The following is a 108,784-nucleotide window of genomic DNA, read 5'->3' as shown; positions in this document are numbered from 1 at the left end:
TTTACTCTTAATCGGGCTCGAAAGAACCCATTATTCAAACTCAATCACTTGGGCACTTATTTTGTCTCCATCACTCTAGTAATACGCAGAGTTCCAAGGGATAACCCAGGCAGCCCATCAACGCCTTTTATCACCACCGGCAATAATCCTTGCATTATTATTATATATCTAAACACATAGAATAATAAGAAAGTTCCCACTTTGGGAATTTTCCAGTGGACCATGGTTTAGCGTGGTCTTGATTCATAGGTGATGATGAATGGTCTTAATTCATTCTCCAGGGTTTCTTACATGATGTCCAAACATTGTAATACCCTTGAGCTTGTTGTTTGTTTGTCACACAGTAGTACTCTTTTGATATTGTGGCCCTTTACAATTCAACCTTCCAGGTATGAATATGCAAGTATTCATGGAAACTCATGCACGGAATGACCTTTGAATTAGTTCACCTCAAAAAGCCAGGCTGATCAGTAGCCCATTCAGAAGATTTGTTGGATAAAAATGTATTTTTGGCCAAAACTTTAGATTTTAGATGTTTTCACAACTTCAGCTGAGTTTCCAGACAAGAAAATATGTCCAAGATGCCTTAAGTGTCTTGGTGGTTCTGGAAATTGATTATAGCATTCTAAACTCTAAAGTGGAGTAGGTGCATGGAGGCATCTCTATACTGCTTTGCTATTGTCTTTACAAGAAATCCGGGAGTGCATTCCAGTAGACTCCGTTTTATGCACAATATTTGTCAAATTTGGTGTTCTTCAACCATGTGAATAATTCTGGAAGATCGCATCCTAATGTTTAAAATTGCATGAAGGAAAAGGAAAGAGAAAGAGCACTGTTTACTGTTAGAAACACACTTCACCTGGAAGTTTATTGTTTCAGTTAATGGACATGCTATACTAATCGCTAAACGTTGGTCTTGGTATGTCTGTGTTTTTCATTATAAGCATAGGGAGCAGCACTGAATAAAGTCAATTATCTACTGTTGATAATGGCGGTTTCTTGGGGTCTAAATCTTCATCAGTGGTAAGAAAAACTTTTGAACTGAAGCTAATTCCGCTGAATATTTGTCAACTCTACTTGATTTTACATGCACTCAGAACCCAACCTTATTGACTTGAGTAGTTTGAGCTTATAAATGCTGCATTTTGTTTCTAATTTTGGAAGGCAATTTTGAGTCATTTCAACAATACAATTTGGATATGTGACGATGTTAGTAGAGAGAAGCTTTAGAATGCTATTGCCGTTGTGGTTGTAATTGAAAACAACTTCCTTCCCACCCCACCTCCAATTACACTTCATTTCTCCCACCACTTTTGTACTTGGATACTTAAGTATCTGAAAAAAGGTGATTGAAAATTTGGTAAATCTGTTGCAAATAGAAGCCATTCACATACAAACTTATAATAATATTATATTGGGGAGGGCTCGTGGTTGCCATGGGGGTTGAAAGGCCATGTGGCGTCCACTAATCTCATTTGACCTGTTCACCTTGCTCCCGGTGGTCCAGTGCTAAGGAAACCATGTACTAGAGCCTAGAGACTACTATTTTGGCATTTACCACAGCCTTTTTGTCTGCAAAAGGGGCAACTGGTGACACTTCAACCGGGGAAAAGCAAAGACGGGGAATAGAAAGTGGACCAAAATACAAGTGACACGAGGTAAACGATAGTACTTGGTCTTACATTAAAAACTGCAATGGTAAATCTTGCAATGATTAAAAAAAATATAAGATTTTTATTTACCTTTTCAAGTGTATCTATTCATACGCCCCAATATTACTTTCAAATTTGTTCCGAAATTATCGTGCTTTCAAATTTATTTCAAAATTATCCTTAAAAGTAAAGGAAAAAGTGTATTGTCATTTTAATATAGGTCGACAAGTATATGTATCATTTATTTTTGGGATAATTGTGTTTTGGATTCAAAGACCCAAAAATTAAGTTTTGATCCATATAAGTTGTATAATTAATTGACATGATATAATATATGAAAATACTAATATACTCTTCAAAACTCTATTCTACCATAATATTTGACAAACTTTTCAATCTTAAATTTTTTTTTAATAATTATTTTAAAAATTTATTATTTTTAGAAAACTATTTTTTTTAAAAAATATATCATTTAAAAAAAAAAATTGACATATCTTTAGTTATTTTTTATATACACAATTTTAAATATATATATTTTCCAAAATGTTTGATTTTTAAATAATAATAATAATAATTTAATTTTTTTAAAAGGGTGTATTTTTTTCCAAATTACTAAATTATATTGAATTTTATTGAGGTTTGCAAAATGAATAAAATTTAAATTAATACTTTTTTTTTTTTTTCATAGTCAACAAAGGTCATTTATGAAAATATAAAAAATTCATATCATTATTCTCGATTTTCATACTTTCTCTGGGTCTTGGGTTTAAATGGTAAATTTATATGAATCAATGCTTAATTTTTGGACCCAATTGGGTCTAAAACACAATTGTACTTTTATTTTTCTTATTCCTCTCATATCAACTTTCTCTCACATCTCACTTACCACTCGTCAATTCCCTTTTTTTTTTTCTTTATTTTCCTTTCTTACCATCATATCTATTATCACCTATTATATTTTTTATTATCATTTTTCTCTTTTTTCCTTTGACAAATTTTTAAATATGCTCATGTATTCTCTCGTAAAACTTTTTAAATTTTCATTTTTTTTTCATTCTCTAATCTTTCCATATTTATTGATTTTAATTATTTTTTAGACATATTAAACTTAAAATGATAATATATAATAAATAAATAATATAACAAATTAAATAAAAACAAAAATATATAATGGATAAAAATGAAAATATTATTCTACAAATAATATACTTGATGATTTTAAATATTAATTATAATAATACATTTGATAAATTAATATTTAAATTTAAAAAGTTTATTTTATTATTTAGAAGTTTATGATATGAGATTTATTTATATTAATGCTAAATAAAAAATTTATTTATTTTGAAAATCTTATTATATGTAAAAGTAAAAATATTTTTGTAATACTAATTAAAAAAAATGTCAAAGGAAAAAAAGAAAAATAACAGTAAAAAAATATAATAGGTGACAATGGATATGGTGGTAAGATAGGAAATAAGAAAGAAAAAAATGGAAGAAAAAAAAAGGGAAGTTGTAAGTAAGATGTGTGAAAGAGTTGATGTGAGAGGAATAAGAAAAATAAATAAACATGTAATTGTCATTAGGTATTAAAGTGGTAGGATACTTTATCATTTACTTTTGAGGGTAACTTTGGAACAAATTTGGTGCATAGAGGTGTCCATTGGATCGGGCCTCCCATTTTGGCCCGTGGCCCAGCACGCCAAAAGGTCGGGCAGGGTCGGCATAGCCCAACACTGTAGTAGGTTGGGTCGACACGACCCAAAGGAGCGGGTCATGTTGGGGTTAAAGAAACAGCTCGTCACCTACCGTGTTGGTCCATTTGGCCATTTTAAATTTCACTTTTTACTTTTTATTATATGTCAAATATCTATAATACCCCTCTCAATAATTATATACCAACTAATATTAGAGGTAAAAAAGTAAATCAACTATAGTGATGCAATTCTCACTTTTTTTTCTCCTTATTTTTTCATGTAATTTGTTGAAATATTGAATAAAAGAATTATTTTTTTATATTTCATTTCCTTTTATATTCCATTATTTTAAATTTATTTTTATTTTGATAAAAAATAAACAAATTCAAATATAATTTTTTTTACTATTTTTAAAAACAAAAAACTAACATTTCTATAAATTTTATAATTACAAACTCGATAAATATAAATGTAAAAAATAAAAAGTATAATTATTAGAGGTGTATAAAAAAAATATAATTATTAGAGTTGTTTAAAGTAACAAAAAGAAATTTTATTTAATAATAAAAAAATTAAGAAAAAATGACTTAAAAAATTAAATTAAATTTTTTAACAAAGTGCACGCCCATGGGCCACGGCCCGCTGGCATGGCATGGCCCGGCCTGACACCACACGATTAGCCCGCAGACTTATGGGTTGTGCCAGACCACCTATTTGCCTTACATGGGTCAGCCGGACCTAACACGATTTTTAAGTGGGTTGTGTTGGCTCGGCAACCCGACACGTTGGCTTGTACTGGCCTGATGCGACCCATTTGACACCTCTAAGTGCATGAATAGGTAATATTTTTTTCTCACTTTATATTAAAATAGAAAAGATAAAAGCAAAGTTCTAAAAATCTTATAATTTTTTAGGTGATGTATGGTTGCATGATTTCCCCAATTGGGAATTGGATATTCCCAATGCTATGCTTTTGTAATGCCTCAAACCCAATTTAGGGGTAAAGCCATAATTTAGAAAAAAAAATTAATTAATTAAATTAATTTAATAAGGGTAGAAAAGTCTTTTTTGCTTTTAAACTTCTTTATTCAAAAAAACTTTTTTACACAGAGATTAGAAAGATCAGAGAATGTATGACTAAAAAATTGAAGGTTTAGAGTTGAAGATCAGTTTTTCAAGTAAGATTTTTTACCCTTAAATTATTATTTTAAATTCTTTAATTAATTTTGAATCGTTAAAAATTCTTTGAAAGATTTCAATCTAAATTAGGGTTAGCTTATTTAATTTTTAAATCACAATATTGAAAATTTATGAATATAGATTGTTTTATTGATGAAAATAGGGGAATTTTAAATATTCAAATGAATAAAAATAATAATAATAATAAGAGTGCATTTGGTAGTTATTTTAGAAAATGTTTCTAATACTTTTAATATTTGAAAAATAAAAATTTTCAAGTATTAGAAATAGTAAAAACACTTTTAAAATTACTGTCAAACATACTCTAAATCATAAATAATGGGAGTTTTTTTTTTTTTTTTGAAAAAGAATACATATGGATTATAGGGTGTGAAAAAGGAAATAAATAAATAATGTGATTTTTCTGGACGTATGAAGAAAAAAAAGGTAGATGTGTACAGCAGTGTAGTGTAGGGTTAAAAAAAAAATGGATGCGTTTGGACGGATTGGGAAGGAAGTTAAATGTGAGGAAACAAAAAAAAGAAAAATGTTTTTATTATTATTATGATAATAAATGGTAGAGTTGGTGTAGAGCAGTTGGGGAAAAAATAAAAATAAAAATTCAAGTCCATGACTATTATTTAAAAGTGGAAAAGAAAAAGGTATTAGTTAGTATAACAACAACAATAATAATAGTTTTTGGTACAAGTTTTAATTTGATTTAAATACATAAAGAAATAAATAGTTAGGATAAAATTAGGAAGAAATATGAATTTTATAAAAATTTGGAAACTCACTAAATTAATTTATTATTGTTTAAGAAGTTGAAAATAATATTATTGATAATAATGTTAACATAGGAAATTAATTAGAATTACTAAAACTAAATAAAATATTTTTAGAATAGTCAAATTTATATCTTTAGATAAATAACCAATAATAAATCTTGTATATATTATTATGTTAGGTGATAAGTAAATTCTTCAAACTCAATTCTTCAAGATTTTAAGCGATTCTTCAAAGTAAGGGAAATTAATGCAAATTTTGTAAAAAGAAATAATTTTATTTTTATATATTTTGAAATGTGTAAAAATATTATTTTTATTTCTATGCATGGATCACATAAATGTTTTGCATGAAAAATATGTTTTTAACATTTTTTTAATAAAAAAATGAAAATTGTGGAAATATGATCTTTGTTTTTTAAGTTTGAATTAATGAAATAAAGTGTTTGATTCTAGTTTTTATGGTCCTAGTTCACGGGTTATAATAGTTTACCTTATGACTCTAGTTAATGGGTTATAATTATTGATATTTGGTTTTATTCACCTTAAATTAAGCATATTTGAAAGTAGTCACTCATTTGTAAAGTCTCACTTAACTAAACATCATTTGTTATATAATAATAAGAGTGAAAATATTTGAAATGTGTTCAATTTAGATTTGATATGAAATGGTTTTAATAGATATGAAAATGTTTGGTTGAGTAATTTAAAATGTATTAGTATATTTGAACTCAAACGTTTTTATGAAAATTGTCGTATCTTATATCTCCTATTTGCAAGTATAATTGAAATTATTTGATTAGTGAAACTGTATAAGTGTTTCTTATTGGGCTTTGAGTTCATCATTTTTTGTTGATAAATTTTTTCAGGTACTCTCAATTCGGACGAGAAGTGGAGGTTAGAGGGGAATTTGACTTTATTAGGATGTTTGTTTAAACTCTTTGTTGGGACTTTGTTTAATGTCATAATTCGATTTCTATTAGCTATCGCTCAAGTTTGAAATTGCTTGAACAATAATACTTTATTTGATATGTTAGTTTTAAAGGTGATATTTAGAGATGTGAGAATTTTGTTCCATTACTCTGAAAAGGAAATTGGTAATTGATAATTTCTAATTACAAGATGAATGTTTGTGTCGTTTCCACTTGTAACGTTTAGGCTTGAGATGTGAAATAACCGTCATGCCCTTTAAGTGGGTTTTGAGGCGTGGTAACTTTTATCTATTTTATTATGAAAGAGTCCAACCATGTTTAAGTTGTATTGAATGGTTTATGTAGATAATGAGCCAAAGTGATGGTAGATTTTTATTCATTTCTACACTTGGTGTATATTATTTTGTAAAAAGTTACCTAATGTTATGTTTACAAATATTAACTAATAATCTTTGAATATGAGTTATAGAGTATGCCACTATCCGATTAATTGTCTTATACAACATGAATTTGACCTATTCGTGAAAAAAAATTACTTTATTTTTTATAATTCTCACTTTCCTTTTACTATGATCACACTACTTATGATATTATTATAGGCTACAAAGTTGCTCTTGTGTTTATTAGTAACATGAATAAAAGTTGATCATTGTATATTCGCCACTCGTTATAGTATCAATACATGGGACACCCATTATGGTGTTAATGCATGGAACGTCGATTACGTCCTCATGATTGATGAGATGTGAACTATGTAGTGGAAATTCTTCGACCACTGTAATTATGGGAGAAATCATCTCACATAAAATGCATCATAATAAGGGCGAATCTTTTTTCATGGTTACCTAGCAGAAATGCTAGCTCTAGGTAATAAACATCCCGTCCAATTTACTTATTATTGGATTGACTTGTATCCCTAGTGCATTGAGTGCTCCTATATCCTCCTTTTCCCCCTATTCTCCTCTCCAAATTTCCTATGGGATTAAATCATGAGCAAGAAAATCCGTATAAGAGGGTCAATTCAAGTAGATGTATCATTTAGTTATGTAGTGACCCTTTTTAAATTCTCCGAGGTGTCCCAAAAGTATTACTTAGTGTTTATTAGATATAGGACTCTTTATTTCATTGTTTCTTATTATTCTTTTGTTGATCATCTTTTATTTATTTATTTATTTTTTTGCTTAGGCTTCTTTTGAAGGTACTATGGATGACTATAAGTCCTCTGTTTATCATTTTCATATTCATCCTTACGTAAAAGTTCAAGCATTCCTTCAAAATGATGAGTTCATGCTTTACACCCAAAAGAAAGTTTCATTTTGGTGGAGCACTTGAAGATGGGGCTTCATTAATTTGTTTCACTACATCATTTTAATCATAATACTATCAAACATCTTGATAGTGGTGGTAGTCATGAATTTGACTCCTAATTATTTTATTTTTATTTATTTATTTATTTTATTTTTTTGTATCGAGTTGAAAATCATAGTATTAAGACTTGCTATATTTACCTTAGTAATAAGTCTTGATGCTTGGTTTCTAGAATTAATCCTCAATTCTAAGAAGAAGTAGTAAGAGTAGGATTTTGGAATAGAATGAGAGAGGTTGAATGTATCAATTGGTGTTTTTCTTGTTAACTTTCCATCCTTCCAAAACATCTCTTGCTTTTCACGATCAAGTCTCCTTTCCATATCTTTTACATGTTTGTGGAATCTTTTGGATTGCAAAGAGTCATAATTGTTAGTTTGCATTTGCACCATGGCAATTAAATATTTTCAGTGCTTCCCACAAACATGACAACTCCATTCACCCTCTAATTGCCTTGCAATATTTCTCTTGGAAAATTCATTCAATCAATCGTTCTACGCATACATGGTTAGAATGAGGAGGTACTAGAGTAATCAATGTCTTTCTAATAGTCAAGTTAGTCATAAATGATCATAAAGTTCAATAAAGAGAGAGTGGATAAATTTCACCTACCATCAAAGACGTTTGCTTTAGTTTTTATAGTGCTTACTCTCAATATGATCATGTCATTTGTGTTGGTGTTATAGGTACCCAGACCACTTTTATGTTTAATGGTAGTATGAGTAGATTATATATTAGTCGCCCATTACAATGTCAATGCATGGGATGCCCATTTAATGTTTGATTAGAGGAGTGACTCAAGCATGATAAGTCGGTTGATAGCCAATCCAAGCTAAAACTAAGGATAAATCAAATCTACCTACAACCTAATATAATTTAATTTGTAACCTTAGTTACCCCAACTTAAGCTTAACCCAAAAATCTATTTCTATGAGCTTTGGTTGAAATCAAGTTAGACTTCGTTGAAGAAAAATGTTTGAGTTGGACTCAAATTCGTCGAATTGAGGGGGTTATATGGGTTAGTTAGGTCAAAACTTGAGTTAGCTTATTAGATGAGGTTGGGTTGCACGGGAAAAAAAACGCAAAAAGGTGCATAATAAATTAGCAAGTGAAAAAAAAAAAAAAAAAACTTACCCATGGAAGTTTACATTTTAGTATATACAAGAATAAAACATATATAGTAATCTTATGGATATTAGATAGGACAATTTAATTTTAAGATATATATATATATATATACTATTGTTATTATTAAATATTTTATTTGGGTTCAGGTTATCTAATGTTTAAGTCCAAGCCTAACTCAAATTTTATCAAGTTGGGTTGGATTGAACTCCGAAATTGCACCCCTAATATTAATGCATGAGATGTTTATTATGGTATTAAGGAACCGCGCATCTCTTACATCCTCATAAATCTTTTACATCTTTTGAATGTGATTCCTTCTTTTAAATTCAAAGTCATATCTTCCTACAGTATATTATTTAGTTTTCGTAGAATTGTATTTTCAAAATATGGGTTGAACCTTTTTTAAAAAATTATTTTCATAAAAAAGAAACATAAATTAGCTGACTCTAAGGCATCAAAGATATTAGTTTGATAATAAATTTGAAAGGGTTTTTACGAGTGACCTTTTTAAGGGCTTAGAGGGCATTTAGACCCAAACTCTATCTAATGACCGGGCATGTAGGAACTTCTTTCACCGCCGCCAGATTATTGAATTGGCTGTGGGAGACCACAATTTTGCCAATTGGTTACTAAAAATATTGCACCCAAACACGACCGCCCTTTCATCTTTTTTCTTTTCCCTTCTCTTCTAGAAAGGGTTGGGGTTTGTATAATTCATTTTCAATCTTTTCTTTTCCCTTCTCTTCTAGAAAGGGTTGGGTGTTTGCGTTATCTATCATCCTTGTTTTCCTTGCCCACCAAACCACACCGTTGGACCCGGAAAAACCGTACAGATCATCCATACAAACGACTTGTCAAAGGAAGCTTCTTGGAAGATTTACCCTGCAATTCCATGTCTGCTGGTGAGGATGGAGTTATCTGCCAAGACTGCCATACTATCTAAAATTTTGAATAAAAAATACGAAGCACTCAAATTAAAGCCAATATAAAATTATTATAAATTTCATGCATCTGACTATTGCACCTTCATTTTTTTCTATGATTGATAGAACACTGCAGTCTAAAACTTCAATTTCCTTATTTGTTGGAGTATAATTTTATCAAGTACAGACTGCAAAATGAGAACACAGCTTAGAAGAACCATTAAAAGAGAGCGCTCTTTTCAACTTGGAGTATACCATATGTAAAACAAAGCATTCATCTTGTGTCCTACATCAACTTGCAATCGGCCTTTCCATATTCTGAAACGTTCTAGCTGGTTCATTACTAGTCTTCTCCTTCTTCTTCTTCTTCTTCTTCTTCTTCTTCTTCTTTTTAAGGAAAAAAAAAAGGAAAAGTAAAAAAAGAAAAAAAAAATCCATTTCGTAAGGCCCATTGTTATTAAACAAGTTCCCATCCAAACATCCATTTGCTAGCTTCCCAAGTTATGTGAAGACTTGACTAGTATTTTAGAGTAGTTTCACTGCTCACGTGCTGCGAGCCTTACGTGAGCTTGACACATTGATTATCCCTCTTTCTACTAAAAATCCAAGAAGGTGGGTACTCTTTCATTGTATCAGAGTATTAATTCCAGCCACCCCAATGTCATCTTCGAGTGTCTTTCTTATAAAGTTGCCGACCAACTACACATTGGACCCCAGTTTGGTGGGGCACAGCTACTCAATCGTATCATAATCTTCTTTAGCTAATAAAATGGTAAACACAGGGAGATCCATATAGAGATGAGAATCAAAGGTGGAACTCATGAATTGAGATAAATTATGCATACTAGTCGGTCTATATGATGATGATAATAATGAGTAAAAAGAGTTGAAACTTATTATAAGAGGAGGACCACTCTATTGGGTTTGTGAAATAAAATTATATCAGTCCCCATTAGATGACTAGACTCATCGCCCATGCGGTCGTGAATATACGGTTACATTCAGTGCATTTGATCCTTGAGTTGACCCTTCTTAATTTTTGGGGTTTTTCCCTCTAGTTTTTTCTTTTCTAACTGAGGATCGGTTTAGGCCTTCAGGCTGAAGAGTATTCAAATTTGTGCCCCACACGAAAAGGCTACTGTGAGATTTTTTATTTTCCATTTCCCAATCTCCGGAACATGTTCTAAGCAACTAAAATGGGCTCGGTCAGTTCCTCTATTCCAAACGTTGGGCTGAAAGCTATGGATGCCTTTTTTTTTTTCTTTTTCCTTGGCTCGTGGGGGAGGCTTTCACACCTAGAAGCTCCGAGTAGTGCAATGGTTTTTACTTTTCAGCCTAAGATTTAGATAAGAGCTGCCAGCCAAATACAGCCTAAATCTTTTATGAAGGTGTGGCACCGACGATGGTGGAAAATGGAAATTGAGTGTTCAGCAGATCCTAAATAAATGGTATCGAGTCAGGATTATCTCCAGATGTAGCCTCCTATCAAAAGAATGTGGTGACAAATGGCCTCTCATGGGCTTGCCAGTTGCCACCACTTCTCTAAAAAGGGTCGGCTCTCTGGTTGAAAATGCTCTTGCATTTTGTGTAGATTGACTCACTCTTTGTTTTTGGTTAAATCTATTAAGCATGCCAACATGGCCTCTTGTGACCCTGTCTGTCCTCTCTAAATAAGTTAATTAGGCATGTGAAAAAAAACAAAATAGAAATGGAGGAGCCAATCCCTAGATTGTTAAGATTGCCTCTCGTCTTCTTCCTTCGTCTTTAAATAATATAGATCATACAAACACTTGTTATTTTGTCAGGATCATCAACCAATTTCATTGTTGAAAAAGGACCCCAGTGAAAGGTAACCTATTAATGATCGAGAAGAGTCAGAAGACAAATGAGCCCTTCAATGCCGTGTCCAAATAGAGGTGATGAAGTGGGGAAAAGAAGGGTGGAATAGAGGAAGTGAGGGGAGAGAACCTGGCTTAAGCAAGGCCACCTGTCATCCTCATCGCTTCCGCAGGAGAGCCGCGTGCCCAAAGCTTTCTTCTTATCCACACCACCAAACATCCTCTCGTATCTCATCAGCATCGTCCATCCATCCATTTCTCTTTACTAATTAACTAATACAATTATAATAATGGTTAGGCTTAACGCCCACATGTCTAGTAGTGTCCCCACCCGCTACTCCTCAACCAACTCTTCTGTTTCTACCCCTTCTGCCACAAAGTCGTTGCCAATGGCAAATGCTCTGCCGTTGACGCAGTTGTATGTATGGAAAATTGATTCCAAGTTGGCACCACCCACCACTGTGATCTTAGTTTGCAGATTGAAAGGGAGGACACATGAGAGCTTTAATTTTTTTTAATAAAAAATCAATCAATTGAATAATCACTATCACAGCTGAACAACTACGAGTTCAGATAGCATGTACAGGAGAAACAAATTCTAATCGAGGGGAGCTAAAAGGAAAAAAAAAAAAAAATACACGAATTTCAATGGTCATTTCTAGAGAAGAAAGAAAGAAACTAATCCTAAATTTGGAAATCTAATGGTGATCTTGAGAGACTTCGGTTTTTGGCGGCAGCATCTGGAGACGGGGCTTCTTTGTCGGCAGAGGACTCTCGACCTCGTCATCGACTGGGAATCGACGTGCGGACCATAATTCGGGAAAGGCCGGCAGGTTGAGGTCGAAGTCACGGTGGCTGTGGGTTGACCCCACACCTTCGGACGAGGTAACGCCACTGCTGACGCTGGCGCCGCCTTCGTAGTGGCATCGCTTGTGTCCACCCAAAGCCTGTCCAGTGGGGAAAGTCTTGTGACAGATGGAACACTCATGAGTCCTACCACCGCTGGCAGCGGCCGCGGTGCTTGTGGTGGTGATGGAGGCCGACAGGTCATCGGATCCGGACTGCTTACGGTGGCTGGCCTTGTGTCCCCCTAGTGCCTGGTAGGATGCGAAGGCCTTGTTACAAACTGAACATTTGTATGTGAGTTTAGGAGCTTCCACCTGCAGGGCAGGAGGGGGAGAGAGATGGCGGCGGTGTGAGACGGTGGAGGAGGCGGCGCCTCCTCGAGCCAACATGATGAGGCAGAGAGCCAGATACTCTTCCTCTGTAGGTTGGTTGTCGAAGCGAGGACGCTTGGAACGCTTGCGCTTGGCCCATGACTCCAGAGAGTGGAGGCTGGGTTGCTCGTAGTGAAAGGAAGGCGTGGGTGTGGTTGGTGAGTTGAGAGCTTCCAGAGCCATGAAAGAGGGAGATGAAGTAGGCAGAGAGAAACACTGAAACACTGAGAGAAAAGGTATGCGGGTTGAGGAACTCTGAAGGACTGGTGAGATTTGAGATGAATGAATTTGAGTGAGGGAGTGGTATGGTCTTATAAGGAGTGGGAAGGAAGGAAGTTGCGTGACAAGTGTGAGGAAAGGAAGAGGTAGAGGATGAACTTGCACTTAAATTAATTAGGAACCAAGTGGAGCACGTTTGCGTTGAGTTTTCTTCTGTAGTGGAGAGTCAAATTCACAAGGGCGTGAGAGGATAACATGTGTGGGCCTGCTTCTAGTACAAAGGGAAAGGCAAGGGAAGGAAGAGAGTGAGACTCTGGCTCACAACTGACGACTGCTTCTAAGTCAACACATTCAAATTACATAAACCCCACAAACAAAACGCGTTCAAATGTTCCCACAACCACCCCTTGGCGGCAGCCGGCAGCCAGCAGCCAGCAGCCAGCAGCCGGTAACCAATGTGAGGTAAACCTTAATTGTAACCACCCACCCTCACTTCCCACCCCCCACTAGGCCACTAATATCATTCCATCAGACATAAAATGCATGTACTTGCGCATATCCAAGCTTTAAGTAACCACAACACCTAATCACATGGATTTTTCCAATTTGGGTGGGGTTTCCCATGCCCACCAAATTTATATTAGCATCAAAATAACTCAGCTTTGTCTTTCGCAACCATGGGATGTGTCACACCCTCGATTTTAGCCAAAATTTTTCACCTTGGATGTGCGGTGCTAAGGACCTTCCTTAGCCAACCTTCCTTCACAGCACACTTCGAAAGCCAAAGCAACACCAAGCAAGCAAATAAGGAACCAGACAACATGCAAAGAAACCAAAACCAGGGACAACAGAGATACGGGAACCTTCCCAACTTGTATTAATTCTCAACTACAAGAATACAAAATTGTTCTCCCTGAGTCAGAGAGCAAGCTTACACCCCTAAGCTTTCAGAGAACCCAACTCACAATTCTCTCCTTCCCTCTCTCTGCCCGTCTCAAGGATGCAGGTGCCCTTTTAAAAGAGACACTGCTGCAGTTACAATTCGAATTTCAAAAATTCAAGCTTGGAGCCATTTTGGGTGGTTATGCAACTGGCTGGAACCGCCCTGAACCGCCTTGCACAACCACCCACCCTCCAGGTCGTGGCCTGCTCGTGGACCACCTCCATGCATCAAGCCTTCAGCACCTCAGCCAACTGCTGCTTGTTGACCTGGTCCCCTGCTGCTCCAGCTAGCTGCCACTGACTAGCTGACCATCTACCTTGTCTTGAGCCCATCTCCTCAGCTGCTGGTGAGTCCTCCTAACAAGCTGCTGCCTTCCCCCAAAGGTGCCGCTTGTGACCGAGTGTTTCACCAACGTGCCTTGATCAAGGCTCTTTGGACTAGGCAGCATGCGCGAACTAGCTTGACCAGGTCTGGTGCTTCAGTGTGCCTTCCTCACACTGATGGCTGAGCCCACTGTCCGGCTAGCTCCATAGCAACGAGCCATGGCATTGTGCCCATGGCTAATCCCTTCTTGGTGCACAGGGCATTGCGCCCCTGTGCTGTGAGTAGGCATGTCATCATGATGCGAGTCAGCTGCTGCCCCACTAGACCATGGCGTTGCGCCCATGGTTTGCTCAGCTGGCTCACCGCACAAGGATTAGGCGCCCTCGTGCCTGCGCAGGGAGGAGGTAGGCTGCACCTGGCCCCGTGCCGTTGCGGCCACGGGGTGCACCCCCACATGTCGTTGAGCCCATGTGGATGTGCGCTCGAGTGCCTTCCGTGTGTCCTAGGCACGCCCAAGGCCGTGCCATGGTGCCCCCTTGGTGCGCTCAAGATCCCCCTTGGCGCCCCTTGAGTCACCTACCCCCCCTTAAAGAGCAATACGAGCCGTTTTCAAAGTTTCTCCAGGAGACATCAAAATGTCTGAGGAGACATAATGAAATTATTTAATAAATAAAATAATTTCCAATATTAACCCTCGACCCCCATCTGCACCCACTTCGTAGCCCACAAGTGTCTGGTGCGCGCCTGGCTCGCTCTTGGTGCGCGCGCGGTGCGCGTCTGGCTCGCCCTTGGTGCGCGCGCGTCTGGCTCGCCCTTGGTGCGCGCGCGTCTGGCTCGCCCTTGGTGCGCGCGCGTCTGGCTCGCCCGCGGTGCGCGCGCAGTGCTTGTCAGACTTGACTTCTGCCTTCTCACTTATCATCTAGGGTTTGAACCACCAACCCTCTAGACCCTCCTTGCTTCACTGTCTAGGTCCTCATGGGTGCAAGGCCTACCCATGATCCTTTTCCTCCCTATTCGGGTCAAGTGGCTAAGGGGCTGACAGGATGCTTCTATATAATATCTATCCCGTCCCACATGCCAGCTTGGCATAGGGAAACTGATGTGGGTTTCTGGGTTCAATCCGTAGCCTGTTTTACACCCTTTGTTTTGTAATGCGAAAGCAGCCAATTAATGACAGTGGCCCTTCACATGGGATATTCCGCAATGTTTCTGCTGTGACACATTAATCATTAATCCAGTGGCATGATAACTTGAGATGCAAGAAATCTTTTTGACTCAACTAGTTTTTTATATCAGGAAAAAGTAATTTTCTCAATATTAATCAAACGCGAAAGAAGTGGTGGCTTATGATAGAAAAAACATAGCGTTCACACTGTTTTGTTATGTACCTCAGTTACGTTTTGGGGCACGTAACATTCCCCCATAGGCACAATTTAATTATAAAAGGATGAACCTTCCCTATAAGTTAGTTTCCACTGTTATGAAACTTTCACTTAATTATCATTTGGGCTCGTGAAGTCAGTGCTTACCTAATCAAAGATGGCTTGGGAGTTGGGATTCCGCAGACTTGAATGGGCCATGACCAAATTTCAGAAATGAAAAACGTGGGCTATATAACCTTCAACAACATAAAAAACACGGCGTACTTTGAATTCAACCTCAAAATGCTTCGAGAAGAGATTTCACAATTGGAAGTGACGTCGAGAATCGTTCATCGTTTTCTTTGTTTTGTCCATCAGAACATATTCTCCCTTATTTGAGAATTCCTTTTTGTTTTTTAGGAAACGTTTTCATTTCATTACGATGTGATTGCAGTAATTCTCCAGAGGAATCTGATGCGGCGGGCGTCGAGGGCATCGGGAAGACGAGATGGGTCTGCCCAGTAGGTAACTGAGTAGATATTTGGGAGATTGAATTGGGGTTTAGATGGAGATGGAGATGGAGATGGAGTTGCAGTGCAGGCCAACCAATATGGTCCCTTGGTAATTGGGATGAATGAAAGAGTTGTCACCGGTTAAAAGGGAAAACGAAAATGTAGACCACGCGTGAACCGACACGGTGTGACCATTATGTTGTCATAATAATAGTCAATGGAGTCGTATGAACTAAAAGCCACCGCTTCCACCCAACTTGAGAAAATGGAATCAACATTGGTGGCCATCCTAGCTAACCGATTTTCATGTGAGGCTTGATTTCTTTATGCGAATATGGTATGTTCTGTTACGCCTATCAAGTGGTTAGCCCTTTGTTTTGAGGTGTTGGGGACTGAATTGGCTACTAATAAGAAACTTAAGCTTCATTCGCCTCAACAGAGCTCCTGCTTAGGAGGGACACTGATGTGGCTACTAACCAGAAACTTGACCTAGGACCTAATTTACTCTATGCCTTCTCATGGTTCGTCCTTAGGCTTACCTGTGTTCAAATTTCATTTTCGCAGTCACACTTGTAATGAAATATCAGTATCTTCCTTTCTACCTAATGTCATAGGTGTTGGGCCTGTACAACTTGGGCTGGCTGGCCTTTCCTTTCTGGACTTGAGCAACTTCTTCTCTCTGCTAGGAAATTGTTAAGACTTGGGCCATCATATTTAGGTTGTTGGACAACTCACCCATATAATGTAAGATTTATTAAAATTCTGGAAAAAAAAAAAAAGAGACGGATGATAGACTCACGTTATAGATGAAAAAAATGACGACGGAAAAAAGGTGACGAGGCTTACGATACGTAGGGGTAGAAGGAGGTGGTGGTAAAAGAAGCAGGCATGAGTTCCAGAGTTTTTGGGGGAGGGGGAATAGGGATTTGGGGCATATGGCTTCTTGGATTTGATTCGCCCGACAGACTGAAGTGCGCCCCCCACAAGTCATCCAGGAAAGATACTCAACAAGATATTTCAGTTTTACTATTTTACCCTTTCTCTCTCCTATTCCAAGATCCCGTCCCCAGCTGTCCACATGCACCTGTTCGGCTGTTCCCACCAGTGGAGCGATTGACCAGAGAATTTTAAAGAGGGGCATTTCCGTCAGAAAACAACATGAAAAGACGTCTCCCCATTAAACGCCGGTAATTCGGTCATTTAAAGAGTAAACAGAGTTTCATCTGGGCATCTACAGCAGAGTCAGCCCGCATCTCGTCTGGTTGAGTTGCTACTGACTCAGTGGTCTGTAAGATCTCACACCAACCAATGGCTTCTGAGGATGCCCAGGATCATCGTATTGCTCGAATTTCTTCTGCGATTCGGGTCATCCCCGACTTTCCCAAACCAGGTTAAAACTCAAAAAGTTGTGATTTATGATAACTCGGATCAATTCATACTTCCGATCTGGGTTTTCCATTTTATCATCTGAGTATTCCGTAGTTTTGTCTCTCACTGAGTTTATAGTATTTAATAGAGGCTATCTGATGGTATGTTGCTTTTGGTTTGGGGGCAGGTATTATGTTTCAGGACATAACAACATTGCTTCTCGACCCCCAGGCTTTCAAGGACACTATCGATTTGTTTGTTGAGAGATACAAAGGGAAAAGCATCTCTGTTGTTGCAGGTATTACGCTTGTTTCTTAGTTTAGGTTTGCTTTGGTTATTTTGTTCTTTACTTCCACCGTGCTTTACTTATTATCTGTTTTAGGTTTTCCTAATTGTCTGTTAACAATGTACCTACAATCAACATAAATTTTTTAATGGCATAAAAAAAATCTTATCCTAATAACTGTTTTTGAATTCTTTTAGTCATGTGATTTTTCCATTAGTTTATGATTATGATAATAAAGAAAGTAATTTTTATGTTTTTCTAAGTGGGTGTAGTCAAGTCCAGTGATTCATATGGGACAAGAAAATGTATTCGGAAGCACCATGAAAATATGAGCCAGATTTGATCTAACTCCTGTATAAGAGAAGGATTAGGAATTACAGTACTCCAATATATGCAATGTGCTTTCCTCAGTCTCACCGCGCCCCTACCCACCAAAAGAGAAGGAAAGGCCTATTTCTCTCCCCTTGCATACTTGATCACTATCATCTAGCAAAGTTTTGAATATCCCTAGGCATCACCAAGTGAACCAAAATTTAGACAGAAAATAATACTAAGGAATAATGGAAACTGTGATGAATTAACATTCGATCCATTGCTTGCAAGTTTGACCATCATACACCATATTTAATTGGAAAAACCCATCTTTGTGGATCAGGTAGTTAAATATACTTTTCTCTGTAGCTTTTCTCTATACATAAAATGGCATTATTGAATAATTTTGGGTCTTTCCAATTGCATTTTATTGGAACTTGGAAGGATATCATTATTACTTGGTCTTGCAATTTGTTAATGACACTGGAAGATGCATACATGGAAGGAAGCTAGAAAATCATCCCGATTTTTCATCTCAACCTCCCCTGATCTCACAAACTCTCAATATATAGGCACCAGTTGCCAATTCTCCATTAATTCAATTTCTTGGTCCTTCTACCTTCTATAAAGAAGTGCGAAAATATACATATAAGTTGCCAGGCTGGAAATGTTAATGGTTTGGACTCTTTCATGGTTTCCCATATCAAGTATCATAGGAAAAATGTTGTTGTCATTTGTTCAAAAAATCCAATTCTGTTTGAAACAAAGGAAGGATTCTCAAAATGGTCTTCTAAAAGCTACAAGTCTACAATTTCAAGTATCCAAGGCCTCCCCTGCTCCTCCTTTCTCAAGGGAAGGAATTAACTATACATGGATGGAATTACTGTTACCTCATGTCTTTAAATGTTTGTTGGAGATCATTTTGTCAGATTTTTCAAATCAAAACTTGGGTAAGTGGCTAGGTTTTGGTTTGCCAAAAACTTACCAAGTTAAATTATTTTAGACATACTGCAGTTTTATCATTGTTTTTCATGCAGTTAAGTATTGGATTAGCAATTCCCTGATTTTGCTTTTGTTTTCGGTGGAACTAACTATAATTTTTTTAATTTGATATCCATGACTTTCTGCAGGTATTGAAGCAAGAGGTTTTATATTTGGCCCACCAATTGCATTGGCCATTGGAGCAAAATTTGTCCCCATGAGAAAACCTAATAAATTGCCTGGTATGTCTTTACCATCCAGCTTTTGCCTTCCTCAATTAGTTCTTGGATGGCATCAACTTTTTTATTAGTCAGGAGAACAATGCAGTCTGTGATAATGATTTTTTTTTATCTAGTGCAATGAAATAACTTGCATCAGTGTTGAAAGAGTTTATGCGTTGCTAGTTTCTACATGGTCTTATCGAGTGATTGGTAATAATGTGTCAACAAGTGTGATAATATGATTTCTTTCAGTTTTGTAAACCTTTCAATAAAAGCATCTTGTTATGGATTGTTAGGGAGCTTCAATATTTGGGATGTTAAGTCAATTACTGCAATTCAAACAAAAAAGAGAGGAGTTGGAGTAGTGAGTGGAAGATGGTTTGTAAGTGACCTTGTAGGTAGTGATTTTTAGGTTGCTGTTGTTTGGCTTAGAGGCTAGGTGTTCGTCTCTCCTCAGAAATTGGAGGATTATAAAAGAGGAGTGTGGCAGAGTTCTCTCACCTGGTCTAAAGGTAAGGGTTTTGGGGTTGTGGGCTTATTTTGTAATTCCTATGGGGTAGAAGGTGGTCTTCAGGAAGTGCAAGGAAGAGTGGAGTGAGAGTAGTGGGGTGATTTAGTTGGGTTTTACCCAAGAGTTTGATAAGTTTGGGGTTTCTATATTTTTGTAGGCCTTTAGGGTGAAGCTTTTGTATCGGGTGTTGGTTTGTTGTTTCTCTTTCTGTTTGCTTGTATTCGGCTGCTACTTGTATACTCCATGTGTACTTTGTGTGCCTTTTCCAAGTGATTTTAATATATTTGCTTGTTTACCTATCCAAAAAAGAAACAAAGTATTCTGTTTTTCTATTATTTATTTATTTTGTTGTCTATTAGTTATGTGCTTTAGCTTTAATTAGTTTTTTGAACCACCAATATAACCAATTCTGTAATGCAAGTATATGTTGTACTTGTCACCTTCAGTGGGCTCTCAGATAAGGCAATCAAAGAGCTTCATCTCTTCGTTATTGCTGTTATATTCAAATGTAGGATCAGTGCTTCACTAAATTTAGCCATAGGTACTTGGTATGATTCTGCTATTGCATCTTATGTGTCTGGGTTGTTATTATGAATATTGATGCTCAATATGCAAAAGTCAACTAATTTATTACTTGTATTTCATTGGAACTTGCTACTATCATGTGAGAACTTCTGTACTAGTTCAAAGGATGCTAAAAGGTTCCCTAATAGCCTTTTGGTGTTGCTGCATTTAATCCAAGGAAATGTCATCTTTTTTAGACGCTATGATTACAGTGTGTAAAAATTACTGTGATGCATACTGTGTCAAGGCTCAAACTGTACATCTCTACCTCGATCAACTGCCACAACCATACCATAATCTCATACTGCTTCCTAACTGTATATGACCTATGGGGACCACTCCTAGGATACGATCTTTTATATCAAGATTCAAGACTGTTTTGTTGCTTGAGTCAGTTGGTAACAAGTCTATGTGCGGCATACTCTCTCCACATACATCTTAATAAATTTTATTTTATCATCCAAGATAATACATGACTAAGTTCTACATGCTTTATACTTTACTTGAGAAATAGTTTGTTAAGACAATAGAAAGAAGAGTTCATTGCTTCTAAAGATTGTCAGAAGTTGTATTATTGAAAATTTTCAAAATGGTCTGTTTATCGGATTTATTGTCAGTTTCTATAAATGAACATGCTACCCTTGCACCTACTTTTATCATATACCCTTGTTGTATCCATGAGTGCAATTCTAGTTTGTTCTTGATATCTTGTTTTATGGTAAAACTTTTGCTTATATTTGGGATCAGTTAGATTTTTATTTTGAACCTTTATCACCTTAGTTATTTATTTAGTTAGTTTTTTTAAAATGTATTTTCCAAGAACGCCAATAACTTTTATTTTATATATTTCCTAAGAGTCTTCTTAACTGTGCTTATCAGAACATTCCATGTTGCATAGAGTTTTAATGATTTGATGTTCTTATCAGGGGCGGTTATTTCTCAAGAGTATGCATTGGAGTATGGAACAGACAAAATTGAGATGCATGTTGGGGCTGTACAAGCTGGAGAACGAGCCTTAGTCATAGATGATCTCATTGCAACTGGGGGAACCTTGTGTGCTGCAATCAACCTCCTTGGTAGAGTGTTTTTCTTTTCTTTATCTTAATTTGGTGGCATATCAATGTTTACTTTCTCTTATTATCTATTTATAAATGTTTGCATAGCTGTTTTTTTTTCTTTTTTTTCTTTTCATTTTCTCTTTTTCGCTTCTTTTGGTGGATGTGAGAAAGAGGTTAGGTCCACATACCACTAATTTCCTTCATGTTGTTGATGGGAGGCTTGCTGGATGTTTGGAAAGGCTTGCATGGGATAGTGAAAGAGATTATGTTCTACTTATAAATTACCTTGCTGCTTCTGTTAGCTGTATCTATTTGGAGGTTTATGTTACCTGGTCTTTGGTTTGGGTTTGTGTTTAGATGTCAAGTTTGTATTGTCATGGAGTGTTAGGATATAGAGTTATAGATGAATTGTGAAAGTATCCAACTCTTTTTCCTTTATACCTCAGGATATAATGATGTGTCTGTTGTCTATTTAACATCATGGCCAACGTTGATAGTGCATTGGTTTCGAAATAAACCATGAAATCAAGGAATATTAAGAAAATCTCCTGGAACTTTTAGTAAATTTGAACTAATTTACTCCTTTCCTTTGTTGGACGGTCCTGTCAGCAAGTTGGATACATGTTTTAGAGCAACTTCACGTTAGTTCACATCCAACATGGGCATTTAACTTATTTAATTGTCGATAAATCTTGGAAATCTCTCTGATTCAACAAAATATTTTCTATAATATTAGTCTGCCACATAACACTTCAAATGAGTTACCTAAAGGCGACTTGATTTGGCACGTGTCTTGTTTCATATGACCTGAGAAACATCAGCTTCCGCTCATTCCCATCAATATTGAAATTTTCCAGATTTTATATCTTAATGTAACTTTTCTCTGCAGAACGGGTTGAGGTGGATGTGGTTGAGTGTGCTTGTGTCATTGAATTACCAGAGCTAAAGGTATGGTCTTATTTATGGAAAGCATCTTCAACTTAGAATTCTTTCTTTTTTGGTTGGCAAAAAGAGAGAAAAAAAAAAATTATAGTTAGCCTATCATAAACAGTTAAGCTTAGAAGCTCTATAACATGATGCTCAGCTTATTGAAACACCTTTTTGCCAGAATACTGTCAAAATAGTGTTTTGAGGTTACTTGCTAGATCCCAAGGAAAATTAATATAAGCTCCTTCTTTCTTTCTCACGATTTTGGAGTGGTACCATACACAATCAGCTTGTACAAACAACCCAGGCAAACTGGGGTAGCAACAATTTTGCCTTTATTTCTCCATTTGTTCCCAAAGCAAAAAAACTGCCTGCATCTTATAGTTTCAAAAATGACAAGCAGTTGTATGGTGGTTTGTACAAGCTGTTCTTTAGATTAGCCTTTCTTCTCTCTCAATGTCAACGTTGACTAATGCATTATTGTCCCAATTATAGATGTATCAATGGACAAATCCAAAGTCAATGTTTTTCCCTCCTTTTTTTTGTTTTTTTTTTCCCTAAGTCAAATACTATCTTAATGTTGAATGACAATATCTAAATGTTTCAAATGCCCATAGTCTTAAATGTCAATGTTGACATATTATCAATGTCCCAAAATACAGATGCATCAGTGGATCAATTCAATGTCAACACTTATTTTATTTTATTTTTTTGGTAAGTCAAATCCTGTTTCAATATATACATAAATTGTTCAAACTTTCAATCAAACCCAAGTATTAAATAAAATGAATTACTGGACAAACAAGATAGAAAATATTGGAAATAAGAAATAAAAATAAATAAATAAACAAATATGAAAAGACAAAGGTTAAGGAGACTTCATATGTCAGTGCTTGTTGTCCTAATATAGTATAGTAATGGGATGCAACACTGAGGTCTATCACATCTTCTCAATATGAAATTCAAATTTATCAATATCTTTATATTAATAGGACTACAAAATCATGTCCAATTTTCAGCAAAGTAATGTTGTTTAATAGTTCAGGAATTGATAATTCGTTTGCAAACATAACATTTATTGTAGAAAATTAAGAACTTTACCCTGCCTATCAAAAAACTAACTTCAACACCTTTGATCTCTGATAGCCAGCTAAAGAAAGAAAGAAAGAAAAATGATCAAAATGATGAATAAGGAACCCAAGAAAGCAATGAAACAATTCATGAGTTGCATCTAAAATGGAAAGAAAAACTGAAATTAATAGGATTCAGGGGGGAAAATGGGCAAATACTGATGCAGAAATTAGTTATATTCTACTTACAACATTAACATTGTGTTGGAATAGCAACTGGTCTGTCGAGTGTCTTCAATGCAGCCTATGTGCTCAATGGGAACCTGACCCTTTTAAAAAATTGCCAACCTGAACTTGGTCCATCTAGCCTATTTATTTCCACTATTTTCATTTTTTTCCTGAATATTTAATTTTAAAATATAAAATCTTTTAATAGGTTTTTTTTGGGTATTTTTGGTTTATTTTTCTTGAGAAATAACTTCTGTTTATTTGAAAAAATACTAGGCTTGCATAAAAACTTCTAAATTTTACAGGATTTTAACATTATGTTTTGGATATCTTCATTTCTGGAGCTAAGACCTTACTGGCTATGCCAACTATCTTCATAAACTTGGTTTCTTTTGTTGCCTCTTGCTCACTCTGTTGAATCCTGTCATTTAAATGTGTTGAATATAATGTATTTATAGTATATAACCTTTCCTTGTTAATATAGGATACATGTATGGTAGTTAGGACTCCTAGCCTTGTATATATATATATTTCTCAATTGTAAGTAGATAATTACATTAATGAGAATTAAGGTTTTTCTTCTTTCTCTCTCTCTCAACATGGTATCAGAGCCAAGGAAGAAAACCTAATTCTTTCTTGTTTCCCGTGTCATCAACTCCGGGAAACCTTCCGGTGACCGTGTTTCATTCCGGTCACCTTCCCCATCTTCCAATACTTTCCGGTCATTCGGATCGTCGACAGAAACTACTCACCGCCGGCGAACTTTTCCGGCGAGCTTTTCCGGCGACTTTTCCGGCGACGTATTTTTTCGACACCGACTATACCAGAAGGAGCGCCTGGAGGAGATCTACAACTTTTGTGAAGGCACCGGCACCAAAATCCCATCCACGCGCCGTCCACGCGCAAATTTCCGGCCGGCGACTGAATCTCACGCGCCGGCGCGTGAGGGCGCGTGAGGCCTTTTCCGGCGACGCGCCTCCTCCTCCAGCTTCGCCTGACGCCGACCAGCCTCCCTACCTCCCTGGTTCTCCCATCCGAGCCCTGCACATACCTCTTTTGGGGATTTTTGTCTCCGTCGGCCCTCCAAACAGCCTTTCCGGCGAAGCTCCGACTACTTTTTCTCCACTCCAATCCCTGCACGTGCCTTGGGAAGTGTTCTTCTACCTTTCTGGTGGTACCACGCCGCGATCTGAGGCCGTCTCCCTTTTTCGGTGGTGCCACGCCGCAATCTGAAGCCGTATTAGGGCTCTCTTCGATCCAAACATACTTCATTCTTCAGATAAGTAGATATGACTACTAAAAATTCCATTTTTTCCGCTGTTATATCTGGATCTCCTATGATTACTTCGGAGAAATTGGTTGGCAGTGACAATTATCTTTCCTGGTCTGCGTCTGTTGAACTTTGGTTTATGGGTCAAGGATATGAGGATCACTTGATTACACAGGAGGCAGATATCCCTGAGGTTGACCGCGTACAGTGGAGGAAGATAGATGCACAGTTATGTAGTGTATTATGGCAATCGGTTGATCCCAAGATTCTTCTTCATCTTCGGGCCTACAAAACTTGTTTTAAATTTTGGACTCAGGCCAAAGGATTATATACGAATGATATCCAGCGTCTTTATAAGGTGGCTTCTGCAATTGTCCATCTCAGCCAACAGGACTTGGATCTATCTACTTATATTGGCCAGATTGCCTCTCTTAAGGAGGAGTTCTTGACTGTGATGCCTCTTACTCCTGATGTTGGGGCTCAACAAACACAGCTTGACAAGTTCTTCATGGTTCTTACTCTTATTGGCCTCCGTCCGGATCTTGAGCCTGTCCGCGATCAGATTCTTGGTAGTTCATCAGTTCCGTCCTTGGATGATGTGTTTGCTCGCCTCCTCCGTATCTCCTCCACTCAGACTTTGCCATTTGATAGCACTTCAGATTCTTCTGTGTTAGTTTCTCAAACTAACTCTCGAGGAGGCCGTAGTGGTACCCGAGGTAGAGGTCAACGTCCTCATTGCACCTATTGCAATAAACTTGGCCACACTCGCGATCGTTGCTATCAGTTACATGGACGACCTCCTCGCACTGCCCATGTGGCCCAGTCCTCTGATTCTCCGCTGCCTCAAGCTCCGAGCTCTTCCGCATCTCAGGCTTCTGTTGCCTCTGTTGCCCAGCCTGGTAATGCCTCTGCCTGCCTTACCCACACATCTTCTCTTGGACCCTGGATTCTAGATTCTGGAGCTTCTGATCACTTATCTGGTAATAAGGATCTTTTCTCCTCTATTACTACTACCTCTGCTTTACCTAATGTTACCTTAGCTAATGGTTCTCAAACTGTGGCTAAAGGTATTGGTTTGGCCCTTCCTCTGCCTTCTCTACCTCTCACTTCTGTCCTTTATACTCCTGAATGTCCTTTTAATCTTATTTCCATCAGCAAAATCACTCGTACTCTTAATTGCTCTATTACCTTTTCTGATAAATTTGTGACCTTGCAGGACCGGAGTACGGGGAAGACGATTGGCATAGGACGTGAGTCTCAAGGCCTCTATCACCTCACCTCGGATTCATCTCCTGCAGTTTGCATTTCCACTGATGCTCCTCTCCTCATTCACAATCGTCTGGGCCACCCTAGTCTCTCCAAGTTCCAGAAGATGGTCCCTCGTTTTTCCACTTTATCGTCGCTTCCGTGTGAGTCATGTCAGCTTGGGAAACATACTCGTGTCTCGTTCCCAAAGCGTTTGAATAATCGGGCAAAGTCTCCTTTTGAGCTTGTCCACACTGATGTTTGGGGTCCTTGTCGGACTGCGTCTACTTTAGGATTTCAGTATTTTGTCACTTTCATTGATGATTATTCTCGATGTACTTGGTTATTTTTAATGAAAAATCGAGCTGAGTTATTCTCTATTTTCCAGAAATTTTATGCTGAAATCCAAACCCAGTTCAATGTTTCTATTCGTGTGTTACGCAGTGACAATGCTAGGGAATATTTTTCAGCCCCATTTACTTCGTTTATGTCTCATCATGGGATTCTTCATCAGTCTTCTTGTGCTCATACTCCTCAACAAAATGGGGTAGCTGAACGCAAGAATCGACATCTTGTTGAGACAGCTCGTACTCTCCTCCTCCATAGCAATGTTCCTTTTCGTTTTTGGGGGACGCTGTTCTTACCGCTTGTTATTTGATTAATCGTATGCCCTCCTCTGTCTTACATGATCAGATTCCTCACTCCCTTCTCTTCCCTGACCAACCACTTTATTTCCTTCCTCCTCGTGTCTTTGGTTGTACTTGCTTTGTTCATATTCTCACTCCTGGACAGGACAAGCTTTCCGCCAAAGCCATGAAGTGTCTCTTCTTGGGATACTCTAGACTTCAGAAGGGTTATCGTTGTTATTCCCTTGAGACTCATCGATACTTTATCTCCGCTGATGTCACCTTCTTTGAGGACTCACCATTCTTTTCCACCACTTCTGAGTCTCTTCCTGTTTCTGAAGTCTTGCCTATTCCCATTGTCTCCCCACCTGATGCTATGCCTCCTCGGCCACTTCAGGTTTATCATCGTCGCCCTCGTGTCGTTGCTCCTCTCCCTTTTGCTGAGGCACCTGCTGACTCACTTCCTATCCCTTCGGCTTCACCTACCCCGGCTCTGCCTTCTCCTAATGACTTACCCATTGCTGTTCGGAAAGGTACTCGCTCTACTCGTAATCCTCATTCTATTTACAATTTTTTGAGTTATCATCGATTATCTTCACCCTATTCTGCTTTTGTTTCTGCTATATCCTCTGTTTCTCTTCCAAAGAGCACCCATGAAGCTCTTTCCCATCCAGGCTGGCGACAGGCAATGGTGGATGAAATGACTGCTCTGCACTCTAATGGCACTTGGGATCTTGTTGTTTTACCCTCGGGTAAATCTACCGTTGGTTGTCGTTGGGTTTACGCAGTTAAGGTTGGTCCTGATGGTCAGGTTGATCGCCTTAAGGCCCGCTTAGTTGCTAAAGGCTATACTCAGGTTTATGGTTCTGATTATGGTGACACATTCTCTCCGGTTGCCAAGATTGCTTCTGTTCGTCTGCTTCTCTCCATGGCTGCCATGTGTTCTTGGCCTCTTTATCAATTGGATATTAAAAATGCCTTCCTTCATGGTGATCTTGCCGAGGAAGTTTATATGGAGCAACCTCCTGGTTTTGTTGCTCAGGGGGAGTCTGGTTTAGTATGCAGGTTACGCCGTTCTCTATATGGCTTGAAACAATCTCCTCGAGCATGGTTTAGCCGTTTTAGTTCTGTTGTTCAAGAGTTTGGCATGCTTCGCAGTACAGCAGACCATTCAGTTTTCTATCATCATAACTCTTTGGGGCAGTGTATTTATCTGGTTGTTTATGTGGACGACATCGTCATTACAGGCAGTGATCAGGATGGTATTCAGAAACTAAAGCAACACCTTTTTACCCACTTTCAGACCAAAGACTTGGGGAAACTCAAGTATTTCTTGGGAATTGAGATAGCTCAATCCAGTTCTGCTGTGGTCCTTTCCCAAAGGAAGTATGCTTTAGACATCCTGGAAGAAACTGGTATGTTAGACTGTAAACCGGTAGACACACCTATGGATCCGAATGTCAAACTTGTACCAGGACAGGGGGAGCCTTTAGGAGACCCCGGGAGATATCGACGGCTCGTAGGTAAATTGAACTATCTCACCATTACTCGTCCAGACATTTCTTTTCCTGTGAGTGTTGTTAGTCAATTCCTACAGTCACCATGTGATAGCCATTGGGATGCTGTAATCCGCATTCTTCGATATATCAAAAGTACACCAGGCCAAGGTGTGTTGTACGAGAACAGAGGTCATACTCAGGTTGTTGGTTACACAGATGCAGATTGGGCTGGCTCACCCACAGATAGACGTTCCACTTCAGGGTACTGTGTTTTTATTGGAGGTAATCTAATATCTTGGAAGAGTAAGAAACAAGATGTAGTGGCCAGATCTAGCGCTGAAGCCGAGTATCGAGCTATGGCTTTGGCAACATGTGAACTCATATGGTTGAGACATCTTCTTCTAGAGTTGAGATTTGGAAAGGATGAACAGATGAAACTCATATGTGATAACCAGGCCGCATTACATATTGCATCCAATCCAGTCTTTCATGAAAGGACCAAACATATTGAAGTTGACTGTCATTTCATTAGAGAGAAGATCGCATCAGGATGTGTTGCTACAAGTTTTGTTAATTCAAATGATCAACTAGCTGACATCTTCACTAAATCTCTCAGAGGTCCTAGGATTAAATATATTTGTAACAAGCTTGGTGCATATGACGTATATGCTCCAGCTTGAGGGGGAGTGTTGAATATAATGTATTTATAGTATATAACCTTTCCTTGTTAATATAGGATACATGTATGGTAGTTAGGACTCCTAGCCTTGTATATATATATATTTCTCAATTGTAAGTAGATAATTACATTAATGAGAATTAAGGTTTTTCTTCTTTCTCTCTCTCTCAACAAAATGCATCACCATTTTTTTCCTATAATTCTTTCTTTTGATGCATTGCTATTTTGCACTTTGTCTTATTGCAGGGTAGGGACCGATTAGGAGACAAACCACTGTTTGTCCTTGTAAGTGCAGCTTGATCTCACAGTTCCTGTGGTATAACTTCAAGCAGGTGGTTGGAGTTTATGATTGCTAGAGCTTTTCTCTGAAGCTGGAGAACCTTAATGACCCAGCTCGATTGAAGGGAAGAGAAAATTGTTTGGTAATGAAGGGTTTTCTTTAGGTTAGGTAGTTGGAGACCTGAAAACAATTGGTTGATTAAAGTAATAAGACTTTTCAGGTTAGGAGGATTTATATAATTCTTCGTTTTTTAAGGGACTGGCCAGATTCAACGCCTGACTGTTGGTTAAATATACATAAAAACCTTACCCGGTTTTCTCTCGTGAACACCATTAATTGTGTTTACTTTTATTGATGCAAAAAATTGTGTGTTGATGCTTTTACATGTGCTTAAAGTTGAGTCCACAGTTTCTGTTGATTATCCATCATTGTTTCATGTCTAAAACCTGTGCTGATGATTAAGAGAGAAAATTCCACCTAGTGGTGGTGGTTGGTAGTGGGGGAAGACTAGGTAAAGAAAAAAAACCCCAGTTTGTCTTTCATGGTCACAATCCACCATTTCATGGTCACAATCCACCATTTCATCTACCTATGGCCATAACATTTAATACACCCAGTATTACACGCTAACCTGAAATGTTTTACTTATATATAGTGCCTGCTTTGTTTCAACTAGCCATTTGCCCCTACTCTAATTACCTTCATTGCAACTTTTGTGATCAGTACTTTGGAAACTAGTACCATGTCTTTCTTTTTTCTTTTTGCATGTGTGAATACAACAGTGAATGCATCATTTCAGTCTTTTGTTTCTTTGTCTGAATACAACTGTGAATGCACTATTTCCATCTATGTGTTGTTTAGGGTTTACCATTATCAGGTTTCTAGGAATGAATTGAAGTCAAATATACTATCAAACAGTAGAAGTGGCCTCCTTGTAAAGACTCATCCAGCTTTGCTGGAGGGGGGCTGGGGGTGGTCCAGCCTTCGAAACAGTGTTGCCCTCGTCAACACGCTTTTTATAATTTGCCCGTTTCTGATACTTCATTCCAACCAATTTAGGGGGTTGAAAACATTTAACAATTCATGAGCTATGTCAATGCATGCTTATCATTCATTTTCAATTCCGGGGATTACATTGCTTTCTTCTTCACATTTCTTCTTCCAGTAGGATCAGTACCCGCTAAAACTATACTCTCCAAACCAACAATAATGAAGTGACCAGAAAGAGAACAATTTGTGGCATAATTGGAGTGGGATAACAGCTTCGTTAATACATAAAGTGCTTGGACTTTCAGTGTTTGGAGAATTTGTGCAAGTCACCATCAATGTAATTATTTATTGGTATGATTCATACAAGTCAGCCAGGTAGCTAGAATTCATAATTATTAAATCAAAATTTCGGTTCACAAGCATCCATGAGTGACTTGGAAGTCGGGAGTGGTCCTATTAATAGCTCCTTTGATCATAAATTCAAGACATTAAAATACTTCATTGTTTCCATGAAATATATTCTTTTCAACGCTGATAACACGTATTTTTTATTTTTTAATTATGACCATTCTATTAAGTTATCATTATTTTTGCGTATGTATATGTATATGCTATAAGAAATTCAAGATGGTACTGTATTCTAGGTCTTGTAATTATGTTTAATATAGAGATAATACTAACTATTTAACAAAAGATTCTTTTTGTGACATGGGTCTGCCAGCCTTTAAAAAAAATGAGCAAATTAAGCTATTTTTGAGGGCAGCAAAGACTGTAACCTTCAAACGGTAAGAGAAGCCATTTTGACACCAAGTGTCATTGAGTCTCAATGACGTAACCATACAATATGAATATGATATTTGTCTCCTACCACATTCACCCACCTCCATAATCAACCATGGGACATGACCTAAAACTATGGAAGAAAATTCTCCCTATTCGAAGGGATATAATGAAATGTACACAACAGTACATGTGTATGATGGTGAGTTGTAAGTCGGCAAGCACTCGTTAGGTAAAGGTTAAGGGACGGACCAAGTTCCATTTTTGCCTATTCTATAGACAGTCAGACTCACCTCCACGATCTGGCCGTCCTTCGGCATCATTTCTTTTATTGGTTTATTCCTCTTAACACAGTCGACAATCCTGAATCCCCTCTGTTTCTCCATGTAAATGCAGCCTGATCTCATATCTAACCACTCCATCAACTTCCTAGACCCCTTGCATTTCATACATTCAGGTATTAAACACTCACCTGAAATAAATATAGTATCAAACAGTAGAAGAAGTGGCCTCCTTGTAAAGGCAAAAGCATCCAGCTTTGCTGGAGCCCGGAGGGCTTCAATACGGTGTTGTCCCTGTCAACACGCTTTTGTGCATTTCCCAAAATTGGAAAGCATTTAACAATTCGTGAGCCATATGTCAATGCATGCTTACCATCCATTAACAGTTCTGAGACATGTCCCTGGCATGATTGGATATCAGTTTTATACAAATACAGTGCTTGGACTTTCTGGAGTCCGGAGAATTGTAGAAGTCACCATCAAAACCTTTATCTATGGGTATGATTGCTATACAAGTCGCAGCCCAAAATATAAACTAAACATTTTGGTTCTCCCCATCCACCAGAGACTTGGAAGCTGGAAATGGTCCCACTAGCAGACCCTTTAATTATTTCCGACATTAGCATACTTTATTGCTTCCATGAAATATATTCTTTCTAACGTTGAAAACATAAATTTTTTATAAGTTCGTTAATTTTATTAAGTTATCAGTATCCTGGCAATAATTATACGTATATGGTATAAGAAATTGAAGGTGGTGTTGTATTCCAGGTCTTGTACTTATGGTCTAATGAAGAGATAATGCTTAACTATTTAGCTAAAGATTCTTTTTTGAAGCCTGAGTCTGCCCTTTCTTCAAAATATTAGCAAGATTGGGTCATTTTCAATTCCTTAATAAGCTCTTGAGGGCAGAGAGGACTGCAACCTTCAAACAATAGGAGAAGCCATTTTGACACAAAGACCAACTTCGTTCCTTTAAATTGAATGGTGTTTCTAAGAGTGTCATTAATTAAGTCTTAATGACAAGACCATCTAAAATGAATATGATTCTTTCAATACAAATATCTTTCTTATGCATGATGAAGCTTGAAAGAAATTTTTTTTCTCAAGAATGATGCTACTTATATTAGACATGATTTTGAATGTGAATTAAGGTGCTGAATAATTTTTTATATTAATATATTATTACAATATTATAATTTTTTATCAGCTAGAAAAACAATTGGGAATATTGATATAAACATTTTAGTTATGTTCGGTTGTTAGAAAAATTGAAGGAAAATGTAAGGGAAAGAAAATACAAAGGAAAAGTAGAAGAAAACAAAAAGTGAAGAAAAATAAAAAAAAATAGATTAAAGTTGATAATTTTTTTTATTTATTTTTTTACTTCAAACTCATTTTCTTTATTTTAACTCATCAATATAAATGTTAAATAATTTAAAAATACACAAGTTTTTAATTAGTTTTAATAATTATTATTTTTTTTATATTTTTCATAGGACAACCAAACATGAAAAATAATTTTCCTTTGCATTTTTTTCTTTCCTTAGTATTTTTCGGAAACCAAACATAACCTTTAGGTCATAGGAATAGAGATGTGAAAAAAAAAAAAAAAGAGTAGAACCGTAGAAGACACATGAACAAGGATTCACATAAAATAGTTACTTCTTTCTTTTTCTATCATTTGTATTATTTTCTATATTACTAAGGTATTAACCCTGAAGGACATTCACGAATTTAAAACATATCTATATAGTTAAAAGAAGTTTATACTTATGTAGCATTAGAAACTTTCTCCCTCATCCGATGTGAGATATCACAAATACCCCTTATGTAGACATAATGTCCTTGTTGTGTCTCATGAGATTACGAAATCAAACAAACAAATATCCCTACGAAGCCAAACAAACCCATGTATTAGGGTTAGAGATCGACTTCGATACCATTTATAATGACTTGCACTTAATCGTATAAATATTGTTTACTTTAGGTTTAAAAAGACTCTCACGACTTTAAAATGTATCTACATAGTTAAAAATAACTCATATTTATATAGCGCTAGAAACTCTCCTCTATCCAATGTAAAATATCATAATATAAATACAAAAAATAAGGAAATATGAGATATTTTAAAATTTAATAATTATATTTAACTTTTTGTCTTTATAATTTTTTATGATACAATGAAATATTTTTTGTGATTCGTGTAAATACAGGTGTTTGAACCTCATTAAAAACCTATCTTTTCGTATCAATTATTTTATTTTTATATTCTTGCACTATCACATGAACATTAGAACTTCCCTTCCATAAACTGAAATGTAATAAAATGTAAATTCCATTTTTAAAATATTATCTATTTTATATTAATTTTTAAAGTGTGATCATCATGTTAAAATATATATACTCTCAACCCCGAGGAATTCTTATCTTTTTTTAAGAATGATAAAAGATATAGGGTACACGTCACACCATGTGAAGAACATCTACTAAGAAAGACTACCATTCTTCATTGTAATGATTGATTTAAATATAAGATGGTCGGGTGACCATGTAATTAATAATTAAAATTATAACTGAGATGCAAAAGTTAATTTAAGTAAACAGAAAATAATAATAATAATAATACTAATGATAGCTGTAACATTTCCAATCTAAAATATATGCTTAAGATGGGAGAAGGTTCTTAGGAAGAGAACTAATGGTTTATATAAAAATTAAAATACGTGGCCCAATAGGAATAGATTACGTGGCACATGCTCGAGAGTCTCGATATGATATATATTAAATTATTTAGTGTAACTACTTTAATATTTGTAAATGAAACTCGTCCAATGCTAACTCAACACTTGGACAGAAATCCTAACTCTAATCATGTGTATAAGTCACCATAATTAACCAAAATTTATTTGTTATGAAAATTAGATTTATTTTTAGATTTTATTCCTTAAGAAGTATTTTTATTTCAATTTTTATGATTTAAAAATATTGCTCCTAAATGTCATGCCTATTATAGTTGTATTTCGAAAAAGAATATATAAAGATCTTATCTATAAAATTTTCTTTAAAAGCAAAAAGATATTGTGATTACCAGAAACATTGAAAATGAAAATTGAAGGAATCTATGATAATGTTTATTTTTTTATTGAATAAAAAAAAATCTAAAATTGACTTTTTCTATTCAAATCAAAGTAACATGTTAATATTATTCAATGTAATTAAACTGAATCTATTAATAACAAGCTCATTTTAATTATGTTGATTAATATTAATATGTTATTTTTAACTGAATAAAAAAGATCAAATATTTTTATTTTTTCTATTCAACTAAAAAACAAACATCACCTAATATTATTTATATATATATATTCAAAGATGTGTTCAAATAATCTTAGTTATAGATAATTATTATAAAGCTTTGTAGCAAAGTTAGAGTTTTGTTGTTAAAAATTGATGTGAATCCATCTTAAGGTTATGTTTGGTTCCAAAATTCCTGCTTTAATACAATAGTGGGGTAAGGTCAAGGGTCTTTTAATGATTGACTTAGTTGAATTTATCAATCTGATTTCTCAAAGGAACCTTTTCCCTAAAATAGAACAAATTGTAAAAGGCTTGTACATAGTGAAATTGATTTCATCATTCTCGAATTTGTCCATGATAACCAACACGAAGGATATCTAATGAACTCAAAAGGAGAAAAGATTGTGCATTCCCATGTAAGAATTTGCCTAACAAATCTCCTTCTAAATGACTTTGACAAATGCTTTAAGGACAAATTTCTAACGCTAGTACATACTAGATTCTACGATGAGGTATTTGTTTCTATTAGGTTATGTTTGGTTCCCGGAAAGTACAAAGGAAAGAAAAAAATGTTAAGGAAAATGATTTTCTTATGTTTGGTTGTCCCATAAAATATCCCAAAGAAAATTAAATATAATTAAAATTAGTTAGAAATTTATGCATTTTAAAATTATTTAATCTTTATATTGAGTTAAAATAAATAAAATGAGTTTGAAGTAGTAAATAAAAATAATTTATCATCTTTTAACTTTATTTTTTTATTTTCCTTCACTTTTTCTTTCCTTTTACTTTTCATTGTTATTTTCTTTCCTTTGCATTTTCCCTCAAATTTTTTGAGAACCAAACATGACTATAACGTTTGAGAGAAAATGAGACAAAACAAAAAAAAAAAAAATAGCTAGAAAAAGTTGAAGGAAAGAAAAAAGAAAAAAAATATAAAAAATAAATTTAAAGTCAATAAATTAATTTTATATATTATTTTTAATTCATTTTACCTATTTAACTCTTCTACATAAAGATTAAATAATTTTAAAATATAAAAAAAATTTAATAATTTTAATTATATTTTACTTTCTTTCGTATGTTTTATGCTAAAAGCAAAAATGAGAAAATAATTTTTTTTAACATTTTTTTTCTTTTGTAATATTTTCCCACAACCAAACATAACTTAATGTATGCTCGAATTGAGAAACATTTTAGTTATACCATGTGTTATACTATCATCAAGAATATTTCCCAAAAGTGGGACGTACTCCAAGGCTCACATACAAGTGTCTTTTATAACCAAGATAAAGAAAGTGAGCTATTTTATCAACATATTAAAAGTTAATTTATTTCTTTCACAATTTTCCCAAGAGCCTTTTTCTTGTAGACAAGATGAAGGCCACTAAGACCATAATTTAGGACAGGATATTCACCATCAAGGAGGATATGGCTCACAATTTAGTGGAGGATACGGTACTAAATGGATGGCAAATGAAAGATTTGCTAACCCAACTTTGAATCAGTTGCTATACCCTTTAAGATTTTGGTGAGTCGAGTCGAATCACAATTCATTGACAGTGTGGTTGAAGTCATAAGTTGAGAGCAGATGTATATGATCGTAGGCTGCAAGTCTCACAGCCGTACATGTGTATGATCGTGAGACGTGAGTCGGGAAGAACTGGTCTGTTAGGTTTAAGGGACATGATGTCGATTTTTGCGTTTACCATGTCAGCTCCATTGTCAGACTTCACCTCCACGATCTGGCCGTCCTTTGGCACTTCAATATATATATGTATATATATTTTTGGTTTTATTCCTCCCAACAGAATTCCATCTGCTTATTATATTCAAGAAGACTCCCCACGTTCCCCCGATTTCAACAATCATATTCCTATCCCTCTCTCATCGCTTTCATTCTCATTCCATCTTTGACCATATATTATCACTTAACTATTAATTAGTCAGGATTCAGGGTTACTAATCTCTCAATCATTGCTCTTAGACCCTCCTTGTATTTCGGATTGCAGTTTGAGCTGAGTGTTGAGGTGTATTAAGGCCATTTAAGTGCTTTTGTTATTTTAGTGCTCCGTTACTTGAACTTGGCCCCCCTCTGAGTTGTACTTAGCCTGGTGCTAGGCCCTACAGTGGACTTTAGTAGAGGGAATTAGGACATACCCTGGGATGATGATTAGGAATTAAGAATTGTAGACACAAATGAAGTCAATCCTTAGCAACATTCTGCAGCTGTTGGGTATAAATATGTCCCCAGTACTTTTGGCTCTCATCCAAACCAAAACCAATCTTCAAGCTTCAGCCTTAGTGACACCTGACAAACATCACTCCCCTTCTTCTCCTAATTGTGTACAAGGAAGATGGAGTCAGTGGAAGCTTTTCCTGATGGAGAATGGGAGTCTTTACGCAGACTGTTCTCCACTGAAGAAGCTGATTTTGCCGCACAGTTCCTTGGTCACTCTCATTTTCCAAATGGGCATGACCATGGTTTGAGCTTTGGAATCCAATCCAGTTTTTGGCCTACTCATGAAGCAAATACAGATGTGGCCAGGCTTGATGAGAGTTTGTTTTATCTGTCACATACTACTAACTCCGATTTAAATTATTTTTCACAAGAATGTAGTTATAGCAGCGGTTGTGGTACTGGTGTCGTTTTGCCCAGTTCCAGCTATGACAACTATTACTTCAACGATTCTAACCATAATCTCATAACCAATACTATTACCTCTACGGCCATGGATATTTGTATGGCCGATGAGAAAGATACTAGCTCATTTGTCCCGGTGTTTCCCGATTCTGCATCCGAAGAAACTGTTTTAGTGGGAGAAAATATCAGCAATGGGAAATTGGGAAATTTAGATGATGGTCAGATAGCAGGCATTGCCGTCCCTGAAAATGAATTGCAGCTCAAAAGGAAGTCAGATGTGCCAGAACGGCTCAGGGGAGGAGAAGAGAAAATCAACTCCGACTTGTCTGAGACACCAAAGAAGAAACCTCGGGTTTCAAGAGATGTAAGTACATTTTGAAGTATCAACATTTTTTCTCCGTCGTAGAAGTGGATTCATTTTTTAATGGTTTCTGACTGTAATTTTCCAATGCAGGTATGCGGAAGTAAGAAGAATGTAAAATCAAGAAGGGGTCTGAAACCCACTCCAAATGGTAACAATGAAGAAGACACCAATGCTGTAAGTGAAGGACAGAGCTCCAGCAGTATCAGCTCAGAGGATGATTCTAATGCTTCTCAGGAGCTAAATGGGGGGGCAACTTCGGAGTCTAAAGGCTCTGCAGCTCTCAACTCGAATGGAAAGACGAGAGCCAGTAGGGGGTCAGCCACAGATCCCCAAAGCCTCTATGCAAGGGTAAGAAACTTTGCAGTACTCCCAAAGAAAACTTTGCATTTTTCCCCCGTAGTTTTTCTTAATCCTCTCCCTTTTCAATCTTTCAGAAAAGAAGGGAGAGAATAAATGAGCGATTGAGAATCTTACAGAACCTTGTCCCAAATGGAACAAAGGTAAGCAATGAACTCCACCAACTACCTGATCCTCATTCATTGGTTCTTCTTCAAGATCAAAGTTGAAGAAAATGAAACCTGGAAACTGATTTCTCCACGGATCTTATCTTGTGACAGGTTGACATAAGCACAATGCTTGAAGAGGCAGTCCATTATGTGAAGTTTTTGCAGCTCCAAATCAAGGTAAGACCATGAACGGATTTATCATCCTCTTCAAGCTCGATTGAACCAAACTTGATCACTGATTCTCCTTCATTTATGTTAATTTGCAGCTATTGAGCTCAGATGATATGTGGATGTTCGCTCCCATTGCTTACAACGGAATGGACATTGGTCTCCAGAACCTCCACCAGAAGATCCCTTCACTCCGGTGACCTCAGAGGAAAACCGTCAGGAATTTTCCTTTGTTAAAATAAATGAAAGAAAAATAAGAAACCAGTATACTTTTGTAATGAATTAATAATCTCAATGAAAGCCCATTTTCTATCGTGAGAGAAGTAGTAGTAGTAGTTTCGTGCTTATAATCAATCAGATGCAATCTGACATCTTATTTTGTATTGGAGATACAATTTATGGAAGTGTTCATCTTCTACTGTAAAGTCTAAACTACTAATCCATGGAACTGAATGCATTTAGTTATCTAATTCAGAATGGGCAATCATGGCACCTGCCGGAATCACAGAGTGGGTTTTGAATGGGTACCACAAATGCAAACAAATCAACATCAGAGTGATGAAATCCAGATCTTTGTGAGTTTTGCTTGACTTTTTGAGAAGTGAAGAACATGAAAGGAATGAGAATTAGAAATTTCATTCAAGTTTTTATAAGAGTGTTTGAGAATTAATTTAATTATTATATTATTTTTATGTAAAGAAATCATTTTTTTAATATTAATATTATTTTTTTGAAATAATACGTCAGATAAGAATAATTAATGAGAAAATATTTGCAATATTTTATAATAGTTTCATAAATAATTATTAATATTTTCATAAATAAAATAAAAAATATATTGTTTATTAATGTACCTTTTATGTGCTAGAGCCTCAATCATATCATTTAAGCTTTGAATATCCTCTACTTTTTATAATATTAATATTGAGCCATAATTTTACTAATATATATGAAATTTCTTTATTTAAAATTTATGTTGTCATCTCAATTAATGATAATTAACTAATTTACTATATATTAATAATTATATCATTATTTTTAATTTTTTTAGAAAATGTGTATTATTTTTAGCATATTATGTCAAATTAATATATATGTTTATAAACATTAATTTTAAAGGCTTTTTTGCCTATTTTTTCATTCATAAATAAATAAAATACTATTCATAAGGAAGCTTCAAGAAAACTCATTATTTAATCATAAATTATATAATTATACAAATAACACGATGTCACCTATTCCACGAATTTAAACTTTAACTCAAATTTTGAGATTTTCTATTGTATCAAGGATTTTTCATTTCAAACCAGTAAATCCTTTCATATAGACTCGGGGGAGTGTTTGGTGTGCAAAAATGAGAATTAATATTTTGTTTTTATTTTTATTTTTTATTGAATAAGAATAAATTTGATAATTTCAATTATTATGTTTGGATGTATATAGGAATGCAAGGTCGTAATGGTAATTTGCTTATATTTCAATGTTAAGTGAAAATGAGAAATGAAAAAAAAATGAATTATCAATAATATGGTGTGCATTATTTAAAATATTTTTTATATTTTTATTTAAAAAATCTAACATTGTACATAGTTCATATAACTATGGGGCATATGATTTAAAAACAATGTTGTTTTTAAAAAAATAATAAAAACCTATTGGGGCATATGATTTAAAAACAATGTTGTTTTTAAAAAATTTATATAACTATTTGGTTGTTGTTTTTTAAAAACAAAGTAAAATAATAATTTTTAAAAACAAAATAAAATAAAGAATTATTTTTTTTTCATTAGAGAAAATAATTTTCAAATCAAGTGGTACTTTTGTTATTAATAAGTTTAATCATTTTTAAAAATAAGTTAAAACTCAAAAAGTATATATAATGACTATAAAAAATAATATACATAATTAATACTTTAAAATTTTTAATAAATCTTATAATTTTTAAGTATAATTTGAAATTGAAAAAACATATTAATTAATTATAGATTAAATAAAATAATTTAGAATATCATCTTTATTATTGAGTAATAAATACATGCATATAATGAAAAATTTAACACATTTATACTTAAAAAAAATTAATTTTTTTTTTTCATATACATATTTAAAATAGAATAGTATTAATAATTATTAATTTTGAATAATTATTTTTTACTTTTAACAAAATCAATTAATTATGCTTTTATAAGATGTTAATTTTCATATTTTTATAATATTTATAAAAGTATAAAAATAGCATTAGAAATTATTAATTTGAATTATTATTATTATTATTATTATTTATTTTTAATAAAATAATTTAATTAATGTTAATATCTATTTTTATAATATTTATAAAAAAATATAATTTATCTTTTTATTATATTATTAATATTCGTATTTTATTAAAAATTATTTGTAAAAATTGCTTTTATTTTTAATAATACATGAATTAATTTTAATTTAAATTATATAAATTAAATTTATAATTTATGTTTTTTACAAAATAAAAATAGAAAATTATTTTTAAAAACTAATTATCTGAAAAAAAATTTAGTTTTTGAATTTTAAAAAAATAACTTGCAGAGAATTGAAATATCTGGTAGTTGGGATGAATTGAAATCCCACATAGATTTCATTTTCATTAGAATATTAAAATTTTTAATATTAAATTTATAAAAAATAATATTAATATTAAAAATTTGTAATCGCAACATGATAATTACTTAATTAGGTTTATTTTCATTTCGTGATATTCTTACAAATATTTTAATAAAATTCTTAATTTTGATTATATTTGGTTGAATTATCTGTCCTTTTTTTTTAATTATTTTTAAGTCCCTTTATTCAATATAACAGTAAACATGCCATTGGGTAAGTAAACAACAGAAAGGCAACATGATATCAATCACATCTATTTATACGTTTAGCAAGCGCACAAGGGTATATACGTAAATTCAGAATCTACACCCGGGCCGCACCGCTTAGGTACTGTCGAACCCGGAACCGCACATCAATCACTGTCTCCATTGCCCGAGCGAGCGAGGGAGAGGGGAACAGAGCAGTTGGAGGGCCATGTCGGCCGAGCAGCCCCTGAAGAAGCGAAAGCTGCATGATCATGTTTCCGAACCTCCACCGGAGCCGCCGCCGCCGCCGCAAACCGCTCCTCAGCAGCGCTCGGCAACTCCACCGCTGTCGCAAGAAGAAATTATGCGGAGACGAAGAAACAGAGAAGAGATTCGTAATGTGTACGAATGCTACAAGCGAATTAAGTCGTGTATCGCTCATGAAGATGCTCGCTTAATGCCGGAACTCGAGCAGGCCTATCTCTCTCTCATCACTGCTTCCAGAGGTCTGTTCGTTTTCATTTCTAATCTCCGAATTTGTGGTTTTTCTAGGGTTTATTTGATCATGATTTTCCTAATCTATGAAATCTGGAAGTAATGAGAAGGAAGATAGGAAATTGATCACTTTTAATTGGTGACCCTTTTTGGTTGTTAAGAAACTTAAAGAAAGCATAGCAAAATCAAATTTTTATTTTTATTTTTTATGTACTTCTAATTTCCATTAATTAGAGATATCATTTCAACTGAGGCAGACGATTGTAGTGGGCTTAGTCGAAGAAGGATTTTGTTTTCTTGATTCCTAAATAATGAAAGCCCTAATTATCTTTTTACACTTTTTTCCAGCAATTAAATTGAGGGAAATTTATGTCTTTCCTTAAGTTGGTTTGAAAGTTGCTGGGTTCTCTGGGTTTTCCTTATCATGCTGTTCTTGATTTAATTTCGGTATTCTATTTAGTTAGTGAGATTGCGTTAATACAAGTGAAATAAAAACTAATGGAAATAAATTTATTTTAATATTTGATAGTCTTTTTTTATTTATTTAGTTTATTTTTTATGCCAATATCCTCTGTTTGATTGCTGATAAAAAATTTGTGAATAGAAAAGAAAATGAAATATTGAATAATATATTGTGTTGTTTTGGTTTCCTGAATTAGTAAAATCTTCTAAACCATGTTAAATCCTTGTAGTGGTCTTGGTTAAGGGGATGGTTTTGTTCTCTATGCTTCCTAACGATGGGAAATCTAACATTGAAATGAATGTGAAGCTTCCTTTTTTTTTTGATAGTCAAATGGAAAATACATGTATTAATGGCGCCTAAAAGGAGGCGTGGCAAAGTACACACAAAAGTATACAAAAACACCTAGTAGCGACCAGGGAAAGGAATAACAAGACTCCTTTCCTTGCTTTAAGCTCAATCAATCTATGAAATCTAATAATGACATTATGTGATCCACTATATACACTAGATTCCCAATGAAGATAATATGGAAATCTAGTGTGCAGCCAAAAGTAAGCTTCTTTGCTTGGGAAACATCATGGGGAAAAGTTCTAACTTTGGACCAAGTTCAGAAGAGGGGTTGGGCTTTAGCAAATAGATGTTGTTTGTGCCAAGCACATGAGGAGTCCATTAACCATCTTCTTCTCCATCGCGAAAAGACAAGGGAAGTGTGGGTGTTTCCTTCCTCAGTTGGGGAAACCCTCTTAGGGTGGAAAGGGTCTATTGTGGGTAAGAAGCATAGGGCAGTTTGGAATGCAAACCCTTTATACTTGTTTTGGTCAGTTTGGAAGACAAGGAACAAGATTGCCTTTGAAGGCGGTGTGCTGTCCATGCAATAGTTGAAAGTATTTTTTGTATATTTACTTTGGTCGGAGTCTAAATTGTTTATAAAAGATAATCTTTCAACACTAATTGATTTCATTGATTGGGTGGGTTCCCTGATCGATTGATTTTTTTGATTTATCGCATCAAAACACAATTTATAACCTTATTCACTATTTTAGAGTAGTTTGTACCCAATCAAAAATGGTTTTAGTACAAACTACCATAATATTGTGGTTTTTAGGTGTCGTCCACTAAGATGGATTATTCTCGGTAATTAAGGCTTGAATGAGAGGATAAGAAATTATTGTGATCAAGTGAAATTAATTTGAAAATTTATGGTGAAAAATCAATTTAACAATGGTCTCAAATTAAGAAGAACAATGAAATGTAAAATAAAAGAAAATTAATAGGAAATGAAATTCTCGGAGTTAGGGTTTTCTAGAAAACAATTTTCATGGTGAATAGATGTTGAGATCTAATTTTTATCAAGTTAGATTGAAAACCTAAATTCTCATCTAAACCGATTTTAGATGTAGCTTTAAGTCTAAATCTAATTTCTCTTCAAATTAGGTTATTTAATACAAGAGATCAATTTAAACTATAAATTCAGTTCATCTTAAATCATCTTCCAATGATTCATACAATGCAACTATTCGATTTCATTAAATCTAGCTTTAAGAATTTAATGAATCCACTTGGTTTGCAATGTGATAGCCATCCAAGACAATTTGAAGAGAAAAACCCCCAAATTTTAATCAATCAATCAATTGGATCAAATTACCTTTGTAATTCAAGCTCATTTCTCTAATTCATCATGGATCTTGCCTCTCGAAGCTTCTTCATCAAGCAATCTGGAGTTTAACAACAAAATGACCATTTCGTACGAGCTCAACCAATTTCGTATGGTTGTCCGAAAGAAGTAATTCAGCAGCAATAGTTACAACCTCTTGGAGCATTTCACATGATTGTGCAAAATTTTCGCATGATTATGTGAAATCAACTTGACAATTCTCCTTTATTTGCAGTATAATTCCACCTTCTGGTCCGTTTCGCATAGTCATGCGAAATGGAAAATTTGATTTTCAAGCTTTCTTTTGTCATTTATTCCATTTCTTCCTTTTGAATCCACCTCAACTACCTCCAAATCAGCTTCAAATCTTGGTCCAAATACATTGCTTCTTCCTCATCATCCACATTATTTGCCCTCCTCAATTCCATTTTTCTTTTGTCACTCAATGCTTCAAAAATCACCTTGAAATATCTCCAAAACTTCACAAAATTCATTAGTATCTCTTACAAGGGTAACAATGTATTACTTGGGCATATTTGGCATAATTACTACTCAAAAGGTATGGAATTTATGAGAATTATTATTTAAAATGTGTTGTTTTTGAGTAGTAATCATTCCCGTTGAGGGAAGGTTGTTTTTTGTACATCTTGTTGGACGGTTTTTTTTGTTTCAACTATTAGGGGGTTAGTGTTTCTTTCTTGTACATCTTAAGCTGCTATTTTAATGCCTTTTCGTAATACAATACTCTTACTTATAAAAAAAAATATACACCCTAACCTAGGTCCCAAAATATACAAAAAAAAAAACATATTTAACTGCTCGGTTAGATTGCTTAACATCGTTAAATGCCCTTTTGTTCTCTCATTCCAAAGGGTCCATATCAAACATAAGGGAGGGGCCCTCGGTGGGTTTTTCCATTTTTTCCCCACAAAAGAGTCATGCCAACCCAACAAATGCCCTCTAACTGAAGAATGCATAACCCACTCCACTCCAAGAGAAAGAAAATCAAATACCACACCATTCTTGCTTTGGAACAATGAAGAAGCAAAGTGGTCTATTGTTTCCTTTGCACCTTTGCACAAGTAACATTTACTTGGGAAAGTCCATCCCTTCCTTTTAAGCTAGTCAAGAGTAAGGATTCTATCCCAAGACGCTTCCCAGGTGAAAAAGCTAACCTTCAATGATGCCCAAGCCCTCCATACAATACTAGCTGGAAAAGGCGCACTATAACCCCTAGATAGGGAAAAATAAAGAGATCTAACTGAAAACTTGCTGCATTTGGATTCATTCCATGTTAGTTTGCCCTCCACTTCCCTATTAATTATCATCAAATTTAATTTCTGAAAGAAACTCTCCACTTCAGCCATCTCTCAATCATTAAACCGAATGTCAAGCTTCTTGCCTTTACTTTTGTTATCTAGTCTCCTGCTTTTGTAGGATGCTGCTGCAATCTAGTTTTTGGACAAGGTTATGTCTCCGGTCTCCCATCCAGTAGGTCCATGCCAAACCCCAACCTCTGGCAGAAGATGCACATAGGGTTGTTTGGCTTTTAGCAGATTTTTGGGTGGTTGGTAGTTAGGCACAAGTAGTGAGGATTCGGAGGTACTTTGTGTGTCTTTTCCAAGCACTTTTAATATATTTGCTTATTTTACCTATCAAAAAAGTAGGGAGACTTTGGAGGAGGAAGGAAAGCTTTTATAGAGAGGTTCTCTCATTTAGAAAGACCTAGTGACTAATCTGGGCAAATTCTATATAGATCCAACCTAGTGAGTGGTATGCAGACCCACCTATGCAAAAGCCCATCCATCAGCCTGTTGTTAGTCAAGCTCATGTTTTATTGTATACTTTTTTCAGTTGATTAAACGTGTTCTATTGTAATTTTGTGCAGACCAAGGAGGCACTAGCTGGTATGTTTATTGTTTCGATATTAACTTACTTATGTTGTACTTTTTATCACTGAGCTGCTCATTGGAAAATAACCAATATAGGTGTGTGAAGAAAGTACATCTAAGACAGGAGATTTTTCGACAAATAGCTCCTCCTTCACTCAGAATTTTGTTAGCAATGTTGTGCTTGCATGAGGGGTTTAGAAGAGCTAGTTTGATGTTTCAAAAAGAAGTTAGGTGCCTAATATTTTTATCTTTTTACCAAAAAGAAACCGTTTTTTTTATATGCTTTATATTTTGCTGATTTGGTAGGTTGCACAAGTGCGCAGCGGATTGTGGCTGACTTTGTTCCTCGATATGCATCATACTGTCCAACTGCTCTTGAAGCTGCTGCTAAAGTTGTTATCAATATGCATAAATGGAGCTTGGCAACAATAAATAGAGGAGAGGATTCTAATGGAGTTGCGTTTGAGACTGCTAAAGCCTGTGTCTTTGGTCTAGGTGATATCTGTTCTGCCGCTGCATCAGAGGCACCAACATCATCTGTTATCCGAGGCATATGTTCTGCAGTTTTTCTGAATGTGCTAACCTTCTTCTTATCCTCATTTGAGGGGAAGGATATTTTTCAGATTGTTGATAAGGAAACATTGAAGATACATGATTCCCCTGAGTTATTTCCCAGATTGAAGCAAAAGTTCTCAGATGAAGATGGATCTCCATTGTTAAAATTACCCAAGTTTAGTGCACTCAGTTTCCTTAAGATTTTCTTTTCTTGTTCCAAAAAATTGCTTGCCGCTTGTTTTGAGCTGTTCAACTCCACCACTACAGAGGGAATCAACAAAGAAGGATATTTCTTTCTAAGTCAGGTGACAAGCAGGCTTGATGCTGATGATGCAACTCATACTTCGAATACAACAGTTGATGGACCTAAATCATGTCCAGGTTCTGTTGAAACTAGCACTGAAGGCAATAAAGTTAGTGATGAGGGGTTTGCAAGAGATGGCAACCACGTTCTGGGGAAGGCATCTCCTATGTCAAATAGCTGCTTGCTGAGACTGGTACTAGTCAAGAGTCAAGAGTCAACTTTGATCTTAAGATCTTAGGCCTTAGGTTTTTGTTTATTTTAAATTGCTATGATAATGAAGTTTAATCAAGTTGGTTTACAAAATTTTCTTGACTTATATCTAAATTGGATCCTAAGGGTATTTGATTCTTGACCTATATAAATATACTCATTTTGGCTGCTAATTTGAGATGTGTATTCGGTTAGGAATATAATCCTTATTCCTCTGAGAATTTTCTTTCTTGAATACCATAAGTTCTGAATCTAGATTCGTATTGTAGATCCTTGATTTTCTTCTTCTTCACCACTCACCCATTCACCCCACTCCCCCTCTTTTTAATTTATTACTCTAGTGTTAAGTTGTTGGATGAGATGCTCCTGAAATGTGATTTGGGTATTGATCTTGAAGGCAATATCAAGGTTGTTTTTTTGTTGTTCTAACCAACAAACCTGAAGGAATTGCTGCTAGTGGAGATGTGCATAGCACTTATATGAATGTTTCCTTTGTTTTTGTTTGGTTTCTCAATAAGGTCTTTGTTATTTTGTGGTTGTTTGGTTGAGTCCTCTTATATTACAATTGTGATACTCATAGAAAGAAATGGATCAGTTCCTCACCAAGATTTATGTATGTTAATTTTAGCCTGTGAAAAGTTTAGGCCTTACAACAGTGCCAGGATAGGATTGTAGGCACTAAACAGCATTGATGCAGAAAGTAGAAATATAATTACTGGACAAATAATTGATATTGAAATTTGAAAATAAAAATCCTCATTATTAACAGGATCTCTTTTATTTTTGTTTTTTTAATTTAAAAAAAAAAATTATACTAAATTAATGCACAATATTAATATATTAATATGTAATCCTATTTGTTCATCCAAGTTAGTTGAAGAGGTGAAAAGGGCTATTTTTGTTGCTTGGTGGATGAGGTTATAAATTTATGGCTCTTCAGTAATTATGTCTCATACCTGAGCTTTGTGTGTACAGGTTCTTGACAAAGATCCATCATTGAGAAGTTGGATGTTCGTGAAATATAAGAAATTATGTAAATCGGCATCTTCTCAAGTTGTATCAGAATTCACATCTGCTCTAGAAAGAATCTTTGAATCTTTTACAGAACTAGCGCAGGTAGAAGACAGTCAAGTGGATAGCGATGAGGATACTTCTGATCCATCCAAATATATTAATCGACAGTATTTGGTGCCTCGGATCTCTAATAAGTGTGAAGGCTCTAGTGAAATATCTGGAAAAGATTGTACATCAAGAGCTCATGATGTGACTGGTGATGATGGTTTGAAAGACAAATTTTCAGGTCTATATCTGAAACCTCGCAGCTCAGTGGGTCCCATGGAGGCCGACATCCGCTCAAGTACAAGTTCTAATCATGATAAAGGAGGCTCAAGGTCCATGGACTTTGAGACTGGTGAGCATGGAGATTTATCACGTGGCAGGTCTTCCATGCCTAGGGACCTGCTGAACAACCATTTGCATTCTCCTGTCACAAGAAAATCTTTTGATTTCAGGACTGATCCATTTGAAGGTAGAAGCCACCTTGTCCAAGCTGAGAAGAATCAAGTTTCAAACATGGAGTTCAGCTTGCCTACCTTGAGATCTTCAAGTGGAGTCGTAACTAATGCTGTGGCATCTCCTAAACATCAGATGACAATATCATATTCTGCGACAAGTAGTCAAACTATTTGGTACTTTGATGGGGACCCTGCTGCCATGGATGTTTTCTCAGCTTCTAAACAGCTCTGGCTAGGTTCCATATCCCCTGATGCATCTGAAGCTCTTGTAAGGTTTCAGGTTGAGAGGTTTGGTCCTATAGAACATTTCTTTTTCTTTCCAATTAAAGGATTTGCCTTGGTTGAGTACAGAAACATTATGGATGCTATAAGGGCTCGGGAATATATGCAGGGGCATTCCCCTTGGCATATAAAGTTCTTGGATATAGGATTGGGAACCAGAGGAGCTATTAATGGTGTTGCAGTTGGTTCTAGTTACCATGTTTATGTTGGACATGTTTCAAGCCAATGGGCAAAGGATGAGATATTGCATGAATCAATGAAAGTGATTTACAAGGGTCCTCACATGGTTACTGATCTTACTGGTGGGGAGGCATTATTGATGGAATTTGAAACACCTGAAGAAGCTGCCTCTGTAATGGCACACCTGAGGCAGTATCGCAGGGAAAATGGTAACCGCCTGATGCCTTTAAATTCTGTAACTAATGTTGCACGAACTCATTTGGATGGAGCAAGATCTATGAGTGGCCCTATTCCTGTTGACCTTAGAGGCAGTAATGCTGGAAACATGTCTAATAATATTGTTGGATCGCCTTATGCTCAAACAGTGCCCGAGAGCCCTGTTGAAAGCTCTAGGACAAGGATGTCTCATCTTTCTTCTTTAATTTCTACATTACGTACAAAATATAACATCACTCAAAGCTCAAGTTATTTTGACAACCATGTATCTGGGGACTACCATGCTGCTCCAATGAGGGAAGAAGAAAGAGCTCCAACAAGCACTGTCTGGATTAACCTGCCAAATATTAGCTCTCCATTCCTCACAGATGAAGAGCTTATGACCATGTGCAATCTTGCTATTGGCAATGTAGGGTCTGTTGTCAGGCTGACACGAGCAAATATGCAGATGGGTTGTTGCTGGTTTGTTGAATGCAGCAATGTAGATGCTGCAGTTACCGTCTTAAAGAACCTGCGGGGTTGTCCTGGGATGTTCTTCCAGATAGAGTTCAGGTGGATCCTCTCTCCAGGCTGTTGTTTCTTTCTTTTTCTTTTTCTTTTATTTTTGGTCTGCCAATTAACCAGAGTATTTTTTCCTCATTGGGACTTGAACTCGGAACCTCCACCTACCATAAACCCACCCTAACTCTTTACCAGTTGAGCTGGGCCTCAAGGGCTGCCAATTAACCAGAGTTCTGATACCATGTTGAGTTGCAAATTATCATAAAAGTTTAACTTGGCAGGATATGGGTCCATACTGTTTATTATGCTTTTTAACACTTTCCCCAAATGCAGCTTTATACCCATGGTCTCAAACACCTTTCCTCATGTGTGGTCTCATACCTGCATATGGAGAGATAGACAAACCCATGGGCAACCAAATCATGTACAACCTCTTTTTGGATTGAATATGAGCTCAATAAATTGGGAAGCGGTAAGGTTTGAACTTATAATCTCCCACTAAACGAGACTAAGACATCATGTTAGATTGCCAATTTTCCTAAATGCTTAAGCTATTATGATTTGAGCCCACAATGTATATCATTGCTCAAATGGTTCTCATTAAACTTGCTCTATAAAATCCCTTTTGGGTTTATGTTTCTTGTATTTGTTTTACTTATCAAAAAAAAATGTTGTTTGCCTATCAAAAAAAAAATGTTGTTTGCATTTGTTTTATGATGGTCTTTAATAACTCTTGTTTATAACCATCCTATTCACTGGAAATAGGGACTTGGACCAGACAGGGCATTTGGTCCATGAAAGACCAAAAAGAAAGAAAAATATAGATCTAGAGAACCTTGGCTTCATCATAATAAGATCATCACAAATTATGTGGATTTTGTTACTCATTTCTTTGTGTGTATCTGGGTGCTTTCCTTTTTGGCACTGGTTTCTATGATTCTATCCACAGAATGATGTTTGGTATCTTTATTTAGATGTGTATTATGATATTGTGGACAATGTTTATCTATTAAATGTGTATAATGATATTGTGGACAATGCTATCTTAAATGCTCATGAACTGAGAGGTAAGAAAATGTTGGGTACAGAATGATTTTTCTGATAAGAAATGTCACCAGTGAGGGGAACAAAACATATGACCTCCTTTGTGGGGAATTGATTACATAGTTGTAACCTCTTTCTTGATTTTGATTGAAAAATTTTAATTTTGTTATGGGGAAGGATTTCTCACCTTTATACCTAATTATTTTTTGGCAGTGAAGTGTTTGTTTTTTATTAAAAAAGGGAGAAAAAAAGAAGTGTTACCAATGGTTTTAGCCTCTCAAGCTTTGAAATGAGATTAATTTTCGTTATTCTAGACATGCACATTCATTTACAAATTGAAGATTTGTTGACTAATTAAATGTACTTGGGTCTTTGTATTCATAAATTGGAGTGATGTGATACTGTATGATTTTCTTTGCTCTAGTTCTGTATTACTACTTGACTTTGCATCGGGTAAAATTTTGGGGTGGCCTTCACTGGCTTCCTTTTCCTTTTCTATTTCTAGATCCAAACTGTTCCTTACAAGGCCTTGGTCAATAATATAAATAGTTTAAGTAAGTCCTACAGGATATGGAATTCAAACAACTAAATTATGATCTATGGTCCATGTTGAGTTTATTAAGTTGTCTCTCCCCTTATATAATTGAAAATGTATGATGGTTAGATGCAGAAAAATTTTGTTGTTTGAACTTCAAGGTTCACATACTTGTTTCATTCTGCAGAAAGAGGTTTTCTTAGCTTGTGAATGGAAGAACTAATTTTCATTGTTCTCTTCCTCATGGTGACTTGTTCTTTTTGTTTAAACAGTCAACCTGGGAAACCTCATCCTTTCACAAAGAAATCCGAGAGCAGCACTCTGGAGCTAGTATCCCCTAGAGTGAAACTGGAAAATCATGGGACTGCATTACAAAGCGGGCCTGGATTTCAGTCTAACTGGGCTGTTTCTGGATCTACAGAGATGCCTGAAGTTGGAGTGAGAAAAACTGATGGCTATGACAATAGTATGGTAGTGGGTCTTCCATCAGGAGGTGATATTATATGAATACAGATAAAAACACTTGTTTTTTTTTTCTGCTAATGGACTTGCATGGTTATTTATTTATTTTTTATTAATGATATTTCAGCAGGTCATGCTGGTTCTGGTGCTGCTGAACAAATGTGGATGTATAAGAAACCTGAAATTGAACTTCATTCTGGACAAGGAAATATTCCCTGCATGCCTATAGCAACACAGGGACCTAATATTGCACCACCACAAGGTCCACAACAAATGCAAGCACCTCCATTCATGCGACCTGTTTACCTTCCTCCAAGCAGTTCATGGGATACACGATGTTTAAATCATCATTTGCCATTGAACCCAACCGCACCAGGTGTTATGCCTTATAACCTTCACGGTAATGCTGTTGCAGCTCCTTTCTTACCTGCTTCTGTGACACCACTTGCACAGATGCAGGGAAACTCAATGCAGCATTTTGATCAAATGTTTTCCCTTCCTGTGGTACCACCACCTTTATCATCCCTACCACCTCCTTTGCCTGGCATGCCACCTCCATTACCTCCATCTCCACCTCCTCTGCCTCAGTCTCTGCCACCTCTAGTTCCCCCTCCACCAAGTTCTCCCCCTCCACCCACACCCATTGTGTTGTCCAATTTACAATACCAGTGGCAAGGTACATTATCTAAAAGTGGAGTTAACTACTGTACCATAAACGCACATAGAGTGGATTCGGATATTTGCAAGTATTTGAGTAACATGTCTGAACCTACAGAGTAAGGATCTTGTTTCTTTTTATTTTCTTTCTGCTTAAATTTCATTGGAAAGAAACTACTTTCTGACAGTTTTTTTCTGGAAATATTTAATGCAGGTGGCCGGCTAAATTGGATATGACAAAAAGGACTGATTTCCGGCATGTGAAATCAACATTTACTGGCACCCCACCACATAAAGTGAGTCATTTGACTCTCTATCTATATCATTGGGCACTGTCCAGTTTCTGAACTGTTTCAAATTTTATTCATGAAGCCATCACACATACTTTTGAATTTTAACATCATACAGAAGTATCTGCACAGACACACTGGAAGTTAAAATTCTTGACAGTAAGAAAATCTTACTGTCCTAGTTTACCAGACTAGGATTTATTGGATTTTAAAGGGGGTTGATATGCAAGGTTATTATTTCAAAATATGATTCTTTTGAACATGGTCTTGAGGCATTTTGCCTAAATGAGGTGAGGTGTAAGCCTCGAGGCTAAATGGCGCATAAGCCTCAACTTAAACAAATACATAATAAAAAAAATATCAAAAATAAAAAAATACTCATAAAGTCACAATAAAATTGAAGAATTAAAAAGATATAAGCTTCATAATGATAAAACTAATTATTTTTCTTTCTTAATAGTTCTAATTTAGTTTCTTTTTTTTTTTAAGATAAAATTCAGCTCTCTCACACGGTTTTACCAAATAATTTCTAACATTACTATTACTATCACTAGGATCCTTCAAAAAATATAATCATATCCAATTGCTATATCATCCTCCCCAATGGTGTTAATATCCACTCATTCTTCTTCATCTACCAATTGTAGTGGTATCTTTTTTATCTATCAATAATTAGATTATATATGAGATTAACCACTAGGACAATCCAGAATTCCCTTATTCTTCTCGATGTCTCTTTTTCCCTTCCATTTAAAATATTAATTGAAAGTCAAGTAAGCTCTTATTTTGTAAAAGTTTTAACCAAGTAGGGACCCAATACAAAATTCATGAAATTTATATCAGAAATCCACAAAGCAATAGATGATAGAACCCATTAAAACTCATCGAATATTGAGACTTAAGCCTTCTATAAAATATATTCCAAAAGCTTATAAAGGCTGAAAACCCTTTGAATATTTGAGGCCATAGCCTCATAGCTATAAGCCTTGATTGGGTGAGGCTTAAGCCTCAATTACCCTAACTGAGGCTATAGCCTCAAGGCTAATTTGTAGAGCCTTGCCTTGAGGTGAGCCTCGAGGCGTAAGCCTTGATAGCCTTTTAAAACATGGGTAACAAATGTTCCATGTTTGCACATGCACACTTGAAGGCACGAACACAAACCCTCATCATTCTCAGGATCAGTATGTGTGTATCAAGTGCAGGGAGATGACCACATGGAGCTCCTAACATAGGTTAGTCTTGTTCAATACAAGGTTAAGTTTAAATTCTTGATAAACTTCCGCATTACATATCTTCAATACAGGGTAGCACGCACACACAAATCCTCATCCTTCCCAGTTTCAGTACGTATGTGTAAACAACCAGGCAGATGACCACATGGAGCTCCCAACATATTTTAATATTGTTCAATGCAAGGTTCTAATTTTAACTTGAGGATAAGCTTCTGCACTACCATATCAAGTTTATGCATATTGCATATTATCCTTTAACTGCTAAACTTCAGTTTACTCCATAAGTGGACTAGATTCTTGAGCATCTCTAGAAGTTTCAAGCCACATCTGGAATTTTATATAATATAATATACATTTACAAATAAAATTATTAATATTTTTAAATAGAAAATACTTACTTAAATATCATTGTTCCTTTTTTATTTTTCAATATATTCAAACTAAATATATTATCATTTTAATATTAATGTATTTTCAAATTCGTATGTTATTGCCTAATGTTACAAATTTATTATATATATGAAATATCAATTTCTTTAATAAAACAACTTCAATAGATATGTATTATTGTTTCTTCTATCATTTTTTGGAGTTTTCTCAATATCTATGAGTTTTGATCGTTTTTTATCCTACCATTATTTTTTGGTCAAAATTTCTGTCGATATCTCCCGATATATTTGTAAAATCAAACTTTTGATATATCTATGAAAATTGATATTTTCATCATTGATCGTTGACCTTTTGTGTTGGTTCATCTTTGTTGCTTTGTGCCCATGGGTGTGTGCTGCAGAGGAGACTCCCTCCCTTTGCTCAGATAGGTCAAGGTCATCAATCCCCTCCCCTCCCCTCCCCTCCCCTCCCCCCCCTTCCTTTCTCTCTCTCTCTCTCTCTCTCTCTCTCTCTCTCTCTCTCTCTACATGATGTGGGTTTGAAGAAAAGGGGTAATATATTTTTTTATACAAGAATAGTTTATTATTTTAAATGCTTATATGGGGTATGAATTATATTTATGTGATAATGGTTTATTATTTTATATTAAAAAATGTGATATGAATTGTATCAATTTACCTTATGGGTTGATGATGTTTGGAATTGGGAGCTTGAAGAAAATTTCATATTTATTCTTCATCAATTTGAAGACAATTGCACCAGTTTATATGACAATTTTGTTTTATTAGTTTTTAAAATTTATTTAATTACACTTTTTTTATAAATAATTTTCATAATATTTTGTATAATTTTTTGAACCTTTTGACTATATAAATTTGCATATCGCCTGATACCAAGCAAAGATGCCAAGACCAATGTGCCTGAGAACCCTCCAAGTCAATAACCGATATGGTTTGATTCGATATAGATTAAAACACAGTAGTGCTCATTGATTTGCTTTTGGACGTTTTATTCATTTTTACTGCTTTGTTAGATGTGGAAGAGTGGTTTAGGATGTTTCCTGCCATGTTTATCAATTTCTTGAGTTGGGAATAAGATGTTTCCTTCAAATGTAATTCTTATTGGTTTTTGACACATTGTGCAGAGGGAAGTATGCCAGCTGCGCCCTTTTTCTGCCAGTGACCATAAAGGCGTAAGTCATTCTATTTCCATATTTATTTGGTTTTGTCCTTCTGGCACTCATCTAGGCTAGTGGTTAAATGTTTAATAGGGATGATTTTTGCTATTCTTGCCGTGGGAAGTAATTGCATTCTTTGGTCAAATTAATAGAAGTATAATTACTGAAAATGCTCTGCGAAGTATGAATTATTGAGAATCAGTAATAATTGCAATGGCAAAAGCTTTTTTCATGAATATCACAATTGTGCCATAATATGGAAATTTAATATCTGTAGTATATCCTATTAGAATCAAGCTTTTTTCCTGTGACCTTTCTTGAATTTGAAATATTTAATCTTGCTGGTATGAAGGTCTGTTTGCACTCAGTTTTTTCACTCCCTTTTTAATCTTGGTAGCAATACTTAATATGCAGTTGATAATAGTAGCCAAGTATTCAGTTGCAAGACATGGGTCATACAACCATGTACATGCACTTCTTTGCTGAGCATTCATGACCAGTATCAATTTTATAAATTGTAAGACGTTGCTGTACATTTTAAGTGATGCAAATGTATTCTTCAGTTTCAGGATTTCATAGCATACTTGAAGCAGAGGGATTGTGCAGGAGTAATTAAGATTCCAGCTGTGAAATCAATGTGGGCAAGGCTACTCTTTATTCTTCCCTACTCGACAGATGCATGTTCTATGCTTTCTATTGCACCAAATCCTTCGGATTGCTTAATTGCTGTGGTTTTGCCAAAAGAGACCAGCTTTGAATCCACGTGAATTTAGCAATATATGACTTGGGGTAAAACTTTGAGAAGAGAGAGAAAGTGTGCCTGTTCTGCTATTCGAATTTGACTCTTGAGAGAACAGTGTTAGGAATTTTTTGTTGCAACAATCTTGCGTCTTGTGAAGATTATACTGGTGTTTATTCTAGTTCTACTTTGGTTCAGCTTTGCTGTGAAAGGGGCTGCAGTATGTTGGGAAGGCAACAATCACGGGGTAAGGATGAATTCTTGCTGTGTTGTTGAAGAAACAGACGGTGGGACTGTAGTCTCTCTCATATCTTATATTTTGTACAGAAACATTCTTGCCTAAAGAGTAATTAAGTCAAATTTTAGGTACAAATTTGTCAGTACAAAGTCTTGCCAGAATCTATGAAATGAGTTGGGAATTTTCAATTTTGTTTTATATTTTTCATGTAATGTTAATGCTCTATTCTAGCAACTGATATTTTCCTTTTTTTCTACATTGAAAACGAAAAATGATCTTTCAATTTCTTCAGGTTCGGAAACTTGTAAATTACATTATGTTGTTTTTATTTTGTTTTATCATTTATGCTACAATTTGCAGACTAAATCTCTCGTGGAATCATATTTGTGCTAGCGCTATGAGGCAGCTTCTTGTTGTTGACCTTTTCTTCTTAGTCTTCACTTTCAGAGAGGACATCTTGAAAAGAATCATATGATCTGTGTAATATTTTCATGTTGCCTTACCATCTAAGCCTTGCCTTGCTGCTGCTAATATTGCAATCAGGGGAGGTCGAGAACTGATCCTTCAATTAAATATAGTTTTATGATATCTTAATTTTTTAAATGTAAGATTAAGAGAGTTTTTATATTTGATATAAAAATTAATATTATTTTATTTTAAAATTTAAATATATATATATATATATATATATATATATATATATATATATATATATATATATATATATATCTAAACCTATATTTAATTTTATAAAAATTTATGTTACAATTTTATTAATAATTTTTTAATTATTAACCAGTGATGAATTGTGAGCGAAAAGTAAGGTAAATTTGTTAAAAATTTTAAAATTTTAATATTGAAATTAAATATTAAAAAAGAAAGAAAGAAAGAAATGAACGTACGTTAGTTTCACTTTCCAACCATTGACCCTGGGAGCTGAAGTGAAAGAAAGGTGCATGAGAAATGGGAAAGAGTAAAGAAATAGAGTGAACGGGGCTTGTAAGAAAAGATCAAGAAATCCTGTAAAACCTATCAATCATATAAATCATAGCATCGGGCTCATTGCCCTGCGCCCTGGAAGGCTGGAACTAACCCTTCCAAGATCAAAATGTCGAACCGATATGGGCAGAACAAGGGTTTCACCAAAACCCAGAAGAAGTTCGTTCCCAAAACCCAGAGAGAAGGACACACCCCCAATCCCACTCTTTCTACTTCTCTCAGACAATCCGCCGCCGCCGCCGCCGCTGCCCCCTCTTCCACTGGTAGGGTTGTATCGGCTGAGAACGCTGATTCAGTTTCAAGCAGGGGTGAGGGGGGCAGTTTCCTCAATTACTTGCCCCAAGATGAGGCGGTGGCTTCCGGCCTTGGTGCCCAGGAAGGTGGTTTGGATCCCCTGGAGTCCCAGCGTGTTGTGGATCTTTCGAACAAGGAGCTGTCTCGCCTTCTCAAATTGAGTCCTAGAGAGTTTTGGAAACAAGGTAATTTTTATATGAGTTGTTCAACTCTTTCCATTCCATAATTGATTATTCTTCGCTTCTTTTTTCCTTTTTTGTAGTTACTAAGTTGTGGTTTGAAGTTGAATTTGAAGGTACCCAATTTGTGTTTGGCAGCATAAATGTTTTAAGATCATAGTGGATAATTCGTTTGGACATCTAATTTGAAAAAGTGAACATGATTTTTGACGTCTGGATGCTTTTCAAATAATCAGTTTCGCCGTGTAATAGAAGGATTTGATCATACAGAATTGCTAGTTTCTTTTGCTTGTGATCGGGTGCTAAATAATCTTGGTTTTGCATTTGCTTGATTGCTACGGGGTGCTGAATAATCTTGGTTTGCATTTTCTTGATTGCTACATTGGGGTTTGGATTCTAAGGTTATGTTTGGTTTCCAAAAATTAATAAGAAAAAAATGATAAGGAAAATAATTTTCTCATATTTAGTTGTAATGCGAAAAATACCAAAGAAAAACAAATGTAGTAAGAAACTTTTGTGTTTTCAAATTATTTAATCTTTATATTGAACAGTTAAAACAAGGGAAAGGAGTTTGAAGTAGCATATAAAAATAATTTTTGACTTTAAGCCTATTTATTATTTTCCTTCCGCTTTTCTTTTCTTTTACATTTTTTCTTTGTTTCCGTTCCTTTGTATTTTCCTTCAAATTTTATGGGAACCAAACATAACCTATATAACTCAACTAAAATAATAAAATACACAAGGAAAGAAAATTTTCCAAACTCCATGGGTGTATAATTTATCAAATTGGATTCAGTCGCCTAATTACATCCTTACTGCCCTTAAAAGAAAAATCAGGATATAATTTGTGTTGACTATACAAAGTATACAGAAATTTCAAGAAGACGCTTATAAGCTAAGTTAAGAAGTTTCCATATTGTACCATTCTGAATCATGGTTCGAAGCTGTTGTACTGGTTACTTGTGCTGTAGGTCTTGAGGCAGATTGGTCACTGGGTCTGTAGGCCTTGAGACAGATTGGTCACAACATTTTGGATCAATTTTAAGCAATATGCACAATATGCAAACATCCACCACCCACACCTCTTTGGAATCAGCTAAGGCAAACAAAGAAGGAAAGGAGACACACAATAGTACGTATACACGCCACTTATCCTTCCAAAATTTCATCCTCTGCTTGTTTACCCACAAAAAAGGAGATTCTATTACTCACAAGGTTCCAATCCTTCCTGATGGCTTTCCAAAGCCGACACCATAGCCTTGCCCCACTTCCCGAGAACACCACCCCACTTTTTCTTCCCCATGCATCCCACTGATAACATGATTCCAAAGGGCCCCTCTTTTATCCATAAAATGCCAACTCCATTCGCAAATGAGAGCTTTATTGAGTGTTTATAGACACTTCATGTCTAATCCTCCTTTCCTTGTGTCTAAACAAAAAGTTGCTCATCTTAGTAGATGTGGCTTGCCCACGAGAGCCCCGTCACCCCATAGAAAGTCCCTTTGAATATGCTTTAAACTCAATCTAACTAACCTAGACATGCAAAGCAAAGATACAAAATTTATGGGTAAGCTAGACAATGTGCTTCAAATCTAGGTAATTGTCCCTCCTTTGGAAATGTATTGTTTCTTCCACACCACCAACCTTTAAAGAAACCTCTTTTCAACTCTAACCCAAGCCGCCATAAATTTAAAAGGGGCACCTAAGGGGAGACCCAAATAAGGGGAAGGAAGACTACCCACCTTACTACCAAACTCTAATGCCAGGTCATCTATATTTTCCACCATTCCCATTGAAATTAACTCGCTTTTTGAGAGCCTGGTCAAAAAAATTTCAAACTCTTAAGATAAATTTGTTAGTGTTTGGGTGTATATCTGGACTTAAAGTTAATCTAGATAAGAGTACTCTCTCTGGCATCAATATTGATCAGAATTAGTTCACTAGGTTGACATTGTTGCTTGATTGCAAAGTGTTTGATTGGCTTATCCCCTAATTGGGGCTCCCATTGGTGGTTCCCCCAATGGCAAGTTTTTTCTAGGAGCCGGTAGTTGAGAGAATTTCCTAAAAATTAGATGGGTGAAAAAAAGCTTATTTGTCATTAGGTGGAAAGATAGCTATTATCCATTCATGCTTGTCCCATATTCTTAGTTATTTCCTCACCATATTTAAGATACTTTCCTCAATGGCATTGAAACTTGAGAAAATGCAAAGGGATTTCCTTTGGTCAGGCATTAGGGAGCATAAGAGAGACCATCTCATTAGTTGAGCCTTAGTGTGTGTCTAACGTGGAAGGGGGAATAGGGTTTGGAAAGATTTCTTTAAGGAATCATACTCAAAAACGACTTTGGAGGTTTTCTAGCGAAAGTTTTACTCTTTGACGTCAGTTTATTCTAAGTGGCACATATACTAATGGGTGGGATGCCAATACTATAGTCAGGTGATCACATCTTTGCCCTTGGAAGGCCATTGCACATGTCTTTCAAGATTTTACCAAGTACACTCAATTAGTGGTGGGGGATGGGACGAGAATCCATTTTTGGAATTAACCTTTGTGATCTCAATTTCTCGGTTTATTCAAAATTGTCATAGTTAAAAACCTTACTATTTTATCAATTATTGGGTCTACTTATTCCTTCTCTTGGAATTTAAACTTTCGATGCAATCTTTCTAATTTTGAGATAAGAGATTTGGAAAAACTCTTGTCCTCTCTTTCTCGTTTGCATTTATTTCCATCCATTCCAGATGCAAGAGTTTGGTTTTTATCTTCTTTAGGTTTATTTACAATAAAGTTGTTTTTTTTAGTCTTGTCCAACCATGTTGATCCGGTTACATTATTCCTTACTGATCTTGTTTGGAAATCACAAGTCCAATTTAATTTCAAGTCTTTTGTTTAGTTATTGACACATAAGAAGTAAAACATCAATGATATGCTACAATTGATAAGATCCTACAAAACCCTAGTCTCAATATTTGTCTATTGTGTACAGAGAGTGGTGAATCGGTAGATAATTTTTTCTTACATTGTCCTTTGACTTTTGGGTTATGGCATAAACTATTCAGATTGACTCATTTGGACTGGGTTCCTCTTAAGAGTATGTGTGAAATGTAATGACCATCTCATATAAAGGGTTGGGAAGATCCATTAGAGACAAGGTTCTATGGTAAACTGCTTGTCTTGCTTAAATGTGAGTTTTATGGCAGGAAAAAAATGTTGAAGACTAGATAGGAGGACAAAAGCTTTTTTGTCTTGGGGAGGAGAGAATAATTCTAATCCAATTATGCTTGTCTCACATTAGTAGCTATTTTTTATCTCTTTCCAATATCTTAACATCAATAGCCTTAAAGATTGAGAATTGCAAAAGGATTTTCTTTGGTCAAGGACTATGGATGGTAAAAAAAATCATCTTATCAGTTGGGACATAGTGTGTAGGCCAAAGGAGTTAAGAAGTTTGGGGATTGTGAAGACTTCTATGAGAAATTGTGCTCTCTTAGGGAAGTGGCTCTGAAGGTTCCCTAGGGAAGTTATGACCTTTGACATTCTATTATTTTGAGCATTTATGAAGTATGATGGATGGGACGCCAACATTCTAGTTAGTCACATAGATGCCCTTGGAAAGCCATTACACAATTGTTTTTCAAGACTTCTCTTCATATACTCGCTTTATAGTGAGCGACAGGGAGAGATTTTTTTTCTAGGAAGATTTGTGGTGGAGAGATCAACCAATGTGTTCATAATTTTCAAGTGTTTAAAGAGTTAATAATCACAATGAAAAATCTCACTATATCAGGTGTCCTTGGTAATTCCTTTTCACCTTCTTGAAATCTTAACTTTCGTTGCAATCTCCTTACTATGGAAATTGAAAACCTTGAAAGACTCATGTCTTCACTCACTTTTGTGCACTTGTCTTCTTCTGCCGCAAATTCAAGAGCTTGGTTTTTATCCTTTTTAGGTTTGTTAAGAGAGAGAGAGAAGAAAACCTTGATTCTCATTCATTGTGTCTACTTACAATTGAGAAAATATATATATACAAGGCTAGGAGTCTTAACTACCATACATGTGACCTATATTAAAAAGGAAAGATTGCACACTATAAATTCATTATATTCAACACTCCCCCTCAAGCTGGAGCATATACGTCATATGCACCAAGCTTGTTACAAATGTATTTAATCCTAGGACCTCTGAGAGATTTAGTGAAGATGTCTGCTAGTTGATAATTTGAATTAACAAAACTTGTAACAACACATCCTGATGCGATCTTCTCTCTAATGAAGTGACAGTCAACTTCAATATGTTTGGTCATTTCATGAAAGATTGGATTGGATGCAATATGTAATGCGGCCTGGTTATCACAGATGAGTTTCATCTGTTCATCCTTTCCAAATCTCAACTCTCGAAGAAGATGTCTCAACCATATGAGTTCACATGTTGCCAAAGTCATAGCTCGATACTTAGCTTCAGCACTAGATCTGGCTACTACATCTTGTTTCTTACTCTTCCAAGATATTAGATTACCTCTAATAAAAACACAGTACCCTGAAGTGGAACGTCTATCTGTGGGTGAGCCAGCCCAATCTGCATCTGTGTAACCAACAACCTGAGTATGACCTCTGTTCTCGTACAACACACCTTAGCCTGGTGTACTTTTGATATATCGAAGAATGCGGATTACGGCATCCCAATGGCTATCACATGGTGACTGTAGGAATTGACTAACAACACTCACAGGAAAAGAAATGTCTGGACGAGTAATGGTGAGATAGTTCAATTTACCTACGAGCCGTCGATATCTCCCAGGGTCTCTTAAAGGCTCCCCCTGTCCTGGTACAAGTTTGACATTCGGATCCATAGGTGTGTCTATCGGTTTACAGTCTAACATACCAGTTTCTTCCAGGATGTCTAAAGCATACTTCCTTTGGGAAAGGATCACACCGGAACTGGATTGAGCTATCTCAATTCCCAAGAAATACTTGAGTTTTCCCAAGTCTTTGGTCTGAAGTGGGTAAAAAGATGTTGCTTTAGTTTCTGAATACCATCCTGATCACTGCCTGTAATGACGATGTCGTCCACATAAACAACCAGATAAATACACTGTCCCAAGGAGTTATGATGATAGAAAACTGAATGGTCTGCTGTACTACGAAGCATGCCAAACTCTTGAACAACATAACTAAAACGGCCAAACCATGCTCGAGGAGATTATTTCAAGCCATATAAAGAACGGCGTAACCTGCACACTAAACCAGACTCCCCCTGAGCAACAAAACCAGGAGGTTGCTCCATATAAACTTCCTCAGCAAGATCACCATGAAGGAAGACATTTTTAATATCCAACTGATAAAGAGGCCAAGAAAACATAGCAGCCATGGAGAGAAGTAAGCGGACAGAAGCAATCTTGGCAATAGGGGAGAATGTGTCACCATAATCAGAACCATAAACCTGAGTATAGCCTTTAGCAACTAAGCGGGCCTTAAGGCGATCAACCTGACCATCATGACCAACCTTAATTGCATAGACCCAATGACAGCCAACTGTAGATTTACCAGAGGGTAAAACAACAAGATCCCAAGTGCCATTAGAGTGCAGAGCATCCATTTCATCCACCATTGCTTGTCGTTAGCCTGGATGGGAAAGAGCTTCATGGGTGCTCTTTGGAAGAGAAACAGAGGATATAGCAGAAACAAAAGCAGAATAGGGTGAAGATAATCGATGATAACTCAAAAAATTGTAAATAGGATGAGGATTACGAGTAGAGCGAGTACCTTTCCGAATAGCAATGGGTAAATCATCGGGAGAAGGCAGAGCCGGGGCAGGAGAAGCCGAAGGGATAGGAAGTGAGTCAGTAGGTGCCTCAGCAAAAGGGAGAGGAGCAGCGACACGAGGGCGACGATGATAAACCTGAAGTGGTCGAGGAGACACAACATCAGATGGGGAGATAATGGGAAGGGGCAAGACTTTAGAAACAGGAAGAGACTCAGAAGTGGTGGAAAAGAATGGTGAGTCCTCAAAGAAAGTGACATCAGCGGAGATAAAGTATCGATGAGTCTCAAGGGAATAACAGCGATAACCCTTCTGAAGCCTGAAATATCCCAAGAAGAGGCACTTCATGGCTTTGGCGGAAAGCTTGTCCTGTCCAGGAGTGAGAATATGAACAAAACAAGTACAACCAAAGACACAAGGAGGAAGGAAATAAAGTGGTTGGTCAGGGAAGAGAAGGAAATGAGGAATCTGATCATGTAAAATAGAGGAGGACATACGATTAATTAAATAACAAGCGGTAAGAACAGCGTCCCCCCAAAAACGAAAAGGAACATTACTATGGAGGAGGATAGTACGAGCTGTCTCAACAAGATGTCGATTCTTGCGTTCAGCTACCCCATTTTGTTGAGGAGTATGAGCACAAGAAGACTGATGAAGAATCCCATTATGAGACATAAATGAAGTAAATGGAGCTGAAAAATATTCCCTGACATTATTACTGCGTAACACACGAATAGAAATATTGAACTAGGTCTGGATTTCAGCATAAAATTTTTGGAAAATAGATAATAACTTGGCTCGATTTTTCGTTAAAAATAACCAAGTACATCGAGAATAGTCATCAATGAAAGTGACAAAATACTGAAATCCTAAAGTAGACGCAGTCCGACAAGGACCCCAAACATTAGTATGGACAAGCTCAAAAGGAGACTTTGCCAGATTATTCAAACGCTTTGGGAACGAGATACGAGTATGTTTCCTAAGCTGACATGATTCACACGAAAGCGACGACAAAGTGGAAAAACGAGGGACCATCTTCTGGAACTTGGAGAGACTAGGGTGGCCCAAACGACTGTGAATGAGGAGAGGAGCATTAGTGGAAATGCAAACTGTAGGAGATGAATCCGAGGTGAGGTGATAGAGGCCTTGAGACTCACGTCCTATGCCAATCGTCTTCCCCGTACTCCGGTCCTGCAAGGTCACAAATTTATCAGAAAAGGGAATAGAGCAATTAAGAGTACGAGTGATTTTGCTGATGGAAATAAGATTAAAAGGACATTCAGGAGTATAAAGGACAGAAGTGAGAGGTAGAGAAGGCAGAGGAAAGGCCAAACCAATACCTTTAGCTACAGTTTGAGAACCATTAGCTAAGGTAACAGTAGGTAAATCAGAGGTAATAATAATAGAGGAGAAAAGATCCTTATTACCAGATAGGTGATCAGAAGCTCCAGAATCTAGAATCCAGGGTCCAAGAGAAGATGTGTGGATAAGGCAGGCAGAAGCATTGCCAGGGTGGGCAACAGAGGCAACAAAAGCCTGAGATGCGGAGGATCTCGGAGGCTGAGGTAGCTGAGAATCAGAGGACTGGGCCACATGGGCAGTGCGAGGAGGCCGTCCATGTAACTAATAGCAACGATTGCGAGTGTGGCCAAGTTTATTGCAATAGGTGCAATGAGGACGTTGGCCTCTACCTCGGTTACCACTGCGTCCTCCTCGAGAGGTAGTGTGAGAAACTAACACAGAAGAATCTGAAATGCTATCAGATGGCAAAGTCTGAGTGGACGAGATACGAAGGAGGCGAGCAAACACATCATCCAAGGACAGAACTGATGAACTACCAAGAATTTGATCGCGGACAGACTCAAGATCCGGACGGAGGCCAATAAGAGTAAGGACCATGAAGAACTTATCAAGCTGTGTTTGTTGAGCCCCAACATCAGGAGTAAGAGGCATCACAGTCAAGAACTCCTCCTTAAGAGAGGTAATCTGACCAATATAAGTAGATAGATCCAAGTCCTGTTGGCTGATATGGACAATAGCAGAAGCCACCTTTTAAAGACGTTGGATATCATTCGTGTATAATCCTTTGGCTTGAGTCCAAAATTTAAAACAAGTTTTGTAGGCCCGAAGATGAAGAAGGATCTTGGGATCAACGGATTGCCATAATACACTACATAATTGGGCATCTATCTTTCTCCACTGTACGCGCTCAACCTCAGGGATATCTGCCTCCTGTGTAACCAAGTGATCCTCATATCCTTGTCCCATAAACCAAAGTTCAACAGAGGCAGACCAAGAAAGATAATTTTCACTGCCAACCAATTTCTCCGAAGTAATCATAGGAGATCCAGATATGATAGAGGAAAAAATGGAAGTTTTAGTAGTCATATCCACTTATCTGGAGAATGAAGTATATTTGGATCGAAGAGAGCCCTAATACGGCTTCAGATGCGGCTGAAGAAGGAAAAACCGAAGAATCGCCCATGTGAGAGACCAAATGGAAAAGAAAAACAACCGTGGCACCACCGGAAAGGTAGAAGAACACTTCCCAAGACACGTGCAGGGATTGGGGTTGAGAAAAAATAGCTGGAGGACGTCGGAAAAACTGTTCGGAGGACCGGCGGAAGCAAAAGAACCCCAAAAGAGGCACGTGCAGGGCTCGGATGGCAGAAACAGGTATGAAGGGTGGCTAGTCGGCGTCAGGCGAGGCTAGAGGAGGAAGCGCGTCGCCGGAAAGTGGCTCACACGCCCTCACGCGCCGGCGGGTGAGATGCAGTCGCCGGCCGGAAAAACGCGTGTGACCGGCGCATGGGTGGTTTTCTGGTTCCGGTGCTTTGGGAAAAATTGGAGATCTCCTCCAGGCGCTCCTTGCGGTGTGGTCACCGGAAAAGTCGCCGGCGGTGAATGTTTTCTGACGACGATTCGACCGACCGGAAAGCTTTGGGGTCTGGGGAAGGTGACTGGAATGAAACACGGTCACAGGAAGGTTTCCCGGAATTGATGACACAGGGAAACTGGAAAGAATTAGGTTTTCTCCCTTGGCTTTGATACCATGTTAAGAGAGAGAGAGAGAAGAAAACCTTGATTCTCATTCATTGTGTCTACTTACAATTGAGAAAATATATATATATACAAGGCTAGGAGACCTAACTACCATACATGTGACCTATATTAAAAAGAAAAGATTGTACACTATAAATTCATTATATTCAACATACACTATAAATTCATTATATTCAACAAGGTTTATTTTCAGTAATTTTTTTTTTTTTTTTTACATTATTCATTTTATCAAAACCAATCCAGTTCTTTCGAACCAATTTTTTATAGAAATCAAAAGTCCTTTCAAAGGTCAAGGTCTTTGCTTGACTAGTGATACACAAGAAGGTAAACACCAACAACATGCTACAATTTATAAGACCTTATGAGTTTCTTAGTTCTCATTGGTGCATTTTATGCATGGGAAGTGGAGAATTAATCGACCATTTTTTTCTACATTGCCCTTTAACATTGGGGCTTCGGCACAAGCTCTTCAATCTAGCCAAGATGGATTAGGGTTTGCCCAAGAGTATATGTGATATGATGATTATCTCATTTCAGGGTTTAGAGAGTTCTATCATAGGCAAGACCCTTTAGCAAATCGCGTACTTCACTATGCTTTAGATTGTGTGGTAAGAGAGAAATGCTAGGATCTTTGAGGAAAAATAAAGAACAAAAGAGATGTTGTGTGATCTACTTCATTTCTATTCCTCCTTGTGGACCTCCTTTATCCATTGCCTTTAGAAGCATTTCACTCAATATTATTCAACTTAGGTGGTTTTTGGTTTGTTGTTCAAAGGTTATGGATAACAATGAGAGGAATTGAGTCTGGCTTTGAGAAGATTTGTCTATCCTTAAGCAGCCTTTGCCTTTGTGTATGGTTCTCCTTGTATAGTGGGGGTGTTTAGTTTTAGGTTGGTCAATATTATGTATTTTGTGGGGAGGACCTCTCATCCTCCTTTTGTACTTTTTTTTTAATTAATATATCTTTCATTTCTGATAAAAGAAAAAGAATTGAAAAGTCTTAGAATATTACCATACCCTTTTTTATATCCAATACCAATTTTTGATAATTAGTGTCAAACTACATTGGAATTGTAGTTTTTATCCTCAAAAATAAAAATGATAGTAATAAAAAGAAATATAATTGACAAGTTAATAATTATTTAAAAATGAGTTATTTTGAATTTCTTGTTCCTATTCATGGATGGAGATAATTTTTTCCTGGTTGAAGTCGGGAATTTCTAAATGCAGAGATTCTCTGTTTTTTTTTTCTTTTTTCTTTTTTCTTTTTTTCCCCTTCAATCAATGCTTAGAACCATGTGAAGATTATCCATGTCATGTATAATAGTTTTCTTTAATAAGCCCCTTTCAAATAATAACGTTTTAGTTGGTTGTTTTGTTACGTAATATTTACTGATCTTATTTCACTTCTCAGTGGCCAGTGACAATTCACTGCATGATTTTCTGGATAGCTTCCTACAATTTAGGAGTAGATGGTATGATTTCCCTCATCATGGAGTGAAAGGAATAGTTGCTGGGGTCATTGTTGGAGACTTTGAATTAAGCCGACGTGTCTTCATGGTCTTGTTTCGCATGTAAGTGTTGGTTTTAGCTTGTGTTACTTAGTCAAGTTTCTTCCCTGGGCTCATTGTTTTATCTTTGAATTCTTTTGGGTGCAGATCTTCCAATAGGGATCCTGATGCTCGGGCTGCTGACACCCTCAGTTCAAAGGATCATGCAGGTGTGTTGTCTCTACTTGTCACTGTAATTGTTGCTTATGTGGCTTTATTTCAGCATGCAAAGTGGGATTAGAGTGGCAAACTTTAAATAGTTTGAATAAAGCTTGTGCTGTATTGAGTTTTATGCATATTGTTACATGACTATCTCTATCTTATTCGTAAATACCATGTGTTTGAGCACTTGGTGTTGGACTCATTAAGCAGGCATTGGGTTCATTTAGAGAACTTGATTCACAAACCTTTATTTATGTCTTTCTGCTGCTACCCATATTCCACATTCTTACGACTATCTTGTACTAGTGTTTTCCAAATGAATACAGTTTTTATTTTTGGTAGTAAGATCATGAACATGTCAAAATTTACAAACATCTCTTGAACATGTCAAATTTTAAGTTGTAAATGGGTTCAAGTGTAGGTAGGTGTGCAAGCATTTAACTCATCCATCCCCAATCTTTAGGTCTGGTAAATGAGGACTCAAATATTGGGCATGGTGCCTGTGTGGGCATGTTGTGATAATGCTAATTTTCTATTCAGTGTTCATTGATAATGATTTTGTGTTTCTAAATGTGATAAGTGCTCAAAAGTGATTTGAGTATGCTTTTGGCATATTTTATTGTAATTTGTTCAAAATCTACCAGATAACATATCTTCATTTGATGCTTTCTTCAAAGGCATGAGGGGAGATAACCACATTGCTATACATGTGTGGTTGTCAAATAATTTTTCTGTTTACTTAAAATACCTTGAAAGGGCATTCCAAGTGGAGCTCAATGGTAGGGTCCTTATAACTGCCTCATTGTCAAGGTATTCACTGTTATCAAAAGAAAAAAGAGAAGCCTTTCAGGGTTTATTTATTTCTTTACTTGTCGTATAGTTGTTCACATCAAAGAAATAAAGTAGCATAGCATCTAATAAAAATATCCTATCATGAAAAATAGGACTCTTTATTTGTATATATTTGCTATTTTTCTGATACTGTTCAATAATTCCACATATAGTCCTTTTGCAGGAAAAGAGGCTGCTTGATTTACCCAGATTGTTAGATATATGTGCTATATATGGTTGTGAAAATGAAGATTTGACCAGATCACTGGTAAGCATTTACCTTCGAAAGTGCTTTATTTGTTAGCCTCTCCCTATAAGCCACCAATGCATCCATCACTTGCTACCTAATTTTTTATGCCACACATGTTTTAGTTCAAAGATTTTCTAAGCTTTAACTCTTTTGAGAATGTTACATTCCTGTCCTTTTTTCTTTTTGCTACCTTTGAGCAGAAATATGTGTCCAAAGCTTGTATAAGCTTTAATTTTTTTGGTTAAAGTGTAGGTTAATAGACTTAAAAAGATGGTGAGTAAAGTGGTTGGCCTCTAAGTTTCAGAATGGCTTTGTGCTATTGAGTTCGGTTATAAGGTGGGAAAATTGCCTTCCACTTACCTAGGAATGTCGTTGGGTGCCCTGTTTAAAAGTGTTGCAGCATGGGATGGAATAAAAGAAAGATTCAGAAAGAAATTGGCTATGTCGAAACATCAGTACATTTCAAAAGGGGGGAGGATGACTTTAGTGCGAAGTACCTTGTCCAATTTGCTGATTTATTTTATGTCTATTTTCCAGATACCTAGGGTGGTTAGAATCAGATTGGAGAAGATCCAAAGGGACTTCTTGTAGGGTGGTGGGGCTCTTGAGCAAAAACTGCACTTAGTAAGGTGACCAATTGTGTGTTTAGACAAAAGAAGAGGAGGGTTGGGGGTTAAGAGTCTTGGAGCTTTCAATAGGGCTCTCCTTGGCAAATGGGTATGGCGCTTTGCAAATGAAAGAAAGGCCCTTTGGAACCAAGTGATTAGAGGGAAATATGGGGAGGAAAGAGGAGGGTGGAGATCTTGTGAGACTAGGGAGGCCTATGGAGTTGGGTTGTGGAAGGCAATAAGTAAAATGGGAAATCTAGTAACCCCTTCTTTTGGCTTTGTGGTGGGTGATGGTAAGAAGGTGAGGTTTTGGAAAGACAAATGGTGTGAAACCGTCCCTTTGTGCGAGACTTTTCCTTCATTATATGCTTTAGCTTCTTACAAAGAGGCTTGGGTAAATGAAGTTTGGACAGCCGAGGGGGAAAGGGGGGGAAGTTGGAATCCTTGTTTCAATATACCTTTCAATGATTGGGAGATGGAAGAAGTGGAAAGGTTGTTTTGTCGCTTGGAGGGGAAGAAGGTTAGGGTGGATGAGGAGTATAGGGTGAAGTAGATGAATCAAAGGATGGGGTTTTCTCGGTAAAATCCTTGTATAGGACTATGCAGCCGGGGTCTCTTGCTTCTTTCCCTTCGAAGATTATTTGGAACTCTTGTGTGCAGCCCAAATTCAGTTTTTTTGCGTGTGAGGCTTCTTGGGGGAGAGTTCTAACCTTGGATCATTTGCAAAAAAGAGGTTGGGTGATGGCAAATAGATGTTTTTTATGTCATACGTGTGAGGAGTCAATTGATCACCATCTCATTCATTGTGTAAAAACAAGGGAAGTGTGGATGTTGCTCCTTTCTTTTTTTGGAGTTTCTTGTGTTTTTCCTCTTTCGGTGAAGGAAACCCTTTTAGGATGGAGGGGCTCTTTTTTGGGAAAGAAGAGGAAGGTGGCGTGGCAATTGGGACCGTTATATTTGTTTTGGGTTATATGGAAGGCTAGAAATTCAATTGCTTTTGAGGATTGCGGGCTGTCCATTCAAAAGCTGAAAGTTTCTTTTGTGTATTTACTGTGGTCGGAAACCAAATTGTGGATAAAAGATGGTCCTTCGACCTTAATAGATTTTATAGAGTGGGTGTGTATGCGTTAAGGAGATAATTTTTTGTTTTTTCCTTGTTGTTTGGGCCTTGTTGTAAGGGGGTAAGTTCCTTTATACTGTAATTCTGTGGGTCGCTATTTTAGCGCCTCTTTGCAATAAAATTATACACTTATTGATAAAAAAAAAAAAGTTTCAGAATGGCTTTGTGGAGCAACAATTGCAAGGTGTTGTGAGAAGGCTTATGATCATGTAAATTGAGAGTTTTTGTTTTCGGTTTTAGACAAAATGGGGCTTAGGTAGAAGCGGCAATCAATTGGATTACATGGTGCATATTGTTCTATTTGTTTGTGCTAGCCATGGAAGCGCTCAGTTGCCTCCTTCGGAGGGCTGGGGAGGGTGGTTATCTGTTTGGCTTCAATGTGAATGGTAGACATGGTGAGGGAATGGAGGTTTCTCATTTGTTGTTTGTTGGTGATTTTTTGGTTTTTAACAATGTTTTTAGAACTGAACCAATTGTTGAACCAGAAAAGTTACCGGTTCATGGTTAACTGATCAGACCGACAGTCGAACCGCGATCGAATCGGTGACGTTATAAATATGTAATTTATAAATTATTAAAATTTAAAATAATTATAGAAATAAAAATAATAATTTATATATTATTTAAAAATTAAAATTTTATTTGAAAATCAGAAAATTAGTTTCAAATAAAAATTTTTAAATTCATTTTTAAATAAGAAATTTATTTTAAAATCAGAAATTTATTTAAAATTGTAATGTTTTCATTAATTTAAATTAAAATCATAAGTTTTAATTGTCATGAAATAAAAAAATTATAAATATAAAAGAAAATAAATAATAATGAGATGAGGTAAAAAATAATTAAAAAATAAAAATCTGGAAGAAGAGAGGAGAGGAAAAGGCAAAAAAGGGTTCCAACGGGGTTGTGGGGGTGACTTTGCAAAGGGGGGTGGGGGTCCTGCTGGCAAGAAACGACGACAGTAGGAAAAAAAAATGTTGAACCGGACGGTTCGAAGGAAATCGTCCGGTTCATCCAATTCGCAGGTCGGACCACCGGTTTAACCAGTCCAATTCTGGTTCAATCACTTTCCGGCCCAATTGACCGAATTAGACCAAAATCGTGATAGGCTAGCGGTTGGACCAGTCGGTCCGGTCCGATTTTTAGATCCATGGTTTTTAGTCTAACCACCTAAACTCAAATGACCTATTTAAGTTGGTTACTTATGTGGTTTGAGGCCATTTTAGGCTTGAAAATAAATTTAATGGCAAGTTGATTCCAGTTGGGAGGGTGGAAAACTTGGAGGAGTTGGCTTCTATACTAAGTTGGAAGATGGAAGATCTTCTGACCCTTTATTTGGATCTTCCTTTTGGTGCCATTTCCCACTCTCTGACGGTTTAGGGTGGGGTGGAAGAGAGGTTTTGCAAAAGATTGACGATGTAAAAAATTCAATATATTTCCAAAGAGGGGAGTCACACTGATCTGGAACACTTTGTCTAGCTTGCCCATCTACTTTATGTTGTTATTTCAAATGCTGAGGAAAGTGAGGTTGAGGTTAGAATAGATACAAAGGGATTTCCTTTAGGGTGGAGGGAATTTAGAGAGATAGTCTCATTTAATGAAGTGGCCTACTGTTTGCTCAGAACAAGACTCTTCTTAGCAAGTGGATTTAGTTGTTTACAATGGAAATGAGGCTTTCTAGAAGGAAATTATAAGGGGCAAATATGGGGAAGTTGAAAAAGGGGGTTTGGGTGGGGGTGGTGTACTAAGGAAGTTAGAGATAGGTATGAGGTCGGGTTATGGAAAGCCATTAGGAAATTATGGGCAATTGTTAACAGTAAAGTCTCCGTTTTAGTGGGCAATAGAAGGGTAAAGTTTTAGAAGGATAAGTGGTGTGGTGATGAGCCATTATCTGTTTCTGTCCCCTACTTATTTACTTTAGCTAGCTCAAAGGAGGCATGGGTGGCGGATTTGTGGAACCAATCTAATGTTAGTGGTTGTTGGACTCCTAGCTTCTCTAGGCATCTAAACCATTGGGAGATTGAGATTATGGAGTGGTTTCCATCAAGGCTTCAAGATAAGGTTGTGTATGGGGGAGGAGAAGATAAGGTGATCTAGTTGAAGACAAAGAACGGTTCTTTCTCTATGAAGTCCCTTTACACTTTCTTAAAGCCTAGGAGTTCAGCCCTTTTCCCAAAAAAAGTTGTTTGGAACTCTTGGTTTCCATCTAAGGCGAGTTTCTTTGATTGGGAGGCGTCATGGGATAAAACTCTGACTTTAGATCAACTCTAAAGGAGAGAGGGGTCCCTAGCTAACCGATGCTTCCTTTGTCATATCTAGAAAGAGTCGATTGACCACATTCTGCTACATTGTAGCATGGCAAGGGTTTTGTGACAACTTTTGTTCTCTCTTTGGAGTATTTTGAGTGTTATTTTCCTCAATAAAAGAGACCCTATTAGGTTGTTGGTTTTTTGTTGGAAGGAAATGGGAGAAAGTGTGGGGAATAGCTCATTTATGCTTTTTTTGAACAATTTGAAAGGAGAGAAATAGAAGATCATTTGAAAACAAGGAGCTCTTTGTCCAAAGACTGAAAAGCTTGTTCCTTTGTAACTTGTTATCTTGGACCAAGTTGTACATGGCTGAAGGCTTGATGTCCTTGTGTGACTTTATTGATTTATTGGGTTCTCACTAAGGAAGGAGTCATTTTTTTTGTTTTCCCTTCCCCTATTTTTTGGCCATCTTTTGGTGACCATTATATACGTCTTGTGTACTTTGATGCACTCTTTTTGACGCTTTTATAATGTATTATTTTTTACCTATCAAAAAAAAAATTGTTTGCTCCTTGATAATTCTCCATTTGAGAACAAGTGGAGAACTTTAGAAACTATATGAAACCTAATTTATTTCTATTCTTCTTTTTGGGCATTTTGTACCATTGTTTTTAAAGACATTCCTCCCAGTGTTATTCAACTTGATTGGAACTCGCTGTGTAGAACAAAAGGGTGTGGGTAGTAAGGAGAGGAACATTGGTTAGGGCTTTATAGGTTGGAGATGAGATGAACCTTATGGAGTGCCAAGTTGCTTTTTGTATATTCCCATGTGTTGTAGAGGTCTCCCCAGTATAGTGGAGGTTTCACTCTTATACTTTTTTATTAGTTTTTGTATTTTTGGGGGGATTCCTCATCCTTTTTTTGTACTTGTTACCATATTTAATGCTTATTTTGTTTCTGATAAAAAATAAATAAAAAATTCTGCTAGTTTTTCTAGGATTTGTTATCCAATTAAGTTAGACCTTCCAAGTTCTTAGCCTTTTTGGATAATCAAGATATTTATGGGCTTTGGGAAATGGATGTTTGAATTGCCCTGCTGTATTTCCATCCTTCTGAATGCAGTTTTTTTTTTTCTTTTAAACTTGGCTACAGATATTTGGATGCATAAGAATGTGTCAATGGAGTACTGCAGTCCTGAGAAACTGCTTCTTCTGTTCTGTGCAGTATTTACTTTAGGTTCTAGTCAACTCAAAAATCATGTTGTGCATTGCTTTTCTATTTTTCCTGTAGTGTATCATAAGTTTTAAGACAATATTAATTTTTAATAGGCAATAAGAGAAGGTAATATACAACAATATATAGCCAATTTTATTAAAAACAGTAGAGCTGTTTAAGCTAAATATAGATTTTCTATTTTTATGTAAACATTAAAAATGGTTTTCATGACATCAATTTAAGAAAATATAATATTTCATAAATCAATCATAAAATAGGAAAATATATTTATACATGTATACTGCAAAATGAAATATAAGACAGTAATTTTTTTTTCTTTTTTGAGGTATGATTCCTGGGACACCTATATTTCCTTGTTTTTTTGTTCCGAGTTAGGATATTCTCGGTTTATCATCGTCGAGTGAGTGCCTCTTGCGAATAAGGGGCACGAACGCTTTCTTTTTTCTTGTTTGTAATTTTGCTAGTTATTCTTTCTTTCTTTAAGAGAAAAAAAAGTATAAGTATATATAATGAAGATGAAAAATTGACATTATTACCAATATATTTGTTAAAATATTGGTATTTTAGGTTTGCCTTATGTGAAGAAAGGGATACAAGGAAATTTGCAAAGTATCTCGATATATCATTGAAATTTCCTTAAAATGTTGATATCACCAATAGCATTGCATGTGTCAAAATGTCGCAATGTTTCCTAATATTTTAGTGATATTTCTGGAAAATATGGACACCTCTCTTTTATTGTTTCTTCCTCCACAAATGTTATATGAAATTTGAATTACTATGTCGCAAACCAAAACCTTCCTTGAAATTCAAAACTCTAAGCATTCAAGTCTTGAGTTAAATGGGTGTGGAAGCAAAAGTATGAGCCAATAAGAAGAGAATGCTAGAAGAAAGCAAGTATAAAAAAACTAGGAAACTTTCCTATACATTTCTCAACTCCTTAGAATAGTTACAATAGGTTACTGGTTTTCCCATTGGGAAGGATCTCCATTTTCATACATTGTCCATGTGGGATTCAAATAAGCACACACATCCAAGCATGTCCAAACTACTTTAAAGTCTAAACACCTCTAAGCATTTCAAAAGTTTCTACAAGCTCCTTCAAGCATCTCAACATTGGTTAAAGCATCTCCAAGTATCTCTAAGGATGAAAATAACAGTTTCGATGGATATATCGGTAATTTGATTTTATAGATATATCAAGATATATCAATGGATATTTTGAGATAAAATATCGATAAAATGAAAATTGATCAAAATTTATAGAAATGTTGGAAAAATTTTTGACAAATATATAATTAAAATCAACGTTTACAATAGTTATATATATATATATATATATATATATATATATATATATATATATATATATAATAACATTGAAGCGCAGTTGGTTCGATGGTAGGGGCCAAACATTTCATTCGCAAGATCCAGATTCAATTCTTGCATGCAGAGGGGTATTTATTTTTCATGGCTTTAAGAAACAGATCCTACATAGAAAGTGGGAAACAAAAAAATGTCCTATTTAATCAAGTAGTTGCCTGCATCTTACAACATGAAAGCATGGGTTGAGTGTATAGGGTGAGGCAAGTTAGGGTGCCCTTTGGGCTAGGCCCGCATTTTGGCATTTAAAAATGGGAAAGGGTTAGTTGTGCTAATGTGGCACCCAAAAAATTGGCGATAAATCCAAAATATCGACATTTCATGATAAATCGGCGATAAGCAAGGAAAAATTTTGAAATTTCGCCCACTCGTCATAACCACCCTTATTATTGTGTCAAAGTGGATTGATAGACGACATTTCCATGAAATATCGCTGATATTTTGAGTTACTTTCGTTCTTGCTCTAAGCAATGTTGAAGTGTTAAAGAATAGCTTAAAACAACTTTTGAAATGCTTTTGGGCATACTTAGATGTGCATATCCAAATCTCACATCAGAATGGAAATCCCCCCCAATACCTATAAATAGGCCTCATAACCTATTGTAACAACCTCAAAGAGTTGAGAAATGTCTTGTATAGTAAAGCTTCCTAGTGTTATTTAAACATTCTCTTCTTCCTATTGACTCTTAATTTTGATTGACTTGGATTCTCAGAGTTTTGAGATGCCTAGGAGCCACATGGATTTTTCAAGAAAGTCTTGGTTTGTGACCAATTAAGTCAAGGTTACAAATAGGTTAATAACTAGGAAAGAAAGGATGTTAACAAACATATCTAGCTTCAAGATGGGTGAAGTAGCTCTTAGGAAGCAACATCCTTGTAGAAAATTTAGCACTATCAAAGGAAGGAAGAGGGAAATGTTGGAAGATGCCCTTCAAGCCATGAAGGCATGCGTCATCAAAGTGGAAGTAGCATTGACAACCTAGGGAAGAAACTTTAGGAACTCAAGGGTATGCTCAAGTTAGCCATGATTTGGCGCATGAGGTATGCGAAGAATTGTTTACCTTTAAAGTTAAGATGCTAGAGATGTTTACTAATTTTGAGATTCGTCGTGAGGAGCTTTCCCAAGACATGTTTATTCACAAAAAAACCATGGCTAGAGGAGTTGTCACTACCTAATTGGAAGCATACAAGGTGGAAGTGCTCAAGTCCCATGTCTTAAATGACAAAAAGTATGCCAAGGAGCTTAACAACTACTTATGGCATAAGCAATGCTCCTTCAAGTTTTGGAGTAGCTTTTAAGGTAATCAAGGACCGAATTATCGGGATATGTCAGCGATATTTCGCCGATAAATCAAGTGTCGGTCCACCTCAACACGAGAAGTGGCACTGAAATGTTGACCCTTGAAATTTCGGAAATTTCGCCTTTTTTTCATCGAGTTATCGGCAATATATCAATTTTATAGCGATATTTCGTGATTATTGCCAATTTTCCGGCACTGCCACCTTTCCCGCCATGTCACAACCTTCTCCCAAAGCTACAAAACATGGGCTAACGTGCGTAGTGCTAGGCAGCCCTATTCCTTTTGCCTATACAGCCTAGCTAGTGTCTCACGATGTGATAAGTCCAAGGACACCTTCTCTATAAATAGGGGATTTTTATCCCTAAAGTTTTTGATGTGGGATTGATTTGGAATTACGATTTAAAAAACAAGCAATTGAAATAGACACTATTGAAGGACTCAAGCTTGGGCCCTTAGGCTTAAAGTGGATGGCTTGTTCCGTTTGACCAAATCTTTGTATGTGATACATGCGCACATGATTATACATTAATATTATAACATTTTTTATAAATTATATATATTATAAATTGCAAATATCTTTTATATATTATATTATAAATAAATTAATTTTAATTATCTTATTATATATTTTGTATACTAATTAAATACAAAATAAATATAAATTTATAAATAAAATTATTAATATTTTTAAATAAAAAAATACTTATCTATATATCATTTATTCTTTTAAATCTTTTTTTTGATAGGCAAAGGCACATTAGAATGTTATATTAATATGAACAAGCGTCCAACGGCCAACCCGAAGCATACAGAAGATATACAAGAGGCGTCTATAGGCAAAAACAAAAGAGAGAGAGAGAGGAACAAATATATATATATATATATATATATATATATATATAGATATTATTAATATGTTTAAATCTTTCAATATATTCAAACTAAATATATTATTATTTTAATATTAATATGTTTTCAAATTCATATATTATTACCTAATATTACAAATTTATTGCGTGTATATATATATATATATATATCAAATTTCTTTAATAAAACAATTTCAATGTGTGTATTATTACTTATTTTATCATTTATTGAAGTTTTTATGAGTTTTAATCCATTTTCCTCTTATCGATATTTTGTGTCAAAAAATCCAAAACACCTAGGATCCCAAATCTGCTCCAAACACCTCCAAGTGCCTCAAGGTTTTAGAATGTTCTAGAGCTACTTGAACTCTTAAAGAATGGCAAAATAATAAATCCATGCAAAATTAGGTGCAAACTCCGACAAGGAGAAATTTTAACAATATTTGTGTGTAGCATGTTCATAGATGCATATAGAATAATGCAAACTCCACCTCATGATACAAATATGATTCAAATCAAGATGGCATCTCATCGTCATCAATTACCGTCAAACTATGTAGGTCATCATTTTAGTATTAAATGTAATGTGTTTTCAAATATTGAAATTTAATGAAATAAAATTTGTATCTTCACGTTAATATTCAGTATTTACTTTCAAAATTATATTTGTTATTAGTGCATATTATATTGTTGATCAAAGCTCATCAAGGTGCCCAATTGGGTAGGGTCAATGTCAAGACGTGTGGTAGAGGCACACAGTTTTAGATTTGATTGCTACCGCTGGTTGAATGCCCTGGATACCCAGTTTGGTGGGCACTGTCAGCACCCTGAGGCTTAGGTCCTCATGGAGAGTTCAAAGGACTTATTTTATTATGCAAATTTTATGATGGACTTATTTTATGGGTTATAAAGTCCATCATAAAATTTGCATAATAAACTTTATAACCCATATATGTATGTGTGTAAATAGTTATCAGCCTCACATTCTATCGTTTAAATAAAATATTCGAGTAATACTTTTCTAATATTCTTTGGAACAACACTTATGCTTAAGTTTCAATCTTCCATACATGCCTTTGCAACATACGCGCAATGTTCCATGTGTGAGCATTCTCTCATTTCCCTCCTTTTTGTTATTCATTTCTAATCTTAAATATCTTTTTTCTTGGGAATCAACAAGATGCAATACTTACTGATGGTGCATTTTGATTTACATGAAAAATATATGACACTGTTTTTATCCTAACAGGTATCATGCATCAAGAGTTTTGGACAGCTATTCTTTGGATTAGATTTGATTTTAAGTTGAAATATTGATGTTGAATAATAGGGAATAGGCATTAAGAAGGTTATCCAGTGATAGGGAAGAGATCGACTCCCATAACTCTTAATTTATGCTTTCTCTGTCTCATGTGATATTGTTTTCCAGGTTGTGAATGCTTTGAAAGCACAGCCTTGGATCCATGATAATTTAATTGCAGTGATGTCTCATTTCTTGAGCATTGTCCACACAATGCACCAACGTTGCAGCTCATCTTTGGAGGTATTCTTTTGAAATAAGCTAAGCTACAACTTAATGACTTGTTTGTTTGGAAGATACATTCTGATCTATAGGAGTGGCTATACCTTGTTTATACTGGATTATCTTTGAATGTTAAGATTTAACTTGCTGTATCATTTGGCTCATGCTGTATCGTGTATGTACACTTTACGTGTTAAATTAATAACTATTGCTTGATATAAGTTTCCTAGGGGCTCATCAGCATTCTATATTCTTGAAGAGTTTCTAAGGAGATCCTTAATACTGTTTGCCCATTTGCATTGAGTATGTTGGTTCTGTGCAAATGTTCTTTTTTTATTAGGCACATGTCTGCACATTCACACCCAGACACAGGGTGCCTCCCAAAAAGTAGGCAAAACCAGGTACATAGGCAAACCATCAGCTTCTTTTTTTTTTTTTTGTTTCCTATCAAAAAAAAAAAAAAAAAATCTCTTGGTTGAAATTCCAGGATGGCCTGAGGAGAAAGGAGGCACAACCCAGGTACACAAGAATATCAGTCTTTTTCTTTACTAACTTATCCCTTTTAATTCTCTTGGTTGAAATTTCAGAGCAGAGATCTTGAATAATTTAGATTTTAGTTTGAGAGTTCATGAACCAAGTGATAAAATAAAATGGTATGTTTTCCTATAAGAATTATTCAGGGTGCAAACTGATATAATTATGCATCATTGGGTCATATGATCAGACTGGTCATAAATAATCATGTGGGTGGTTCTCGTTGATTTAGGAGGAATTTCGTAACTTGATTGACCTGATTTTCATATTACCTCTTACAACCACTGTGGTGTTTCATATGATTAACCTGTGTTGCGGAAATGTATGACTCCAGTCCTGCCCTCTGTATCTTTCATTAAAAAATAAATAAATAAAAGAACTTGAATTCACCTGTCAATAAATAAAGAAATAAAAGTGGAAAAAAAAATTGATAATTTCAATGTAGCATCGTCCATGGTTGTACTAATCCTCATGTTTTTCTGCTTTCTATTTAACTTTCTTCATATAGCTTTACAGTATAAGGATCTGTAAACTTCCACAAATCATTCATACCAGTTGATTCTCCCTGAGTTTGTATTCAGGCTCTTTTTTCTTCTGGAGGCTATGAAGACCAGGGATCTATCCAACTTTATTCAGATTTTTTAGAGGTGAGCTACTATCACATGATTTTATCAGGAAAATATAGGAGCACCCATGCTTCCCTCTTTTCTTTAAAACCCTTTCTTTTTGTTGTATTTGGAATCATTTACTCGAAAAAATGAACAATAAAATAGTGGCCTCAAGTTGTAATGCTTGTATCAAAACATGTTTCTTGGAATGTTAAGACAAAATTGTTGATACAATTTCTAGCCAATCTTTTTTTTTTTTTAATTTTTTTTTATCAAAAATAAATATTTTATTACTATGAAATAAAGAAACACAAAGAAGGATAATAAATCCTTTCCCCAAACACAACATTTTACATAATCTAATCAGAAGGAAGAAAAACTACCTATTCCGAGATATTGATGAAATATACAACTAAAACTGGTTTCAACCATGAATCAAAACCTAGGGATTGGAAAATCTCCTAGAAAAAAGATTGACTTATTAAATCCCCATTTTGCTAACTTACTCGTAACATGATTAGTTGTTTGAGGTATCTGGCAGAAGGAACACCCTAATATAAAGCAATATAAAAAATTTGGCTCAATCACCCATCAAATCTTCATGAGCCTCTCTCCTTATTTACCCAAGATAGGACCATTATAGCATCCACCTCATTAGAAGGTTGGAGAGAACGTCAACTTTAGCTTGCTTTAAGCCTTCTAGCAAAGGCAAATATGTCAGCCACAGCAGCTAGATCCTCTGCAGCATTTTTAGAGAACGCTCTTACTAATGTTCCATGAGCATTCCTCCAATTTCTAATTGTTTCAAGTTATCCAAAGAGCGCTCATCAAAATTCAACTTGATGCAGTCATTGGAGATAGCATCCATATGAGGAGTATCTCCTCAACCAACCTAGCAGATCTGCATACTCGGTTCTCATTTAGCAATATAATGCTCAAAAGGGTGCTCACAAATCTTGCACTAGGTGATGCTCAAAGAGAGAGGAGAAATGGATTAAATCCCATATTACCTCCGAAGTAAATCCTCACATTCCTCTCCTGCCATATGGTCCAAATTAATGTGAGATTAACAATGTATCATGGTCAGCGTCTCCATCATCTCCATCACATTCCTGGTTGGAAACCAATCAATTTCAGTGACTCCAAACAACCTATGTCATAATGCCAATACTGTTGGGCAATGCAAAAGAAGATTATCCACTAGTTCCTCTCTTCTCTTACACATGACACACCATTACTATGTAAGAGTTTTGTGAGGTCTCCACTTCTGCAGCATATTATTGGTATTAACCTTCATATTTCCACCATGCAAAGGTTTTGATTCTGATTGGGGCTTTAGATTTCCAAATGAACTTTTCAGGAGGAAAGGATCTCGGATTAGTAGAAACAGAGAGGGTTTTGAAGAATGAACTGATTGAGAACAGACCAAAGAATATTTTTCTGTAGGCTAAACTGTGCTTTGTTTTGAAAAGTTTCCTCAAAACAAATTTCCACTCAACATGAAAGTTAAAATATGTCTTTTAATTAGTTTCCCTTCTGAGACATGAATTTTGTGCCAGGAATATATTTTCTATGTGACAAATGGGATCCTAGGCATTCTTTCCTGCTACTTTTATGTGGCATTAAAGCGGATCATACTTGCATGTCACTATTAATAGATAATTCTGTTTTCTTCTGCAGGTAATGGACTTCATTAATGATGCCATTGTTTCCTTGGATGCATTTGTTCATGCATACAAACCTGCAGCAGTGTTCTTCTCTTGCCCTGTTGAGATGAGGTGCTTTCTTACCACCAAGATTTAAGTTCATTATGTCTCAATATAAAAGGCTGTAATGCCATCTAGTAAGAGCCTGTGGATTCATGTTAGACAGGCTGTGGAGCTTGTGTTTTTCTAACACAATGAATTTGTTGAATCAATGATTAAATCTATGACCAACTGTTTTTCCTGTGAGCAGTTTGCTAAAGCATTGGTGATTATTCAAAATAATGTATCTGATGATAATACTGGCCCTTTTTGATAGCCAAAATTAGGGTTGAGTGGATAATATTAATAGAATATGTGGATTAATATCCTATAAGATCGACATAGTAGAACCTTCATCTTATGGGTGGTTAAACCATTGATATTTTCAATCATGTGTTGAAGTTCTGTTTGTGAGTGATAACTAACTACCTTTTCCAGCAAGTTTCCCTTGAAAAGGCTTTTAGCATTCCATTTCCACACGTCATTTATGCCTTCTTCAGCTAGTTGCATGAAAATGTTTTTAGAAATTCATCAGTATGACATGCTTATGTTCATGCAGTTATGGGAATGAGGAATTGCTCCACACTCTTGCAAGACTGTACAATTCATTACTACCATCTATACAGCAGGGATTGCAAATCCTGTTTACAGCTGGGGATGTACTTCAGAAGTCATTTGGTATTACCCTTTCAGATATTGCTATTTGTTTGAAGATGGTGTCAATGAGGATCATTGAGCTTGGTTGGAAAGTATTGGACTTATGCTATCTAAGTGATACGTTATTTGAAGTCAGTCTCCCCCTTCCAGCTGCCACAAAGATATTTCCTGCTAAAGTTGAGGATCCTGTCATAAGGGCAGATATTTTAATTCAGACTATTAGGGAGATCAATGGAGTTCCAGAACATGTTCAGGAAAACCAGCCCAAAAACCAGCCCAGGGAAACATTTCTTCAAAATATTGAAAAGAATTACAAGATGATGAGAAAACTTGAGAGTTTGCATGATACTGGTAAGTACTCATAACATTCGTGAATCTTGGTTTGGTTGGATTTGGAGAAATTGAGGTTGCAGTACTGTTTGTTCATCAATTGCACGATTACACATTGATATGTTGTGCTGAGACATACCATAGAAAAACTAAAGCTAAAGTTTCTTCTCTGTTTCAATACAACCAGGTCCTTTTGCATCTGCTTAGCTATATGAATTTGTTCAAAACTGCAACAAAACTTTGTACATTCTTGCAAGATAGGAAAGGTGGGGGAAATGGGTATGAATTGATCAATTTGGGATCATGAGGCTTGACAAAAGAAAGCCGACCTGATGACTGTTGTCATATCTGTTTCTGTGCTTCTTCCAATAGGCGTGCAATAAGCCGCCCCATTATAAAGACTAGTTTAGTTAGCATCTGGAACATATGTATTTGATGTGAGAAATAGAGGCTTCTTTCAGTGACCTTGTATTCAATGTAATTGAAGTATAAACCTTTAACTTATGTTAAAAGTGGTGGTCTATACTATCATATAGGTTATATTATTAGCTGTCCAAACATGATCAAAGCCATTTGTTGCATTATTTTGATACTAGTCTGTCTGTTTAAAATACCAGTCTTTTACATGCTTGCTTGTTCTTCATTATCCTGCTACTCTTTGTTTGGATTTGTAAATGTGGTTGACTATCTCCAAGCAATTGACATTGGAACTTTCAACTTTTTCATGTAGGATGGATTTTCATGGACGATGAACAATTCCATTATTTATCTGGCATCTTAGCACTTCCTTTAGAAGCTAGTGTTAAGAAGACATCTTATGAGCCAATCCCTGCAACAAGTGACAAGATGCATGTGGATGAAGATGCTGCAATTATGGAGTCCAAAATAAGTCAAATTAGAGATCTATTCCCTGATTATGGTAAAGGGTTCTTGTCTGCATGTCTTGAAGCGTATAACCAGAATCCAGAAGAGGTGATTCAAAGGATTCTAGAGGGAACCTTGCATGAAGATCTGCAGTCCCTGGACACTTCATTAGAGACTATCCCACAACCCAAGTCTATTCCATCTGTGAGCAAGAATGATAAGGGAAAAGAGAAGTTATTTGAATCAACGGCTCTATCCTCCACTAATGCTGTAACTGTACCAGGGGAGCCACAAACTGAGAGCTCATCATTTTCATTCTCATCTTCAGTTGGGAGGTACACAAGGAAGTCTAAAGTTAATTTACCCAATTCTAAGACCCTTGATTCTAGAAGTGAGCAGGATTCTGCAAAAACTGCAGCTCTAGCTATGCAGTATGAGTATGAAGATGAGTATGATGACTCTTTTGATGATTTAGGTCTGAGTGTTGTGGAGTCAGGATTAGCAGAAACTGAGATATTGGAAGACAAAATCAACTCTAATCTTGGAAAACCTTGGGGGACACAAAGTGAAACATTCGGTCCAAGTGATTCTTCGAAATGGAACTCACGGAAGAAGCCCCAATTCTATGTGAAGGATGGTAAGAATTACAGTTACAAAGTTGCAGGTTCGGTTGCTGCTGCAAATTATATTGAAGCATCAATAGTTAATCAAGCCCAGAAAGAATTAATCCATGGCCTTGGTCGAGGTGGCAACCTTCCTTTAGGTGCAGTTAAGAAGCTGACAGAGTTAAATGAGGATGAAGATGAACAGTCTGAAATTGTGGAGATGGGAGGAAGAGGGAAGCCAGGGAATTTCAGGGGCAGGGGAAGGAGGGGAGTTACTCCAGGTGCAGTTAAGAAGCCGACAGAGTCCGATGAGGTGCAAGATGACCAGTCTGAAGTGGCAGAGATGGGAGGAAGGGGGAATTCGAGGGGTAGGGGTAGGGGTAGGAGGGGAGGGGGAAGAAATTACAGGAAGGATCAGGCCATGAAAAAGCATTTTTCGGGATTGACTGGTTATTAGGTTACATATAACGCATCGCAATACATGGTTTGTTCATGTCATTCTTACAAAACATAAAATCTTATAAATCAGATGATAGCTTGTTCTGGCGAGAATTACAAATAAGTGTATATTAAGTTCGTTTCCTTGCCACTGGGCATGACGTAGTGGCCCATCATCTGGATGGTTGTAGATTGAGGTGAGGTGCGGTGCTCTTTTTATTGAAGTGAATTTTGTTGAAGCGACTTAACTTATAATTACGGATATGTCTGAAATCTTTTCAATTTTTTTATGATGCGACTTCCAATTCTGATTATTGAGTGCTGTTTAGCACCGAGTACGCTTGGCAGGTTGCAGCCTATCCAAGATGGCGGTGGATTTATAATCTCATCTCCTTATAAATTCTCTCATTTTTTAGTTTGGTTTTTATTTTTCATTTATTCCTTTTGGTATTTCCCATTACCAAAAAACCAGGGGTGTATCATGCATGTAGATTAGTGCATTATGATTGAAACTAGAGATAAAAAGCATACCCTAAGAGACCTGGTATGATATGTTTTGCATGCATATGACATTTCTATGGATTAGTACATTAAAAGGCATTTCTATAGCCTACTCCAGCTGCAAATATTCAAAGAAAATTATTTATGGATCACAGGATGTTCCTCTTAATTCATTGCAATTGCAATAATATACCAGCCAAGTAGTCCAACAAACTTGTCTCTTTCTTGACCAGAAGTTTTGGGCATATCCCTCTAATTCCTGATAGAGTTCTTGGAAATGCATTCCAAATGTGGGAGACATCATATGCAGTAGTCCTGAGTCCTGACTTACGAAGTTCTTTATTTTCACTTTCGAATATGAAGAAAAGAATTTATCACCAGAGTTACAATATAAGTAATATGATCTTGCACTTAAAACCCACTATTAAATTAATCAAAATGATCCCTTTTATCATCCAGGGTAATTATATTAAGATGGGTTTATCAAGAAGTCTGGTACCAGAAGACCAACATGTGCCCTATGATTCAGCTTTAAGTTTGAAACGGCTGTTTAACCAGAGATTGCACCTACAGCTCTTCATCACCCAAACCAACTGCATAATGGCCTGCGTTTCTACCCTGAGAGAAGCATCACCAAACATGATACAGAATTAGCAAAATACGATGCTAGTAAAAATTGTAGTGGTTTACATATAGGCAACAGCATCCATGGACATGGCTTTTCTGCCAAAACTGGCATAATATCCATTGCCCAAAGTCGCTTCCTACCCTACCCAAAAACTTTAAAAACTAGTAATCACTAAAAGCACTAATTATCACAAAGGTCGACCAAAGTTCAGAAGCACCAACTTCTGTAACTGATGAATAAATTAATCAACCAAGTTGAAAATTTCGTATCTGTTCCTTTACTTTGACAAGTCCCATGCTATCTAGGCTATAAGCTCTTGAGAGACGACACCATGATTATAATTAAAGCTTCCCATTATAAAAATCCTTTAAAATGCGTTCATACATAAAGAGAAGATAGATTTGTATATGCATAAACTATGGCCATATTGGAAGAAATTACCTGGGACAACATCCGCTGTTTGTTCAGCAACTGAGTTCTTGCCTTATTGACCACTGAGTTTGGTGATTTGTACATCCTCTGCAACACAATAAATCATGTAAAAAAAGAAGTTTAAAACCAACTCGTAGCGCCATCCAAAAGAATATCAAACTAGCTTAAACCCCAGAAGAGAGAGAGAGATGATAATGAAGCAAATGGAAACAATACTCATCAATCCATAGAAGAGAAACAAATTGTGCAGGCCAATTTATGGATAGAGCACTCCATATTTTTATGTTTAGGTGGGTAAACCAATTTGTAGCCATCCAAAAGAATATCAAACTAGCTTAAACCCCAGGAGAGAGAGAGATGATAATGAAGCAAATGGAAACAATACTCATCAACCCATAGAAGAGAAACAAATTGTGCAGGCCAATTCATGGATGGACCACTCCATATTTTTATGTTTAGGTAGGTTCACAATTTGAAAAGCCGATTTCTTTTTAAGGGAAAGAATCTCCCAGAACACAAAAATACTATTGCTTTTGCCAGTGAAGGAAAACATAAGGCATAGGATGACCAACTAAATATGCAACTGGGACACATGTCTAGAAGTGCAGATTCTTGTCAGCCACTCAGCCTCTGCAAAACCAGTGTGTTCACTTTTGGGGGGTCCAATGGATGATAACAAACCCAATAGAGGAGAGGAACGGCAATGCCTTGCAGCTTAACTTCAGAGGAGGAAGGGGTGGGGTGGGGGGGTTGGTTGTGTGTGTTTGGGTTTCAGGGTGAGGATTTAAAAGACACAAACATGGTGTGCTAGCATGAAGCCAGTTGGCTAACATATATCTACAGACATTTTTTTTTTGATAGATTAACATATATCTACAGACATTCTCCTCTTCATCTTGGTACACAACTGAAACCTAAACAGCTGGTAATACAAAAAAATTTGTTTATAAGGCCAACTCAAGCATTTTATTATGGACAGCCAACTACCAAAATTCCCTAATCCAGACAGCTCAACTTGACACCGACATGCAAGTTTTTCTATGGTCCGTACTAAATTGTGCTCTTTTCTTATGTAAGTGATTCAAGAGTGCACTGGGGATTATTTGCCATGCATCCCAATCCATTCAAAGTCAAAAGAGAATATTCAAAAGCCATTTGCTAAGAAAATGCTGAAGTGTGCAGTCGCTCCTGATTTGTCAATACTCATAATACTTGAACAACAAAGCAAGAGATAGACTAGAATGACCAAGACACACTGAGAAGCATATGATGGTGTAAACAACTAGAGAGATTGTTAAAATCAAATCAAAGCAACCTTTTGGATTTGTTTTTAAGATTGATTAATCATCATGGATTAGGGTATAGATATTCTCCCATTTCTTCTATATTAGGGTACATGTTTCCTCTATGCTAGCCTCCTTTAGTTCTAGATGTAGATATTTTCTCTCTCCATCTTAGAACCTCCTTTTGTTCTGCTTTGATAAATATTAAACAGCTCCCAGCAAAAAAGGGAGGGCCAACCAATGCATGCTGAAATTTTACGATGGGAACCACAATGTGAGTGAAAATAGGAAACTATTCAAAAATCAACCATCTTCTACTTAAGCCATCAACTAAGTCATGCAAAGAGCGATTAACCATCCCTAATGAGACTTTAGACCACAGGTAAGATTTTATGGAACTTTTAATCTCTGGATGAAAACCTCTACTATTGAAAATCCAACTGTACAGTATTTCTGAACGCACTAAAAAAAAGACCAAGATGAGCTATACTCCACACCTTCATCAACCTTTTATTCATGCCCCAAGCCTCTCAACCCACGAGATTTTTGATTGATCTTACAAAAACCACCTGAATCCCAAAGATAAAAAATAACATTACCACAATAACCGAGCTTTTTCATGGTGAGTTATGGCTTAAAAATTCAATACTAGCTCTGCCCAAACTGCATATAGCCACCAAAGACCATCCCCTCAGTATTTGGTCCGTTGTTAAAATCTTCTCCCACACTGCTTCCCGAGCAAAGAAACAAGCTCTCAAAGGGGCACATCTAACCTCACATCTCTTTTTTAGCAAAAAGAAATATCCCTCGAGCACATTGAGTTGTAGAAAGACTTCAGTTAGAACCTCTCCTCCTTCCTTTCCCTCCACAAGATGGAATCTTCCCTTTACCCAGTCAAACTCACATAAGGAATACTCTCAACGGGCCATGGATTTATCAATGATTCTTTGTCACCATCATTATTATCATTGGCAACATCCTCCAAACAATTATCATCGCATTCAATTGCTTTATCATTTTCCCCTATTAGTGTTGATGTCGTCTTCATCCACTGATTGAAATTGTTTTTTTCCTTTGTCTACCAATTGTAAGAAAGTTGATTATATATGAGTCCAACTGTTTCAGCAACCAACAACTCTATTCTTCTCAATCTTTTTCTCTGTTTTCCCCCCTTTTTTACAGAAGTTAGATTGAAGCCAGCTTAACCTTTATTTTTTAAACCCAAGCGCTAAAGAATTATAAAATATACACCAAAAGCCAACAAAAGCTCAAAACCCATTAAAACTTTTTGCATATTGAGGCTGAAGCATCTTATGAATTGTATACCATTAAACCACAAAAGGCAAACCCATTAAAATTTTCAGGCTTAAGCCTCAACAGCCTTGAGGTTGTATTAAGTTTCAATTACCTTGTACTAAGGCTATAGCCTCAGGACTGATTCACAGCATCCCTCAATGCACCTTCCAAAGAAGCTTGGTAGCTACCAAATAAGTTTGAAAATCTATAAACAACCTCATAGAACACTTCTTTCCAATATAATTAAGACACTATTTCCCAATAGGATTTTGGCTCCATTGCTCCTTTCCTCATTAGGTTAGAAGCTAAAACAAGTATAAATTTGACAAACAATAAATTATTGCAGCCTCATAGAGTAAAAAACACTCCATAGAAACCATGAACCGGTAGTCCAACTGTGCCAACAGAAAGGAAATTGCTAAACTAGCCTTACCAAAACATGTTTTCTCTTCTTTCACAAGTCTTCAAAGGCACCAGCATTTTTTTTCTTTTTTTTTCTGGATAGGTAAGTAACGATAATATCAAATAAAAAACATCAAAAAGAGTGCACCAAAGTACATAGAACGTATACAATGGTCATCAAAAGGCCTAAAAAAAAAAAAGCCAAAGGAACAACAAAAAACTACTCCCTCTCTCAAAATGAACCCAACCAATCAATGAAGTCAAATAAGGACATTGGACCTTTAACTATATACAACTCAAGACAACAAGTTACAAAGAAACAATCTTTAAATGGAGAGTTTCTCGTTTGGAAACGATCTTCTATTTCTCTACTTCCAAATTAGGCACAAAGAAGTTGCACCCCACGCCTGTTTTTGTTCTCTCCCAACAAAGAAGTCATGCCATCTTAATGGGGTCTCTCTTACGGAGGAAGGTAACCTCATATTGCCACAATGTAGTAGGATGTCGTCAATCGCCTCCTCTTGTATATCACAAAGGAAACATCTTTTAATCAGTGTCTACCCTCTCCTTTAAAGCTAATCTAATGTTAGAATTTTTCCCTAAGTCGCCCCCTAGGCTAAAAAAGACTTGACAGAGAAATTTATACTCTGTCTCCCACCAAATCAACTTATCTTCTTCTCCCTTGATCACCATCTTTTCTTGAAACCTCGAAAAGAAATGCTCCACAATCTAGATCTCCTAATAGTTTAGATCCTAAGAGAAGCTAGGAGTCCAACCCCCAACACCCCCCCCCCCCCCCCTAAATAAGGAGGCAAAAGATTACACACAAAGGCTCATCTTTGCACCACTTAACCTTCCAAAATATTAATCCTCTATGATTGCCCAAAGAAAAAGAGAGTATTGTTCACAATCTCCCACACTTTCCGTGTGACTTTCCATAACCTAACCCTATATCTATCTCTCACTTCCCGAGAACACCAACCACTTTCAACTTCCCCATATTCTCCACTTATAATTTGCTTCTAGAAAGTCTCACTTTCTATTGCAAAACGCCAATTCCACTTGCAAAGAAGGGCCTTGTTGTGATCGTGATTGGCCCATCTTTTTTCATTTCTTTAGAGATTTTCCACGTCATACCACTGTATTTGTCTCTAATTTCTCTCAATTCTATTTCATATTTTATTTTGATTCATTTTATATTTTATAGCTTGAATTTCACACATATGGTTAAGGCTTTATTTTGCTCTGTTGGAGAGTGTTATCATTTGCTTGTGGCTTGCTTAATTGAACTATTTAGGAGAGTGTAGTTATGTCATTTCTGCAAGTGGTTTGCTGAAAATTAAGAGAAAAACAAGGGAAAATTACATGTGTAGGTCACTCTATGAAACTTTTATAAGGCACCTATTAACCCCTCCTCTAGGTGCTAATCTTTAACTTAGATTCACTCTCAGATTGGCTAAACATGAGGCCTCTCATTTATTTTCCTTTATTGTAGAATTTTTGCTACTTTCAGTTGTACTTCAGTTTTTGTGAATTTCCTTGCTTTACTTTCCCTTTTGGAGTGTTTTTCCAAATGCAAGACCTTCAGTCATACAAATTTATATCCCAAATCCATTTTTCTATGCAAGTGGATATGTATCTTCATGCCTGATTCATCTATCACATTTCTTAAGGTTTCAAACACTTGATCATATCATTCCTAAAGTGGGGAAAAACCTATAGATAATAAATTTTTAAGACATGATAAAAAATGACATTAAACTATTTTCTTTTAAAATTATAAAAAAGAGTATCAGTTTTAAAGCAGACACATAAATGGTTTGCTTGATCAAGTGTCTTCTACTCCTAGCTATGCCATGCCATGTAAGGAACGACATGTTTGATTATGCCAAAGATCAATGTATCAAATAATATCAAATAGTCAGATGATGTGAGCTAATGTGAAGAATGGCCATATTTTTCTCTAAAATTAGATCCAATAACAAAAAAGAAGCCAAAAAGTATTTTAAGAGACAGAGAGAAAGAGCAATAGGCAAATCAAACAAAGATTTGCAGATAGACTCAAATAGCTAAAAACATTCCAACAGAAATGGAAACCATGGGAAAGTATGAACCAACCTTTTCACCACTAGATAAATGATGCTCACTGCCTGAAAGATGCTTTCTTTTTGGTGTGAAACCAAAGACTTCATGAAGAAATTCATTTTCCTGTTTAATAACAGGTGTTAAAAATTTTGTATAAGATGAAGACCCAGCTCAGGGCAAGGAGACTAACCTGCATGTGCTTAACAAATCCGCCCCTGAGAAAGTGCTTCAGAAAGTTTAACTATAAACAAAAGAAGTTAGAGAAATAGGAAAAAAAAAATAGTTGACATTCAAACCAAGACACTTGGGGGTAAAGGGGAGTAGGAGGAGAGGAACCTGTATCAGTTGAGACCATGTTGATGTGTTCAGTGAATCTCCACCAATTTTCATTGAGGTTTCAGGACAGTAACCACCCTGATATTATATATAAAGTAAGAGCACTATAAATGGCACATGCATAGCCAGAAGCACATATTATAGCAGAAGACTAAAGAATACCTCAAGAAATTCTAATATATCTCTAAATGAGTTTCTCTGGCTGTTAAGGTCTTTCTTCACAGAACCTTTACCACCTGCTTCCACTGAAAGGTTTCTCACTTGATTTAGAATTTTGCCTTTAAGTCCTCGCATGTGTGTAAATCCTTCCCGATGAATATTCTCTTCATGAATTGAGCTGTCACTAGGACCTTTAGGTTCGATAAAGAACTTCTCTAAACTTCCTACTTCAAAAATAAGAGCCAGTGCTTCACCAGCTGCAATGCGTACAGATCGATCATCCTTATCTAGCAAACTAGAAAAATAAGAAATTGACCTGCATCATTTGCACAAGTGGTAAGTTCTTCTCTTGATTCAATTTCCCTGTCATCAATTGTTGCATGCATAGAACTACTTATGTTGGCACTCTTTCTACTATGTCATGATTTCCAAACCTATCAGTAGGAATGATATCCTTCCAAAGCAGCAATCAGATGGGGATATGCGCCAGTATATCTCACCAGTTCCCATAGAACAAGACACAAGAAAAAATAAAAAAAAGCCTCGTGCCAAAGAAGAGGGATCTTATTATGCTTATTGAGGAGAGGGGCAGGGACCAAAATTTACTCACCCTTGCCAATTTTTAGGATTCAGTTTCCACCCATCCATGGTTGTAAGAAGAAACGACCAAGCAGACACCACTGCTGTTATTACCTCTGCTGAAGGTTTTCTGGCAACCACCTAAAAAATGAAGCAGTACATATGACCAATTCATTAATTGAAAACATCAAAGCATCACTGGTTGATGTAGAACAGAGTAGACTATAATTTTCCATTAGAGGTTAAAAGCGTCAAGTACTAATCAATCGATCAGGTTTTTTTCTCTGTTCTTGGTAGGCTAATCAATCAATCAGTTTGTGAACCCAAGATCAATGACCAAACACATCAACATCATAAGCACTAACAAGCTTTGCAGAGCAAGCGTACATGCAATATGAAATTTGTTTCAAATTAGATGAATCATTCACTATACTTACATTAGAACCCAATTTTGGATGAAGCAATTGCCACATAATTTGCATTGATCTTTCTGTTTCTTCTGGATCATTTGCACCAATGAAGGTGACAATAGCCAAGCATTCCAGTAACTATGATCATAAATCCATGAACAGAAAGATTTTGTATCAGCATCATTCCGAGTAATTACAAAGCAATCAAATTGTAGATCTAAATTTTGTTCTGCATACCCATGATATCTTTAATGATTCAGATGAAGATTTGAGAGCCTGTGAAATAGGAGGAACTGATTCTTCCAATATCTCATGTGCATTATCCCCATGACCAACAGTCAAAGCCAACAATCCTGCAAGGGCAATGCAAAACTAAAAATTACGCCATTTTTTTTTTTTTGATAGATAAAAATTACTCCAAATTGAGCCACACAAAATGGGCAAACATGCATATAGGAAGGGTTAAAAATAAACCAATTGCATGACATGCTAAAGATGCCTCTTTAGCAGACCCTCGCTTGATGGAATTCAAACACTGATGCAGCAACGTCGCGAATCTGAAGAAAAACCAAAAACGATGAAAAACTAATGAAATATATAGTTATGAAAAAAATGTGCATCCATATAAAAAATTGAAATCTAAAGAATGGATATAGATGGGCAGAAAAACAAACATGAAGATACAAAAATAGACAGAAGGATTAAAAAATAATTGAGCCTAATGTAAACATTCTTAGGTACACTTTCTTTAAGAAAGCGCTTATAGGTATGGGAAATGTACCAAATGCTTAAAATGCTTTCATGTAAAACTGTAACATGATATAAAAGGGCTTCAAGAGACAAGATAATTTAAGGCCTTCAAAAGCTGCCTTAACAGGAATTTATTCTCAAACCAGGCAGTGAACTATTAGGGATCCATGTTTCTAAAGCCAACCATTGGATAAGCTGCCCTCATCAACTCCAAAGTCCATCAAACATCAGCAATCCCATCAAAATAGTCCTCCAAATTGGAGTTCCGTTATATATGAACATGTTTCCCATCTCCTCTAGAGAATTAAGCATGCCATAAATATGTGTACAATTTCAGATGTGGCAATTCTACCAAGACCTCTTTGTTTGTTAGGGGACAAATCCACATGAATTGGATGGACCTTTCGATGGGCATATCAAGAGGATTTGGATTTGGTAAGAAAAAATGCAATTGGTAAAAACTAATTCATTTTGCGAAAGAAGACACATTCTTCTAATTTGTATCAATTTCTTAAATTGGATTAGGAAATTATTATTTTTTTTATAAATAAGACAATGTATTAAAAGCACCAAAAGAACTAGTACGTGAGTACACTGGACATATACAATGGGCACTAAGAGGCAAAACAAAAAATTACTTCCTTCCTCATTAGGAACCCTACCAATCTACAAAATCAATTAGAGGCATAAAACCTTCATCTATGTACACCTTAAGCCAAAGAAACAAATTATTAAGGAAAATGCTTTTGAATCTTTGATTTGACATCTCCTTATTTTCAAACAATCTTTGGTTTCTTTTCTTCCAAATACTCCAATCTAAAAATGCATAAGAGAGGAGCTCTCCAAGCTTTCGTCTTCTACCCACAAAAGAGTCATATCACTTACAAGAGTCTCCCTAACCGAGGCACAAATAACCCAAGGAATACAGAATAAAAAGAACTACAACTGTCATTAAATCCTAGCCTGTCACAATGAAGAAGAATGTGATCGATAGATTTTACCTCCTCCTTCTAGAGAGCACATCTGTTGACTAACGGTCAACCTCTTCTTTGAAACTGGTCCATAGACCTGACCCCAATAGGCCTCCTAAGCAAAAAAGCTCACCTTAGACGAGAGCCAAGAATTCCAAATTTTCCCTAAAGGAGAAGGGATGGCAATGGTACAATCTGAGTCCAGAACAGAATAAAGGGTTTACTCTTCCTAATTACTCTATCCTTCTCATTTTTCATTAACTTTCCTTGGATTTTAGACAGAAAATGCTCCATGATATCCAACTTCCAATCATTTAAATTCCTTGCAAACTGAAAATTCTAGTCTCCTCCTTCCCACCTCTACTTCCATAAATATGCCAACCACACCTCCTTTTTTTTTTTTTTTTTTTTTGATAAGTAAGCACAATTTGTATTAAAGGGCAAACCGCCATAAAGCATACAGGGAGTATACAAACGCAGCCACACCCCCAAAAAACAACAAAAACAAGCAGCCCCAAACGGCCCTTAACAAGCCGCTAGCTACTCCAAAAAGGTTAAAAGCGAAGAGGACTCCTCTCCCATGTACAATCTAGCCCAACTCCACAAATTACAAACAAAATAATTTTTGAGTTTCTGTATGTCTAACGAGCCCCCCTAAAGGCTAACCTATTTCTCTCCTTCCAAACCGTCCAAAAAATACACACCGGTATGGAATTCCAGATTTTTTTCCTCTTTTTCCCCACAAAGGAGCCCCTCCAACTAAATAAAAACTGTAAGACCGTCTCTGGGAACACCCAATAAACACCAAATAAGGCAAGAATGATATCCCAAAGAACCCTAGCCACTATACAATGTAAAAGAATGTGATTTACACTTTCCTCTTCACAACCGCACAAAAAACAGCAATTAGGAAGCTGCCACCCTCGTCTTTGGAGCCTATCCAAAGTAAGGATCTTCCCCCATGTAGCTTCCCAAGCAAAAAAGGCAACTTTAGTAGGGACCATGTTCACCCAAATGCATTTAACCGGGAAGGCAAGGGTATTAGGAGCAGCCAGCAGCTTGTACGCGTGTCTAACTCCAAAAATACCTCTACCTCCGCCTCTCCAAACCACCAAATCCTCTTCTTGGGAGATCTTGACGTCCCTCAACATGTTAAACAAAGCTCCTATTAAATCCAGCTCCCAATCATTTGCGTCCCTAGCAAATCTGATGTTCCAGCCCCCTTGACCAAGGCTAGAGTCCCAAACCTCGTTGATTGTTGCATTTTTATTCACCGCCAAAGTGTATAATTGGGGGAAAATTCTGGACAGCACCTCCTCACCACACCAGAGATCCGTCCAAAATTTTACCTTAGTCCCCTTGCCCACCTTAAAACTTATGTTATCCCAACACCAATTTGCCTCCTTCAATATCTCCTTCCAAACCCCGACCCCAAACGCCCCCCGAGCTTCATTTGTCCTCCACCCAAGGCCCTCTTGACCATATTTCACCCCAATCACTTTCTTCCACAGCATATCCTCATCAAAGGCAAACCTCCAAATCCATTTACTCAACAAGGCTCTATTAAAGAGATCAATCTTCCGTAAACCAAGCCCTCCATTCTCCTTTTGGGTACACACCACCTCCCAATTAATAAGATGTACTTTCCTTTCCATTCGCCCCCCTCCCCAAAGAAAGTCTCTTTGCATTTTTTCAAGCCTTTTCACTACTACCTTGGGCATCCGGAAAAGGGACAAATGATAAATAGGAATGCTTGCCAAGGTGCTCTTGATAAGGGTGATTCTCCCACCCTTAGAGATGTATTGTCTTTTCCAAAGAGCTAATCTTCTCCTCATTCTTTCTTCTACCCCATCCCACATTGATATAGCCTTGTGATGGGCTCCAAGGGGCAGCCCCAAATAAACTGAGGGAAGAGCTCCCACTTTGCACCCAAGCTCCACTGCCATCTCCTCAATTTCTTCAACCTCTCCAATAGGGATTAACTCGCTTTTAGCTAGGTTTATTCTTAGCCCAGACGCTGCCTCAAACCAAGCCAAGATCCAGCTTAAAGCGGTTAGATACTCTTTCTTAGCTTCACAAAATATGATTGTATCATCCGCAAAGAGTAAATGGGAAACCTCCAAATCCGGCCTCCCTCTACCCCTAAGGCTGCACCCTGAGACGAACCCCCCCCCAACAGCCCTTCTCAAGAGCGCACTCAACACCTCCATACCCAAGACAAAGAGATAGGGGGAAAGGGGGTCACCCTGACGCAGCCCCTTGGAGCTCGAAAAAAAACCTGCTGGAACCCCATTAACCAAGATAGAAAACTTGGCAGTGGAGATGCACCACCACATCCACTCCATCCACCGAGTCCCAAATCCCATCTTTTTTAAGACCTTCATAAGGAAATCCCAATTGATGTTGTCGTAGGCCTTTTCAATGTCCAATTTGCAGATCAGCCCCTTCTCCTTGCGCTTGTACCAGAAGTCGATCACCTCATTAGCTATAAGAGATGCATCCAAAATCTGCCGCCCCCTCACAAACGCGTTCTGATCCAAAGAGACTACCTTTCCTAAGACCTTTTTCAATCTGTTAGCCAACACCTTGGCCATGAGTTTGTACAGCCCCCCTAGCAAGCTAATTGGCCGAAAATCCTCAAGATCCTCCGCTCCCCCTTTCTTAGGAATGAGGACCAAGAAGGTGGTGTTGAGACTCTTTGCAAAAGATTTTTGCACAAAAAACTCCATAAACAGCTCCAAGATCTCCTCCTTCACAAATTCCCAACACGTTTGCCAAAAAGCCCCTGTAAACCCGTCTGGCCCAGGAGCTTTGTCTCCATTCATGTCCATCAAGGCAGAGTGAATCTCATCCACAGTGAAGGGCACCTCCAGTCCTTCAGCTTCACAGGGGTTTAGTCTTGGGAGATGCAGCCCCTCAATATCCGCCTTCCAACTTGGCACTTCAGTGAGAAGTTGCTGAAAATTTTGCACAATCCCCTCCCTTATCTCCTGCTCCTCAACCCTCCATACCCCATTGATTTTGATTCTGACCATGGAATTGTTTCTACGATGGGCATTGGCCATCCGATGGAAGAATCCTGTGTTTTTGTCCCCTTCCTTCAACCACAACTCCCTCGACGCTTGTCTCCAGTGGGTTTCTTCCAAAAGAACCCACTTCTTGAAGGTTTCCTTAGCTTCCTTTTCAATTCCGTTTCACTTACTGACAGGCACCTTTCACCTTCCACCCTGTCCCAGAACTCAACCTGCTGGAGAGCCAAATTCTTGTTAACTTCTAGCCTGCCAAACACCTCCCTATTCCACTCTTTGATTTTCTGCTTCATCACCTTCAGCTTAGAGGCCAATCTAAAACTGGCCTTCCCCCTCACCACAGTGCCCTGCCACCACTCCCGGAGAAGGTCCTTAAAGCCGTCTACTTTCAGCCACATGTTTTCAAACCTAAACGGCGATGGACCTCGTCTTAACCCTCCACCCTTCAGCATAATAGGAAAGTGATCAGATGTGGGCCTCGGCAATCTGCATTGAACAACCCCACAAAATTTATCCAGCCAGTCCTGGGTTACAAGATATCTATCTAATCTAGCCCACGCTTGGTTATTTCTACCCCCACTCCACGAGAACACCCCACCTTGCAACGGAAGGTCAATAAGCTCTAAATCATCTACAATCTGGGCGAATCTTCTCATTACACCACTTATCCTTCCCTGACTGCTCCTATCTCTTTGTGAGAGGGTGACATTAAAATCACCCCCTATACACCACGGGTCACTCCAGATGCCTCTAATTGCCCCTAACTCTCCCCAAAATGCCTCCCTATCCTCCCTAGAGAACGGCCCATAAACACCTGTGAAAAGCCAGACGAACCCATCCTCCACATTCCTAATCCTACAGGAAATAGAGAACTGACCCACCTCCATCTCACTCACTTCCAAGGTTCTTTTATCCCAACAAATCAGCACACCACCCGCAGAGCCATTAGCATCCAAAGCACCCCAGTCCAAGAACCTCCAGAGCCAAGACTCCTAACCACTCCCTCAGACATCGACTGAATTTTTGTCTCTTGAAGACAAAACAGGTCCACCCTTTGACTCCTAATCATTGCCTTAATCACCTTCCTCTTAGAGCTATCATTAGCTCCCCGCACATTCCAAATTAGCAGCCTTAACTTCATTAAACTTCCAACATCTGCTCCCCTTTTTCTTGCATATCACTCTTCAGCTTATTCCCCCTTTCATAGTTAATGGAGCATTCTAATCTTTTTAGCTCCCTTTCAAATTTTGATTTGTCCAAAAGAATTTTACTGTGGACTTTTTCCCTCCTTTTTCTGATCTTAACCAAAAAGTCCAATATTTCCTTCTCCAAGCCTTTTGTCGAAAACCCCAGAAATTTACTGAATCTGGCCAGTTCACTGTCTTCCCAATCAACCTCCTCCCATCCTTTGTCTTCCTGTGGCACTGAACGGATCAGACATAGCTCCCCTCCACCTTCTCCATTGCTGCCATTGCTGACCTCCATCAACTCCCAGTTGGGAGCTGCCCCATGCTCCATAGACCCTAGCCCATTGACAATGCGGCACTGAGAGTCTCTCTGGGCTACCTCCCAACCAGCCCCAGAGAAGTCGTAATACTCCCCCAATGGAGTCCGACCAGAAAAAAGAGGGGAAGAAGACAAGGCAGCCGGAACCAATAATTCACCAAGGCTAGATGAGTTTCCATACCTCTGAGCTTCTTCCAATAAGGCTCCGTCAGTCTTTGGACTTTCCACAGGACATGGTTCCTCCATATCCTCCTTGCTCTTCAACCAAAAAGAAGAAATTCCTGCATCTGGCCCTTTCAGCAGACTTGGACCGGTCCAAACCCCAGTGCGGGCCTCACTAGCCGGGCCTAAATCCAGCCCAGGCACAAATGATGGCTTGGCCCGCTCCAGATCCTTGCTATTTAACGGCCCAGAAGAAGGTGACCCAGAATGAGACAGCCTAGCCGACCCAGCCCGTGACGGCCCAGCCTCCAGATCCGGTGGATCAGGCCCAGGAGATTCCCAGTCATGGCGCCCAGGGGATTTGGCGGGGCCCCTCTGGTTCGGCCCACCCAGGCGAGGATCCACAGGTTGCCCCGACCCGCCAGACTGCCCCAACGTCCCATCTACCAGCTTCTGCAGTGCCACCCCCCTTCTCCATCACGCGCTTATTCGCGCGTGCACTAGCCTCGCCCCCAACCTCAACTGCTGCTGCAATCTTCACTCCTCTCAACCCCGCCGGTCCTACCTTCAACACCGGCCTGACCTCCCACCAGAGAGTTAGCACATAGCACAACTCTTCAATCCATACTTCCACCGCATTGGGTAATTCTTCCCCATTCATCTTAACCAAGATCCGCGCCCACTGTAGCTCTTCTAGCTTCTCTGTTTGAGAATCAACTGCAAGGAACCCCCACACTCCTCCCCTATCCTTCTCAGGATGGTCTGGTCCCAAAGGGAGACCGGGAGGCCCACGATTCTTACCCAAGCCTCACGCCTTTTTTCCTTTTCCGGCATGCATCCCGTCTCGGGCCTCCATTCTTCCAGACTGATAGAAACCCCCCTTACCATAATGCTTCTGAGGCTTAGGACCCTCTTCAATTCTTCCACTCTTTCAAATTCTAGCAGAATCTTTCCCCTCTCCAGTTTTGCAATACCCAAATTACCCTTCAACTCCCAAGCTCTCGCCAAGAGAGTCCCCCAGGTCTTCAGGTCTTCCCCTCTCCCTGATTTAGGGTTCCAGGACCCAACCAAACATTGCCTCAGTTTGTCCAAATTTCTGTTAATCTCCTTCTCTCTAACCGCCACCTTGATCACTGCTCGGTCTTTCCTCATCGGCTGTTTGATTACCTCCGCAAAGGTTTTCGTCGTGATAGGCTTCAGCAGCAGCGCCTCCTTTATCTGACTCTCATCCCCTTTCCTCTCAAAGCCCAGACTCCTTAGCGACTCTACCATTGAAGTCCATCCCCCCACTGCTCCTCTCCCTTTGGGGATGAAAATACTGGCATTTTTGCCCTCCAGATCCACCACTCCTAACCTTATGAAGCATCCGCCTCTGTTTTCGTCACGCGTCATGGAGTACGCCCTTCCATTTTCCTTCCAGCTTCTACGCCATTTCCCCACACTCGTGTCCTTACAGCACTGGACCAGCCCTTCAAGAAAAAACCCTAGACTCTCTATTCCCATCCGTACCCACGACGAGATCCCTTTTTTTCTCTCCACCACCACAACTTGAGTTTTGCCCTTCTTTTCTTCTACCTCGACCTCAAAAGATTTCGATTCCACACTGAAGATGCTCTTCCTAGAGTTATCCCGGTGCCCCGAGCAGGACGCTCCCTCTGGGCTTTCATTTCGACTCGAGCGCCCTCGATCTTCTCCCCCGCTCCCGTTCAGTCGTCGAACCCCTCTTTCTCCTCCGTCGGCTTCCTTCAGACGCGAAGACCCTCGCTCTTTTCCTTCGCTTTCCTGAAATCGCAGACACCCTCGCTCGCCTCCATCGCACTCAGACTCCCTCTCTCTAGTGGTCTCGTTCCCCTTCAGTCGCAGAAGCCCTCCCTCTCCTCCGTCAGTTTCCTTCGGACGAGAGGACCCTCGCTCTTCTCCTTCGCCTTCTTTTGGTCGCAGACACCCTCGCTCGCCTCCATCGCACTCAGACTCCCTCGATCTGGCTGTCTCGCTCTCTTTCTCTCTCTCTCTCTCTCTCTCTCTCGCTCTCTCTCTTCCATTTAGCGATGTTCAACTAAACAAAAACAATTTAATATTGCCAACCACACCTCCTTTGACTTAGCTAAATCAAACAAGGATGGATAAGTCACACATAAAGAATCCTCACCACACCATCTATCCTTCCAAAATTTCACTTTGTTCATCTAAATAAAAATAAAATAAAAAATAAAAAAAGACTCTTGTGTTGAAAAGATCCCATTCCTTATAGCTTTCCATAAGATGACCTTAAGTGCCTCTTACCTCACAATTTTGAAATTATAACCTTCATCCCCATAATTTCACAATTGAATTGTGAAATTTACCATTTTTTCTTTTTCTCATTTTTTTTATGAGAAATAACAATATAGCATATTTAGGTAAATAAGAATAAGTTTACTTATCAAAAAAAAAAAACAAAGGTAATAAGAATAAGTATAATAGAAGAATGAGAAATCCTCCAAAAACTACAAAAAAAGAAAATAGGAACCTCCAAAGTACAAGTAAATCTATACAAACCATGTCCCATATGGGAATATACAAAAAATAACTATCCTTGCTAGCCCACACCCTTGGAACTACACGCCAACATCCATCCAAGTTAGATAAAATTAAGGGGAATACCCTTAAAAGTTGTAGTGCAAGAAGCCCCCAAAAGAAGGCTAAAAAATGAATTATGTCCCAAAGATCCTCTGAAGTTCTCACCTTGTCCTAAAAAATCCTAGCATTTCTTTCCCGCCACACAATCCACATTAAAGCAAGAAAAGCGAACTGCCACAACACCTTGCCTCCAATGGCACTTCCCAATCCTTTATATAAGATGATCATCATGTCACATATACTCCTAGGAGTAACTCAATCCATATGAGCCAAGCTAAATAATCTATGCCATAATCCTAAACTCAAAGGACAATGTAAAAAGATATGATCTACCATTTCACCACTCTCCATACACAACAAACAAATGTCAATGCTGAGGTGAAATTATGAAACAAAACTTTTTTAAATTGGATCCATACTTCTGGTTGAATGGTAGAGAGTAAAGAATTCAAGGGTTGGGTTGTGTGTGCGCATTTGTGTATCATATGAAATGTGAAGGTTAAGGAGATTGAGAAAGAATGGCAGTTCAAAAAAAAGATTTTAAGATGATAGTTTAGCATAGCTAGGCTTTTAAAATGAATATTTAATGCTCGCAGATTCTAAATAATTTTGCATTTATTTATTTTCTTTCTTTGATAAAATATGATTTATGTGAATGACTCTTATTTAACGCCTTCCTTATTTTTATACTCCAATAAACTAGCTCAAAAAAATTCTGAATAACTCTTTAGGTATCTAGAGAAGGGTGAAATGAATAAATAATAAAAAATAAAAAAATAACAGGGCACTGTGAGGTAGGCTGCAAGAAATCATCCTTGAAGGAAGACCACAAGTGAATCCCACAATTTAGATGGACAGTCAACACATTTCTAGAACCTTTCTAGCAATTAATACACTAAAAATAAGTGCCACATTTATTTCATCTCTGATCAGAAGCATGATCATATGGAAATATTTTCATTTCTTTAATGGAACCAAAATCAATATAACAAAAGAATACCAAAAGTTAATTCAAAAAATAAACAACAGCTGTATGAGTGCTTACTTCTTTTCCACAAACAGATGCTGCAGGTTGCTGCTAAAAGCCTCAATTATTGATGACAAAGCCCTTTCTCTTGTGGTTCCCCTTTATCCAAAAGGTCAAAACAGTAGAATTCAGGTAAATGCATGATTTCAATTTAAACATCCAGTCTTAGAGAAGAGTTCAACCCACCCCCCACAAGAGAAACAAAAAAAAAAAAATTCTATGCAGACTAATGAACATAAAGTTAAAAAATATAGGAATCTTGGCACCAATTCTAAATTAATTTTCATTATTGTATAGACAATTTCACATAACTCAACTTTTGGCACTTCTCTAAGTAAAAAACATGGGTGTGATGCAACTACAATAAACAAGAAAGATTCAGGGACTATGGGAAAACTGTTTCAGCATCCCAAATAATAAAAACTAGGGTTAATATATGGTAATACACCAAATCATAACAAACATAAATTGCTGATTTTAGAGCTGACTAATAACTGAAAGCCTCTCTGGTCCTCTACTGATAGGAACTAAAACTCCAGAAATCCAAATGTTTAAAAACACTTGGCTTTATTATTAGTTAACTCCAAAAACATCATATTCATTAAATAAATAAATAAATAAAAACAGAAACACCAATGCCCCTAGATTGCAGAAAAAATGGTAGTTCTATTGACAAGACCTTGTGCTGGTGCTAATTGTCAATAATCCCACAAACTTTACCACTTTTAGACACCGTTAATATACATCCTTATTTGCAAATAAAAAATTCCACCAACTTCATCATTATAACTTCCATGAAAACTTATTGTAAACTAAAAGAATCTACCTTTTTTCATATAAAGCATCCAAAGCCTGATCTAGTGAACTCTCTTTATCAAGCTGGACATCCTCAATTCCTTGTGCCAGCACAAGATCTGACCGGGAAGTGGACGAAGAACTCGCACTATCATCATCGTCACTATCCAACAGTGAAACCTTTTTACGCTGAGAGTTACCTGAAAATAATTTAAACATTAACACCGAAAATCCCTAATCTTTCACATGATCAAATACCCTTATAATTTTTTTTTTTTGATAAATGAGCGCATATATAAATAAAATTAGGCAAAAAGCCCCAAAGCATACCCTTATAATTAAAAGCAAATAAAATCTTAAGAGCGTTGTTTGGACAGATTTCAGAAAGATTATAAAAGAATATCTCAGGCTAATTTTGTTTTCTCCGGACTTCCCATTCTTTGGAATTTAAGAATCTTGCTTCTACTATACAATTGTTTGCGAGGGTTTGGGGTTTTGAGGATTTCAAATTCACCCATATATAAACGAACCAAACGGAAGGAGAGGAACTGGGGACTCCGATTCCGATTCCACGCGACCAAACACAGGCGAAGTAAAATTCAGGCGTCCTAGGGTTTTGTAAATTCATAATCAATTCATAATTTAACTCGCATTGGATACAATAAAAATCAAATTAATGGTTAAAAAAACTCAAACACACGAAACTCTCAATAATTTGCGACAAGTTCCGCGCAAGATCGGAAAGAATCCAACAAAACCCTAAACGATGAAAACCCCAGCGGTGGATTTGAGGTGCGGATAAATCACAATAAAACATACACAGATTCGGAATCTCATAGCTAAAATCAGAGTTGAAATCGCCTGTGGAGAAGTGCAAAATTTCTTTGAATATCCAAATATTTCTGAGTAACCCACACGCACGGAATGAAAAAAATTGAAAGAAGCAAAGAGAAAAACTCACGCTTTCCCATGTGTGATGGGTGTTTTTCTCTCTCCCCTCTTGCTTGTCAGAAAAAGGAAGAGAGTTGACTGGGAATGTGACGATGAGACGAAGATTTAGCGAAGAAAAGATGTGTAAAAGGAGATTGAATCCAAACCAAACGACAATTCAACAGATGTAAATCCAGTGAGGAAATAGCCATTAAAATTTTAGGGAGTAGAATGAGATTCTGAGGATTGGATTGGAGGCAGAGAAAAAACAAAGAGAGAGGGGGGCTTAAATGAGAGGAAAAACAGACCAAGAACGCAGTAGGCAAATGGAGTCCTGCTAAGAAAAGGGTATTTTCAAATTGGGTGGTATGGAATATTCGGTGCTCCTGTTTTCCACCACACCCAGTAATTCTGCGCCTCTGTTACGTGGCTACCTTCTCCACCCTTCATCTCATGAAGCTTCTAAGTTCTACCAACCTCATACGTGTTAACCACACCTGCCAGCTGAGTCGGCGCATAGATCATTACACGCGCCGCTTCAGCCCTGCAAATAACCTGGAACGGGGCCACCCTGTTTAGGCCCAAATATGAAATCCTTGTTAGGACGGGGTAAGCCTCAACTGACAACAGCCCATTATGTGGGGGAAGCCTCAACGGACATGCACATTGTGCTGGGCGATCTCGTCGTCATATTCGGCCTTTGTAAATAATATTCAAGCCCATTATGTGATGGGCTGTGAGGGTGTTGGTCATCAACTCAGTCAGCATTGGAGCCTGACTGCAAGCCTGGGAGTGAATGGTCTGTACAAAGACTGCCAGCATAGATGAACTGGGCTAGTGCCCACTGGACCACTGCAAGCCGAAACCTATGTGTAAGACTCTTAACCTCCAAAAGATCTTGAAAAATTGAAATCTTGCAGCTGACAACAGGCTTTTCTCAAACTATCATCACACCCTGCACTCAACCACACACCCATTAAAAAAAAAATGTTGTATGATACTAAACCGAGATTGTAAAATTCAAATTTAATGTATAGATCTAAAACTAATTAGTATTTATGTATTTTTAGTGACAAATAATATCTTTGATCCTCCGAAATTATCTTTTAATGATATAGGTAGTAACTTTGATCATTTCAAATATTACCTTTGATCAAGCATAAAACTTAAAGGTTCCTGTTTTAACTATAAAATCATCGGATTCATATTTGATTAACACAATACACACATATGCGTCGCTGCCCCAAGTCCAACCCCACTAGGTAAGGCAACATCTGTACTCGGTTGCTGGGCTAGGCTGGGCTGGGCTCCTACATTCGGGCACTCCTTAGTTTGTGGTTGCCATTTTGATCCAAAAATGAAAAGAGTAGTATGGAGATGCTTATTTACAGAAGCAGATAATTAAGCAAATTTCCATTCATTTGCTTCGGAGCTTTGTGATAAACCAAACAGGAGGGCATTGTACATGAGTCGACAAGGCAGGCAGCAGGTAAGCAAAGGTGTTATAATAATAGAGGAGAAGCAAAAATGTCAGAGAAGGGGAAGGTGACATGAATTATAAAACTGAATAATGTATTATCCGGATTCTGCAAGGCCTGGTGAGTGGTGATCACATTGCATCTCCTTGTCACAAAACAGTTGTTTTTATATGGAATTGAAAGGCAGTAGAGAGTCGGAGAGAGGGGCAAAGTCCAAAGAGGGAAAGGTCCGGATGTCAGGCCGGACCCCTCGGTGCTAAGGGGGTGGAGGAGTGACCAGTGAGAGTGGTTATAATTGTGGAGGGTATATTGGAAGCACCCATGTGAGCACACTGCCCAGTGGATTTTTGGGGAGTAGAGGAAGTTTGAAAGTCGGTCAGGGCAGTCAAAACATTGGGAATCAAACCCTTTTCCTCGACTTCCTGTAAATACAAGGTAGGATTGGTGGGTGCTTTTGTTGAAAGAGATGGACATGGAAGTTAGTGCATGATGTGGTTGTGGGGTTCCTCTTACCTCACAAATTTTTAAGCCACCCACAGCCCCACAATCATGTTGCCTTTGCCCTCTTCTGCTCTCATTATTTTTGGCTGTAATTTCCCTCCCTGACACTACCAGTTTCCAGTTTCATTATTCTAAATAACTAGCCCACCAACCTCCATATGTCTCCTTCTGTTTATCTTAATTCCCCAAACTCACTGGTCTCTGCTTATTCATTCATTAGTATCAAATTTTTGTCTAATTTCTTTTCAAGCACTACCCTCTCATGTTTCCTTCAACTTTATCACATCCCCTACCAATATTGACATAAAACTTGAACATCAGGTTGCTTAAAATGCAAGTGTTTTTTAGTACCATGTGACTTGACTTCATCTGGGGTATTAAGGGAGTCTTTAAAAGGTTGGGCTGCTAGGGATTCCATACCCTGAGCAGGAGACATGCTTCAATCTTTTCAAGCCCCCAAGCGGGTATCAACCTGATTTTATATATCCCGCTTGTTGCTGGACCTTTTAGGTTTGCATGGGGTCCTGTTTCGCTGTCTTTGTGCGTAAAAATGGAGCCAATATATGCCTACCACAAAAGCGCCCTTTTGCCAAACCTCCCTACTGTCCACCCCCACTCCTCCGGCTTTTATGGAAGCCTTCACAAATCTCATCATGAAATAAAGAAACAAGTCTTCGCAATTGGGGCCAAATGGGTTCGACCTCATGTGAACGCGTAAAATCAAATGTCTTTTCCTTTTTCCTTTTCTTTTTTCTGATGATCTTTTTCATGAACTAAATAAATTTACGCAAGGGTGACATGAGATCTCTATACAGTACTATTTCTTAGCCAACAGTGTAAATCGGTGCAGCCCCCTCATGAGACAGTAAGAGGTATTTTGAGGTATAGTCACCATCTCGGACTTCACGTCTAAGGTTTTTATGTTCAGAATTTTAGAAACCAGCTTAATCAATCCACAATCAATTAATCCGAATATTAATTATAAAAATAAAAATAAATTACGTAAAAAAATGGTCTTTTATTGAAAATCTTGGAAACAAATAAACTTTTGTCGGCGTTACGGACAGTGAGCTGCGAATTGTGAATCCTGAGATGTATCCACAATTCATGACGCGTGTTAAGCACGTTTTTAAAATATTAAGGGGCAACTGAGTCCCCATAAAGCGTGCACCTTATCCCCTCATCCCCCCACACCCTACCTTAAAAGTGCTGACGCCCAACAACCATATCGGGTGATTTCCGGACCCACCACAGCCTGGTGACGTGCCACCTCCGTATTTGTTGGACCATCATGGCGTATCTGGGTGTTCCGCCTATTTCTTTTAGCTTTTATGTTATCAGAATTGGAAAGTGCTTTTTCCCATGGCCTGGATTTTAAGCATGGATTGATCAGAGGATAGCTCCCGTTTAATGTTTGAAGGGCTTTACGGCTCCATTTAAAAGCAGCTTCAAAGTTGTGTCATGAGCCACACCCTTTTCAGGCGTCCTTTCGAAATATTAATTTTCGTGAAAGTGCAAGAAATTATTGGCATTAATAAACGATCCGAGGGAAATAAAAATTTTCAACAACCGATTCAATAAATCTAGTAGTGTCAACATATGGCAATAAACATCCTTAACTGCAATTTCATGATTCCATCCTAGACTGTAAATTTGTAT

The 108,784-nt window shown here is 36.9% G+C and overlaps 5 protein-coding genes and 1 long non-coding RNA gene across 7 annotated transcripts; 3 read left to right on the top strand and 3 right to left on the bottom strand.

The window, feature by feature from the left end:
• Positions 1 to 11,988: 11,988 nt before the first annotated feature.
• Positions 11,989 to 13,029, bottom strand: LOC117905336 (zinc finger protein ZAT10-like). Its single transcript, XM_034818245.1, has one exon. It carries the CDS (start codon positions 12,897 to 12,899, stop codon positions 12,198 to 12,200), a length of 702 nt encoding a protein of 233 aa, XP_034674136.1. The 5' UTR covers positions 12,900 to 13,029; the 3' UTR covers positions 11,989 to 12,197.
• Positions 13,030 to 17,106: 4,077 nt separating this feature from the next.
• Positions 17,107 to 29,585, top strand: LOC117907390 (adenine phosphoribosyltransferase 1, chloroplastic). Its single transcript, XM_034820920.1, has 6 exons — positions 17,107 to 17,465; positions 17,631 to 17,741; positions 19,172 to 19,264; positions 21,245 to 21,394; positions 22,266 to 22,324; positions 29,167 to 29,585. Exons 1-6 carry the CDS (start codon positions 17,384 to 17,386, stop codon positions 29,218 to 29,220), a joined length of 549 nt encoding a protein of 182 aa, XP_034676811.1. The 5' UTR covers positions 17,107 to 17,383; the 3' UTR covers positions 29,221 to 29,585.
• Positions 29,586 to 36,846: 7,261 nt separating this feature from the next.
• On the top strand, positions 36,847 to 38,556 carry LOC117907795 (transcription factor bHLH84-like). Its single transcript, XM_034821450.1, has 5 exons — positions 36,847 to 37,559; positions 37,650 to 37,907; positions 37,994 to 38,059; positions 38,177 to 38,242; positions 38,332 to 38,556. Exons 1-5 carry the CDS (start codon positions 36,909 to 36,911, stop codon positions 38,431 to 38,433), a joined length of 1,143 nt encoding a protein of 380 aa, XP_034677341.1. The 5' UTR covers positions 36,847 to 36,908; the 3' UTR covers positions 38,434 to 38,556.
• Positions 38,557 to 41,225: 2,669 nt separating this feature from the next.
• On the top strand, positions 41,226 to 85,560 carry LOC117907379. The gene is made up of 18 exons (XM_034820902.1): positions 41,226 to 41,564; positions 45,869 to 46,614; positions 47,607 to 49,375; positions 51,176 to 51,396; positions 51,493 to 52,141; positions 52,237 to 52,318; positions 55,079 to 55,126; positions 55,675 to 55,874; positions 56,049 to 56,145; positions 57,140 to 57,566; positions 67,799 to 67,958; positions 68,043 to 68,104; positions 69,101 to 69,195; positions 79,373 to 79,486; positions 80,581 to 80,646; positions 82,288 to 82,385; positions 82,912 to 83,360; positions 84,070 to 85,560. The coding sequence occupies exons 1-18, from the start codon at positions 41,288 to 41,290 to the stop codon at positions 85,263 to 85,265; spliced, it is 6,756 nt and encodes a 2,251-aa protein (XP_034676793.1). The 5' UTR covers positions 41,226 to 41,287; the 3' UTR covers positions 85,266 to 85,560.
• A 500-nt stretch (positions 85,561 to 86,060) lies between these two features.
• LOC117906735 (interferon-related developmental regulator 1) lies at positions 86,061 to 105,470 on the bottom strand. 2 transcript variants are annotated; one of them, XM_034819903.1, is made up of 13 exons: positions 105,178 to 105,470; positions 104,248 to 104,416; positions 103,440 to 103,520; positions 93,832 to 93,914; positions 93,595 to 93,710; positions 93,385 to 93,495; positions 92,979 to 93,088; positions 92,372 to 92,684; positions 92,210 to 92,287; positions 92,064 to 92,114; positions 91,907 to 91,996; positions 86,817 to 86,894; positions 86,061 to 86,365 (listed from the first exon to the last, which is right to left on the bottom strand). In XM_034819903.1, exons 1-13 carry the CDS (start codon positions 105,185 to 105,187, stop codon positions 86,315 to 86,317), a joined length of 1,341 nt encoding a protein of 446 aa, XP_034675794.1. In that variant the 5' UTR covers positions 105,188 to 105,470; the 3' UTR covers positions 86,061 to 86,314. The 2 variants fall into 2 exon arrangements, with proteins under 2 accessions (XP_034675794.1, XP_034675791.1); XM_034819900.1 differs by lacking the exon at positions 105,178 to 105,470 and having other exon boundaries at positions 104,248 to 104,450.
• LOC117906736 lies at positions 87,654 to 90,559 on the bottom strand. The gene is made up of 2 exons (XR_004649888.1): positions 89,820 to 90,559; positions 87,654 to 89,570 (listed from the first exon to the last, which is right to left on the bottom strand). It is a non-coding gene; the product is annotated as an uncharacterized LOC117906736 (long non-coding RNA).
• Positions 105,471 to 108,784: the final 3,314 nt, after the last annotated feature.

The sequence above is a fragment of the Vitis riparia genome, chromosome 18 (assembly GCF_004353265.1).
Source record: "Vitis riparia cultivar Riparia Gloire de Montpellier isolate 1030 chromosome 18, EGFV_Vit.rip_1.0, whole genome shotgun sequence".
Lineage (NCBI taxonomy): Eukaryota > Viridiplantae > Streptophyta > Magnoliopsida > Vitales > Vitaceae > Vitis > Vitis riparia.
The sequence above is the reverse complement of the archived record's forward strand: the minus strand, read 5'-3'. Positions and strand labels throughout refer to the sequence as shown.

Bases quoted from the DNA above. Each gene is read 5' to 3' on its own strand.
- LOC117907379 (XM_034820902.1), top strand. From the start codon at position 41,288: ATGTCGGCCGAGCAGCCCCTGAAGAAGCGAAAGCTGCATGATCATGTT. The intron at 69,196-79,372 runs GTAAGCATTTAC...ATTGTTTTCCAG, and splicing joins AAGATTTGACCAGATCACTG to GTTGTGAATGCTTTGAAAGC. The intron at 82,386-82,911 runs GTGCTTTCTTAC...ATGTTCATGCAG, and splicing joins TCTTGCCCTGTTGAGATGAG to TTATGGGAATGAGGAATTGC.
- LOC117906735 (XM_034819900.1), bottom strand. From the start codon at position 104,435: ATGTTTAAATTATTTTCAGGTAACTCTCAGCGTAAAAAGGTTTCACTG. The intron at 86,895-91,906 runs GTTGGTTCATAC...ATTGTGTTGCAG, and splicing joins ATTTATCTAGTGGTGAAAAG to AGGATGTACAAATCACCAAA. The intron at 86,366-86,816 runs GTAATTTCTTCC...TGCTTCTCTCAG, and splicing joins AACAGCGGATGTTGTCCCAG to GGTAGAAACGCAGGCCATTA.
- LOC117907795 (XM_034821450.1), top strand. From the start codon at position 36,909: ATGGAGTCAGTGGAAGCTTTTCCTGATGGAGAATGGGAGTCTTTACGC. The intron at 37,908-37,993 runs GTAAGAAACTTT...TCAATCTTTCAG, and splicing joins CCCAAAGCCTCTATGCAAGG to AAAAGAAGGGAGAGAATAAA. The intron at 38,060-38,176 runs GTAAGCAATGAA...ATCTTGTGACAG, and splicing joins TTGTCCCAAATGGAACAAAG to GTTGACATAAGCACAATGCT.
- LOC117905336 (XM_034818245.1), bottom strand. From the start codon at position 12,899: ATGGCTCTGGAAGCTCTCAACTCACCAACCACACCCACGCCTTCCTTT.
- LOC117907390 (XM_034820920.1), top strand. From the start codon at position 17,384: ATGGCTTCTGAGGATGCCCAGGATCATCGTATTGCTCGAATTTCTTCT. The intron at 21,395-22,265 runs GTAGAGTGTTTT...TTTTCTCTGCAG, and splicing joins TGCTGCAATCAACCTCCTTG to AACGGGTTGAGGTGGATGTG. The intron at 22,325-29,166 runs GTATGGTCTTAT...GTCTTATTGCAG, and splicing joins TTGAATTACCAGAGCTAAAG to GGTAGGGACCGATTAGGAGA.